The sequence below is a fragment of the Silurus meridionalis genome, chromosome 8 (genome assembly GCF_014805685.1).
Source record: "Silurus meridionalis isolate SWU-2019-XX chromosome 8, ASM1480568v1, whole genome shotgun sequence".
In the NCBI taxonomy this organism is placed as follows: Eukaryota; Metazoa; Chordata; class Actinopteri; order Siluriformes; family Siluridae; genus Silurus; species Silurus meridionalis.
This window is the reverse complement of record NC_060891.1, coordinates 25,812,099-25,934,193: the sequence shown is the minus strand read 5'-3', so window position 1 is coordinate 25,934,193 and position 122,095 is coordinate 25,812,099. Positions and strand designations below refer to the sequence as shown.

The 122,095-nt window shown below is 39.6% G+C and overlaps 3 protein-coding genes across 5 annotated transcripts in view; 1 reads left to right on the top strand and 2 right to left on the bottom strand.

Moving 5' to 3' along the window:
• Nucleotides 1–18,650: 18,650 nt before the first annotated feature.
• Nucleotides 18,651–68,564, top strand: asap3 (ArfGAP with SH3 domain, ankyrin repeat and PH domain 3). The gene is made up of 26 exons (XM_046855428.1): nt 18,651–19,280; nt 31,219–31,291; nt 37,426–37,571; nt 42,201–42,275; nt 44,219–44,268; nt 44,361–44,472; nt 45,189–45,274; nt 45,909–45,984; nt 48,684–48,770; nt 48,864–48,973; nt 54,064–54,133; nt 54,238–54,325; nt 54,986–55,034; nt 55,248–55,414; nt 56,134–56,267; nt 57,777–57,868; nt 58,708–58,888; nt 59,766–59,851; nt 60,049–60,164; nt 62,486–62,553; nt 63,600–63,707; nt 64,498–64,693; nt 65,231–65,459; nt 65,972–66,173; nt 66,287–66,415; nt 67,619–68,564. The coding sequence occupies exons 1-26, from the start codon at nt 19,128–19,130 to the stop codon at nt 67,691–67,693; spliced, it is 2,958 nt and encodes a 985-aa protein (XP_046711384.1). The 5' UTR covers nt 18,651–19,127; the 3' UTR covers nt 67,694–68,564.
• A 4,020-nt stretch (nt 68,565–72,584) lies between these two features.
• LOC124389639 (TMF-regulated nuclear protein 1-like) lies at nt 72,585–79,568 on the bottom strand. The gene has a single exon (XM_046855041.1). The coding sequence runs from the start codon at nt 78,920–78,922 to the stop codon at nt 78,416–78,418; it is 507 nt and encodes a 168-aa protein (XP_046710997.1). The 5' UTR covers nt 78,923–79,568; the 3' UTR covers nt 72,585–78,415.
• Nucleotides 79,569–86,045: 6,477 nt separating this feature from the next.
• The window catches only part of rps6ka1 (ribosomal protein S6 kinase a, polypeptide 1), an 87,710-nt gene continuing 51,660 nt past the window's right edge, over nt 86,046–122,095 (bottom strand). For 2 of the 3 annotated variants that reach the window (XM_046855390.1, XM_046855391.1), the window contains 20 exons: nt 115,412–115,528; nt 111,383–111,464; nt 107,986–108,066; nt 104,759–104,838; nt 103,909–104,015; nt 102,081–102,118; nt 101,465–101,607; nt 101,292–101,362; nt 99,944–100,032; nt 99,751–99,815; nt 99,323–99,425; nt 97,690–97,820; nt 95,924–96,049; nt 95,759–95,848; nt 93,712–93,870; nt 93,433–93,594; nt 91,579–91,655; nt 91,315–91,432; nt 89,317–89,454; nt 86,046–88,785 (listed from right to left, as the gene is read on the bottom strand). In XM_046855390.1, the coding sequence (XP_046711346.1) occupies nt 88,663–88,785; nt 89,317–89,454; nt 91,315–91,432; nt 91,579–91,655; nt 93,433–93,594; nt 93,712–93,870; nt 95,759–95,848; nt 95,924–96,049; nt 97,690–97,820; nt 99,323–99,425; nt 99,751–99,815; nt 99,944–100,032; nt 101,292–101,362; nt 101,465–101,607; nt 102,081–102,118; nt 103,909–104,015; nt 104,759–104,838; nt 107,986–108,066; nt 111,383–111,464; nt 115,412–115,528 (2,100 nt within the window). In that variant the 3' untranslated portion in view covers nt 86,046–88,662. Of the gene's footprint in view, nt 88,786–89,316; nt 89,455–91,314; nt 91,433–91,578; nt 91,656–93,432; nt 93,595–93,711; nt 93,871–95,758; nt 95,849–95,923; nt 96,050–97,689; nt 97,821–99,322; nt 99,426–99,750; nt 99,816–99,943; nt 100,033–101,291; nt 101,363–101,464; nt 101,608–102,080; nt 102,119–103,908; nt 104,016–104,758; nt 104,839–107,985; nt 108,067–111,382; nt 111,465–115,411; nt 115,529–118,977; nt 119,278–122,095 lie in introns of those variants that run through there. The other variant, XM_046855389.1, reaches the window with a different exon arrangement.

The following is a 122,095-nucleotide window of genomic DNA, read 5'->3' as shown; positions in this document are numbered from 1 at the left end:
AACCCCAATCTTCTCATCACTACACTGGCTACCTGTTAAGTTTCAAACCGACTACAAACTACTGCTACTTACTTACAAAACACGTAATGGTTTATCTCTCATGTATCTCTCCAGTCTTCTAACACGCTACAATCCATCACGCTCCTTCAGATCCCAAAACTCCAGACTTCTAGTAGTTCCAAGAATAAGAAAGTCCACTAAAGGCAGCACCTTCATAGCAGTGGAACCCAAACATGCTGAAACATCTAGAGACGTACCAGCGCCATTTAGATTCCACTTCATGTGGAGTTTGAGCATTGGACCTCTTTGAGTGTTTAAAGGCTCTGGCATGGAGAAGCTGGTGTTGGATCTGTGATGATCTCAGATGTTGAGATGTTTAATGAGTTGCTCAGTAGCTTCTGGTTCTACAACCTCAATTGACTGTAGAAGACTGTAGAAAGATCACTCATAATCACACACTCCAGTGCTCATGTTAGTTCTCACACTCCTGTGTTTTGTATTGTTTTAGATTTATGATCACACTCTTGATGTCACCCAAATGAGTCTGGTTCCTCTCAAGGTTTCTTCCTCATAACGTCTAAAGGCGTGTTTCCTTGCCACAGTTTCCCCCAGGCTTCTCATCAGGAATAAACACACATCATTCACTTTAATCCTTAAATTCTGTAAAGCTGCTTTGAGACAATGTTCATTATGAAAAGTGCTACAGAAATAAACTAGAACTTGCTCATGTATATTTTTTCTCCAGGACGTCTCATTTACTTGTCCCACATGTGGGACTAATGTCCAGTTCTAACTTGAAAATTGTGTGTGTTTGCATGATGAAGTATTAGGTAGTGAGATTCACTTGCTAGAAGAAATGTTTTATTGAATTCCTATCGTCTCTACTTCAATAGTTATGAAATTCCAGAGAGTGTTGACGTGTGTATTTCCCACACTAATGCGGATGTGACACGAATGATGTCATTGTCTGATTCAGACACGCAGGTACACGACTGTGTTAATTATGACTCAGTCCTACTTCAGACGAAAACCTTGAAAACTAAATGTCGGAGGTCAGAGGCTGGGTTGTTTTGTTGTAGGCCCAAAGGATGTAGTTAAAAAAACACTGATATATTTTATAGATTAAATTATTGACTTTTCCATTCGTATGCTGCTCTTTCCCAGATTTATCACAAACGTGCAGTGGTACAATGGTATACGATGTCTTTGGATGCAGTAGCATGACATTTCCCCTTCATTTCAACCAGGAGACCCATAACTGTTCCATTAGATTAGATCAGAGCAGATTAGATCAAATCTGAGCAGAGTAGACCAGAACCAATCTGATTAGATTAGATTAGAATAAATCTGATCGTCAGAGTAGATTATATTAAATCAGAGTAGAGTAGATTAGATAGATTAAATCAGAACAGAATATATAAGATTTAATTAGATTAGATTTAATTAAAGTAGAGAAAAAGAATATTAGATAAAATCAGAGTAGATTAGATGAGATCAGGGTAGAATAAATTAAATAAAATCTGATTAGATCAAAGCAGAGTAGATAAGATAAAATCTGATTAGATTAGATCAGAGTAGTTAAGACCAGAGCAGAGTAGATTAGATGACAGAGTAAATTAGATCAAATGTGAGTAGAATAGATAAAACCAAATAGATTTGATCAGAGCAGAATACATTTGATTAGATGCTATCAGAGTAGATTAAGGATGATTAACAATAATTAGAGTAGAGTAGATTAGATGGGATCAGATCAAGTAGAGCAGATTATATAAAATCATGGAGGAATAAATTAGATCGAATCCAGTTAGATCAGAGCAGTGTAAAGATAATTAGATAAACTCAGAGCAGAGTAGATTAGATAAAATCAGAGTAAAGTGAAGCAGGCCAAGTCTGATTAGATTAGATCAGAGTAGATTAGATCAGAGCAGACTAAAGATGATTAAAAACACCAGAGCAGAGTAGATTACATTAAATCAAAGTAAAGTGGAGCAGTCCAAATCTGATTAGATTAGATCAAAATAGTTTAGATCAGAGCAGAGTAAAGATGATCAGATAAACCCAGAGCAGAGTAGATTAGATAAAATCAGAGTGAATTGAAGCAGGCCAAATCTGATTAGATGACAGAGTAAATTAGATTAAATTAAATTAGATTTGATTAGAGCAGAATATATTTGATTAGATGCCATCAGACTAGAGTAAAGAAGATTAGATAAAATCAGAGCAGAGTGGATTAGATTAAATGCAGGTAAACTAGATTAGAGTAGATTAGATTAAGAGATCCAGTGCACAGAAGAAAGATATCAGACACTCTTTCCTCACCCTGGCAGTAATTTACCAGAATATATTTAATTCCACTGGGTTGGAATTAAAGTACAAGTTTAAACACATTGTCTTACACCCACAGATAGACAAAAGCTCTGAGTGTTGGGTGGTTCCACCCAGAGTGTGAAGTGTGTGTGTAGTGTGTGTGTATAGTGTGTGTGTTCCTTTTAAAGTGTATTCAAATTCCTGTCCGAATAGTGTCTCCAGGGAAGCCCTGAGCAGCAACATTCTGCACTTAAATGTGGGAAAAGGAAACGTGATACACTGTTTACCTCAAAATAAAGAAAGTATGTGTGTGTGAGTGACAGCGAGCGACGTCTGAAAAAGGCTGAGCCCAGTGACTCATTCATGTCATGTTTCTGGGGTTTCATTACAGTTTGTGACTGCGTGAAGTCATCTATTCCACACACTTTTTGTTTTGATGGCTTCAAAAATGTGAACTTTCCAGTCCCCAGCTCCTGTTAAGAACCTCCATTCTTCTGGGAAGATGTTCAACTTCTTTTACATTTATGGCATTTTGGCAGACACCCTTATCCAGAACGAGATCAAAAACAATTAAGCAGTTACGGGTTTAGACCCTTGCTCGAGAACCCGGCAGTGGCAGCTTGGTTTAATGGTGTTGCAGGGATTTGAACTTATGCCCTTCTGGTCCAACGTCCCCACTAGATTTTGGAGTGAGTTTTGGAGACAGGTATTGATGTAGGTGAGGTGAGGAGGCCTGGGGTGCAGTCAGCTTCTACATTCATCCAAATGGGTTGAAGTCAGAGCTCCATAGCAAGAGATCTTCCACTCAATCTTTGTGCATAGGTGTATTGTCATGCTGGAACAGGTTTGGATCTTCTACTTCAAGGGAAGGGAAAATTTCATACTACAGCATCCAAAGACACGTATGCAATTGTGTGCTTCCAATTTTATGGGACGAGTTTTGAGAAGAAGTACATATGGCTTAAAAAGTTTAGATATACCTTTGTCCCAATATTTAATTGTTTAAAAAGTCCTGTAGATGATTTTAGTTTCTGATGTAATCAAAAGACTGTGTACATATAATGTTACTATAAAATAACCACAGTCAGTACTAACATTAGCCACATCAGACACCCAGCTGAAAGAAAAAGTGTGCCGAAAGATCACCAGGTCAGCAATGCAGCTTTTTCAAAAGGCAGAGCCGTCATGTTCCAAAAATAGCATTCCAAGAATTTCCGCGACACGTGATATAGTTCATCTGCTTAACTTACGTAAGAGCTAACGTTACAGAAATGCCAGAATTGTTTCTACAGTTTCTTGACAATGACTTTGTAGGATGGTTTTCTAAAACTTATGTGAGAAAATCTGAGAGACTCTAGAAAGTTTTGATTCAAAACGTTCCTTACAAACCCTACAAACTTTCTACTCATGGACTGTATACTGAGCCCGTTAACAAATACATATATATAAATATACAGTGTGGATTTAATACAATTCATTAAAATGTAATTACAATTTCAAATGTAATTAAAATTCCACAGTATCTGAGAAGAAATCGATTTATACTTACAAGGACATTTACAAGACGAACTTTTCGAGAAATGCTGGACATCGTGAGGAAAAGTCGCCCTCCAAACAGTTTAAAAATATGAATACTTTTGGGTTTTCTTTCTTGTAGAATCTGAAAGCAAAGTAGATTAGATAAAATCCAGAGTAAAGTAAAACAGTGAAGTAAAACAGGCCAAATCTGATTAGATTCGAGTAAATTAGATGAAATTTGAGTAGAATAGACTTAATTAGATTTTTTTTGAGGAGAATATTTTTGATTAGATGCCAGCAGAGTAGATCAGATGAGATCAGATAGAGTAGAGCAGATGATATAAAATCAGGGTAGAATAAATTTGATAAAACCTTATTAGATCAGAGCAATGTAAAGATGATTAGATACACCCAGAGCAGAGTAGATTAGATAAAATCAGAGTAAAGTAGAGCAGGCTGAATCTGATTAGATTAGATCAGATTAGATTAGATTAGATCAGAGCAGAATAAAAATGATTAGATACACCCAGAGTAAACTAGATTAGATAAAAATCAGAGTAAAGCAGAGCAGGCCAAATCTGATTAGATTATATCAGAGTAGATTAGATTAGAGCAGAGCAGAATAAAAATGATTAGGTAAAAATCAGAGTAAAGTAGAGCAGGGCGAATCTGATTAGATCAGAGTAGACTAAAGATGATTAGATACACCCAGAGCAGAGTAGATTAGATCAGAGCAGACTAAAGATGATTAAATACACCCAGAGCAGAGTAGATTAGATCAGAGTAGACTAAAGATGATTAGATACACCCAGAGCAGAGTAGATTAGATAAAATCAGAGTAAAGTAGAGCAGGACAAATCTTCTTAGATTAGATCAGAGTAGATTAGATCAGAGCAGAGTAAAGTAGAGCAGGCCAAATCTGATTAGATCAGAGTAGATTAGATAACATTAAAGTAAATTTGATAAAAATGTAAGTAGAATAGATTAGATTTAATTAAATTCCATCAGAGCAGAATATATTTCATAAGATACCATCATAGTAAAGTAAAAAAGATTAGATAAAATCAAAGCAGAGTAGATTAGATTAAATGCAGGTAAAAAAAAAAAGATTAGAGAAGAGTAGAATAGATTAAGAGATCCAATGCACAGAAGTAAAATATCAGACACTCCTCTGCAAAAATCTGCACAAAATCCACACAATTTCTCTTTATTTTAAATAAAGAAAATCCATAATGAATGGAAAAAATGCATAAAAACCCCGGGGTCATTTTTCTGAGGTGAATATCATTGCTTCTGTTAGAGATGATGTACAGGGAGGTGCAGTTGTGGCTACAGTGAAAGGAGACGTGTTGAAATGTGTGCATTGGGTTTCTCGCTTCATGACCTTCATTCTCTCCGTATGAGATTCCTGTGTGTGATGCAGCGCTCTGTTTTTTTACGTTCCTCTATAGTATTGATGGTTTCTACAGACTTGACGTAACACTGATGGTATTAAGAGGTGGATTAATTCACTGTGTGTGAAATGCACTGTCTGACGCTGGTCCGCACCGTTATAACCCAACAATCTTTTTGTTTTAAATGTAAACTACATAGACAAAAGTGTGTGGACACCTGACCATAAGGTGAAATGATAATGTAATACTACCACGTCCAAATACATCCGAAACTATAATGAGCCTTTATCGTTGTGGTAGAAGAACCACACATGGCTGTACAAGACGTTTTGCCTATATAGTCAGAGGTGTAACAGGTAGCTGAAAGGCACTGAAATAGATTCCAACATGACTTGAGTAAGTCTTTAAGTCTCTGATTTGAACAGTACTTGAGTATTTGTCTCATATTGAACGTAGGCACAAGGATGCACTAGTCCTCAAGACACATGTTAGTCATCACAACTGCTTCTTCAACATGCCAGAATGAAACATACACGCCGGTAAAAATCAAAAATAAAACATTGTAGTAAAGCGAACTTTTAAGGAAGGGATCTTCAATTAATAAATACAATTATAAATAAATGATCACATAATCATTAGTATTCAATGGATGAATGAGAGGGAAGTCATGTTTTTTTATTCTTTTAGGTAAAACCAAATATTCAGAGCTGAAAGTGATGCAACTCTCAGTCTCCGAGGGGCAACTTCAACAAAAAAACACCGGGTTCTTAAAGTTTTGGAAAATGTATTCAAGCTCTTTTTTTGGACTGAAATTGAGGCCAGATGTGTTTAAAAAAAAAAAAAAAGTCCCTCACAGGCAGCAGATGTGTGTCATCTTCAACAGAGGTACAAAATTGTAATTAAGTGAAATTAAATAGAGTCGAGTATAAAAGTATATCTATTGAATCATAAATGTAGTTGAGTAGAAAGTAAAAGTTATAACTTTGATAGAAAATAGCCAGAAATTGATGTAAACACAGTAACTCAAATACTTTACACCACCGCCTGTAGTGTGTGGATCTGAATAGTTTTTCTCATTGTGAAGGGTGAATAAAGGAGCCCATAAAACGTCTGACTTGATCTTTTTTTTTCCCTTTCATCCTTCTGATGCACAGCCAGAACCTCTAAAACTTCAAAATCCTGTTTCTGAGTTCACTCCAAATCTGACTTTCACTCCATACTCCGCTCACGGTACTTAATATCAGTGTTTTACTGTAAATCATGTCATGTTAACAGATAACTGTGCTCGAGTCAGCAGATTTGGACGGTGAAGATGAGAGTCATGAGTGTGCTGGGAAATGTGACGTTCCTTCTCTCACCTTTACGGGAACAGAGCTTTCGCACTTCTCATTGTACATGCTCTGTTCCAAAACACGCCTCTGTGCACGCCCGGTTGGTCGGGATTGTGACCTAGGTCACAATGGAAGGTGGGGTTTGGAGGAGGGGGGTTGGAGTGTGAAAGCTGGAGAAAAGACAGAGGCTGAAAAAGGGGGCAGCTCGGTTCCACTGCTATTCAGACAGAGTATTCAGGCAAATCCTCCACACACTCTTTCTTCTTTCACACACTCTTTCTCTCTCGCTGTTCTTTACATTTCCGAGTAAAACTACACACATATTCACAAACACACACCTGTACTCTTTTCTTCTCTTTGTAGCTTAGTAAATACACGTTTCCTTTCGCCGTTCACTTTCTCCCGGAGGCACCTTTTCCCAAAAACCCACACTTAATCCAATCCACAACGATATATATATATATATATATATATATATATATATATATATATATATATATATATATATATATAAGAGAAATGTTGCAAAGGCTTCTGGGTGACGATTAAGCCCCAACTAACTCAGGTTTACATTTTACTACAAAGTTGTGTTCTGCATATAATAATACGTTTGTGACGAGGGTTTATCTTGAAAGGATTTCCGTCAATTATTTATTATTATTTAAATAAATATAATCATTAATTGCCTCAATTATTCAGCAAGTCAGTGCAAATTCCTGCAAATTATGCAAGCAGAGTAAAAGAAAGCACTCAGCTAGAAATAAGAGTACACACACACACACACACACACACAAAGACCATGGATTAGTGTGGTTTATAACTCAGGCTGGTCATATAACCACTAACCACTGTATACATTTTCCATGCGGAGGAAGTACGGAGGCCTCATGTCTTGTTGAGCGCAAGGAAAAAGAAAAGAAAGAGATTATTGCTTGCAGATCTCAGAGTCAGAGCTCAGATATGTCCCATATGGTGTGTGTGTGTGTGTGTGTGTGTGTGTGTGTGTGTGTGTGTGTGTGTGTAAGACGTGTGTTTTTCCAGGATTTAAAACAACAGTCTCTGCTCTTCAAATCTACCATTTTAATCCCATATTTGTGATTTATAAGTATTTGGATCTGTGAGCTTCAGACAATGGATTTTACTGTGGCAGAGCTTCTGCTTGTGAGTTCCCTGATGTGGAGATTTCGAGTTATGCTGGTAGCTGGGTTAGCAATGAGGGTGGAAGGAAAGGAGTAGTTTCACGGCATGTAAAAACACCCCTGGCTATACTTCCTGTCCAAATAAAACACTTTATGATAATATTTATGAATGAAATGTTATTAAAGAACGGAGAAAACTCATGCTCAGACTGCAGGGTTTCCAGGGTTCCTATGAAACTGCGCCAATTTTATTCTTAATTAACAAAGTTTTCTTTTTGATCAAGGTTTTTATTTGTCAATGCCACCATTTGTGCAGACATACAGGAACCAAAATCCTTGCGTGTGTCAGCACACTTGGCCAATAAACCTGATTCTGATACTGATTCTATATATATAAGCCGGGTGAATATTTCTCGTAAACATCTGAATGTGTAAGGTGCAGTATTCATCCTAATAGATGTAAACATACTGAAGTTCTGAGTTTGAGGTGTTTGTAAGGTGCAAGACAGAAAGCAGTCCTTAACGTGTAAAAGTGCGGATTTAAATAATTTGTACATGTAAAGGCTTTAAAATAGGTGTTTGATTTTTATAATCTCAGACCATAATTGTTAGATTTAGTTGTGAATTTGCCACCTTTAGCTGTACAGCAGTGTTTGGTGGAGAAAATCGGTTGTAAGAATAAAAATATTACTCATAAACAATAAGGAAAGAAGTGTCCCAGAAAAAAAGGGTCACTGTTTGGACACTGCAAAAAACTCAACCGTCTAAATATGAGTAATAAATGCATGATTTAAGAGGATACAGAGTAGTAAAAAGTCAAATAATCTGCCAGTGCTGTAAGCTAATTACACTTGGTAAGATTTCTTGAAATAAGGAAACATATCTAGACTTTAAAAAAAAATTCTGAAAATAAGCATTAAAACACTTTAAAATATTGTTTTTAACAGATTGTGATTAATTTGCGTGAAAAAGATCTTAAAACCAGAGCTACCGAACGAGAGGACTCCTCTGAATTTGAGATTCGCAATCATTAGATATTCTGTCTTCAAATAAACACAGCATTTAAACTAAAAACAGGTTTACTATTAAAATCAAGAGCACGCATACATGCGCATTTTTACCAATTAATGAAACATATTCGACATGAGAAACTGAAATTAAACTACAGGACAACTAAGTAAAAAGTAATTTGTATAAAGAAATAATGACAATAATGGATACTATTTTGGAAAAGTGTGGTGACTTAATACTGCATTTGTTATTAAATATTATTACAGCTAAAATAAGTCAGCAAATGATGTCTTTGATGGTCATTAAGCTCAATTTTGCAGGTAGAATAAATTTAAACTTTACTACCTAATCTTAAAACAGTCATGATTATTGTTAAAATAAGATCAATGAGATTTTAATGGCTAGAAATCAGATGGTAAATCTTGACTGGTTGATGAGTTTTCAGCAATGGCTTTTTATATGCAGATACATAAGACAGGAGGTGGAGCTGGAGGTAGCAGAGCTGAAGATGTTGAGATGTTCGTTGGGAGTGATGATGATGGACAGGATTAGAAATGAGTTTATTAGAGGGACAGCACATGTAGGACGTTTTGGGGACAAGGTGAGGGAGGTGAGATTGAGATACCCCATGTGCAGAGGAGGGACATGGGGTATATCAGTAGGAGAATGCTGAGGATGGAGCCACCAGGAAGGAGGAAAAGAGGAAGAAAGGAGGAGGTTTATGGATGTGGTGAGGGAAGACATGCAGGTAGTTGGGTTGAAAGAGGCAGTTGGAGGACAGGGGGTTATAGAGAAGAATGATTCGCTGTGGAGCCCCCTAATGAGAGAAGCCGAAAGAAAAAGAAGAAGTGACAATTATTTGGTGGTAAAAACTTTTTTGGCAATATAATTAAACTGTCTACTACACTAGATACACTCAAGGCAAACCGGGAAATGTTACAGGTCTGAAAATGAATGCTAGCGTGGCGGTACTACATGTAGTAGTAGTTGCTAGTGTGTCCTAATACTGATAGGTGGCGCACATGTCAGGGGGCCAGTCCAAAGATTAATCAAGATGGAAGACAACAGCATTAGTGCCTCTATAGAACAGCGTGTGGTGATGAAGTTTCTTGTAAATGAAGGTGAGGATATCTACAGACTTCAAGCACAGTGCGGTGATGAGACGCTCAGCCACAGTAAGACATTTGACTGGTGTAAAAGTTTCAAAGATGGCCGTACGTCCTTCAGAGATGAACCTGGATTGTTCTTTTATTTTATAAACTCAAAAGTCCCGGTTTGAACACCCCGTTCGTAGTTACGAATAATCTTATAGCAGCTATTAACAGTAGCACAAATTGATGTTATATATCATAATCATACTCTTGGTGACACCCAAATGAGGATGGGTTCCTTTTGGAGGCATCAATTTAAATATAAGTGAACCTCGTTTTATAAATCCTTCATTCTTTAAAGCTGCTTTGAGACAATGTCCATTGTTGATGACGCTGTTGAAATAAAAATTCATTGCATTGCATTGAATATGTTACAGAAAAAGAAAACGGAAGTCATATGTACAGAAGATTGTCCATGTGGTAAAAATATTTGGCCTGGTCACACCATTCCACACCACATTATTCCACAGATTAATTTACTTTAATCATTTCAATACTTCTAACATAAATAACAAAGTTCTTGGCTACCTCGCAATGAATTATTATTATTAATATCAATATTATTATTATTATTATTATTATTATTATTAGATGATGATGATATCTGCACAAACTTTTCTCAGTGGCACACCATAGAGAGAGACAGAAACATTGATACAACAGGATATTTACTCCAAACACATCCTGTTTGCTTTACTGACAGGGGTTTTTTTTGTAGGACAAACCCATCAGGGTGTGGACTGATCAGACCTCTTTCCAAAAAAAAAAGAAAAAAAAAAGAATCAAATGGAGCCTCATTATCTTGTACAAACAGTCTCGCGACTTCCTTTTGTTATGATGTGGTGAAGTGGTGGCTGGATGGAAAAGTCTCTGGATTGCTGATTATAAGGTTGGGGGTTGAAGTACTGCCCAGCACTGCCCAGTACTGCCAAGCTAATATTGGGCCATTGAGTAAAACATATGGCAAGCTTTCTGATCTCATTTAATCTTAGGGGTAACCATGGACAATCAACTGGACAGTCTTTTTCTTCTCGTGTTGCTAATCTAACACGCTCATATCAATTTCTCCTCTACAATATCAGGAACATTTGTCTTTTTTGTCCAAACCGGACATTCAGGTGCTTCTTCAATCCTCATCGTATTAAGACTAAACTCTTGCAACTTGTTCTTGTTTAAAAAGACAATCGACTGATGCAACTGATCCAGAATGCAGCCGCATGACTTGTTTTCAACCTTCCTAGGTTCTCCAGTACCACCCTGTTTTCACACTCCGTCTACTGGCTTCCTTTAGCTGCTACATCAGATTTAAAAGACTGTTGCTTAACTACAACTAAAAAGGACCAGCACACCTCTAGCTTTCAGGACTTATCTGAATCTCTCAGAATACAATGAAGACATGCTTCCAGATTCTTCTCTGCTCTGGCATTGAAGTGGTAGAAGGAATTTCCACTTGATTTCCAAACAGCTGATTCACAAGCAGTTTTAATGTGAGGTCTAAAGAGCCTGTGACATTGCAGTAGACCAGGAATCACCAACATGGTGCCCGCGGACACCAGGTTGCCGCAAGGACCACACGAGTCGCCCGCAGGCCTTTTCTAAAAATAGCTCACCATAGCGCCACTTACCAGTGAGCTGCATCTAACTTTTTTGTTGCTATTCTTTTTAAAAATCACACATGCATTGGTGTGAATTTTAAAATGACAATATTAAGTAACATCACTAATTATTAATATTAACATATAATTAAATTAAGCAAATTCGTTATTTTGGAAGTGTGTATCAAACTGGTAGCCCTTCACATTAATCGATACCCAAGAAGTAGCTCTCAGGTCTGAAAATGAATGCTAGCGTGGCGGTACTACATGTAGTAGTAGTTGCTAGTGTGTCCTAATACTGATAGGTGGCGCACATGTCAGGGGGCCAGTCCAAAGATTAATCAAGATGGAAGACAACAGCATTAGTGCCTCTATAGAACAGCGTGTGGTGATGAAGTTTCTTGTAAATGAAGGTGAGGATATCTACAGACTTCAAGCACAGTGCGGTGATGAGACGCTCAGCCACAGTAAGACATTTGACTGGTGTAAAAGTTTCAAAGATGGCCGTACGTCCTTCAGAGATGAACCTGGATTGTTCTTTTATTTTATAAACTCAAAAGTCCCGGTTTGAACACCCCGTTCGTAGTTACGAATAATCTTATAGCAGCTATTAACAGTAGCACAAATTGATGTTATATATCATAATCATACTCTTGGTGACACCCAAATGAGGATGGGTTCCTTTTGGAGGCATCAATTTAAATATAAGTGAACCTCGTTTTATAAATCCTTCATTCTTTAAAGCTGCTTTGAGACAATGTCCATTGTTGATGACGCTGTTGAAATAAAAATTCATTGCATTGCATTGAATATGTTACAGAAAAAGAAAACGGAAGTCATATGTACAGAAGATTGTCCATGTGGTAAAAATATTTGGCCTGGTCACACCATTCCACACCACATTATTCCACAGATTCATTTACTTTAATCATTTCAATACTTCTAACATAAATAACAAAGTTCTTGGCTACCTCGCAATGAATTATTATTATTAATATCAATATTATTATTATTATTATTATTATTATTAGATGATGATGATATCTGCACAAACTTTTCTCAGTGGCACACCATAGAGAGAGACAGAAACATTGATACAACAGGATATTTACTCCAAACACATCCTGTTTGCTTTACTGACAGGGTTTTTTTTTGTAGGACAAACCCATCAGGGTGTGGACTGATCAGACCTCTTTCCAAAAAAAAAAGAAAAAAAAAAGAATCAAATGGAGCCTCATTATCTTGTACAAACAGTCTCGCGACTTCCTTTTGTTATGATGTGGTGAAGTGGTGGCTGGATGGAAAAGTCTCTGGATTGCTGATTATAAGGTTGGGGGTTGAAGTACTGCCCAGCACTGCCCAGTACTGCCAAGCTAATATTGGGCCATTGAGTAAAACATATGGCAAGCTTTCTGATCTCATTTAATCTTAGGGGTAACCATGGACAATCAACTGGACAGTCTTTTTCTTCTCGTGTTGCTAATCTAACACGCTCATATCAATTTCTCCTCTACAACATCAGGAACATTTGTCTTTTTTGTCCAAACCGGACATTCAGGTGCTTCTTCAATCCCTCATCGTATTAAGACTAAACTCTTGCAACTTGTTCTTGTTTAAAAAGACAATCGACTGATGCAACTGATCCAGAATGCAGCCGCATGACTTGTTTTCAACCTTCCTAGGTTCTCCAGTACCACCCTGTTTTCACACTCCGTCTACTGGCTTCCTTTAGCTGCTACATCAGATTTAAAAGACTGTTGCTTAACTACAACTAAAAAGGACCAGCACACCTCTAGCTTTCAGGACTTATCTGAATCTCTCAGAATACAATGAAGACATGCTTCCAGATTCTTCTCTGCTCTGGCATTGAAGTGGTAGAAGGAATTTCCACTTGATTTCCAAACAGCTGATTCACAAGCAGTTTTAATGTGAGGTCTAAAGAGCCTGTGACATTGCAGTAGACCAGGAATCACCAACATGGTGCCCGCGGACACCAGGTTGCCGCAAGGACCACACGAGTCGCCCGCAGGCCTTTTCTAAAAATAGCTCACCATAGCGCCACTTACCAGTGAGCTGCATCTAACTTTTTTGTTGCTATTCTTTTTAAAAATCACACATGCATTGGTGTGAATTTTAAAATGACAATATTAAGTAACATCACTAATTATTAATATTAACATATAATTAAATTAAGCAAATTCGTTATTTTGGAAGTGTGTATCAAACTGGTAGCCCTTCACATTAATCGATACCCAAGAAGTAGCTCTCAGTTTCAAAAAAGGTTGTGACCCCTGCACTAGACTTTTGATATTCATTGGAGTCCAAATCCATCCTTAATTCGAATTAGAATTGTAACTCGCTCTGAATAAGGGATTGTCTGCCAAATGCCATAAATGCTAATTTATTTAAATTCTGCAAAGCTGATTTAATTTAAAAGTGCTAAACAAATAACATTGAATTGAACTGAATTGAATATATGTGACATATATGTTAAAAATATTCTAATTAGGGCTCTCAATCGATTAAAACTTTTAATCGTGATAAATCGCATAATTATCATAAGTCAACTCCTGATTAATCGCAACTTAATCGCACATATGTATGTGTATTTTTCACGTTTTTATTAATCTAATCAACATGGCCAAGGACCATATGGATGTATGTTAATTATTCGTGTATGTTTATTAATAATGAAATTAAACTCAACATAGAGCACGAAGACAAAAAAGTCTTGTCATTGTTTTAAAGTAATGATGGTGTTTTAAATGACGTAAATCATCAGGAGACCAAACGGAACTTTTGCTACGTTTCCACACGGACGGTTTTAATTGCCGGATTTTGGTGCTTGATGTGAGACTTCAGTAAAACACATTTTTTGTGATTAAAAATGATTTTTCCGTGGAGTTTATTAATTATTATTTTATATATGAGTAAAGAAAAGACGTCGTGAATCAATGTATGTTTCGTTGAATGTTTTAATTTCGCCTCTTTTTTATTTACTTTATCTTTAGTAAAAAAAAACGGTCAAACAGAAATGCCCCATTAATCGCGCGTTAATAAAAATCGGTGTTGTGAAAATGAATTTGCGTTAACACGTTATTAACACGTTCATTTTGACAGCCCAAATTCTAATATTTCTACAGGACAGTTTAAACAGCAATCCTTTCATTTAAGTTGTCAGACATGTTTGGTTATATTCGAAAGGTTGTACACAATTTCCTTTAATGCATGCTAGCATGTTTACCTCTAACAGAAATTCTTCATTCTTCAACTTCTTCAACCTCTTTATCTGAATACATTCATTTGGAGCTCAGTGTCGTAGAACAACACAGATTTGCCTATTAGCAAGAGGTTTACTAGCGCAGCAGTGCTGAATGAACATTTTCATGCGATAGAGTCAAAAATATCTGAAATTAAATGAACAATTGTGAATTTTTTTATATAGATGATTCCATTAAGGCATTAAGACTTTGCTATAAATCTCTGGTGGTGTAGAGTGTTTGGTCACACGTAGCTGTCTTAGGTTAAAAAAATGCTACAGATCAAGCTCAGCAGGTTGTAGACCTTACACAAGAATCACCAGATGTGTTCAGACAAAGATCTTTTTCCAGGTAGATTTTCTCAGCTAATAATGGAAGCTAATGCGCCAAACATCCCGCTGGTAAACAACAAATTTTGGCCATCCGAATCCACTACAGGTTCATTTTGATAGAAAGACTCTGAATACAATCCTGTATGGAAAACATCCTTTTTCATGATAAACCTTTACAGGTTTTGAAAAAATGAATACAAACAACATATCAGGTTCTGAGACCCATCTGGAATATTTCAGTAGACATTTCATGATGTTCATGTGCAACCCAGATGAGGATGGGTTCCCTCTTGAGTCTGGTTCCTCTCAAGGTTTTTTCCTTATTCCATCCTGGGGAGTTTTTCCTTGAGTTTTTTGCCACCGGCTCGCTCATCAGGGACAAACTTACACTTATAAAGAACATATCCATTTTTTATCACCACTCTATCTGTGTAAAGCTGCTTTGAGACAATGTTCTAACGCTATACAAATAAAAATGAATTGAATTGAATTGAAATGAAGGTAAGGCTAAAAAGAAAATGGAGCCCTAATGATATTGTGATAATGATCGATGAGATTATTTGGACACAATATACACAATATATGGACTAAAGTATTGGGACACCTGACTTTCCTAGCCATATGTGTTCCATGCTTTGCCTGGATCTTTAGCTATAGAGCTCTGACCTCAACCCTGTTGAACATGATGAATGTGAACACACCCCAGTCCTCCTCACCTCACCTACATCAGTACCTGACTTTTACTAACAGAACGAGAACAAATCTCCACTGAATAGCATTTTTGATCAGTAAGTAGTAGTAACGTGTATACAAATTCCACTTCTATTCAAATGGATCAATTTCAACAATTTTTTCCCTCAACCAAAGAAAGGAAAAGACACTTATGTCTGGGAAAACACACACCGATAAATCCCAATTTGCCTGCTATCTGTTCTAAGTAGTTTGCGATATTGGAATTATAGTGTGGCGCAAACGGCAATGTAGAGTGTCTGGCAATATCGCCCACAAGTCCTTGCGTGGTGAGGAGGACTTTTGTAACGGAATGCATTTCGGAAACGGTAAAGGATATGATTATTTAATATAAATATATGCACCCCTGTAATGAATAATGCGTGGAGAAAAACTGAAATGCAACAAGGAAATGCAGGACAGTGAGTCCATCTACTCAACAGCACTCTCTTCTGTTATGTGATGTGTCAGAATGTCCAATTACTTGCAATCTCTTTTTGAAAAAGTATGTTTTTTTCCCCGTCAAAAACACGTACGTCCTTCTGGAGCACAGTTTAAGGAGGTGACTTTATATGCAAGAAGTATTTCTGCTCTTTTTTAAACGCTTCCTAACTGTGAATGGAAAGCCCTATAAAGAACTTCTAAAACCTCACAATGCACCATTGGCACCCGCCATTGAGCACCTTTATCATCATCATCATCATCATCATCATCAACCTCTCAAATTCCAGTCATAAACTGTTCAACATAGACATTTACACCAAGACCAGCTTTTTTTCAACAACCATCACCCCAACCCCTCCGGGCCGCGGACCAGCACCGGTCCGTGGGTCAATTGGTACCGAGCTGCACAGAAAGAATACATAACTTTAAAACATTATTTCTGTTTTATTTATTATCTGATTCTGAACGATGTTTTATTTTGGAAAATGACCGAATTCTCTCCTCCACATCTGTCTATGACTCACTCTTGATGCATGTCATGATGCCTCGGTTACATGTCTTACCTCCATCCGCTACCTTCTTAAAGGGGCTCCGGCCGCTAACAAACATACATTACCTCTCAATTCAAACCCCCAAGCGAGCAAAATGAACAAACAACAACACAGTGGATTCACGTTTATTATTATATTTAGAAAATATCAGTTTTTATGGTCGTATCATTTTAATTAGTTGTATTTATCCGCCACACCTTAAGGGCTGGTCCGTGAAAATATTGTCCGAAATGAAACCGTTCCGTGGCGCAAAAAATGTTGGGGACCGCTGATTGAGATGAACTTCTATATAACTGTATACCATCTATACTGCATACTAAAGGCCAGCAACTCTATCAAAATCACTGCCTTACGATTAAATATATTTTTGTCCATGAATACAGTATATATATTACATTTTTCAAATAGTCTATTATCTTGATTTCATAGTGTTTTATAGCACACCTAAGAGACTGGAGTTCCTATCCAATCAGACGTTTTTTTTATGGTATAAAATCTACGTTGCTTGAAGCTGTTGCTTCGACCAATCAGACTGCGACTGGCCCACTCCAAGGCCCTCTAGAAGGCGTCCGATCACATCAGCATTTTTCATGTCCTTTGATTGGAGGAAAAATGAAATCTGCTGCAAACTGCTCAAACTCAAAAAATATTTGTGAGAATTAAATAACATTCCACGATGACTGAGAAGAAATCGATTTGCTCGCAGATACACGTACGAGGACATTTACTAGACAGACTTTTTTTTAAAGAAATGCTGGACATCGTGAGGAAAGGTCAAATAGTTGTTAAGCTTTTTCATTTATACTTTTACATTTGTAAAATTTGCACAAAAAAACCCACAATTTGCCATCAATTCAAATCCCCAGAAAAAAATGCATAAAAATCCCGGGATCATTTTTCTGAGGTGAATATCGATGCTTCTGTTAGAGATGATGTATGCGGGAGGTGCAGTTGTGGCTACAGTGAAAGGAGACGTGTTAAAATGTGTGCATTGGGTTTCTCGCTTTATAACATTCATTCTCTCCGTATGAGATTCCTGTGTGTGATGTAGCGCTCTGTTCTTCTACGTTCCTCTATAATATTGATGGTACACAAACATTTTTGTAGCGTTGTACATACAATGTACATACTGTGTGGGATATTTTACGGATATAGAGAATATCTCTTTACATATATCGTTCCTTATACACCGATCAGCCAGAACATTATGACATTATAACATTATGAGCGCTGAAGAGAAGAACACTGATGATCTCTTCATCGTGGCATTTATTAGGCAGCAAGTGAACATTTTGTCCTTAAAGTTGACGTCTTGAAAAAAGGGAAAAACGGGCAAACGTATGGATTTGAGGGACATAATGTGATGTCTAGACGTCTGGGGCAGAGCATCTCCAAAACTGCAGCTCATGTAGGATGTTCCATCTATTAAAATAAAAGTGCTTCAAGGAAGGATCAGTGGTATACCAGCAACACGGACACGCCTATTGATCCACGCGTGGAGCAAGAATGGTCCGTGTGGTCCGATCCAACAGACAAACTCCTGTAGCCCAAACTGCTGATGAAGTGAATGCTTTTGATGCTCGATGGGTCACGACTGTTTTGGCAGCAAAAGGGGGACCAACACAATATTATGCAGGTGGTGATAATCCTATGGCTGATCTGTGGCAATAAGTTTATTCCTACTAACAAACTCTTAGTATAGCAAAAGACACGCCCCCTAAGGGTGGGCGTATGCGTTCCAGAGAGCATTTCATTGGACGAATATGATATAAAGACTGGATTCATCTGAACTCTTTGCAGCATTTGGGAAGTGAACAGATTTTTCAGAACTTAAAAAATAAATTAGACATATAAAAACAATAGGTACAGAAACACACCCCTTTTGAATTCAGGGACACTTTAACACACTATTGTGGTGGAGGAAACTGGATAACGCGGATTTTGTCGTCAATAAGAAGGTGTGTGTGAACAGTGGACATCAGACACAATCGACTTTTTGTGTTTTTTTCCCTCTCGCTCTGGCTAGGGACGACCCAAAACATTTCCACGTGACGTGATTTAGTTACGAGCACGCGCTCTTGCCGGAGAGGGTGCAAACACACACACACACGCACACATGCACATGCACACGAGCGCACGCAGCGGTCGGTGGCGTGAGTGAGACGTAAGTGAGACGTGAGAGTGGAGCGTGCGCGCGCCTCTCCCTACTGCTGCGCACTTTCGCACGCGGATTATGTGCCTCACGTTCCTCGTTCTTTTTACCGTGGAAATGGATTTTAATCAAGGGCTCGTGCTCCGTGATTAATTGATAAATTGGATTGAATGAAAAGAAAGCGAAGGAGGGAAAAAAAGTTTGGACTCGTGCATGCATTTTTGTTTACCGCTCGAAGCCATGCCGGAGAAACTAAACATCTCGGACTTCGTCTCGTTGGCGAATGAGGACATCACGTCGCCGTCCACGTCGTGCTTCCTGGAGAAAATGAGCGACTGCCGGAGCACCGTGACCGGCCTGGAGGAGGTGAGTTAGAGCGCGAGCTCGCGGCACCGAAAGTCGGCGGCGCGAGCGTTTACCTGTTTACCTGTCCAACACCTGAGACGCAGAGAAACAGACTGGAATGTTTACAGATCATAAACAGCACCCGAAACGAGGTCTGAACTAAAGAGGAAAACAAATACGGATGATTACCTTTAAAAAAAAACAAGTGTATAAATAGATTTGAAGTTGTTGTGGCTAATTTTAGAGACCAAGACTTTTCATAAAATAAATAAATAAAGCTAAACGGTGCAGACGTTAATTATATATACAACCCTAGACTTACAGAGACCTACATAGACTTGCATAAACCTACAAAGACTTGCATGGAATTATTTGGACCCAAATGTGCTTGCAGTAACTTACATGGACCTGCATTGGCATACATGGATTTACTTTGAATTGCATAGACCTAGATGGGTTTACAGTAACTTACATAGACCCACCTAGACTTACCTTGAATTGCATAGACCCAAATAGGCTCACAGTAACTTACATGGATCTACATAGAGCTGCATAGACTTACACTAAATTCCATAAATCTATGGGTTTACAGTAACTTACATGGACCTACATAGAGCTGCATAGACTTACACTAAATTACATAAACCTATATGAGTTTACAATAACTTACATGGACCTAAATAGACTTACACTGAATTACATAAACCTATATGGGTTTACAGTAACTTACATGGACCTAAATAGACTTACACTAAATTACATAAACCTATGTGTTTACAGGAACTTACATGGACCTACATAGAGCTGCATAGACTTACACTGAATTACATAAACCTATATGGGTTTACAATAACTTACATGGACCTACATAGAGCTGCATAGACTTACACTAAATTACATAAACCTATGAGTTTACAATAACTTACATGGACCTACATACATTTACACTAAATTACAAAAACCTATATGGGTTTACAATAACTTACATGGACCTACATAGAGCTGCATAGACTTACACTAAATTACATAAACCTATGAGTTTACAATAACTTACATGGACCTACATACATTTACACTAAATTACATAAACCTATATGGGTTTACAGTAACTTACATGGACCTACATAGATTTACACTAAATTACATAAACCTATATGGGTTTACAGTAACTACCATGGACCTACATAGATTTACATAGATCTAGATGGACATACAGTGACTTACATAGAACAACATAGACTTACACTGACCTACATTTACATTTGCCATTTTGGCAGAATTCCTTTTCCAGAGTGACCTATAATCATCTTATTTATACATCTGAGCAGTTGAGGATTAAGGAATTGTTGCTGGGATGTGAATGGTGACCTTCCGAACAGAAGTCTAGAGTTTTAACCACTACGAAACTAAGAGTTTTTCCCACAAATATTTATATTGGCTTACATATACCTACATATATTACTTTAATTATACTTGTTTAGGCAAACTTACATTGACTTCATTAGCTTACATAATGCCCTGGATTTCCTTATTTACATTCCCATGCTAGGGTGTATCATTAGTGTTATGTAACTATATAATTATCAGTAGTATCCTGTAATATTAAACCAAAAACCAAACTAAACTATGTTTTCATTTTTTTTTTTTTAATTAGGTCACTGTTATTAGATTACATTGTTCCTCATGTAAATACTAATTGTGTGTACCTGATCAAATATTTGTTCATGATTGCTTTTGAGAAATGTAAATATTTTTTTAGTTTATTTTATAATTTTCATGTTAAACAGTCTGGATTTAAAATTCTCTATATTGAGAGGTTTAGTAGAGAAATCAGTAAACAAAGCAAAGTATTTTTGCTCTGTTTATAGCTGCATTTTTGCGGCATTTTGTGTATTTGATTGTCCGCAAACCACCTACGCCTACCTAGGATCTCTAAATCATCATTCCCTCACCAGCCTTTGTGAAATTTACTGCTTTCCCTCTGTCTGGTACAAAGTTCTGACATTGGAGACTCCTTCCATTGATAAATGTCTTCTGTTTTAGAACTAACTAACAAACTGCTCTTGATCCACTCCTCCTTTTGGGTGTAAACGGATAAACTGGTCTCTAGTAGTTAGAATGTACTACACCCAAATGGCTTCGCTTAAGATTTACGCCAAGTTAAATACAGACCAACGTGTCTCATGTCTTGTGTGTAATTTCAGGTTGTTCCTGTATATTCACTGCTCTTCCAATCAAACATCACCTAATCTTTAATAAAATATTTCTTAATGCTTTCACTATTCACCACAAATCAGGAGAGAAAAAGTTTGTAGGCATCTGACCGTACGATTGCTGAGTGCTTCTTTTTGTGTGCTTCCATTCCACATTGAGTCTCCATTTGCTGTTATAATAACCTCCAGTCTTCTGGGAAGATGTTCTATTACATTTGGTGGAGATTTGTGTGAGATTCGTTCAGCCACTGATGGAGGTGAGGTGAGGAGGTTCCTGGGGTGCAGTCAGCGTTCACATTCATCATGTTTAGTAGGGTTTAGAGCTCTATAGCAGGAGATCTTCCACTCCAACCCCATGTAAAGCAGATCTTCACAGTTCTGGCTTTGTACACAGGGGTATTGTCATGCTGGAACAAGTTTGGATCTCCTAGTTCAAGTGAAGGGAAAATTTCATTCTACTGCATCCTATACAAATGTATGTCTCCAACTTTGTGAGAACCACATATGGCTGGAAAAGTCAGCCGCCCCAGTGCTTTTGTTCTTATAGTGTGTTTGGTCAGTAGTAAAATATGTTTAAAATATGCTTTTTTTTGGCGTTTGATGTTTAGCTTGAAGGGAACACATTGTGTCTGAATGTGCAACAGTATGTATTGTATATTTGATCCCTGGCAACAGGAGAGAAAGAATCTCAATGCTCTGTGTCTGTCATTACTTCAGTTCACGATGGGGCCGTTGTGAAATGCGTACTGAGATTACCTGGGCTTAATGCACTGTGTGTGTGTGTGTGTGTGTGTGTGTGTGTGTGTGTGTGTGTGTGTGTGTGTGTGTGTGTGTAGTGTGGATCTAAAGCCTTCTCAAGGTTCTGTCAAGAGGGTGATATCTGGTGATTATAGAGTGTGTGTGTGTGTGTGTGTGTGTGTGTGTGTGTGTGTGTGTGTGTGTGTGTGAGAGAGAGAGAGAAGGTCAGCTGTTGGCTGGTGGTGTGAGGCCTGAAAGGCTGTTTAGGTTTGAGAGCAGCAGATTTATTTTTTTTTGTTTCATTTTGGTTAAAGCCAAAGAGCCGTTAATTAGTCTCTAATCTTAGTGCAATAACACAACACATGCAAACCAGAACATTTTGGGCTTTTTGGTTAACATGACAATCTACATTTTTTCGTTATATTATCGCCTTCAGTTGGGAAATAGAGAGTGATGCTTGTTATGTGGTTTATGTAACTTTTCTGTAAATTGAATGTAAGCTAAACATTTTTTTAGATTTGTCACTGCAAATTGCTGTGGGGGTAAAAGCTAAAAAATACAACAGGATATGCTTTAATACCAAAACCAGAATTTACCTCAAAGTGAGTGGTGCTTGTGCAAAATTCTTTACCGGACATTCATTCTGTCATTAAAAATCACACAAAACAATTCTCCTTTATGTGCCGAGTGTTTTGACACGTCACATGTCTATATTCAGCATTATCTTTTGTTATGGTGCGGTCAAATCCAACACGTGACGTTTAGCGACGTCGCTATATTACAACGCAAGCGACACAGAGAAGTGTTTTGTCACATGATTCTGGGTGGAAATCTGGAACTTGAGGTGCAGGCACGTGGCCAACTGCTGTACCATTTGCGTTACAAGTGAGTGCTTCACGTGGGTTTTTGGATGAACCACGGCTGAGCCTTGGTGTTGAATTTAATTCTGTGCTAAAGAAATATTGCTGTTTGTAATATGAAAATAATCACATTTGTTGTATTGGAATTAACAGTAATAATCATAATCATAATTGTCACCCACTTTGTGAGGTACACATGCCCCAAGCTCGACCTAGCTAATAACCTCTACAGACAAGCTAACAAGCTAATTCAGTCAGAACTTTCTCTCATGCATGCTACAAGGGCTTTGTTCGGTCTTGCACGTGTGTGTGTGTGTGTGTGTGTGTGTGTGTGTGTGGTGAGGAAAATTTTGTCACGTGAATCAGTGGAATTTCAAACCCAGCATCTGTTCTTGTGCCTGTTTTAATGCTAGTAGGAAAATGCTACATGCTAAATCTGTGGTGAAGCAGTAATAGCGACCAAAACGGTTAAATTCCCTTTAACTTTAACAATCCTATGGAATTGTGACTTAAACTTTTTTTTTTTATTTGTGTAATGTGGTTATTTTTTTTAACTTATACAATTTTACAACAATGACACACTACTGGGCCAAAAGTATGCAGACATCTCACATGCGCGCCGAACATCCTATTTTGTATCCAGTCCCCATTTTCCGTTATAATTATATCCTCCACTCATCTTTGAAGGCTTTGCAGATTTTGTGGCACGGCTGTGAGGATTCTTCAGCAGGCTTTAAGAGCGTTAGTGAGATCAGATGCTTTAGTGAGATCAGATGGAGGCCTCAAAGTGTTCCTGATCACTGTGTTCAGGTGTTCGGTTAGACTGTGGAGGTCTTCCTGGAGCTGGCTTTGTGCTAGGAAGCATTGTCAGGTCGAAGGAGTTCAAGTAAAGGGAAATAATAATAATAATAATACTTCAGCATATAACAAATATTTTATACAATTACACTTCCATGTTTTTTTGCAACAGTTTGTGTGTGGTCAGGTATACACCTATTTAACTCGGGTTCGGGGTTAACTTGTGTGTGTGTGGGGATGTGATGGTGATGATCAATCTTAAAAATGGGCACAGCTGTAGGAAACGTAGATCAGTCAGACTGCTGTGTCTCTGTTACTGATTAGCGTTGCCTCAGATAAACCCTGATACGCTTGTTTGGAAGGAGAACGAGATGGCAAAAGATCCAAGGTTAATGCTCAGGGCTGTAAACAGAAAAGACGAGTCCTGGCAGCGTGGCTTTTATGGTGCAGTGAAAGGGGTTGAGATTAAGCAGGGCTTCCTGTCCACTAAACCCTACACTAATACATCTGATCCGGGGGATTATTCCGTTGAACCAACTGTCATTTGTCTGGAAAAATATAGGGTGTCACTCTAAATAGGAATGATCTTTTATTTTTTAGGAAAGGATCTGGAAAAGGTTATAAATCCTTCACTCCACACTTTTGTGTTGTGTTGAAACTTCTCCCTATGTCCTATATATTGCATTATTAGGGGTGTCAGCCATTTTGTAGTGGTGTCCAAATTCTGAGTGAACAACTTTAGTCCTTACTGTCATTCACTCGTTTATACATTCAATGAAAGTCGTCTTCTCAGGAAAAGCGGTTTCGCCAAAACCCAAGTTATCAAGACTTTTTTTTTATAACAGAATCTTATGTCCATATACTTGTTATATTCAATGTATTTTTATATAATGGTAAATAAACAACTACCAGTTGGTAAACAATTTTAAATAAAATGCCTGCTTGGGTATAAAAACATCTAAAATATTTTTATATTATTTTTAAATATATGTTAATAATTTTATTATATTGATTAAATTGAGTAATCAGTCAAATTGGCACAAATTAAAGTGATTATATAAAATTAAATAAATAGAAAAATTGTATTTACTCGTTTACATTCGTTAGACCCCATTTGGGTAATACAGGTGTGTGTGTGTGTGTGTGTGTTTTACATATACAATTTTCTAAATCAAGTATGATCTACTTAACTGTTCTACTTATTTCAGAAGACGTTAACAAATGTCTTAATTTTTTCCATCATTCACTCCCTAAATATGTGGAATTGTCAGGAATTTTATATTTGTTAAGAGAAAGTTTTGAAGCAGGACATAAACGCTAACGAATCCATAGCGCTATAAGGCTATGGAAAACAAATCGTATTTCCAGAACGGAGTCAGTAGTCACATTGACATTGCGCTAGCTCTAGTTTTTTTTCTGTATGTTTTCAAGTTTAATAATAATAAAAATGCACTCGAAGTGAGAGACGGAGACTAAACAAACTTGTGGTTCGCCACTTAATACGTTTCTGAGGCAACTCAGATGTCTCAAATGTTCTGCACGTAAATAGGATTGCATTTGTTGCATATGTGTACCGAACCAAAAGCCCTGTACCGAAAGATTTCAATACGAATGTGTACTGTTACACCTTTTCCTTCCATCCATCCATCCATCCATATACTCATACTCATACTCTGGCTGTTTCTGTTATTGACATAAACACCACCTAGAAAAATATGATGGAATGCTCTGGGTGTACGTCTCAAAACCTATTTTTATGCCATCCATTGTGTTTGTGGCTTGATACTAATAGTCAAGAAGCTTTTATTGTCATTTCAACCATATATAGTAGATGCAGTACACAGTGCAATGAGACGTTTCTCCAGAGCCGTGGTGCTACATAAAACAACCTAGTTACATAACAGAACACAGAGCTAAGGACTAAAGTAAGTGACCTCGCCACATAAAGTTCACCGTGTTCAACCTGGTGCAGAACAACACCGTGTAGGACCGGGATGTTTGAAATGAGTATTGAGTGCTTGTTTAAGTTCAGATTTGTAGCAGCTCAGTAACACACAGCTGAGTGAGTGTGTGTGTGAGTTTCAGTTCCAGCTCAGTTTTGTGTGTTGAGGAGTCTGATAGAGTGAGGAGTGTGTGTGTGTGTGTGTGGGGTCGTCCACAATGCTGTCGGCTTGGTTGTATGCTGTAAATGTTCGTGATAAAGGGGAAGAGAGACTCCGATGATCTTCTCAGCTGTTCCCACTATCCTCTGTAGGGTTATGCGATCTGAGACGGTGCAGTTCCAAAACCAGGCAGTGATGCAGCTGCTCAGGATGCTCTCAATGGTTCCTCTGTAGAACATGGTCAGGATAGGGGGAGAGAAATTGGCTTTACTCAGCATTCTCAGGAAGTGCTGCTGGGCTTGCTTGGTGATGGAGCTGGTGTTGAGTGACCAGGTGAAGTTTTCTGCCAGATGAACACCAAGGAATTTAGTTCTCTTAACGATCTCCACGGAGGATCCATCGATGATCAGTGGAGAATTGCCACTCTGTGCTCTCCTAAAGTCAACAATCATCTCTTTGGTTTTGTCAACGTTTAGAGACAGGTTGCTGGCTCTACACCAGGCTGCTAACTGTGGCACCTCCTCTCTCTATGCTGATTCATCATTCTTGCTGATGAGACCCACCACGGTCGTGTCATCAGTGAACATGATGTGATTTGAGCTGTGTGTTGCTTCACAGTCGTGAGTCAGCAGAGTGAACAGCAGTGGGCTGAGCACACGGCCCCAGTGCTCAGTGTGGTGGTGCTGGAGATGCTGTTCCCGATCCGGACTGACTGCGGTCTCCCAGTCCAGAATCCAGCAGAAGGTGGTGTTCAGGCTCAGAAGGCTCAGCTTCTTGATCAGGTGCTAAGGAATGATTGTGTTGAATGCTGAACTAAAGTCTATGAACAGCATTCGTATGTATGTGTCGTTTATTGTTCAGGTGGGTGAGGGCCAGATGGAGGGTCGTGGCGATGGCATCGTCTGTCAAGCGGTTTGGATGATACACAAACTGCATGGGGTCCAGTGAGGGTGGTAGATGGGTCTTGATGTGCCTCATGACGAGCTTCTCAAAGCACTTTATCACGATGGGGTGGATAGTTATTGAGGCACGGGGATGATGGTCGTTGGCTTGAGGGACGTAGGAACAACTTTGCTGCTCAGGGAGATGTTATAGATGTCCGTGAAGACATCCACTGGCTGTTCTGCACATTCCCTAAGAACTCTGCCGGGAATGTTGTCTGTTGTCTGTGCCAGGCATTGTTGACCCTGCATAGAGTTTTTCTCACTTCAGCTGTGGATAGAGTGAGCACCTGGTCACTGGGAGGAGGGGTGATCTTCCTCGCTGCCACGCTGTTCTGCACCTCAAACCGGGCGTAGAAGTCGTTCAGCGCATCTGGAAGGGAGGCATCACGGTCACAAGCAGGTGAAGTTGTCTTTTAGTTTGTGATTGCCTGGTTGCCCTGCCACATGAGCAGGGTGTCTCCGCTCTCCTGGAAGTGGTCGTGGATTCGCTTAACACGTGTGCCCTTCACCTTTCTGATGGCATGGGGCAGTTCGGCCCTTGCTTTTCTTAAGGCCGTCTTGTCCCCTGCACTGAAGGCGGAGTCTCTAGACTTTAGTAGCGCACGCACCTTAGCAGTCTTTGAGATGGTCACGTCATGAATGCCGATGTAGCTGGTCACTGATGATGTGTACCCCTCCAAGTTGATAGAATTGGTTGCAGTTTTCCTGAACATATTCAAAGCAGTACCAAAGAGCAGACATGGACAGGTTTTCACCTGTTGGTCTTGAAACTGGTCTTGAACACCTGTTGGATCAGCACAACAGAGATGTGGTCTGAGATGCCGAGGTGGGGGCGGGGCTTCGCCCGGTATACGCCCGGGTTGTTAGTGTAAAAAACGTACAGTGTGTTTTCTCCTCTGGTTGCAAAGTCCACATTCTGATGAAATTTATTGTGCCAGGAGCAGATACTAATACTAATACACAGTATCACGTGGGTTATTGTGACATCTGACTTTTTTCCCCCCACCTGAGAATCTCACCCAGTCGCATTTGAGAATTTCCTGTTCCTGTTGTTTCTATACAACAAACTAGCACATATGCTTCGGTCCGGACGGAATTGCATGGTGTTGAAGTATGGAATGGTTGCCATTTTGGCTTTTTTCACCTGGAATAAGTCTCCAACCTTCCCTGCTGCAAAACAACCTGTAACCATTAAACTTCTACCTCCATGTTTGACTGTGGGGCTGAGGCAGTCTGCTCACATCTTCTCTCCTGTTCTTCATACTGTATGTCAAAGTTATTTTGTTAAAGACAAAAATGTCACATTTGGACTCCAAAGGACTTTTTATTCCAGTCATTCACTGTCCAATCGATGTGTGTTTTTGCCTTTTACAGAGTTTAAAGCATAGAAAAAAAAAAATACTAGGCGTTTCCACACTTTGAAAGGCGTTGTAATTGTTCCAAAATTTATAGTACTTGCTCTCTTTATACAATAGAGAAATACCGTCGTGCCAGCGGTGTGCGAGTGGAGGGCGGAGCCGGACTCTGGCACAGCTGTGTTCCCATATGTACGAATGATTTAAAACATTGTCTTTTATATTTAAATACAAGATTTATTTACTTAACATTTGAAAATTGCCCACCATCTAATACTCCTAATTGAGAATGGGACATTCTGAACAGACACACAGCACGTACAGAGTTAAACTCGACATGAACAAGTAGTATATGTTTACGCCAATAGTACCAGTTTATCATTTGTGTTTATGAATCTTTGGATCCAAACCTGCATGACCAGATTGCTCCATTTAAACAGACAAACACACCAGCTGGGACATGTTCGTTTTCTATTTAACACACACACACACTTTATTCACGACATGCCACTAGTCAGATATTGGGATGGCAGTTTCTTCCCCAATATTTTTTTCTGTCCAAACTTTTAACCCAGAGGAAACACCTGACTTACCAGGATTAAGAGGTTTTTTCCACAAACTGCTACCTCAAAGTGGAGGCACACAAGTGTATAGGTCTTTTATATATGCATTTGGATCCAGTAGCATGACATTTTCTCTTCACTTTAACGTGTTCCAGCATGACGGTGCCTCTGTGCACAAAGCCATCTCCATGAAGATATGGTTATGATGATTTAGAATGGAAGATCCTCTGCTATAAAGCTCCTAAACACCTTTGGAATTAATGTAAGCGCTGACCACCACCCAAGGCTTCTTCACCTCACCTACAGTACTTCACTGCCTGACCTTACTCACACTCTTGTGGCTTAATGAATTCTACACAAAATCCACCAACCTTTCTTAAACCTGGCTTACAAATCTACTGTAAGTGTCCATTGGTATAAAATGAAGCCTCAAACATTTGCATGTCGAAGTTTTATCTAGTTAAAACACAAGTGATTTTTTTTTTGGCTGGAAAAGTCAGGTGTTCCAATACTTTTGAACATAGTGTAAACATTGATATATTGCCTAAGGCTCAAAAATTTTGTGATAGGTGGACACCTGATCATCAAACCCATACGTGGTTCTTCTGCAAAGTGTTGCCACAAAGTTGGAGGCAATCAGTTGTCTTTTTTTTTTTTACCTTCACTGGAACAAAGAGTCTTACAGTCCATCCGGAAAGTTTTATTCCAAAACTGATTCTTTACATAATTTTCCTTAAAATTCCACAAACAATACCTCATTATGACAACGTGAAGGAAGTGTTTGAATCTTATATAATTAAATAATAAAATTAATAAATAATTATTATAATTATTATATAATAAAAATAATAAGTATATTCACAGCCTTTGATCAATACTTTGTTGAAGCGCCTTTGGCATCAATTACAGACTCAGGTATTTTTGAGTTTAATGCTACAAACTTGGCACACCTGTTTTTGGGCAGTTTCTCCCATTCTTCTTTGCAGAAGCTTCATCAGGTTGGATGGGGAGCGTCGGTGCACAGCCATTTTCAGATGTTCAATCAGGTTTTAAGTCTGGACTCTGCCTGGGCCACTCAAGGACATTCACAGTGTTGTTCCATAGCCACTTGTTTGTTATGTTGGCTGTGTGCTTAGGGTTGTTGTCCTGTTGGAAGATAGGGCATCAAGGACGTCTCTGTACATTGCTGCTTTCTACTTTCTTTTGATCCTGACCAGTCTCCAAGTTCCTGCTGCTGAAAAACATCCCCACAGCATGATGCTGCCACCACCATGCTTCACTGTAGGGATGGTATTAGCCAGGTGATGTGCGGTGACTGGTTTCCTCCAAGACATGACGCTTGGCATTCAGACCAACGTGTTCAATATTTGCTTCTCATGGTCTGAGAGTCTTTCAGGTGCCGTCTCGATACAATTCCGTCTCTGAGGTCTACAGACAATACTTTGTAATTCATGGCTTGGTTTGTGTTCTGACATGTACTGTTACTGTGGGACCTCATATAGACAGGAGTGTGTCTTTCCAAATCATGTCCTATTAACTGAATTTGCCACAGGTGGACTTTAATCAAGTTGTGGAAACATCTCAAGGATGATCAGTGGAAACGAGATGCACCTGAGACCAAATTTGAGTGTCATGGCAAAGGCTGTGAAAACTTATGTACATGTGAATTATTTATTTATTTTTTATATAAATTTGCAAATATTTCAAACAAACTTCTTTTACATATTATTGTTAGAATTTTGAGAAAAATACTGAATTTAATTCATTTTGGAATAAGGCTGAAACAGAAAATGTGGAAAAAGTGAAGCACTGTGAATACATTTTGGATGCACTCTAGATCTGTTCTTGCCTGTTGATGCTTTTGTTCACAAAGTAAACTAGATAAATACATGGTTTGAGTGTAGAAGAACTCAGATGTTCTGCACCTGAGCCCTGGCACCCTCAATCCCACCGAGGTTCTACCCCATACTCTTGTAGCTAAAAAGAAAAACCCTTACAGCTACTTTTCTAGGTCTAGTGGAAGCATATCACAGAAGAATAGATGTTGTTATAACAGGAAAACCTGGAATAAGATGTTCAATATGTTTATATGGGCATGATGGTTAGGAGTCCACATCTGTATCTGAAAGGCAATACCTAATACATATAGGTTATACAATCCAGATGGTAGACAACAGTGTAAGTGCGTTAATGGAACAGCGTGTGGTGAAGTTTCTTGTGTACGAAGGCGAGGATATTTAGAGGTCTTCGAGCACAGTGTGGTGATGAAACGCTCAGCCCCTCGTATTTTCCCTCAGAATTGTTGTCTATTAGTATGAGCTACAATTTATGTACAAATTCATCAAACCTCACACTTTGACCACTATTATATTTTTTTGTGTTCCAGACTCTGGAGCAGGACCAAAGCTCTTTGCAGAGGCTGAAGAAGATGGTGAAGGGAATCCACAGCTCTGGCCTCAGTGAGTGATTTGAGTTTCTTTTTACTTCAGAACATACTACTGCCGGATTGTTCATGCATATGAAATGTTAGCATGTTCACAATGAGAGGTATGTCGTACAAAACGAGTGACTGGTCCATTTTATTATCGTAACAGAGATCAGAATTTTGAGGGTTATACATGCATTTGCAATTTCATTTATGGTTTTTGGTGTCTAATATTTATCTCATTTGTGATAACACCTGAGAAGTTCAGGAGAGAGGGCCTTGCTCAAGGGCCGTGACGGAGGTAGCAGCTTGGCAGTCTTGGGATTTAATAATACCACAGTTACCACTTCCCCATAAATAAAACGCATATCTAGACCATCAGTGAACACTTTCTTTTGCTTATATATATTACAGTATCAGCTTTAGCATTAGAAGCTATAATATAGTACAGTCGTCCCCCCGTTTATCGCGGGAGTCACGTGCCGAAACCGACCGCGGAAAACGAATTTCCGCAATAAATAAAAAACCTAACAATTTTTCTGCCATAAAGCCATAAATCCTCCTCCCACACTTTTTAAACACACAGAGAAAACATTTGCAAGAATATTGCGAGATGAATTTTGTGTAAATTCGTAGAAATATCCCAGTTATATTGAGTACTGTAAAATACTATAGACTAGCCTATGCATAGTTTCTCTGCTTGTTTATTGGTTGAAGTGTTCAATTATGTCAAAAAGGGGCGGAGTTAAATATACACACGTCACTGCATTCTTTATTTTCATTGGCTAAATCTGGTGGCGTACGTCTTCAACTCCGCCCCCTTTTTTTTTTACACCAGAGGACACTACGACCAATAAATAAGCGGAAACCTACGGTTTCTTGAAATGCTACTCATTTCTTACGATGAAATCAGGACCAAAATAGTTATGTGCTAAATTGTAAATCGTGGGACTGCGAGATTCGAACCGCGATAAATCGAGGGGGACGACTGTACTATTTTCCTACAATTATATCAACATGTCTTAAAGGACATTTAAAGTCTTTGCTCATTAAACTGCATGAATAACAGTGAATAACAGTTTTGCACGTTTTCAGCATCTGGACAGTTATTTTCTTCATATACAGATTCTACTCTCTGTGCTGCTGCAATACGTGAATTTACCACTGGGATGTATAAAGTGATATTTATCCGTCCGTCCCATAAATGCTATAGTGTGTCCATATACACCCTTTTAGTGCCGACATCAAGATTGCGTCACAGCTTTGACTTTGAATTTTAGCGAGTTTGACATGGGCCAACTTGTGACGTCTAGACGACTGGGTCAGAGCGTCTCCAAAACTGCAGCTCTTGTGGGCTGTTCCTGGTCTGTAGTGGTCAGTATCTATTAAAACTGCTCCAAGGAAGGACCAACAAACTAGCAAAACTTAATAGCTGGCAGTCAGGGAAATCTTTTTTTTGCCACCACCTAAGCTCCGCCCACAGAAAAGTCACATTTACTTGCTGCATGCCAGGATCTGGGTCTGTACACAAGAATGCAGAAATCGCTGTCCAACCTGGGGTTCTTCAAACCGTATAAACATGACGAATCAGTGTAGAAAGATGGGGAATGCCTGCTTTAACTAACAGCTACGTAAACTATCCAATCCAGGAACTTTATTAAAAACAAACCATATCTCTATCCCTTTTTCTCTCTGTCTGTTTTTGAACCTGACCTGTGTTTCTGGGAAACGGACCATTCGTCAGAAATTCTTCATTTTTGGGAAGCAGTTATATTATGAGTCACAGTGCTACAGTTTGGCTTTAGACCACTAAGCCACCCCCCACCCCTTTCATTACCTCCTTTAATTTTTTTTAACACTCAGCCTCCCTCTGTCATTTCCTCATTCCCTTTCTTCCCCATAACCAAACTCAGATGGTTTATTCCGGTAAGAGTCCCCCAGTCAGGGAGGCCCCAGTTTCCTGGCCTCATTTGGTCCAAAGCCCCCAACACCCCCAGGGTATCTGATGGAGCTCTGAATCACTCCCTCCCACTTTTTTCCTTTGACGTTGCCCTGTTTTTAAGCTCCATCCATCATTCTTTGCGCTGCGTGTGCGAGAAAGAGGGCATGACCCCGCTGAAGATTCCTTCTTGTACGCATGTTTTGTCGAGGTCTACCTGTGATTCATGACTGGAGTCAGAGGTCCCATTGTGCAAATATTTTTCTTAGATATGTGCAACATATTAAAAGGAAAGAGAAAACGTAATTCTAGGTAACTATTATCTGCTGCCTGTGGGTTTTCAGTCCTCGTTGCTCGGGCGGGGAACTCGCGCAACACCGTAGCTTTTACAATGCTAGAGCTGTTTTATCGCCTGTGTCTTACGCCTTGAAAGTTCCCAAACTTTTCACACAAGGGTGACAGGTTCAGGAGAGGTTTCTGTCCTGCACAATACAAAACAACACAAGACGTTCCGTGCATGCCATTGCCAGGACGGATCTGTATCATGTTAATTGCTTGAGGTTCTTTTTCTCTCTAGCTCTAGTGGTTCCTTTCTAACCAAACGGCAACTATGATCCAGCATCTACGACCCAAGGATCATGAAGGCTCTCTTGCTTTCTCTAAAACATGTGAAGCCAGCTAATTGAATCCTTTCAGACTGCTGCTCATGCTGCACCACAGGGCAACGCAATTGATTGATTAAGAACTGAGAGAGTACACTGTCCTGGCCACCCAAACAGTATTTCTCACTCGGTTCCCAAGCACAGGTGTCAAAAACGATTCATTGGAGAATATCTAATAATTTTGAATCTCAATAAATACTGCTACAGAACTTTTCATTAAATAATAAGCCAGTTTTCTGGGACTTAATGTTATTAAGGTCTAGTGAAGACGAATACATAATTCTTCACAGGATATTTTAAAATTTGTAATACTTTTTTTTTTTTTACAGTAAAATTTTCACAACTTCTTGGTTGAATAAATGATTAAAAAGAGAGAAATATTGAATGAATATTTCCCTGGTGGCTGTTAGTTTGACCACAAATGGTTGTTTCTGGAGAGTCCTACCCTGAATGTATAACTGCATTTGTAAATCATAAATTGGAACAATTCATTATTTACTAGAAAAAAATGCAACATTTCATAGACCATTTTATATATATATATATATATATATATATGACCATTTATTGATATGATCACATAAATGTATAGATATAGATGTAAGTGTATTCATTTGTATAATGTCCGACATGCATCTGATGGAAATGCAAAGTAAATAAAGAATTGTACATGTATTTATTAAATGCTGTGTATCAGATCAGGAAATGTAATAGGTGTGATCAATGCACTGATGTTCATGATCAGTGTTGTGCTCGTTACTAAAAAATAGTAACTAGTTACAGTTACTCGTTACTTCATTCAAAAAGTAACTGTTACTTTGTTGATTATTTACACCAAAAAGTAATGCGTTACTGTTAAAACTAACTTTTTAGTTCTTTTTTAAAGAACCTTCTTTAATGTTCCCATTAATGCCTTTTTATGTGTTATGGTCTACAAACACAAAACTGACTTAAACAAAGTCAATTTTAAACACTATTCAGTCAGACCAGCACAAACTGAATATATCACAAGGATTTCTGAAATAAATAAAACAAGCTGAATAATATATTCACAATCAAAAACTAAAGTGGCTTCTGCATCATAAAAGCTGTTGTGTTGAGCTCTTAAACATCTTTCTTTTACAGCTGAAGTATGAAAACTATCAACAATGTAGAACAGAACTCGGGTTAGCTTCTAGCTTCTAGCTTCATCGAGGCGTGGAGTTTCTGGAGGTTCTGCTATCACAGTAGATCCGAGCTTCGAACCAGAAAGACACAGCTTACATTTCACTAAAAAGTTTTTGTCTTTATGCTCAACTAAAGTGAAATAATGAGCATATTTCCACTTTGAGAAACTCGTCTTGCTCTCCCCTCGACTCGCCATTACTGCCGCACAGACCTGAATAAACGGAGACACGCCCACAGTGCGTCTTCTTCGTGTTTACAGTGGTTCATCCACCAATCGTACAATGCGTCTCTGCAGTAGGCAGGTTAGGCTGTAGTCTACACTTCAGCCCAAATTCATTCATTTGTAAAAGTAACGGTAACGCACCATACGGTAACGGAGTTACTTTATTTTTAAAAGTACTGAGTTACAGTATTAGTTACTGTCAAAAGTAACTGCGTTACAGTAACGCGTTACTGCCCAACACTGGTCATGATCACTGGTTGAGGGTCCTAAAATGGTATTACAATCCCTGGTATGTATATGTATGTGTATTTTATACATATATATTTATATATATTGGGGCGTTCTTGACTAAGGATTTATATTCTAATCAGAATTGTCAAGTTTTTTTTCTAGTCGACTTCAGTAGTCGTAAAATGATTCCTCATAACATTTTAAAGCCACAGTTATACAGATCATCACACAAAGATATAAAAGTGTAGAAAAGATTTGCAATAAACCTAAAAAAATATAACAGAAATAATTGCAGAAAGGCCTCACTTCAGACAGGATTTGCGTTTTGCATGTCGGCAAATCTAATGAAATCGTCCGTGCGAGCGCGCTCCGAGTACAGCGCAACATCGATGCACCGGAAAAAAACAATCAAAAACGAATTTACAGAATGAAATTAGCGCAAAATAGACCTTTACAGCATCCCCCCAGACATCGTGCAATATTGAAATCCCTGCCGCCGAGATGCTCCTGTGTCACGGATCATGGAAAGCGAAACGTAAATCTGTCACGGGGGGATTTATTTACTAAAAGATTTATTGAAAGCTTCTTTCTTTTCATTTTTTTGATTGATTTTTATAATTGACATCATAATAGGCTGTGTATTAATTTCTTAGGAGGGTAAATTATTAGCCGTAATGATGTAACTTCAGTCCATGGACTGACGCTATAGAGCAAACAGGTCACATGATTGTCCCTCAGTTTTATCGGATTAGAAGAGGAATGGTTTTACAACAACCAGACCTGCAGAAAACAAAGGGGCTTATAATAACGGCCTGGATGTAGTTTATATAACGTGGCACACGTGGTTGTTCAGTGTAGCTACTTTGTGCTCGTGTCTCAGTGAGTGTGAGCTCCTCTGAACTCTCTTTGAAGTCTGTGTGTGTGTGTGTGTGTGTGTGTGTGTGTGTGTGTGTGTGTGTGTGTGTGTGTGTGTGTGTGCGCGCGTTTATGCCAAGAAATCAATGTGTCCTGTGCCTTTTATCTCACGCCATGGTATATGCACTGAGCTAACGGCTGTACTTTTACAGTGACGTGGTCTTCTTGCTCATCTCATCACTGCGTTTGAAAGGAAACTGGGAAGATCATGCAGCAGAGAACATTACGTGCAATTAAGATGTTAACGTTGTTGTTTTACTATTATTAATAATAATCGATTAATTAATAAAAATTGTAGCTACAACCGCTTGACTTTTTGATGTCCAGTATTTTTTTTTATTTTTTTATTACATTTTTATTTTTTTTAAGAGAAAAAAAAAAGAAAAAAGAAAATGTAGTTGATATGTCTGGGTTAGTTGTATTTTTTTTTTTTTTTTATACCTAAAATAATTTATAAATCTAGCTTTATATATTTATTTCTAGCTTTATAATCACTTTCAGCTTTCTCCTGAAAGTGATTATATGAAAGGCTTTACTATTAAGTTAATTATACGTAGTAAACTTATCTTTATTTATCATAATTATAGTGGCAGTTATATACAGTGTCTGACAATCAAATAAGCTTTAATTGTGCTTGTTTTTTCCTGCTCTCTACCTGTGTTTTTGTGTGTGTTGTGTATTGTTTTGGCCTCCTGTATCTCATCGCTCTTCTCTCCGGCAGCGAATATACAATGCAATACTTTACGCACAGAAATCCAACAATGTCCTGACTAACCTTATTATAGACTAATGTCTAATAAGTTAACTTCCTTCCTGAGGCCATTATGGAAGGCCAATGTGCTACTAATAAGGGATTATCGATGCTGGCATATTGGAAGTATTAAGACTAAACTATTGAAATATTATAAAATATCTTCATATTTCTTTCAAATCTTCACACAATGGGAAAATCTCATGTTGACGGACTGCAACGTTCTTATTACAGGTTATGCATATTTGCTTATTTGTGTTTTTTTTTTTTTTTTTTTTAGGTCACGTGGAGTGTAATGAGCAGTACATTGAGATTTTGGAGAACCTGGGAAACAGCCACCTGTCCCAGGACAGTAACGAGATCTCCACAGGGTTCCTTAACCTGGCAGTGTTCACACGAGAGGTCACGGTGCTCCTCAAAACTCTGGTGAGACTTCAACTATGTTCTGTATACATACATACTTACATATGCATTATACAGGCAATAATTTGTGGACACCTGACTATGAGATTGCAATGTAATTTCTAACCTTTCATTCCCCATTTGCCGTTATAATAATCTCCACTCGTCTGGGAAGATGTTCCACTAGATTTTACACAATTGTGCTTGTGGAGAGTTGCGTCCCAGGTACCTGACGTGGGTGAGATTTCACTTGCTCCCAAAGGTGTTTAAAAGCGCTCAGATTTATAGCTGGAGATCTTCCACTCCAACACATGTAACGCATATCTTCATGGCCTTGTGCACAGGGGCGTTGTCATGCTCAAACAGCTATCTCCTAGTTCACGTGAAGGAAAACTTCATACTACTGCATCCAGAAACTGTTTTCTGTCAAATTTGTGGTAAGATTTTTGGGGAGGAATCACATAAGGTTGGAAAAGTCAGGTGTCCCAATACTTTTGCTCTTATAGTGTATGTGTACATTAGAACCTGGGTTCTCTGGGCTTCCTGTATTACAAATAAACCTGTTTTTGCTCCGCTAGTAATCATTGCCGTGGTTGTTCTTATTGCTGTTTATGACCAGCATCTTCCAGATGCTATAAATTCATCATGAAGTAAAAGTTCTCACAAAGGATTGTGTTAGGATGTGATTAACTTGTGTTACTGTAGCATACGACCAAAATTCGTAATGAGACGCAACTTGAGAGCTAAAACACACACACACACACACACACACACGGTATGACCTCAGAGCTCAAACCTTGCTCATGAAGTCATGAGAATATCAGCAGGTTAGTTAGGGTTCACGTGTGTACACGTGTATGTGTGTGTGTGAGAGGCATCCTTGTTTGTTTAGGAATGAATAATGATTTGGCTTCAGCTGCACTACCAGAGTGCACTAAGGGACTGGGAAGGACATCTGTGTGTGTGTGTGTGTGTGTGTGTGTGTGTGTGTGTGTGTGTGTGTGTGTGTGTGTGTGTGGCAGCTGCAGCCAAGGCCCTCTCGAACCAGAGTGGTCCGGATTCCGTAGGCTGATTGTCTCCACGGTGACCTTAATTCATCCCAGATCTGAGTGTGTGAGTGGGTTGCGTCTGACCGCAAAGCCGTCAGTCAGAAACTCACCGGGGATGCTGAGCTCACACCGAGGCTGTGCTCGGAAAATAAACTTTTTATTCTTTTTGATCCAGGATGTGTCCGGAATCCAACCGGCTCTCTCTGTATTCTGCCACCGCCCTTAAAATCTGCTTTGAGATTAGATGCAAGTTGATTTAAGGATCCTGGAAGAAATGAAGAGAGTTACTGAAGACAATAGAAATACATGAATATGACGATCTAGAAATATTCTAGATAGATATTAATATAAAACACGAGTATTTTGTAAGAACCGTATAAATGTAGCAAAACAATAAAAATGACAGATGTTATGTAATGAAATATAAGTGTAGTAAAGATAGGTGTCAGTAAAATGGACGCAATACATCTGTAGAATGGGTTCTTTAGGCTGGGTTCAGTAGAATGGATTCTGTAGAATGGATTCTGTAGGCTGGATTCTTCAGGCAGAATAGATTCTGGGGACAGACTGGATTCTTTTGGCTTGTTTCCATAAACAGGTTGGATTCTGTAGGCTGTAGACAGACTGGATTCCTTAGACAGGATGGATTTTGTAGATGAACTGGATTCTGTAGCCTGTATCGCATATGATTCTGTAGACTGGTATGTAATGCAGCAATTCATTGCACTCAGCAAATGTAAAAACCTGATATCAGACAGTGAACTATGCCCCACTTCTCAGACATGACCCTTACATCACCCCAGCGAGACGGTGTACATTCAACAGATTCCCATTTGAATGTTTTTCTCTTTTTTTTAACCTTTCATTTTACTCATTGTTACTTGATATGGAGCGTTTTGTTGTGAGAACGTGTACGTTAGATTTGTCACACATTGAGACTGATTTCAGCTCATTGCTACTAAAATGAGAAGATCGGTGTGTTTCTTTCTGCTTTTCACAATATACAGCTCCAGTTGTACAATGGATTTCTGTGATATACTGAATTGTTCAGAATCTTGCTATCAGGTTTCGCGTTCAACCTACGAACATTCGTTTTTGCAAACTTTCACAGATGCTCAAAAACCTTGTACTGCGAACTTTTAAAGATGCAAAAAAATCGCAGAAGAATTTTGCCAGACATATTTCACTTGCGATGCAAAAGGGGTTGCGAAGAAGCATAATAACCATGGAAACTCGGGATGCAACCAACGATTAATTTCAATTATTTGGACGATTTTTTTTCAATAATCGATAAATCGGATACAAAAATCTAATTGGATGTTTTGCTTTTTTCTAACCATATAAAACACCAATTTAAGGTATTTATGTATAAAAGTGTACTTTAAAAAAATGCAAAAGCCACATATTGAGTTGAACTACCGTTAATTTAGACATTATAAAGCTTATAGTAGCTGTTTGTTGAAGAGTGAATGGGGGATTTTTCCTTTAAACAAACAAATAAAAAATAAATTTAAAAAACGGCATTTGAGTATGCAATTTTGTTGAAAAAATGATACACAAACATTTTGTTCAATTGTGAAGATATAAGCATCTCAAATATAATAATTAAATACCTTTTGTATCATAATAAAATGTATATGCATAAATTAAATATACAAACGGTAAAAACGAGCATTTGAGCGCAGTAAAGCCGGAAATAACGTTCGAAAACAGAAGTTACTGACAGATGCTATAAAAAAGAGAATGGAACATAGAAATGCAGCAATCAAATAGATTTGAGTAAAAAAAAAAGGAAAAAAGATCTTTCGCCTGAAAACCACAACAGTGACTAAACATGATTGTTTACTGCTGCTGTTATTTGCTATTTGCTGTCATCTGAGGACGCAATTAGCCATAATTATGCGATTTACCGTAGTGATGCGTAGGAAGATGACCGCTGATAAAACAGCAGTGTCAATAAATTTATAGTGAAAGATTTATTGCCCTTCACTACATTGAGCTGGTTCAGGTAGAGTCCTCTATTACATTCTGTTGTGCTCCTATGTACATGCTGTTTTGTGCTGTGCTATGCAGAGGAAATCCCTCTCTTTCTCTTTGTTTTTTTGAATGAAGCTTTTTTTTGTAATTTGGCTTTGTGATATGCCTTCTTCCGTTCGCTTAGGCATTTGTAACTGCAGCGCTAAAGTTCAGCCGTACTAAAATACATTATTAACATCTCTTCACATCATGTTTTATTTGCACCAAATGATAAATAGTAGTAGCGATTCAACAGTATCAGTACCGTTATCAGCGAGATGTGAACGATACCATCCCTAAAGTGGCATGAACAAAATTAGCGCTATAGATCGTTTTTGTTAGCTGCTAGCTACCATTAGCGAGAGAATGCGCCTGGACGTGTTACGGATTGATGACGGAAAAAGTATTTTTCTTGTCTTTACATGGGAGTTTATAAAAACATCAGTGTGAGCCCGGCATATATGAGAGAGAGAGAGAGAGAGAGAGAGGAACTGAAAATGTTTTTCTAGCCTCATAACTCAGCAAGCGTCTGTCATCTGTCTTTCAGCACCCAAGTGCTATTTTCATGTCTAGTCATAAGCACAAGACAAACAAAGCGACGTTAAGGAGTCTTTCCCATTCTCACCGTTTTCTTCCGTTTTGCCGATTTGACTTAACGCAAATTCTGCACATTTATTTCTCTCAATTTCTAAAGGAGGACATTTTCTCATGCGTTCTTTCCAAAGGAAGATTTACAGAAAGAGCTCTAGTGCCAGATTTTTCCACGATACGGAAACACAGATTTTCTTCCAAGAAAACTAAGAATTATGGAACACCATCTGGGTGGAAAATTACAGACGATATATATTTTACATTGAGAGTTTACTTGAAAGTTGGCCAGGCTCTGTGTGTCTGTGTGTCTGTGTGTCTGTGTGTGTGTGTGTGTGTGTGTGTGTGTGTGTGTGTGTGTGTGTGTGTGTGTGTGTGTGTGTGTGTGTGTGTGTTAGGAATGGAAAATTCACGATTTGCAACGGTGCATCCGCATAAAGGTTAAGTTTAAAAAAGTGTGCATTGGATACAAGTTGCATCAGGATGCATAGTTTTTTGCATATTTGCATCAATAAAAAAATATTTTTTTATATATGATTTTTAAGCAACCAATAATTCGTGACCAAGGTTTTCTAGATCGATTTCTCCTTTCTGTGTTCTCTCTGCGACGCTGCGGCTACGTAAACACGGCGCATCACAGCGCTACGGAGGCCGAGGCGCGTCCCGAGAGTCGCATAGAATACAGATTAACATGGCAGAGGTAGAGCTGTGACTTCCTGCAGACACAACAAAAAAAAAAACTGTCTGGGTTTATTGAAAAATTTTTCCCCACCTGTTTGTGAAAAGGCCATGCGTTAGAAGTCAGAAGGCACCTAAGTAAATTGATGATTTGCATATGCATGTGCATTTTTTTTCATTGCATTGAATTGCGTTGAATCGAAATCGGATCGCATCGTAGCTGCTTCATCTGTATCTTTTAATGTATCGTATTGTTGGAGATTCGAATCGCATCAGTCTCAATAATGGAGTGTCTGATTTTATGTGTCTTTTGCTTTTGCAGGTGCAGAATCTGCACAGCATTCTTTCTTTTCCTCTGGAGAACATCTTGAAGACTGAACTGCGAGACTGCAGACTGGTGAGTTTCACTGAGAATCTCACGTTAAAGGGGAGGTTATCAATATTAAAGGTATATACCAATAAGTGGGATGGCTACAATAAAATACCCTTGTGTGTGAATGCCAATGCTTCGTGCTATACAGTGGATATCGGGAAAGTATTTTTTTGCTCCCCCCAAAACTGTTACCACAAAGTTGACGGCCCACAATTGTATTAGATGTCTTTTGACAATGGACGAATGGAATTTCCGATTCTTTTGAACCAGGAGACCCAAACCTGTTCCAGCATGACGTTGGCTCTGTGCACAAAGCCAGATCCATTAAGATATACTTTACATTTATTGGAGTGGAAGATCTCCTGCTATAGAGCTCAAAGCCTTTTGAACATGCTGAATGTGAACGCTGACCGCACCCCAGGAGCCTCCTCACCTCACCTACTTTAGTACCTGACTTTACCAACACTCTTGTGGCTGAAAGAACGCGACTAGAAATACTAGAATGTAATGAGGAAACGAAAAAAGTGCGAAACAATGGTGTCGTTTCAAGTCAATATTACGCTCTGTTCCAGAACCTTCGACGCGGTCCACTGTGCCCATAGTTATATTTTAAAACGGACATTGTTTCTCTAATGGAGTCATTTAAAGCAGAAATGTTCCGCTTTCAAACCAGAGGATGATGAGACCTTTTGAAGACTTGGTCCTGGTTCAAAGCTTTGTTCATTGAAGCATTAATGTCTTTTTTTTCCCTTTTTAAAAGGATCATCTAAATTCGGTACTGTTGTGAAAAACGTGGAGCTTTAATGAAAAAAAAATAGCGAACAAAAAGCAAGCAAACAAAATCCAGATGTAAAAAAAATATATATGCAAATTAGAAACACCCCTTTCAGGTCTCCATTTGCATATTGGATATGATTGGATCTTCGATTTGTGATGCAATAATACTCCTGGATTATTATTGTTTATATTCATGGAACGTGGTTGATGCCCTCATTCACATCGACTTACAATCATCTCATTTATACAGGGTGGCGCAGGGAAAGGAATTCTGGAACTAGGACTTGCCGACCCTGCGGCGTGGGCACTTGTTCGGAACCAGTTCGAGCTCGTTTCGAACCCCTTGCCATTAGTTCTAGTGGAGTTGTGCGCTACGAGAGTTTGCTGTAAAACCTTTTATAAAAATGGTGATAGTTTGAGTGCTCCTCATAGGGAATTTTGGTGTCATTACTAGTTAGGACAGAGGGGACAACATCTAAAGCACAGTCTAAGTTGAGGGCCAGATAGTTTATTAAGATTGAAAATTTTTGGCTGTAGCTTTAGTAAACATTTCCTGCAGTCTGCCTTTTAATTCTTTGGCCAATTTGATGTTTTTTTTTTGTGAAGGCGATATTTAGCATACTTAGCTCCACGCTCCTTCACCATCGACACTAAATAACCTCATAACACAATAATAATGCCTCATAACACAAAATACACACCGGTTTTTGAAGCACGAATATATATTCGAAATGAGATCATGCTACGCACGTGGTCAGAGTAGCAGACGTGGTAACGCACGTGGTCAGAATAACACCAGTTGCACAGCTCCAGATGTACACAGAATTATGTCTTTTAGACACTGACTTATAAAGGTTGGTGCACCCTGTGACTGTGCATAATGGCTTGTGCTGCCATCTGTTGGCAGGTTACAAAACTAACTCTCGAAACCTTTTTGATATCACCTCATATGACTAATGGCAAAGAGGTTCGAAACGAGCTCGCACTGGTTCCAAACAATTGCAGACGTCCCGGGGTCGGAACTCCCAACTAAAATTTTTGTTTCCCCGCACCATCATGACCTTCTGATCGGAAGTTGACCGTTGAGCTGCCACATTTGTCAATGCCAATCAATTTTACATAAACCAGAGCGTTCCACCATGTCATTTCTCACTCTTTATGTCTCTCTCTGACTTTTTGTTCTGTCTCAGGATCTGAGGAAGCAGATGGAAAAGGGCTGGAAGGATTACGACGTTAAAATGTGAGAACGCACACCTGATCAGATGCATCCGAACAAACAGACAGGCAGCTAGACAAGGTTTCTTTGTGTGTGTGTGTGTGTGTGTGTCTCAGGGGGAAGCTCGAGAGGGAGAGGCACAAGCAGTACGGCTTGATACGGCTCGACTCGGACATAGTGGAGGACATGGAGAGAGAGAGGAGGACTTTCCAGCTGCAGATGTGCGAGGTGTGTGTGCGTGTGTGTGAATTTTTGTTGGGATCAGTTCTTTAAACAGGCTAGTAAAAGTGCTTAGGTCATGTTCTCCATGTGTGGCTTGGGGAAAGTTTTTGTGCATGGATCAGGGAAAGTTCTGCTTTAGTTGCACTACTGAACCAGGATGTAGTAATAAATTAAAATAAAAAGTTAAAGTAGAGGGGGGATTCCTTTTCTTTCTTCCGGCCACAAACCTCCATATATTCTTGAGTTTCTGCTTTATTGCAGCAGATGTCCTTTTTTTTTTTTTTTTCTTTCGACCAACCCCTGACACGAACACACTACATTGCAGTGCTCACGTGTTCACTGTAGGTCCTGTCGATAAGTATTAGATTCAGAAGAAGCATCGCAAAAAGCTAACAGGGGGTTCTGTGTTTAGCGTGCAACGCTCTCCGCTTAAAGATCTTTCACCACGCTTTCGTACTTTTTAACAAATCTGTTTGCAATCAGTCCATCTTTAAAATCAGGCCACCCTCTCAGAGCAGTGTAACAATAGAATTTTTATTTAATCCCCTAGGGGTCTGCCGCGGTACTGCAGGCATCCACTTATTAATGTTGAATCACAAATAATTTTTTTGTCAAACAAATAAGCATGGGTTAAAAACAAGTCTCTATCGCCTAATGGGACCTGAAGAACTATGAAGATCCCAGATCTATTCTGTTCTGTCATTCTCTTTTTGTATTTACAGTATTTGCTGAAGGTGCAGGAGATGAAGATACGACAGGGTCCTGATCTGCTCCAGAGCCTTATCAAGTATTTCCAAGCCCAGCTCAAGTACGTTATATCATTATACCACTGCTCATGTTCATGTAGAACTTCTGAGAACATCTTTCTGTGTGTGTGTGTGTGTGTGTGTGTGTGTGTGTGTGTGTGTGTGTGTGTGTGTGTATACATATGGCAGAGGTAGAGCTGCACTACAAAGGTCTGTTTGTGAAAAGGCATTTTGTTGGATGAGGTACAATATGATTTTCCCTTCAATTGAACTAGAAGACCCAGAAGCTAAAGAGCCCCGGCCTTCTCAACCTCCCTGAACATCTTTGGGATGAATAGGAACACAGACTGTAACCCCAGACCTCCTCAACTCTTTACTAATGCCCTTGTAGTTCCAATTTTAACCCAAAGGTGTTCAGTAGGGTTGAGCTTGATAGTAGATCTTCCATTCCAAACCATGTAAAGAGTATCTTCATGGAGCTGGATTTGTGCACAGGGGCATTGTGATGCTGGAACAGGTTTGGGTCTGGTAGTTCAGCATCCAAAGACGTCCTGTACAATTGTTTACCTTCAACTTTGTGGTAACAGTGTTGGGTAGAAGAACATATTTCTGGAGAAGTCAGGTGGATATGGAGGTGTATGAAGGTGGACAGATATGTAAATGTGTGATCATTTTTTCTTTATCCTTTTTTTCCAGTTTCTTTCAGGATGGCCTGAAAGCTGCAGAAAATCTCAGTCCCTTCGTGGAAAAGCTAGCAGCCTCTGTTCACACGGTGTGTGTTTTTACATTCCAAATATCTTCTCCTCTCAAATCTCTACGTCCAGATGTCCCGAGTGTCCTTTTAATCCACAGTTTACATGATTCTGCTTTTTTTTTTTTATTTATTTTTTGCTTCTATGGAAATACTTTGGTGATAAAAATCAAACCCACAGTGGTATGCATTGTGCTTTCGTCTTTTTGTCACGAGTGCAGTTACGGCGTCTCGTAACCTTTGAGATTACTATTGATTTGCTCCTTGAGCCAGACGTTAAACATTTAACACCCTAGCAGGATGGTTTGGCCGACAAACAAGGAAGAATGATTATCTGGAATTTCACTCCATAGTGCAGTGTGTGTGTGTGTGTGTGTGTGTGTGTGTGTGTGTGTGTGTGTGTGTGTGTGTGTGTGTGTGGTCTTTTCTGCAAAAGGAAGTAGTCTGAATTATTAAATCTTTGGACAATTTCAAGAAAAAGATGTAGGTCTGGGTCTGAGACGGCGACGCTCGTATGCATTCTTCTGACCTGAAAAGTTCTTGTCAGTTCCTGTGATTTTGGATAATGTCGAGAAGAACTGGGCATGAGAAGTTCTTTTTAACTATAGCGATTTTGAACTCGTAACTTGAAAAGAATTCCAGGACGAGTGTTAATGCAAAGGTCTCTCAACGCTGAGATTATGCGAGGAACTCGGAACTCATAAAGGGGGACATTTATTAGAACATCTTGAACATTGCTCTACTCATCCCTCCATCCTCTGCCACTTCTTCACCGATTGCTTTGTCCTCTACCACTGCTCCACTCATCCCTCCAACGAACTTTCACTTTATTTCCGAACAGCTCACTAACAGTCTTCAAACATCCAAACTCCTGCCTATGTGTAGTAATAAAACCAGTATCAGAATGTATTTATGAATAGAGACTTCAAAGCACATTTGTACGTCTCTCTGGAAAACCGGGTGTCTCCCAAATTCCATAAATGTAAATGAAGTAAAAGGAAACTTGATTCTAGAATCAAAAACAATTCTAGAGTAAACAGAGTTCATCAACACCGCTGCCAATCGTAAACTTAAAAGAGCATTCTAGAAGACGTCGGAACGTTTTCTGGGAACAGTGTGGCGATTCCCGAATCTGTAACGTCAAAAGGGAACTCTACAGTGGCGACGTTCTAAATCTGCGTATTCATGACTATTAATTCGCCTTGTTGTGTAATGTCATGTCTGCGTGCCTAAGCCTCTACAGTATTACATAATATCGGACAAACAGCCTCTTAAATAAAATCCTGGTATTCTTCCAGACTCCCGGATGATTATTTTTTTTCTCGCTTCCTTGTGAGGTTCAGGCATGTTCCAGCAGATCCGTTGTTTTGCATTAAAAAAAAACTGGTTTGGGTGAAGCTCATAAAAACACGTTCTCACGAAGAGACTTGCGCTCTTTCGGTTTAACGGGTAGAAGTATAAAGGTTGGGCTGTGTCATTGGATAGAAAGAAAAAAAACAATGCAAAATGGCCTGAAAGTTGCCTTGTCTTGAGTTCCCAGATCTGATGTCGAATTAATGTTCATATTGTTTCCCAACTGGCCTCTAAAAAAGACAAGAAAGTGACTGTGAGGGGAAAATATTTTTCTCAGCAATCACACGCACACACAGAGAGAACAGGCCATGCCAAAAAAAACCATTCTATTTCCCTGAAATGAAAACATGGTTGGTGGTGAGGTTGGTGAGCTCAATACACACCTTAAGTTTCATTCCTTGGAATTTGACTTAATATCACCATGATTGATTATTTAGAAACGAGTTTATTAGAGAAACAGCACATGTAGGATGTTTTGGAGACAAGGTGAGGGAGGTGAGATTGAGATGGTTTGGACATGTGCAGAGGAGGGACATGGGGTATATCAGTAGAAGAATGCTGAGGATGGAGCCTCTAGGAAGGAGGAAAAGAGGGAAGACATGCAGGTAGTTGGTGTGAAGGAGGCAGATGTAGAGGACAGGGGGCATGGAGACGGATGATCCACTGTGGTGACCCCTAATGGAAGAAGCCAAAAGAGGAAGATGATGATCACCGTGATTGAATATATATCATTTAAAGTACTGGGACGCCTGATCTTTTCAGCCAAACGAGGTGCTATCAACGTTTGCACACCATCACCTTGAAAGTAGTCCCCTTGTACAGCGATACTGCGTTCCCAGTGTTCCTGGCACTTCTGGATTGTGTCCTGGAAGAATTATTTTCGAAACACGCCGAGCTCCTTCTGTGATTCGTGCCGGATCTCCGCAACGGTGTGGAAACGAGCTGATCTTCATCTTCGGGAAAAGGGAAAAATCCGCAGGAGCCGAGTCTGGCGAGTACGGTGGGTGCGGGTACGGGAAGTGAGATCACGATGTTTTCAGCGAGAAACTTGCTTGAGAGGAGAGCTTGGTGGCACCATCGCACGTAGTCAGAAGATGCAGATGTGGTAACGCCTGTGGTCAGATTAGCATTAGTTTCAATGTCTGTTTCAATGTTCATTGTCAAAGGACAATGTCTTTTAGCACACTGACTTATGAAGATCGGTGCTTCCTGTGACTGTGCGTTTAGCCTTCTGCTCTGAATCTCACAGAGATCTTCACAAAATCGCTCCAGAATCTAGTGGAATTTGGATCTTTCCAGAAGAATGGAGATTATACCAGCATATGGGGAGTGCTTTTAAGAAATCTTGAACTTTGTTTTGTGTGTAGGTTCGACAGGATGAGGACGAGCAGGTGAAGCAGCTCTCTCAGCTCCGTGACTGCCTCAGGAGTCAGCTACAAGTGGACGGTAAAGAGGTAATTCCATCACACAACATAACTCACGTTTTTGAAGATCGTGAAATCAACAATGATGCTGATCTCTTTTTTTGTTTTGTTTTTGTTTTTAAGGATTACTTAAACAGGAAGAACTCTGGTCACGGCTACAGCATCCACCAGCCCCAGGGCAACAAGAAATACGGCACCGAGAAATCTGGCTTCCTGCTCAAGAAGAGCGACGGGTGAGTCAGAACATGGGCTGAACCACAATCGCAAACTGTTCTGATGCACTAATCACTATTATATCGTATACGCTGCAACAACTTGCCATGAACAGATTTGCATTCAAGTCTCCATCAGAAACAGTTGATAAACTCACCAGGCTCATTTTTGAGTCTGGTTTCTTCCTCATACCATCCCAGGGCTTTTTTCTCTCAAGACAATGTCTATTGTTAAAATTGAATTGCAACCGTTCACATTTCCACCTTTATGCAAAGCGACTTACAACTGAGCAGTTCAGGGTTAAGGGCCTTCCTCAAGTGCTCAGCAGTGGTAGCTTGGGTGTGCTGGGATTTGAACTTGTAACCTACCAATCCAGAGTCCAATTCCTTAACCACTGAGCCTCCAACTCCCATCATCATCTTTCAGCTCCCATATACAGTAATCAGTCTGGAGATCCAAATGTGGCAGTCAACAGTGAAAATCTCATCCACTGATTCTTGTCTGATATGAACTACTTAACTTGAAAACGGTTTTGAAGCAGTAAAATAAAGTCTTTCATGGAAATCACTTCCGTGGTGGATATATATATATTTAGAAATGGCAGTGGTTCAGTGATTCAGAGCCGTGGGCTGAAAAAAAAAATGTTGCGTTACAACAAACATTATAGTGAAATGAAAGTTCCCTCTTATTTACGATAGAATCATATTTGGAAATACAGGTGAAGCCCAGATTTAACGAGGGAGATGTGTTCCGATGATCTTATCGTAATATCGTAAGTCAAAACATGGCTTTGCCTACCCAGGAGTCTCAGCCTGTTAGCCTTCACTTACTTTTCAAGCATTTCTCTTATAAAAACAAACGGCCAATAAAACCTATAAAATCGTATAAAACTGTAAAAGAGATTTATTGTAACTTAAAGATGAAAAATAGCATCTCCATGCAGATCTCCAGGTCTCTGTTGTTACTCCGCCTGCAAGAATATTTTCCACATTGCTGCTTCGTAGAAATCGCAGATAAAACTACTTTTTTGCCTGTCCATTTTTTTCCTTGTTTTCCTTTTTCTTTGTAAACAAAGTCTAGCTATAAACAGCTGTTTGTGCCGAACTGAGAGCTGCATTACTTCCTGGTTTGTTACACCACGTGCTGCTTCGACCAGTAAGAGTTTGTAAAGAGTACCGTAAGTTCCGGATTATTAAGCGCACCCAAATATAAGCCGCACCCACTGAATTTTAGAAAGATTTTTATTTTGAACATACATAAGCATGTCTACACTAAAACTAATGAACTTTACACAGGCTTTAATGAAAGACAGTGTCTGTTACACGGCTTGTTTCTAAACAGTAGCTACCAAGAAAGTCATTGTTCACTGTCTTCCTCCTTCCTTTCACAACTATTTCTCTCGGGAGTCATTTAGTTTCCATAATGCTACTGGCTGGAAATAATAGGTGGTGCATTATAAACGTCACCTGGACACCTCTTTTGCTGTTTGGTTTTTACTAGCAAGATGTTGTTTTTTATGGTTTTTCTATAAGTTATTCCGAAATAGATAAACACAAACACCAGCCGAAGTTCTGTGACCTAAACAAAAGAATAACCATCCAAATTTCAACACTATTGTTTTTTTGGAGCAAAAATGCTTTACGGCATGTTGTTCACTGGACAATTATCTTTCCTAATAAACTGGGATGAGCAGCAGTGGATGTGTTTGTGACTCATATTTACAATAATAATGTACGTAGTGCATTTTTTTAATGCATGTTGTTGTTGTTGTGTACTGCTCACACACATTCAGCAAATACATTCGTTATACGTTTTCCATTGAAAAACACTGACCTGAATTTGCTGCTTGAGGTTTAGAGCTTTATAATGATGTATAGTTAGTCTTGGTTACTCTTCTCCCTATTTATTTAATCTATTGCTAAACATTAACACCTGAGAACACTGGGATATCGGTTGCACTGGCAACCCTCTGACAACTAAGGTTAAAGAATGGTGATCAGTACGGGGTGGTAATACTGCGATGCGTTAATAATTGAACAAATTACATTATATAATTTGGTAAAAACAGAGCAATTTACGCTACCGTAACGTACGAATGAATTAGTATTTATGTATGTTATAGCGGGGACGTGGACGAGCGCTGGATCGCGAATGGAGGGCGAAGCATACACTGCTACGGCGGTAAAATAATTGTAAAATTTTGACGTATCGCCGTCATAAGATTGAAAAATTCAGTCGAACTATCACAACTCGGATTATCTGTAGTTAGGGAAGGTGGTAGCTTAGTGGTTAAGTTGTTGGACTCTGGATCTGAAGGTCATGAGTTCAAATCCCAACCACATCAAGCTGCAACTTTTGGGCCCCTGGGCAAGGCCCCTGACTTCAGAGTTGCTCAATTGTATGAATAAGATAAATGTATGTCGCTCTGGATGAGGATGTCTGCCAAATGTGAGCGAGACGTCTGTGTGCGTGTTGGGAAATCGCTAGAATGTTCTTTTGCAAACACACTGCTTCATTTGTTCTGTCAGATCTTTTTTTTTTTTCCTAAGCCAAACACTGACGATGGTGTATGTTGGCTCGGTCAGTGACCAGGGGAAGACGGGGGCTGCACATGGAAGTGCAGTGTGTTTTAAATCTGTGTGTGTGTGTGTGTGTGTGTGTGTGTGTGTGTGTGTGTGTTGGAGTGTGCGCATTTGCTGCTATGATTCAGCTGTTCTTCATTAAGTCTGGTTTGACCTCCGACTCTGTGTAGACGCGAATGTTCAAATCCGAATCGCCTGCAAGTTTGCTCACTCAGATAACGTTTACATTTATGGCCCTCGGCAGATGCTTTCATCGAAGAGTTTCCTCCTTTATGCTAAAGAGCAGTTAAGGGCCTTGCTCAAGGGCCCCACAGTGGCAGCTTGGTGGTGCTGGGATTAGAACCGTTTTGGTGCTAATTTCTAGATTTAAAAAAAGACACACACTTTCTCACTCTAAGACATTCATTCAGAGGTGTTAGTCATCAGGAGACACCCCCAGTTTACATCTCCAGTTTTATCTGGTTCCTGTGGTGCCTGTGGTGTCTCCCCAGGCCTTCTTACCACACCTACGTACATCATTATCCGACTTGTGCAACACCTCACAAAATCTAGTCAAACCTAGATTTGGCACGTTTTTACGCTGGATGCCCTTCCTAACGCAACAGTCCCCACACTAAGAGTGCACTGGCTTGTGCAACCCTAATGGCTGGGTTGGTTGGTGGTATTGTATAATTTCCTGAAATAAAAAGAGCATTTCTAATTCAGTGTGATCGGATTCTTAATGAGTTGGATGAAGAACAATTGAGAAATAAGTGTGCACTTACTTTTGCCCTCGTATCAGCCCCAGTCTGTCTGCCTCTGCTTAATGAAGAGCGTCTTGTTTGGGGTAAGCGGTTAGAAGGTAGGAAATGTGGTTTGACAGACTTCCTTTGACTTCCTCCCAGGAAAATGTAGTCCAGATGTGGAGAAAGAATAAACAGTGACTCATCAGGACATACTGGTTTCTTCCAAAACATGGTTACTGTTTTTTTTTTTTTTTTTTCCCAGCTTTTGATGATTGAGGTTGTAAGAGATGGCAGTGTTTTTGAGTCTGAGAGCTGAGCTGTGTTTCATGTGTTTAATGTTCAATGCTGTAAAAGGCTGAGCTTTCAATTAGGGCTGTGTATTGAAAAGAAACTGGTGATACGATATGTACAACGATACAGGAGTTGCGATACTATACTTTGCGATACTGTAAACAAGGCGATATATTGGGATATTTATAAGAAGAGGTAGTGAGCAGCAGTATGGTTTCATGCTGAGGAAGAGCACCACTGATGCATTATTTGCTTTGAGTATGTTGATGGAGTATAGAGTTAGGTCAGAAGGAGTTGAATTGTGTATTTGTGGATTTAGAGAAAGCGTACGACAGGGTGGAGAGAGGAGTTGTGGTACTGTATGAGGAAGTCAGGTGTGTGAGGGTGGTGCAGGACATGTATGAGGACGGTGTGGGGCAGTAGGAACAACAGACTGGTTCAAGGTGGTGGTTGGACTGCATCAAGGATCGGCTCTGAGCCCTTCCGGTTTGCAGTAGTGATGGACAGGTTGACGGACGAGGTCAGACAGGAGTCTCTGTGGACTATGATGTTTGTGGATGATATTGTGATTTGTGGTGAGAGTAGGGAGCAGGTTGAGAAGAGCCTGGAGAGGTGGAGGTACATGCTGGAGAGAAGGGGAATGAAAGTCAGTAGGAGTAAGACAGAGTACGTGTGTGAGAATGAGAGGAGGTGCAGTGGAGGGTGCGGTTGCAGGGAGAAGAGGTGGAGAAGGTGGAGGAGTTCAGGTACCTGGGGTCAACAGTGCAAAGTAATGATGAGTGTGTTAGAGAAGTGAGGAGAAGAGTGCAGGCAGGGTGGAGTGGGTGGAGAGGAGTGATTTGTGATAGAAGAGTATTTGTGAGAGACAGTGGCATTGAGTAAAAGACAGGAGGTGGAGCTGGAGGTAGCAGAGCTGAAGATTTTGAGATGTTTGTTGGGAGTGACGACAATGGACAGGATTAGAAATGAGTTTATTAGAGGGACAGCGCATGTAGGATGTTTTGGAGACAAGGTGAGGGAGGTGAGATTGAGATGGTTTGGACATGTGCGGAGGAGGGACATGGGGTATATCAGTAGAAGAATGCTGAGGATGGAGCCACCAGGAAGGAGGAAAAGAGGAAGAACAAGGAGAAGGTTTATGGATGTGGTGAGTGAAGACATGCAGGTAGTTGGGTTGAAAGAGGCAGATGTAGAGGACAGGGGGGTATGGAGACGGATGATCCGCTGTGGCGCCCCCTAATGGAAGAAGCCGAAAGAAGAAGTTGTTACACCCATTCGTTTCGAAAGCAGTGTCCCCAGGAAACAGTTGGATATTAACGCTAACATTAGCGACGTGCTCTTATGTTAGTACGAAACATGAAACAACTGCCCTGAATCTTGTATAAATTAAAAAACTATGTATCGATATTGCGTTTGTGAAAATCAATACAGTATCGCCAACAAAATATTGCGATATCTACGTGTAGTGCTATTTTTTTTAAACCCTTACGCCTTTGTGTCTTTATGTACCAGAATCAGGAAAGTGTGGCAGAAAAGGAAATGTGGAGTCAAATATGGCTGCCTGACCATCTCTCACAGCACGGTGAGGCTCCAGCATCGCTCTGTCTCTTTCTCTTACTCTCACACACTTCACTTTGCTCTACGTTATCATTTACATTGAGCTTGTATTTGTTGTGTGTCTCTCAGATAAACAGACCTCCAGCCAAACTCAACCTCCTCACGTGTCAGGTTCGGCCCAATCCTGAGGAGAAGAAGACGTTCGACCTTGTAACTCGTACGTCCACCTATTCCTAATTTGAATATGCACTCGTTGGGCAAAAAAGTATTGGGACACCTGATTTTAGAATCAGAAAACACGTAGAAAAAAATGCATGACAAATGATTTTGTGTTTTTGCAGAGAAATCAAACAAATTGTTGCATATATATATATATATATATACACACACACACAGACACACACACACACAGTGTGTATAATATATACACATTATATCATGTAAACTGTTCAACCATGAACAACTTTAACAACTTTAATTTATGTATTTATTTATTTACATTTTATACCAATACCCAGTAGTAGTAAAAATGTATATATTTATCAGTCATTATAATTTAGCTACTATGTAAACCCGAGTAAGTGTGTGTGTGCCTGTGTGTGTGTGCCTGTGTGTGTGTGCCTGTGTGTGTGTGTGCGCCTGTGTGTGTGTGCGCGCCTGTGTGTGTGTGCGCCTGTGTGTGTGCCTATATATAGAAGAGAGCTTTGTGTGTGTGTGGTAATGAAAAACAGTTGTTGTGAAGGGGCTTGTCCTGGCTTGGTTTTTCCTCCTACATTCTCTTTGCTGTGTTTTATCTCCCTTGATATTCTCACCGTGTTCACACACACATACTCTCTCTCTCTCTCTCTCTCTCTCTCTCTCTCTCTCTCTCTTCCAGATAATCGCACATATCATTTCCAAGCAGAGGATGAGCAAGATTGCATAATGTAAGGATTGCTTACAACATACCATTATATACCCATATACCCCCAAACACACACAAACACGTACACAGTACTGTTCTCAGCTCTAGAGTCTGTTTGGGGTGGTATTTACTGTGGACTCCTGTGACACTAAGCACCACAGATTGTAAGCTGAATGTCAGACTGTATGAAGAATGTTTTAGTTGCTGAATTTATCCTCTTTCCTTCTTTCTGTAGCTGGGTGTCTGTTCTTCAGAACAGTAAAGAGGCGGCTCTAAACACGGCTCTGGGAGGAGATCAGCTGCAGTATCCGGGCAGCGGGCTGCAGGATCTGGCACGTTCCGTCATCTCGGGGCTGAGAAATCTTCCGGGCAACGACACGTGCTGCGACTGCGGCGCTCCGGGTAACGGCTCATATTCACATCCAGCCTTGTCCCTGCGTTATTTCTCAACATTTCTTCCGCTTGTAATTTCTGCATACAAACGTGCAACCTGGTCCATCCCTCAAAACTACCAGAATTATAACATCAATCTCTTCACTGTTCCTACATACACTCAATGGACTTTATTTGTTTGTGGACACTCGTCTATAAGATCCGTATGCGCTTTTTTCTTACATCTCATTCCACATTTAGTCCCTATTTGCAGTTATAATAACCTTCTGGGAAGATGTTCCATTAGATTTTGTGGAGATTTATTCGGCCACATGGGCGTTAGTGAAGTCAGGTTCATTCAAGATCTTCAACTCCATGGAGTTCAATCTTCATGGAGTTGGCTTTGTGCACAGGGGCATTTTCATGTTACGTGATCCTGCATCCAAAAACTTTCTTAACAATCGTGTGCCTTCAACCTTTTTTGGAGGAACGTCCACGTGGCTGAAAAAGTCAGGTGTCTCACTATTGTGTCCGTGTGAACAGAAGGTCTCAGGAATGCATTTTTTCCTTTCAGCTCATGTTGACCGTTAAAAGCTTTTGCTATATGGGATGTGATCAAACCGATGTAGAAAAGAAAGATGGAATGAATGCATGTGATGGTGCAGGTCTTTGAATCTCTCCCTATCTCCGTCTCAATGTCCCTAAATGTCGTTTCAAGAGGATCCTAACCCACCTTGTGTCTCCTGCAGAACCCACCTGGCTTTCCAGTAACTTGGGCATCCTCACCTGCATCGAATGTTCAGGAATCCACCGGGAGCTCGGCGTTCACTACTCACGGATTCAGTCACTCACTCTCGACATGCTCAGTACATCTGAGCTTCTGGTAAACGCTCACACACACACACACATACACACACACACACACACACACACACACACACACACACACCTGCTATACACTTTGTTACCTTCCAGCATCGTGTGCAGATCTACTGAGATATCTGGGAAATTTATTGAACAGTTCTCGATGAAAACACAAGGATTTGTGTAGTGTATAATGTTAGCATGGTGAGGTCTTCTGTGTGGAGACGTTTATGGAAGGAGTCTCCAGTGTCAGCACTTTGTAACCGGTCAATGGTTACATTGGTAAAGCTCAAGTGGTCATTGTTTTTTTCCCACATACATTATTTTAAATTGATTTTCAAATTAATGGAAGAATTACACCAACCCTGTTAGTTGGTAGGAAAAATGGGCGAGCGTAAGGATTTTAGTGAGTTTGTCTAAGGGCAAATGTGTGAAGTCTAGACGTCTGGGTCAGAGCGTCTCCAAAACTGCAGCTCTTGTGGGATGTTCCTGGTCTGCAGTGGTCAGAATCTATCAAAAGTGCTCCAAGGAAGGAACAGTGGTGAACCGGCGACAGGGTCGTGGGAACCCGAGGCTCATTGAGGAGCACGTGAGGAGTGAAGGCTGGTCCATGTGGTCCAATCCAACAGAAGAGCTCCTGTAGCTCAAACTGCTGAAGACGTTCATGCTGTTAATGATCGATGTATCACGCAAAAAGGGGACCAACACAGTAGTAGGCAGGTGGTCATAATGTTAGGGCTGATTTGTGTATTTTGCAAATGTTTCACAACAATGAATCAACTAACCAACTAACTAATAAATGAACAAACTAATTAATGAACTAACAAGTTAACCAACTAATTAACCAGCTAACCAGCCAACCAACTAAATAAATAAATAAAACACCAGGTCATAGTATTGGTATGCACTTCTATTCAAACATCCCATTTCACATTTAGTCTCCATTTGCTGTTATAATAACCTCCACTCTTCTGGGAAGATGTTCCACTAGGTTTTGGAGTGCTCTTATAGAGATTCGTGTGAGATTCATTCAGCTACAAAAGTGTTAGAAATCAGTCAGGGACTGATTGAGGTGAAGAGAGAAGGTTCCTGGGGTGCAGTCAGCATGAAAAATTAATCCCAAAGGTGTTCATTAGGGTCTACAGCAGGAGATCTTCCAGTCCAACCCATGTAAAGGATATGTTCATAGATCCGACTTTGTGTACATCTGCATTTTAATGCTGGAACAGGTTTGGGTCTTCAAGTTCAAGTGAAGGGAAAATCCCATGCTATTGCGTCCAAGGACATCCTGTACCAATGTAGGCCTTGAACTTTGTGGTAACGGTTTGGAGAAGACCACCATGCAAATGTGGAAAAGTCAAGTGTCTCAAGTGACCTTAATTGGTTGGCTTCTGTATGTAATGTAATAACGCATGTGTTTGAGTTGTGGGGCCAAACCCAGGATCGGTCTTCAGTCTATAATCAAAATGATCCAAAAACGATAGATTTGACTTTGACTTGATTTCTGCTCTTTTTTTTCCCCTTTCAGCTTGCAGTGAGCATCGGTAACAGCAAATTTAACGACATCATGGAGGCCAACCTGCGTGATGACTCGGTGAAACCCTTACCACAGAGTGACATGTGAGTTTCACAACACGCTCCATACTGTGCTGCAGTGATGATCAGGAGGATCAGGACGTTTATTTCATGCTGTTTCATGAAGTCACGGAAGTGGTTTTTTTGCCAATTTTTGTATTTATTTACTTTGTCGGCTGCTTAGTGAAGTAAATCGGTTGCCAAATGTCAAGGATCCAAGCATTTGATTGCACTTTAATTGGTAAATGGAGGATCTGCAGTGTTCCTGCAAGTGTTGGCACCCTTGAAGAACTTAAAAAAAAAAAAAAAAAAAGCTCAACCTTTACTTGACACGTAAACGTTACACTAATGCACCATGAAATTAATTTTTTTCTAAGTCCCGGTTGTTAGGAAGTTCAGAGCGCAGGATCAGCCTTGATCTGGCGCCCCTGGAGTCAATAAGGTTATAAAGTGGCTTAATGCCCGCGTGTATTATAATGTGCAATCTCTCATCCCACACTATATGGACAAAAGTTTGTGGACACCTGACCGTCCCGTTCTACATTGAGTCCCCAGGTACTGATGTACATTCATCCCACAAGTGTTCAATAGGGTTTAAGAGCTCTATAGAGCATTAGATCTTTCACTTGAACCCACGGGAGTCACATCATCATGGAGCACAGAGGCAATGTCATGCTGGAGCAGGTTTGTGTGTCTTAGTTCAGAACCACAGGCTGGAAAAGTCAGGTGTTCCAATACTTTTGTCCATGTAGTTGAAGCCTATTGATCGGCTTCGGACGTGTCAAAGATCAGTGCTTTATAAGTGAGAAATAGACTAAAGACTGACCCTGGTTTGGACAGACGTATAAGTGTGTGTGTTTGTGTTTTACGCGTGCTTGTGCTAGGAACGCGAGGAAGGAGTACATCACGGCGAAGTACGTCGAGAGGCGTTACGTGTTCCCGAAAGAGCACTCGGAGCCCCTGCGAGCGTACGACGCGGTGAAATCCAGAGACCTGATGTCCCTCCTGCAGCTGTACGCCGAGGGAGAAGATCTGTCCAAGCCCACAGTTGTACCTGATCAACAGGTCTCTACCACATACATGCACCTGAGCTTCGTACCTACCCCCCAAACAAACACATTAAATAGTAAATACATTTTAAATAGTCATAATTTTAAATGATTCTTTTATTAAATAGTAATATTTTATAGTGTATAGTGTAGCTTTTGGTCTCCTTTCAGATGTCCAGTGCTGGAATATGAGACTCTGATATACACCATATGGACAAAAGTATTGGGACACCTGACTTTTTACAGCCCAAATGGTCCACACAGATTTAGAGACACACAATTGTACAGGACACATTTAAATGCTGTAGCGTGAATGAACGCTGACTGCACCCCAGGACGTCTCACGTCACCGCCATCACTTTTTGAGGATGAATGGAAATCTCCACACAGTCTTATTATAAAAGCAAGTGGAGAATAAATGTGGAACGGGATGTTTAAAATCCATCCTAAGGTCACGTGTCTATATACTTTTGTTCAAATAGTGTATTTTGGATTCAAATCCTTATGTGGAGTTGTGTGTGTTTGTGTAGTGTTTACCATGGTATTAACATCTCAGAAGCTGCTCTTAAATGCCTTTTACTCGGAGTCATTCATTAAAGCCAGACGTCACGAGGCTGCGTCGTCTCCTTCCTGTTTTGATCGTTGTCTTTGTTTCCCGTAATTCCACGTTTCCTCCTCTTCTTTCATCTGTAATTGGATCCGCTTCACCTCCCCTGCGATGAACGACCGATTCTGGTTACGGTTTTAAATCTACTACCGCGAGTCAGAGTTCTGAGGATTTGATCACGGAAGCAGGATTGTTTTTCCGCAGACGATCCTAATCCTTCGAATGCCGTCCGTACGCCCGTCTCCTTCTCCCATTCATGTTTGCTGTGTTTGTCTGTCTTTCTCAGGCTTTGAAAGAGACGGCTCTCCATGTGGCGGTGCGTTTGGCCGAGAAGAGCTCGCTGGCCCTGGTTGATTTCCTCACACAGAACTGGTGAGTTGGTGTGTGTGTGTGCATGTATGTGTGTGTGTTGCTGTTTAGTCTGATTGTGTACATCTTGTAAAACCCACGTGGGGTTGGCAAAATTGTTGAGCTGTGTGTGTGTGTGTGTGTGTGTGTGTGTGTGTGTGTGTGTGTGTGTGTGTGTGTGTGTGTGTGTGTGTGTGTGTGTGTATGTTTGTTTCTGACAGTGGCTGTCTGGAGAAGAAGACAGTGGAAGGAAACACAGCTCTTCATTACTGTGCCATGTACAATAAACCAGAATGTCTGAAACTGCTTCTGAAGGGGAAAGCTACTTTACACACAGGTACATAATCATCTACACACACACACACACACACACACACACACACATACACACTTGCACGCACATTTACACCTACATTCGAAGAAACAGTGTGACTGTACATGACAAAACTGTAGGACATGCAGGACAAATAAAAGGTCGCATTCGTTACAGTTCTTTCGTTCATCCTTAGTAATCGCCCAATCATGATCGCAGTAAATTTAATTAGGGCACTAGTTTGTTTCAATTTTGAGGAAATTTGGGTAAATATAAACACATTTACATCCTTCTACATTTCCTGTTCATCCTTGTTCTTCTTCTTCACTAGCTAAGATGACTTGAATGATGTAGTTGTGGTTGAGGAACTGTCAAAGCCAGAATACTCAACCATGCAAAATTATAACAAAAAAATTCCCAACTTTGAATATTTCATCGTAAGAATATAGATCAGGGGTTCCCAGTACATCGATCGCGATCTACCGGTAGTTTTGGTAGATCGCATGATATTAAAAAAAATATATTTATTTACGCATTTTTATAGTAGGTAGATCATTTTGACATTTGTAAACAATAACAAAAACATGCGTTTCTGGTAGCGCCATTTTGAAATCACGGAGCTGCCTAAAGAAAATGACTTGCACATACTTTTTAATCTCCAGCTAAAGCAAAACAGTTAAGATATTTACAATAAGTAAAACTAGCTAACGTGGAATTACTGGACCCCTCAAATCAGACATTGAGGCGACAACTTTTTACTCAGAACGTGAAACAATTATCTGAAGTAACGTATCCAGACATGTATCATTTATCTAGTTGAGACCGAACGCATCTACACGAGAGAGATTAATTGTAATCTGTTTGCCTACAATTACTTCTTAGCGAAAAAGTAGCGAGTTTAACTCTACTTGGTTTGTTGCTAAGGTGACGGGGGGGGTTATTAGTGTGCATTGCACTTGCATGGTAAAGACTGTATTTATTTCCTAATTATACAAATTACAGCCCACAGAACGTTTATAAATGAAAGCTTTTTCATTACAAATCAAAACGCTAGCTATATGCATATAAAAACAATTACGGAGTCACAATGCTAGCTCAACATACTTAACTAGTGAACATATACAAATACAAATTAATTCAGTCATAATAATTCTGTTACAAAAACATTGTTTACTTACCAGAGATTGAATTGTAAACGCCGGCACAAACGCGAAAATCCATGGCGAACAAATTAATAGGTCTCAACAGCGCCACTTGAACTCATTATTACCCGTGTATTACATATCAACCGAAGTTGATAGTCGGTATCAAGACTTCTGTTTTTACTGGCTGCAATCCAGACATCACGTTGTGTTTTTTTTTTTTTTTTTAAATCGCAAACACTTTTAATTTCCGACAGCAGGTTAGTTCCTGACCTGAGAGAGCATCCATCCAGTGAACAACATGGTCCTAGTTTTCATTTTCATTTTAAATCGCAAAAAGAAAAACTCTCAATATCACTGTGCATAAACCATCTCCTGCTGGTGTTTCGAATGTGCGCGTTAACTAACCCGAAACGTCCCAGGACCAAAGACGTCCCTTTCTTACATGAACGTACGGACGTTGAAATGTTCTTTACCAGCGTAACAAACATTATGATTTAACACAACTTGCTGTCTCGATTGCCAAAGAGATGAGGCGCTTTTCTTCACTTCGGATCCGCCTGATTCATCCCGACGCCCTATCTCTGAGTGGAGTTCTCTTCAACTAAAGACCACTCTTTGCAGCTGGGGATGGTTCTACATCAACAGCCTAAAGATCTGTGAAGTTCCTGAGCACCTCGAGAACTTTGAGGATGGATTTGGACTGTAATTAATATAAAGTCTGCTACAAAGGCTCTGGGCTGCTGGTTGCATAAATATAAATGAGGATGGATTTCATGTGGAGTCTGGTTCCTCTCAAGGTTTCTTCCATCTCAGGAGGTTTTTCCCTTCCACTGTCATGAGCTTAATCATTAGGGATAAAGTTAAAAGTAACAAACTTATAGGCACTAAACTCATGCATTTCAACTTTATAACCTCTTTATTTCAGAACACTACAAAACAATGTCCAATGTTGAAAAGCGCTAAACAGATAAAACTTAATCGAATTAAAATTTATTTTGTCATTATAGAAGTACCAGTGTGCTGAATAACACATTCAGATTGTAAAAAATTGTGATCTGATTGGATCTCGTGCAAAAATATGATAATGTTAATTCTAACCCCACCCCTTTTTCATGATTGGGTGTCGATAGCGATGCGAATCCAATCTGTACTGTATGTAACGCTGTGGTTTATTGTTGTTGTCTGTTTTTCGTTTTATAGCAAACATGGCCGGAGAGACTGCGCTGGACATCGCCAAGAGACTGCAGCACACACAGTGTGTCGACTTGGTGTGTTTAATCCCATTACATACACTAAAAACAGGAAACACAGGTTGAGGGACTGTCAAAGAATTCTTACACCTTAATCGTACTGATCTTTCTTCCTCTGGATGTTTATATTCTAGTTTTTCTAGTAGTGCAAATGAAAAAAAGATGAAATTATACCAGCGTTCTTATCCTGTTGTGTCTGCAGGAAGTCACAGCTCTACCTCTGCCATGTTAATCTGTATTCTATGTGTCTCTCAGGACATGTCCCGGTCTCCTTAGCGTTGCGATACGTCATTTTTACGTAGTCTACATATCAACTATTGGTCACAAATGATTGCTCTCTTTCTATATAAACGTATAGCACATTTATTAATAATTAGATATAAATAAATCGCTTTTTACATATGCAAATATGTATTAAAAAAACCAACTTTTTAAAATCGGCGTGTCACATTGTTCACTTTTATGGCGAGGCCAATGCGAGTTTGCGGGGGTTTTTTTTTTCTGAGGTGAACTGTTACTGGTAGTTTATATTAAAAAAAAAAAACCTGTCTGGTTTAGGCCACACCCACTACAGGTGTAAATACAGATACAGGTAGCAGCATTGCTTTCCACTTCGTTGCGTCCTGTTTGTGTCATTGCGGGAGTTTTGAATCAGACTGAATGTGGATCGCTTGCCTTTTTTTTTTTTTCTTTCTCAAATTAAATCAAAGTTTCATCTTCAGCACACTGACTCGTATTAGTGGCCACCTGCTGCTCTGTAAATACCAGCTGGTGCTTCACTGCTGCGCTCCATGTTGACTCAGTGTCATAATGTCCACAAAGTGTCTTCACTGCTGGGGTCAGGAAGTGTGTTTGTGTGTTTGTGTGTGCGTGTTTGGATTGCAGCAAATCCTGGTTTAAACGGTCACTCTCATTGCATGGAAAAGTTCAGTTTGTACTCAAAGATGTCAACCTTGGGTGAAAACATTATAATAGAATATAGTTTTAATTACTCTTCCGTGTGTGTGTGTGTGTGTGTGTGTGTGTGTGTGTGTGTGTGTGTGTGTGTGTGTTTATGTTCCCAGCTGGAACTGGCTCACAGTGGGAAATTTAACTCCCAGATCCATGTGGAGTACACGTGGGAGATGCCGCAAGAGTTTCTATACGACAGCGAGGACGATCTGGATGAGAAGGTGAGTGAACATCACGCCATCTTCAGACATCGGCACCATTCCTGATGTAGAATCTGTAAACGCTGACCGCATTAGTACCTAGAGGTCGACAGATTAATCGGCACTGATAGCTGGTTGCTGAAACCATCAGCAAACATCCATAGCGATAGTTTTTCCTGCTTCCGGTCCGCTGTCATTACGAGAGCGGCCTCTAGAGGGCAAACCACTGATGTTCAAACACGAGACCGCAGGCTGCACGGAGAGGGTTATATTTCCTAGTTATAATTTATTGCTTATATAATTATATTTTTTACTCGTATATTAATTTCATTTAGCACATTTTCATCATTTGGTACTGTTTTTTTATTTTTTATGTTTGTAATAAAAAACAGTACTGTTTTTATATGGAGTGTTGTGTTATTTTTATTTTTATTTTTTATCCAGTTTCCATTTTTTTAATTATGTTGATTAATAGATTTTTGCCAAGTAAGACCCAACCTAGCTATCGGTATCGGTCGACCTCTATAAGTACCTGTACTTTTTTAACACCCTTGTGGCTAAATGAATCTTCACAAATCTCCACAAAATTTAGTGGAACATCTTTCCAGCAGAGTGGAGCTTATAATAAGAGCGAATTGGGAGGAAATGTGGAATGAGATGTTCAATCTTATGGTCAGGTCCACAAACATTTGTCCATATTGTACATCAGATTTCTTTGATTAAAGTTTATATGAATAAATATTGATTAAAAAAAAAGAAAAAAAAAAAAGGAAAGAATACTGTATAAGTTGGTGTTTTATCTGCTTTGTAGGTCAGTCCACCTCGGGCTCTGCGCTCGCCTCTGCCCTCTAATGGCGGCTTTGGGAATGCTCCGTGGAGTTGCAACAGCAGCGACCCCACCAGGACGTACCAGAATGTCGACTTTGTCTGCCGTAGCACAGAGAGCAGCAGCACCTCCTCTGGGGGCCACACACCTCCTCCACTTCCTGTCAAAACCATTCAGAGAGGTTTGAGATCTGCTTTGTTGTCAACACTCACCGTTGTATTGAATTCTTGAATCTGATTGGTTGGTTGTAAAATCGCAGGTTTCTATCAATTACTGCTTTGTGTAGTAACAGTTCCTTCACAGGGATATGTGTGTTGGATGCTGATGACAAACTCATTTTGAATTGTACACATGTTAATGGGGTGAGGTTTATGCCCGAGTTGGTTATTTAACATATTCGTAGGTTGTGAGTTCAAATCCTGGGACTGATGGGGCTGTGGAAATGAGATATGTGGATAAGGGGGTCTACCAAATGCAGGATATGTACAGGGAAGGAGTCTCCAGTGTCAGTGCTGTATAACGGACAGTAGGTAACATAAGCAGAGGCTGGTGAGGGAACAATTTATAGATGCTTTTAAATTAATTTATAACAGGAATCTAATTGATTCATGGATCTTCTATAATCTTCAATGTAAACGTAAATAGATATTTAAAAAAAAAAAAATAGCTGCTTTAATGATGTAATGTTTTACACCTAGTTCATTTCGTCCTGCCCCAGGTCGCTCCGACCCGCAGATCAGCACCTCCACCCAGGAGTCCCATGCTATTTCCCGGCACACCTCCAGTTCCTGGAGTGGTTCCCATAGAAACAGCCCTCCTTCACCCATGAAGGAGGCGGCAGGGTTGCGGGTTCCTCGCTCGCCTCGCAACGGCGTGCTGAAGAGACAGACGGTGGTCTGGGATGGACAAGGTTCATCAGGGACGCAGAGCTCCATCGGACCCGTCGTGTAAGAGCTGCTGACACACACACACTCGCACACACTCACACGCCCTCTGCAGAGTTACACAATGGTTTGCAATACAGACCGGGTGTTTTACTGACACCTATTGGATATGATATGATACTGTTTTTGTTGTTGTTTTATTAATCATGGCAATAGTTTTTGGACACCTGACCATTACACATTTTCACAAGATGGTCCACAAGATTTTTTTTGGAGGTTTGTGGAAATTCATCCAGCCACAAGGGGGTAAGTAAAGTAAGGCAGGTGAGGTGAGAAGGTCTGGGGTGCATTCAGCATTCCAGATCATCCCAAAGGTGTGTCCAAGTAGAACTAAGAGCTCTAGCGCAGGAGATCTTCCACTCCAACATATGTAAAGCATATATTTATGGAGCTGACTTTGTGCACAGCAGCACTGCCATGTTGGAACAGCTTTTGGGTCTCCTAGTTCAAATAAAGGGAGAATTTTTTTTTATGCTTCCTAAAGACGTCCTGTACCTTTTTGTGCGTCTCCGCAGGTCGGAGAAGACGACATCCTACCGGCGAGCGAGCAGTGGAAGCGGGAAGGGCGCGGCAGGTTCTCCCAGCTCTGGGAGCAGTATGGAGGAGCTCTACTGCAGTCTGACCAGTAACAGCATCGCTAATGCTAACGCTAATGCTAACGCTAGCCTCGCAGTGCCAGTTATAATGCCACCACCTCGGTCACGCAAGAACGCCATGGTAACGAGCCACGTAATATTACTGCATACAGCGTTCTTCATTTAGAACAAAAATCCGTAATACTGAATGTGTGTGTGTGTGTGTGTGTGTGTGTGTGTGTGTGTGTGTGTCAGAGTTCAGGGAGGCCTCGGCAGAGGAAGGTCCGGGCGTTAGTGGACTGTATGTGTGTGGGTTCTGATCAACTGGCATTCTGTAAAAATGATATAATCATAGTGACTGCTGCTGAAGATCCACACTGGTGGGTAAGTATACAATCTCTCTCACACACACACACACACACACACACACTGGAAGGGTTGATATACTATCCAGGGAAAATATAGCTATTTTTCCAGCTCTGTGAAGCCGAGAGCATTCTTTCATTGATAAATCATTAATTTTTCATTATATTACAAACATTGAATTTCATTACCGGAGACTCGGAGGCGGAAAACCAAGTGAGACTGAGAGAAAAAAGATGAATACACACATCCGCTGTGTGAAATGTTTACTTTTTCTTATTTATTATTTATGGAAATGAAGTTCTAACACTCTACAGTGATAAATACACTATATATGTGTGTGTATATACCTGCTTTTTGAACATCCTACTCCACATTGTCCTCTTTTGCTGTTATAATAACTTCCACTCTTCTGGGAAGACGTTCCACTCGATTAGTGTGGAGATTCATTCAGGCCACAAGGGTGTCGTTAAAGTCCCGAGGTGCCGTCAGTGATCCCATTCAACCCAATAGTGATTTATAGAGTTTGGAGCTCTGTGAAACGGGATGTTCTGAAAGCACAGAATCTGATAGTCGGTTGTCCACAAAACTTTGTTCATATAGCGTATTTACACATTTAACAGTTAAAACGCTCACCTTTTAGCCAATCAGATTTGAGTATTGGGATAAAGCAAAATTATAGGGTTTTTTCTTTAAAAAAATAAAAAAAGGTTACAAAATCTGACATTCGATGTCCATGTGTATGAGATGTTACTGTGGAAATAGTAATGTAATAAAAGATTTATATGAACTTGTAATTTGCTGTATTAATAATCAGTACCTTCTGACCAATCAGATTTGAGAATCTAGTATTTTGTGGTATAATTCATCTTTAATGTGTATATATTTATATATTTATTTATATATATATATATATATATATATACACACACACACACACACACACACACACATGCGCGCACACATAAATATATATATATATATATATATATATATATATATATATATATATATATATATATATATATATATATATATATATAAAAATATATACACATTAAAGATGAATTATACCACAAAATACTAGATTCTCAAATCTGATTGGTCAGAAGGTACTGATTATTAATACAGCAAATTACAAGTTCATATAAATCTTTTATTACATTACTATTTCCACAGTAACATCTATATCTATATCCATATATATATATATTTTTTTTCTAGGTTGGACACATTGAGGGAAAACCATTAAAGACCGGCTCCTTTCCGGTCAACTACGTTATGAAACTGGGAGAATGATTGTTCCGGAAGCTTCCACCACGTGAGACTTGACGACCGTACGTTTTTGTTCACCTGGAAAGTGCTCCTCCGTGTCGGTGTGGAACAGCGGAACTGTCCTGCAGTAAACTGGGTTTAGAGGGGAATTAGAACTACACAATGTGCTTCAGACTGTTTAGCACATCGTTCATGGCACTTTAGAGACGTTAAATTGGAGTGTTGGAGCCGGAGATGGGGCTCGGGGTGTGTGTGTATGTGTGTGTGTGTGTGTGTGTGTGTGTGTGTGTGTGTGTGTCTGCAGAGCAGCACTTAGTCCGCAAACTCATCACGGTAACACGAAGCCCTCGGTGTGGAAACATGGCAGATGATTATCGCGGCACTAACGGGGAAATAAATGCGGCGCAGTTCCTGGTTCGTGCCAAGTGATCTAGGTTTCATTGTTTAATGGATGTTTGCCGTTGACGAATGGCTGGACAACAAAACACAATCCTCACTGACTGACATTCAGCTGAGTGACTGAGAGACAGAGAAAAGGGAAGACAGAGACATTGGATTTCCTCAGACGACGTTTTATGTTCACATGGAGTCAAAGATTTCACGGCTCAGCCGATGAGCTCGAGACTTTCACATCACGAGTTGTAGACATTTTTTAAAATCCTAAACCTGGAAGTTGCGTTTTCTTATGCTTTTCGAATTTATGTTTATGCTTTCAAGATTATTCTACTTTAACATTGAATAGATACAATGTCAAAGCTCAGAGCTATCTCACTAAATCGCTCATCTCCTGTCTTATTATATTGTCTCATTGTTGTCTCATTGACTGTTTGTACTTTCGGCAAATATTTCACTTAAAAAAAAAATCAGCCCTCAAGAATTAGAGATGTTTTCATTACTGCTTCGAGTGCTCTGGTTCTAATCCCACATTAAGCACTTTCAATTCAATTCATTTTTATTTGTGTAGCGCTTTTAACAATGGACATTGTCTCAAAGCAGCTTTACAGAAATAAAGAGGTTATAAAGTTCACAAGTTTAATGCCTATAAGTTTGCTGCTTATAAGTTTACACCCCTAATGAGCGAGCCAGTGGCAAGGAAAAAAACTCCCTGAGCGTATTCCGTTTGTCTAATCTAGATTAAAGCGGTTTGGTTACACACTGCACCTTCCCATTAAATCAATTATAAAGGAAATCCAGGAACAGGAGGAGTGGTAGCTCAGAGGTTAAATACAATTTTTGCAACTTTCACACAATGAAATAATTCTAATTAATTTGTTAAAACATACAATAAAGCATTGTGTGAGAGTTATATTTACATCTATGGCATTTGGTTCTCACCCTGAGCAGCTTAGAACTGAGCAGTGGTGGTGCTTGGATTTGAATTTGTGAACCTCAGATCCAGAAACCAATGTTGTGACCTCTGAGTGTGTAGAATCCCATGTATTGAATCCTGATCTTCTGATCAGTAACACAGCAATTTAATCATTGAGGCCTTGTGGCTGAATCGATTTGAGAGTCGAGTCGAATCGATTTGAGAGTCGAGTCGAATCGATTTGAGAGTCGAGTCGAATCGATTTGAGAGTCGAGTCGAATCGATTTGAGAGTCGGTCGAATCGATTTGAGTCGAGTCGAATCGAGTCGAGTCGAATCGAATCGAGTCGAGAGTCGAATCGAATCGAGTCGAGAGTCGAATCGAGTCGAGAGTCGAATCGACTCGAGTCGAATCGAGTCGAGTCGAATCGAATCGAGTCGAGAGTCGAATCGAATCGGCTCTCGACTCGATTCGATTTGACTCTCGAATCGATTCGATTTGACTCTCAAATCGATTTGACTCTCAAATCGAATCGAGTCGAGTCGAATCGATTTGAGTCGAGTCGAATCGAATCGGCTCTCGACTCGAGTCGATTCGACTCGACTCGATTCGACTCGACTCGATTCGACTCTCAAATCGATTCGACTCTCAAATCGATTTGACTCTCAAATCGAATCGAGTCGAGTCGAATCGAATCGGCTCTCGACTCGAGTCGATTCGACTCGACCGATTCGACTCGACTCGATTCGATTCGACTCGACTCGATTCGACTCTCGACTCGATTCGATTCGACTCTCGACTCGATTCGACTCTCGACTCGATTCGATTCGACTCTCGACTCGATTCGATTTGAGAGTCAAATCGATTTGAGAGTCGAATCGATTTGAGAGTCGAATCGATTTGAGAGTCGAATCGATTTGAGAGTCAAGAATGAATACAAACCTCCACATCTTTCCAGAAGATTGGAGGTTGTTATAACAGCAAATTTGGACTAAATACAGTATGAAATGTGGTGTTCAAAAAGAAGTACATACCAACCTTATGGTGAGGTGTCCACTAAACCTACTGTAGATAAAGTTTAAAGTTGAATTGCTTTGTTCGGTTGTGTGTGTTTTTTCTGGACCCACGCCACTAGTTTTAGTACTGCTTTGGATTCGAGCTGCTCCTTGAGATCCCTCTGCATTATTGATGACAGGACAGGGGGAGAGCAGACTGGTGCACTCCGGATTCACTTTACCACTTCGGTGAAGCAATTACAAGCCTCCTAAAATCTGCCGGCTTTTTTTGTTTGTAATGGGAAATAAAAAAAACAAGATTGTTGAATAAAATGCATTTTTAATGTCTGTAATGTGTAATATTACTTTTAGGAGCCCAGAACCGCCAAGCTGCTTCTATTGGGCCCTTGAGGAAGGCCCTTAAATCTTTCTGCTCCAGAAGTCACTTTGCCATGTGACGAGTAAAACCTGTTTCTTTCTGTCTTTTTATGTTTTTATCTTGCTGTCATCTTAGTTTCATGCTAATGTTTTTTTTTTTTTTTTTTATCCAGCCATGCTTATTGGATTTATGTTAATAAATGCTTTAAGCTACATTAGAACTACACTTCTTTTCTTTCCATTACAAGAAAAACAAATGCACGTTAAAACTTATCCGGAATCAACAATTTGGAGGAAGTTCCAGAGACTGAAGTTTGACTGAAAATAAATTCTTTTTAAATGGAAATTTTATACATGGTTATTGGTGGTTTTTATTCCTGAATCGTTTTAGCAGATAATTCCTGAATTCTTAAGATTATGAACTGAATTGAAAGTGTAGTGAGATCAGTTTGCATGCTGTAAATGAGGAAATAACTAAATGACCATGTGAAAGAAAAACAGTATTACTAGTGGTATCCATTGTTCATCCAATGCTAACAGTACCCCAGGACTCCTCCCTCTCAGTACCTTGTAACTGAATGAATCTCCACAAGCATCCTGCAAAATCTACTGGACCATCTTCCCAGAAGAATAAAGGATATTAAAACAGGAAATGGGTACTGAATGTGGATTGGGATGTTCAAAAAGCAGTATAGTCCAATCTTATGATCACGTCCACAAACTTTGGTCTATATTATGTATATTGAATATATTTTCACTTGAAATATTATCTGTCTCAGCTGCATAAAGATTACATTAGAAGTTGGACAGAACTGCAGCATGATGTTATAAGTCATATACCTTTAAAACACTATCACAAGCAAATTTAAGCCATAAATAACTACAAAACAAATACTTACAAATAATAATTGCAAGCCTCTGGCTATTCGTAACGTACAGTCATATAAATATAAACCGAACCTGCATAATAACGAGGGATTCCTACGTATCATTCTTACTCACACAAACCTCACAGATGTGTGGATTCGTAGCTGTAATGTGTTTACAGATCCGGCCTGTAATCCAGGCTGCATGGGTGCCGGCGTTCCGTTTCTGGGCTAAGTGAGGATCTTGCGTAATTCCAGGTGTTATATAACCGCATGGAGGTACACATACACACACTGGAGGTTTGCTGAAGAGCTGCAGCACAGCAGTGTGAAGCTGAACAATCCAATTTTTGAGTTAATTAATAGTCAGTGGTGCTTTTTAGTGCAATCTTTCAGGTCACCACTAAATTCCACGGAAAAGTCCGGTACTGATGTAGGCCTGAGGTGCAGTCTGCGTTCACATTCACCCCAAATTGTTCAATATTGTTGAGGTCTGTAGCAGGCTACTCAAGATCTTCCATGTAAACCATATTTTCATGTATGGGTCTTGTAGTTCAAGTGACGGAAAATCCTGAGCCTCCAACTGGGTGGTAACATTTTGAGGAGGAACTACATACAGTTTAAAAGTCAGGTATCCCATTACTTTTAACCATACAATGTGTTTCTGGGTTGCCAAATAACTCTGCCAAGTTCTGGTGACCGATGTGAACAGCAAGCAGACTACGTTCATGTCGAACACACGAATTGTCCTGCACTTAAAAACTGAAAGCACTCATTTTGTGCATAATGAGTGAGTAATAAAAAATGAATTCTGAGAAACTTCCAGCACTTTCAGAACTCTGAGGGGTCTGAAATTTTCATCAAGAATTCATCAAAAAGCATTCATCTTCCTAGCTGACAGATTGAGCATTGGTCATGATACACAACAAGGCTCATTTACAAATATCCACCCTAGAAGGCCAATATTTGGACAGACTTGCTGAGAGAAACATCTCAACTAGCTGCATGAGCCAGTTCACGCAGGTTTCCACACAGTTTCTTATTACAACTGAGTTCAGAAACTTAATTAAAAAATTGACTCCTGTGGTTGCACAGAATTCATCTGTAGCCTCGTCGTACCTTCAAATAGAAGATACAGGATTTGCAAAATGTGTTCATATGTCCATTATCTTCAGACCGTTTAGGATGCAAAGGAACAAAGGTCAGCTCTAAATATAGCAGGACACATCTGGAGCACTTCCTCTTCGCTGCCTGATCAAATTCAGCTGATGAGCTGCTCTGCGTTTAAATCCGATCCCATCGCAAAGGTCAGTTTTCTCAGTCTTGATTTTCGATCAGATTAATTACTCTGATTCATTTATATCCATGTTTATTATTTCTTAGGATCATACATCATCAGCAAGGTCCTACCCGTTGTTGTGTGTTGAGAATGAACAAAAAACCTAAAATATACAATACAATGACATTAAAGGATGTAGAGTAATTTAAATACAATCGTTTTTCTTTAGATAAAAGCACATCAGAGCAGTTTTTTTACAATGCGCAATTCATGTACATTCATGCAGAAAGCCTGGGGTCATAAAGATAATAGAGAAGATAAGAAAGAGTAGTGCTGGCTTGATCATCTGAGGTTTGGGGGGTTTGGTATCTGGCTTCCTGCATCACCAAAACAACAGAATAACGCAAAAGTTGAGGACGTTAGGACGTATGGTACATTCGTGCCGCAGAGTGGGCGCACTCACTGAGCTCTTTTGGGGGAAAATTGTTTTTCCTTTACAGCAGAACTCCATTGAGGTGCAGTGCAAAAACAATCGAGAGGCAAAGCCGAGGTTTCGTCTACACATATAACCGTTTATACGCAAACTCTACAGACCGAGTAAGGCATCGGATGATAACTGGCGTTTTTACACGTGTCGATGCGGATACAGAGGTACAGTGGTGAGAAAACGTTTGACTCCTTGTGCTCAATTTACAGTAGGAGCTCATGGAGAAGTTCATTATAGCTCTGTGGTACCTCAGTGCTTAAGATCAGAAGGTTGTGAGTTCAAATCCCAGCACTGCCATGCTTCTACTGCCAGGACCCTCAACAGCTCATTTGTATATAAATGAGATAACTGTAAATCGCTCTGGATCAAAGCGTCTGCCAAATGCCATAAATGTTAGTTGAAGAATGCGTTCTGTTCTCAGGAGTGTTTCTTTTTTTGAGAAAAATCTGTTACACACACGGACCAGGAATAGCGATTTGAACATCCGTACATGGTCATAAAAATAGATATTATTGGTACGTTCGTGTTTGCTAATATACAAAGTGTAGAAATGTTTGCTCAAAAGGCCAAATATGTACCATACATTCGACCTTAAGATTCACTACATTCACATTTCCAAATATGCTACAAAATATGTGCCCCTGAAGGGAAAAGCATGGCGACCTTAGATTTTTTTTTTTACTAAAATTTTTGTGTGTGTATCAGTAGGAAATGATATACTTTGGGTTTTTTCTTTAGTATATGTCGAGTAAAAATGCATAGACTAGTGTCCAAGTGTGAGATCCATAAGCTATTTATCTAAAATAGCCAATATTTCGCATTTTCCCACACCACTGTAGGCTCCATCATACTATAATCTGTACCTCATACATTATTTGAGCAGCTTGTGACTGTGAGCTGAACCTTTTTTTTATTTTTTATTTCTATATAAGTTTTTCCAAAAGCTGATATATTTCAGATAATATTTTCAAAAATACTTTTAATAAATAGTACATTATGTAGCCATATGTTGACACCTCACTGTTACACATGCACATTCCAGATTTAGTCTGATTTTTCTCATTAGAAATAATTCCACTCTTCTGGGAAGGCTTTCCACTAGATTTCAGAGTGTGGTTATTGGGATTTGTGCTCAATCAGCAATAATTTAAGGTCTTGATGGTTTGAGAAGGTCCGGGTTTCAGTCAGTGTGTTCCAATTCATTTTAAAGTTGTTTACTAGGGTTGAGGTCAGGGTATTGTTTGAGTTCTTTAACTGAATCCCTGTTTCACCATGAACCTTACAGGAACAATGTCATGCTGAAACAGGTTCAGGCCTCATTTTTACAGAAAAATATGTTACCTAGACCTTCTCTCCAAACTAGTTATATATACAGGAGTGACAGTGAGGTGTGCACACACTCTTGGCTATATATTGTGTATTAGAGAGCTGTAGGTGTACAGTACATATGTCAAACCTCTATGAACAATAGATGTGTGTGTTCTGTCAGAATTATGGCGTAGCATGAATGAACCAGAAACGTAGTTCATCATGTACTGAAAATGTTAGTACGTTAGAAAAAACGTTTGGGGTTGAAAAGTAGCCCTTTGTCGAGAAATGTTTGACAAACGTGAGCAATTTAAGCTAACATGGAGAAAAGCCCTTGAAATACTCTACATAGTTAGCTTTCAAAGACCACAATCAAATTTGTGAATACAATTTTGTTCAAACAAGTTGAAATTGTTGTTAAAGGCCTGTTTTTCACCATGTGCTCAGAATATGGGTTTGGGATCATTTCAATGAAAATAAGCATATATCAGTGGGAGGCCATCAGGGCCAGAAAGATATGTTTCAAAACATTTCCAATAGTGTATCTCTTCATTTTATAGCGTTTCTCTCAGGAGCTTCAAATCCATGTTGCTTGGAGCTGTTGCTTTAATCAATCAGATTGCAAGTTAACAACTACGAGGCCATCTAGCAGGCTTACAGTAACGTTGGCATTTTCATGTCCTTTAATCGGACGGTCAGAGAGCGCACTAGTCAGAGCTCGCAACCCGCATCTGTCACAAACTGCACAAGTGCAAATACAGGGTGGGCTACGGATATAAAGTGTGAGCCACTTGAAAAGTAGCGTGCCTTCAATACCACTGAGGAGGCCACTGAGGCGGGCGGTAGCCCACACTGTACTGTATATATTCATATGGATTATATAGCTGTTTTTTTATTTCACAACCACTGGCAGACGAGAAGAAATTGATTTGGGCGCAGATACAAATACAAGGACATTTACAAGACGAATTTTTTTTAAAACAACCGGACATCGTCAGGGATGCGCAGTATTTATGATACAGGTATTTCAATATAAAATAGAATTTTGTAATTTGTATTGGATAGGGTTGATGAAAATGGCTTCATATTTTGTATCAAAATACTTTTCTATTTTTGTAGTTTTAAAAATCTACATGATGACTTCATAAAAATGAGGACTCTGATTGGTGCCTATTTAGTATTTTGTTTAGATGTGTTGAGATGAGAACAGAATATTGATCCATATGGAAGAAGGTTGGAGAAGGTAAGAAGCCTGCAGCCTGCCAGCTTTCAAATAGGCATCCAATGATCAATAAATAAATATTATTGTACCCTAATTACAGTAGCTGTTTAGTAGGATCATTTTTTTGCATACCACTACATGAATGACTGTCTGACACATAATATAGTATTATATTTATGATTAACAATCAAATTATTCATGCTATGAATGCAGGTGCCATCAGTTGTTTTCTTATGAACGACTTGTTTGACACTCGGTGTTACTGATGTAAATTTGCCCTTCAAACACTAAGTAACTAAATTAGGCTACAATTATGATTCATTCGCAACCTGTTTAACATTAAATTGTTGGTTACTTTAAAACTAACCTTCATCTGGGAGATCAAATGAGTTGGTGTAATTGTAAAGAACAGATCAAAAAAGTCAATTGATGGAAGGTTTGTGAAGAAATTTCATGCTCCCTTGTAAAAGTATTTTTTTAGTATTTTTAAAATACAGAAATACAGTTGTTTATTTTGATGCATGGTGTGGCTGCTGTATTTTGTAGTTTATTTCGATACAAGGTATTCAGTACAGGTAGTCCTCTACTTACGATGGATACTTACGTTACAGGACCATCATAAGTAAAAAATATCGTAAGTCGAAGATGGTACTATAACTGTGATAGTCGTTCCTGCTTCATGCTGATTTATAATTTTCACTACAAGCAGGAGACATACTTGGGTGCTTGGAAGACACGGTTTTATCACTAAACATACACACTGAGACAACTTTACTCCATTGACCGCTAGCGAGGGTGGGGCATCTCACAGGGCGAGAGATAGGCTCGTCCCAGCGTATCATACATCGTACGCTGCTGCCTGTTGCATGAAATTTAAAATATTTTTACAATTTTGTCGTATCGCTCTCGTCATCGCAAGATCGAAAAATCGTAAGTCGAACCATCGTAACCCGGGGACCATCCGTATTTTATTTTAAAATACATTTCGATTTATCTTTGTCCACCCCTAGACATCGTGAGGAAAAGTTGGCTAAAACAATTTGTTACGGTTTTTCATGAACCATTTCTACTTTCGCTTATTTTCCCCTGTAGAATTTGCACAAAAACACACAATTTGCCTTCAACTCCCCAGGAAAACCGCAATGCACATAAAAAAAAAATTGACAAAAAAATGCACGGGAAAAAACAAAACAAAAATGCGGGTCATTTTATGAGGTCAATATTGAAGTTTCTGTTAGAGATGATGTATGTGGACGGTGCAGCTGTGGCTACAGTGAAAGGAGAATTGGGTCCATTAGGTTAGACTGGTGTGAAATTCACGGCCTGCCACTGGAATATTTGGATAAAATAATTTGTATATCATTGCAAAAAAAAAAAATGGCGAACTCGGCGCCTCATCGTTTAACTCGAGTGACGTGGGGCCAGTGCGGCAGAGACGCGAGTCCGGAACTGCGCATGCACAAGACGCACACGCACGAGGCGGAAGGTTCTGGAAAATCCTGTCAGGTTCACTCAGGGAGCAGCAGGTTTTCTCCATTACGCTCGAAGTGCTTTTATTTTTCATCCCCAATTTACATACTTAAACCTTATACTTTGATTTTTCTGCCGTTTTTGGTGCCAGTTGATGCAAACGCTTTGGAAAACGAATTAAAAAAAAGGACACAATAAAGAATGCTTGAGTTTCAAATCAAAGTCTAAGATAATTGTGTATTAAATAATTTACTTTTAAAAAACTAAGCATTACATAGTAGATTTCTACACAATGAAGACTCGGAGGAGTGTAGATCACCTCAAAACATGTCACCCACAGAAATCAGACTCATAAAGTATATTCTGCTTATTAAACCTCGAAATTTGTATGTTCCCTCACTGAAGCACAGATACTTCCTGTCCTAACGTGCACTTGCTAAGAATAGAAATCCCTGGTGACTTTCTCCTGAGCCTCATAAACAGTTTTTTTTCTTTCTCCATCACAAGCAGACACGTGCACACACACATACGGAGAGAGGATGGTACGGTTCTGATCGTGCGACGCGGCTCTACCGGCTTGAGTTGGATCGTAACGCCAGAAGACATCGGATTCGTTAGTTAGAAATGCTCGGAGTGACTATGGTGCTCGTAGGGAGTTCATTATCGACCCTGTTTAACCAGCCGACAAATAAGTTACCACCCGAAAAAATGCCCCGAAGACGGTTCGACTTTTTTGCACCTGTGTTGTGTGTACCTGAACGTTTATACCCTTACTGACTAAAAAGTAAAGAGAAAAGACACGATATATAAACTGTACACAGGTCCTTGTGTTTATCAGTGGCCCCTAAACCTAGCATACGCTAAAGCAGCAACATGAATGGCCATTAGTAGATGTTAGGCTGAGGTTCTGTTGGTGTTACCATACATTCTGGAGCAAACTGAGTTCCTAGGCAGCAGAGGCAACACAGGAGGCCACGCGGGACGTGACGAGACGAGAGCTCCTTCCCCCATGTCCAAGCTCTTCACCCAGGAGAGGAGAGCAGCGTATGTAACAACGGCTACGAACGATGCAGTACGTGACTTGAGGAAGCACGTCAACGTTACACCATTTCTCGTAGGAAAAAGAGAGAGTGAAGAGTTTCGAGAGCTCTCTGTTTGTTGTTCATTGTATTGTATGTACACAGCACCTCTGAGTCTCTCTGTTCATTAACTGGACGTATAAAAAAAGAAAACACATAGTCTGTGCAAGCAGGAAGAGAGAAAAGCAGCTCACATACATACATACATACATACATACATACATACATACACACAGATCACTGAGCAGAAGTTTGGTGTCTCACATGGCAGCGAAGCTTCAGCGTTTCACATTGAAGCAGCATGGACTCGTGAGTGCTCTCATCCTCGTCCTCAGAAGAGAGTTGGTCCACTGCTATTTGAGTTTAACAGGCCAGGGCAGACACGTTCTGAGCCCCAACATGGACGAAAAGATGATGGTGGGTCGGTGGCGTTTGAAGCGCAGCCCCTTCTTCAGCCTCTGAGAGTTTTCGGAAACGTAAAGCTCGCTCTGCTGAGCAGTAGCTGCCACTCGTGCCACCAGCTCACCGTGCTCAGCTGCTTCACGCTCTGAGCGAACAAACACCTCACGCAGCTCTTCCAGACCACGCTCCATTTCCTGGATGACACGCCGCCGTTCCTCGACCTCTAGCAGGCGCCGTCGGGCTGCTTCAAACTCCATGCTCGAACTCGGGGTCACCAGTTTGGAGGACGGTGCTGTGGACGGGGCAGACGGCATCTCCGAACCAGTCTGGGCACGCCGGAAGTCCCCCATAGAGACGGACCTCCGGGTTGGTGGTGGAACCAGGAAAGATGAGGAAGAGGACGATCTTGGAGCCGTAGAGGATGGAGTGCTCTCATCTTCTTGCTGTTGCTTCTTCATTTTGTCCCAGAGACGTGGATTGTTTGCTCGTAACCAAAGGTAGCGAAGCCTCCGAGGTTGTTATCAGCTCTGCAGAGAGATGAGAGACGAGAGCAAGTGTGGGAGGGAGAGAGATGAGGGGTGGTGCTGTGTGAGCAGAGAGACGCTCCATTCATTAATAACAGCAGCAGAGCAGCTTTCCTGCGCTGAATCAGCCTCCTCGAAAGCCATTGGATGCAGACAATGAGGCAACTGCACCGGATTGGACAGCAGCACTAGCTCTCCCTCCTCTATCTTTTCCCTGTTCTCCAGCATACACTATCCATTCTCTCCATCCCTTTTACTTCACCATCGTAAAAACCTCAAACCTCATGGGCTGCCGAGGTGTACTGTCAAAAAGGCCATACTGCAAATTTACCTCATTCCATTTCACAACCATTTTTTCTATGTCCTTGAAAACAGTGCAATCATCTCCCCATCATCAGCATCACAGCCCTGTATTAATCATCCTCCTCTCGTCTCTCTCCTTCATCCTCCTCAGCATGGGTCAGAAATAACCGAGCGCGTTCTGGACCACTTTCAAACGTAACATTTGGCGATGCGGATCGGTCCGTTGTTGCTAAGTAACAGACACTGGTGATGATAAATGATAAAGCAGGTGGCAGAAGCTCATTTATCTCAATAGTGACTCACAGTGTATGAAATATGAGCAGTATGATAACTGCACAGCGCATAGCAGCTTTTCGTACAGGATCTGCTTTAAAGGTCATGTAATAGATGATATTAAATGACAAACTTAAAAGGAAAATGTCACTTAAAATGTTAAAAATAAATCAAGATTTGTTGCAACTGCTACTATTTGATTTTTTTTTTTTATATCGACAAATCTGTGGTTGGCCGTGCATTTGGTACCCGGGCCTTCAGTGGGGACGTACCCGACTTAATCCACCTCTTAATACCACCACTATCACGTCGCGATTATAAAAACCATTAAGCATTTCACATATGAAGGTGAAAACCATTTTACTAAAGCAAGAAACCCAGTTAAGACTTCAAACCTCTACACTACAACCGCAGCTGTGCACCTACAACATCTGGAGCAGTTTAGAATCAACATCTGTCTAACAACATGACAAAAACATAAAAATGTAAATAAAATCCAACCTACTCACCGGAGATGCACATTCATAATGTGCACCGCTCCTCAGAGACTGTAATCCAGTGGTACCGCTTGTATTCACTGGTCTGGAAGTGGTGAACAAACTCTTTCCCTGGCTGAGACACACTAGCTAGCCTCGGGGTTGGCCGACCTCCTCACCATGTCATGGATTTTTAAGTATGTCAGAGACCAAATAAATTTTTCTTCCTCCATTGGCATAAAAAAACATGGAAGTGAAAGCAAAATTGAACAATATAAAAAATATTTATTAAATTAAATTGTTTTATTTGTACAGCACTTTGCGCATTGTCCCAAAGCAGCTTTAGAGAGATAAAGTTGGGATTTTTTTACAAGATACCATCCTCTCCTGTTGTCATTACTCAACATGATTTTAACAAGTGTGTATCAGATACAAGTTGGATTTTTTTATAGAGATGCATAGTTTTGAACATATTTGCATCGGTAAAAAACTGTTTATTTTTTAAATAATTATTAGAAGATGCGCTATAGTTTTATTATTTACAAAGCGACCAAAAATTCGGACAAATATTTCTCTGTAGATTGATTTCTTCTCACTAAACTGTTTCTCGAGCGCGTTCTATCAGTGCCACTGTTGCTACATGAATATGAAGTATCACAACACTTTGGAGACCGAGGCGTATCCTAAGAGTCACATAGAATACAGATTAACATGGCAGAGGTAGAGCTGTAACTTCCCGCAGACACAACAGGAAAAGAACGTCTGGTTTCAATTGTTTTTTTTCTCTAGCAGATGCTAAACTGCATTTCGCTACTGTGTACCTGTACTATGCAATAACAATAAAGTTTTATCTATCTATCTATCTATCTATCTATCTATCTATCTATCTGTCTGTCTGTCTGTCTGTCTGTCTGTCTGTCTGTCTGTCTGTCATATTGTAAACAGTCATTTTTGTATAAATGATTGTCAAAATTGTATAGAACATCTTTGGATGTAGAAGGATAAAACTTTTCCATCACTTGAACTAGGAGACCCAAACCTTTTCCAGCATGACAATACCTCTGTGCACAAAGCCAGCTTTAAGAAGATATGTTTTACATGAGTTGAAGTGGTTGGATTATTGAACATGATGAATTTAAACCCTGACTGCACCCCAGGCCTCCTCACCTCACCTCCATGAGAACCTGACTTTCCACACATCCTTGCTGAATGTGCACAAATCTCCAATATCTAGTGGAACATATTTCCAGAAGAATGGAAGTTATTATTGTCTATTAAATGTGGAATGGAACGTCAAAAAGACCCACATGCAATCTTTCTGCTTGCTCAGTTTGTTTGTCCATTTTCCTGTAAAGAAAGGAGATGACGATACCTTCTTTTCTTTCTCTACTGGGTTGCAGAGCTAATGAAGTAACCAACAAACAAACAGAGAAAGTAAACAGCTAAAAAATCCATGAACGTGTCAGCTTTAATTTATGAAGCTCCAGGATAATGCCTTTATAACTACTGTCTACACCCTGATCATCTTTCAGTTAAAAGTAAGGACCCACCGAAGCGCCTTCCTGTAAACGCTAAAGATCAATACTGTCTAGACACAAGAAGCTTGCCAGTCTGTATACAGCGCTGTAGAGTTTGTGTTTCATATGCTTGGTAATGTGACACACACTGCTGACACTTGGTAGGACGATACATCCGTTGTGCCATTTGACACTGAGGTTTAGTTTTGGAAAATATTTGATCTATGCAAAAAAAAAAGCTTTTGAGCGTTTGGTGATTGAAAATTGTCTGCTGTAACTTTATCCAATTCAGATGGGTGGGTTTTTTTATGTATTTTAATCAGAAAAGCTCAATTGCTATTGTAGCATTGAGTTTCTATTGAGTGTTATTTCATCATCATTTATAACAGCCAATCAGGTTCCAATATGCAAATGCATTAGCCATGCAATATAGTTTCATTAGACAAAACGGTCTGCGATTTTCTTTTTTTTAATTTATTTATTTTGTATTCATAAATTCTGAATATTTTACAGAGATACATGTGTGGCTGTACAACCATTCATAGAAACAGTATTACACACATACTGATATTATTCCTGAGGATAGATATGGAAAGAAAGACGAATAAATGTGGGTGTATAATCGATTATATTTTCCAGCTAAGTATATAAAGTTACTGAGACTAATGCAGTTGTCCGGGTTCCTCAGTTCGATTCTGAACTTAGATTACTGACTGTATGGATGTGTCCTTATGGGCTTCCTTTGGGTTCCCTGGTTTCCTCATTAAGTTAAAAAAATATGCAGTTAGTCAGACTGGTTCTGTTAAATTACCCCAAGTATTGACAGTGTGTGGATGTGTGTGCATATGTTACCTTGTGATGGAATGGCATTCTATCCTGCCTTCTCCTGGGTTTCCTAGACTCCAGATTAACGCTAATTGCTGACACTGACTATAACAGCAAGGCATTTTGAAAGTCAATCAGTATTGGCTAGTAATTAACAATGGTGGATGGAGTACACAAACTATGTACTGTACTTGAGCTAAAGTAAAGAAACACTCTTAAAATATGACTCCAGTAAAAGTAAAAGTTCTGCATGTTGTTGAACTGACGCTGAACTGTATGTTCGGTGATCAGTAGATACACCAAGCGCTCGACCCTGATTGGTGACTTGCTGTGTGTTTGACCAGGAGGTGGAGCTGGAGGTAGCAGAGCTGAAGATGTTGAGGTTTTCGTTGCGAGTGACGACGATGGACAGGATTAGAAATGAGTTTATTAGAGGGACAGCGCATGTAGGACGTTTTGGAGACAAGGTGAGGGAGGAGAGATTGAGATGGTTTGGACATGTGCAGAGGAAGGACATGGGGTAAATCAGTAGGAGACACTGAGGATGGAGCCTCTAGGAAGGAGGAAAAGAGGAAGACCAAAGAGGAGGTATATGGATGTGGTGAGGGAAGACATGCGGGTAGTTGGGTTGAAAAAGGCAGATGTAGAGGACAGGGGGAAGGAGACAGATGATCTGCTGTGGCGACCCATAATGGGAGAAGCCGAAAGAAGAAGATATACTATTCTTAATAATGAATCCTTTGGTTGTAAAAAGAAAAGTAAATTGTTTTTTTTACTTTAAACAATGTATTTTTGGCCATAACCTCAGCAGGGTTCACTGATGCAGCCCACATTTACGTTGAATTAGACTGTGAAGGTCTATCAGTGCACACTCACCCACACTCTTACACACGAACACAAAATCCCACACAGGATCTGCTTTACACACACACATCTTCAGACACACCACATACTTGACACTCACAACCTCAAACACACCCACACGCCTGTCAGAATGGATGATGCAGCTGTAACGTCTGCATGTAGCTCAGAGGCAGAACTGCCAACAATGAAGTGAAAGATAGGATAAGATATACCTTTATTCTTCCCACAGTGGGGAAACGACCCACTGCTAGCAAAAATGTACTTCTTTCACAACCCCATGCCTTTTCCACCCTGATAACTTGCCTTTCCAGTCAGGAGGAATTTTATTTGTGTTTGATCTGATCACTGCTTTCACAAAAAAAAAGGTAGCTTGTAGGTATATTATTATATGAACAAAAGTATTGAACCACCAGCCATGTGCTTCTTCTCCTACATTATTAACACAAACTTAGTGGTCTTTTGAGAAACTCTGAGACCTGTTCCAGCATGACAGTGCGCCTGTGCACTGCTATAGAGCTCTAAAAATTATTGAACACCATTTGGAGGAACTTGTCACATGGTCTGCACCCCAGGCCTCCTCACCTACATCAGCTACAACAACTTTACTAATGCACTTGGGGTTAATTAATCTCCACAAATCTCTTTTTCCATACTGCATCCTTTATATAAATATATACAATATATGTTAAAAAAAAAAAAAAAATTGGACCCAATTCTAACCCTTGAGGAATGTCCTTCGATAGCTTTCGACTGCAATCGATCAACAGGCTATTTATAGGTCTTTTACTTTATGCAATACAAAAAAAATAAAAAAAATAAATCAATCAACATTTAATACTAATATCAAATAAAGTGGAAATTTTATTTAGAGCTTCACAATACAAATGTAAGTAATGAAAACACTGGGGGGAAAATACTGTCCTACATAAGCAGCATGTCAATCAATACTCTAATTAAATGTCATCTAAAATGCATCTGTGTATATTATAGAAATACATTTATAAATAAAACGGCTCATAAATATGGATTATACAGATATTATATGACCTTATGCACACCCACACGAGTTTCCAGTGTTGGACATCTAATAATAATGCTTTGCTTCGCTAAATCCTCTCCACCACTTCTCTTTTTCTACCCATCCCGAGGCATCTAGAGATTGTACCAACTCCAGTTGGATAAATCTCATGAAGATTTTGGACATTGGACTTTGAGGATAAACAACCTCTTAATCAGTACTAAAAATAATCTTCTACATATGCTGTTTCTCCATCGTTGGTGGAGGAGTTGGTGTTGAATTTATAACAATCTCAGATGTTGAGCTATCGTTCTTAGGAGCTCCTGGTTAAACAACTCTGACTGTAGAAGACTGTAGAAAGGACATTACTCATAATCACACACTCTGGTGCTCATGATATTTCTTACTCTTGGTAGTGTTTTAATTGTTTAGAATCACACTCCTGGTAAAACCCAGATGAGGATGGGTTCACAATGAGTCTGGTTCTTCTCAAGGTTTGTTCATCATACCTTTCTTACCACCAGTTTTTTCTTGTCACAATCACCCAGGGTTTGCTCATTGGGAATAAATACACATCAATTTAAATATAAGTCGATTGTCTATTGTTAAAAGCGCTATAGAAATCAACTTGAATTGAATTGCGCTAAATCATTTCAGTGTGTCAGTGTTTGAGCCCGTCTTTGCTCATGTAGTAGGAATACAGGACTTGGCCTGTGGTGTGGAGGTCCGGCAGGAGACACACGAGCTCATGAGGTTAATTCGGCATCTGAGCTGTGCTGAGTCAGAAGGGTTAGTGCAGAGAAAGCACAAAATGTGCAGGGAGGCTGGAAAGCTGCTGTGATTCAGCTGAAGCTCTCGGTTTAGCGCAGGGCTTTTAAAGGGATGCAGATGGAAATCAGATTGATCAGAAACAGAACCTGATTGATTGATTGTTTTATTTGCACCACCAAATTTAGCATTTTGCATCTGAATTCAGCAAGAAGATTATCTAAGTTGTTCTATATATATCCTGATACTACTGTATATATACTGATGTTATATAATGAGGTCTGGGGTTGAAGCCGGCACAGCTGGCATTCAGTCTGCACTGGCATACGCCATATGAACCGAACGTGGCCCGGTTCTGGTGGAGATGGAACCATCTTTAAGGCGCCAAACAAGATATGGGCCAGTTGTTAAGTGTTTTATTTGGCCCAAGATGTAAAATATAGAACTGTGGGCCACATACTGTATGTGTGGTCAGTCTTATCCCACAGTTAAAATGTCATTTCAGATAGTATTTTCATTAAACAAATAATTAAAATGATTAATAATGGTAATTTTTGATTAAAAAAATTATAGTAATGTAATTATTTAACGCTTTATCTATAATCTATAATAACATTAAACTGAAGTTTTCTTTATAACTTTTCATGCACAAGACAAGGTCAATTTTCACACATTTCTACATGGTTCGTTGTTAGAAAACATTTCACTGAATAATGTCCTTTTCTGATCGGTCTCATCCTGATGCCTTACCCCTGGATGGAGTTCTCTAACCTGGAGACCATTCGCTGCAGCTGAGGATGGATCCATGAGGTTACTGTAGGAGATTACAAATCTATCAACATGGATTCTGACTGTAATTAATATACGAATTTTCGTTCAAATTGTTGGGTTTTTTTTATTTATTTAATTTTATATAAGCAACTGCAACCAAACAATTCCCCTATAGGATTCTTAAAACAAGGCCAAAAAAAAAAAGGCTAGATGTAAAATTCAGAGTGACTCAGAAACACAGAGAAGGTGGAGGGCAGGAAAGCTGAGTTTAATAGAAAGGCATCAGGAACCCAAAACAGACCCGACTCTGGTTCTTTAAAGAACAAGAACACACACATTCCAGAGGACGGTCATCCCAACAACACGTGCACACGCATACAGAACAAATACGGAGAAGCACCATAATAAGCCCTCCATAAGACCACCATGAGGAGTGTTACATCCCTTTCAGCAGCTCACATCAAATCAATCTGCATCATTACTAAATTAATGAGACATTCGATCCCTTTTTTCTTTTTCTCTCTCTTTTTTTTTACAGAAGGCATAAAGAAAGCATGGGCCACAACAGGACAAAAACTCTAAAGCGTAGATTTCGAAAGGAAAAGACCAGAGTTTTGAAGGAAAAAAAAAAAACACGTAAAAATGAATATATAATATAATGTACTTTAACGACATGTACGGTACAAAAGGTGCTTCACGTGAATCCGCCGTCCTGAAACACCGTCAGCTGTCACACACCGCTTTCATTAAACTATAATGACCTCAGACTCATCAGTGACTCAAAATCTCCAGCAAACGAGTAATAAATCAGTCAATTTGACTGCACAGGTTTTGAGGGAGAACTCGAATGATTTTTTTTTTAAGAACTGTGTGACGTGAAAACCTGCATCTGAGGGGTGACACGTTTGGGTTTTTTTTTTAGTTTAGATCGCTATTTTTACATTTATGGTATTTTGGCAGACGCCCTTATGCAGAGCGAATTACAACTGAGCAGTTGAGGGTTAGGGGCCTTGCTTAAGGGCCCAGCAGTGGCAGCTTGGTGGTGCTGGAGTTTGAACTCATGACCTTCCAATCGAGAGTCTTCACCGTTAAGACACCACCTCCCTACATCTCCGACACGGTTGCAGTAGGCAAAATCTCGAAATCTGCCAGCATATACGCTATATGGATCAAAAGTATTGGGACACCTGACCTTTTCAGCCGTGTGTGGATCTTCTGCAAATTCAAACGGATCACAATTTAGAGAACGTCTTTGGATGTGCTAGCGTGGAAATTTCCCTTTGAACTAGGAGACCCAAAACATGCACAAATCCAGCTCCATGAAGATCTGCTGTAGAACTCGAAACCTTTTTGAACATGAATGCGAACCCTGCACTGCACCCCAGGAACCTCATGACTTTCCTCCTTGTGGCTGAATGAATCTCACACAAATATCCACAAAATCTAGAGGAACATCTTCCTAGAAGAGTGGAGCTTGTTAGAACAGCAAACGAAGTGTGGGATGTGCTTTCAAAAGAAGCATATACCAATCTTAGGTTAAGGTGTCCACAATTTTTTTTTGTCCATATAGTGCATATTCTTCAGTCTGCTGGAGTTCTGCAGGTCATTTGCGATCATCAGAAAGAAGTTCAGAAACCTGAGCCTGAAAATAAGAAGGCTCTATTTCACAACCGTAGTTGACAAATTCCACACAATTTTTTTTTACCACTGGCATCTGAACACAAGAAGAACAAATTGTTAAAAAAAAAAAAAAAAAAATACAACAAATAAAAAAAAAGTCTGCAGTAATTTTTTTTTTAACTCTTTCCTTTTTAGGCCCCTCCCCCAATGGTGCTCAGCATGCTTTTATAAAAATCTTTACGTTGTTTTTTTTTTTTTGACAGAATAAACAAAACAACTAAACACAAAACAGCAGTCAAGATCCAGAAGAAAAAAAAATAAATCACCGCATTGAAAAATACAAGACTTTAGCATGCCACTACAAATCCTCGGGCTTCAGAGATTTAATTTTTTTTACCATCATCATCATATTAATCATCATCATCATCGTTCAGTTCATACAATAAAAAGAAAAACAAAACAAAAGGCAAGAAACCACACTGAACAGAGTGAGCCCTGGGTAAAAGTGCATCACAAAGCAATGTGGCGAAGCAACGGCACAGCATTTTACACATCAGCGGCCATGCAAACCCACCCCCTTTACCCACAATGCACTTGGGCAGAGTCGCAACTCGCTCTCATGCTTTTTATATCCGTAACGAATAAAGAACCGTCTTGGAGGAAAGGGAAAATAAACCAACCCTTTCAAACGTTTCCAGTCGGTGTACAAGTCTATTTTTTGTTCCAGACTCACGATCAATCTGATTGTATGCCATTTACATGAAACAAAGCAAGCGAACAGGAGAAAACCCACAAAACCTCGACGACTCAAACAAATAAACTCATGAAACAGAACAGCAGGACCACAAAACAGGCCATCAATATTGACTGCCTCCGAATAGGAGCCTGTAGCTCTATCTGGCACTCTCCTACACACACACACACACACACACACACACACACACACACACACACACACACACACACACACACACACTTCTCTGGAGCACTGGAACTCCAGCACTCCAATGTCCATCTGCCAATCACAGCCACTGTTTACTCTGATGGACGGCTTGGTGAAGCTCCGTGAGGCTGCTGATGGCACGCGTCAGGGTGAAGAGGAGCGTGTTTTTATTTTAATTTTTTCCCCAAATCCACCTTCAGAGCATCAGAGTGGCTTTCGTCCAGTACTGTGTTCGTTTTATTCGGTTTTGCTCTGTTCCTCTCGCTGCTGTGCTCACGCTGTGCTCACGCTGTGCTCTACAGAGAGGTGGACGGTAGCTTTTTCACGCGTCTCTGGGCGAGAAATGAGGACTCGATGGGTTTGAGTTCGGGGGTTGGCTGGGAACTCTTCAGAGCTGAGTAGGTGGCAGCCATCGCTCCCTGTCCCAGAGAAAAAGAGAGAGAGAGAGAGAGAGAGAGAGAGAGAGAGAGAGAGAGAGAGAGAGAGAGAGAGAGAACTCAACAATAGTGGACAAAGTACACAAAACATGTTCTTGAACTTGAGTGCTGATTAGACAGACAGACAGACAGACAGCTGATAAGACAGATAGATAGATAGACAGACAGATAGATAGATAGACAGACAGACAGACAGACAGTGCTGATAAGACCGACAGACAGAACGACAGAGAGATAGATAGATAGATAGATAGATAGATAGATAGATAGATAGATAGATAGATAGAGCTGATAAGACAGACAGACAGACAGACAGACAGACAGACAGACAGAGTGCTAATAAGACAGACAGAGATAGAGGATGAATGATTCTTCATTCAGTGAGAAGTGATTCAAATGGAAATGATTTAGGACCTGAAGCAGACCATGAACATGTGAGGAGACCCAGGTAATATCCTGTAGCCCCTGAAAGAATGTTTAGGGGTTGGTGTGGGACTGGGGGGATTACAGTACCTTGACAATCTTGGCATCCTGGTGCTGCAGCTGGCTGTTGGGTAGCTGATCTCTCTGCACGATCCACGGGTGCTTCAGCACCTGCCGAGCTGTTAGTCTCTGATGAGGGTCCACATGCAGCATCTTAGACACCAGATCCTAAACACACACACACACACACACACACACACACACACACACACACACACACACACACACACACACACACACACACACACACACAATGTTAAAGACCAGATCCTACACAGTGCATGACAGAGGTAGTAATAAGTAATGAAGTATAAATACTAAGGTCCTGTACATAAGTCGATTTTTCTGGTATCAGCACTTTATTTTACTTTTTATTTTTCGGACAACTTTTTAAAATCTTTTACACAAATATCTGCTTTTCTACTTCTTACATTTTTAATCCAGGTTCGTTACTTTAGTTTTAATCTATTTGGTGAAATGTCAAAATGTTTTCTTCTCATTGCGCCTGTTTCTTGTCATTGCGCAGCTTTTTTAATCTACCACTGGTGTAGCATTTCCTGTCTCTCACACACCCCAGACATGAACTAGTTTATGAAGCTCACAATGAGCAAGTCAGAAGGTAATAAGAAGTCTGGCGTTAACATGATGAGACAGAGGGTCAGGTGATGAGAACATGACTGAGAACAGAGACCTTACTGATCATCATCATCTTTTCTCTGCTTGTGTTCTATATGGTGGATGTTCAGCCTGGATACATTCATTAGAGAACATTTTTAATTATTTTGTATTAATATATTAATGTGAGGTTCAGTTACCAGCATGACACTAAAACAGGTCTGTAGTTTACTGCATCTGTGGTGGTCTTTCTCGGCATGAAACCATACTGTTGCTCACAAATGATCACCTCTTCTCTCAGCCTGGCTTCCACTACTCTTTCCCATAACTTCATGGTGTAACTGATCAACTTAATTCCCCTGTAGTTACTGCAGGTCTGCACATCTCCCTTATTCTTAAAGATCAGTACCAGCACACTCCTTTTCCATTCCTCAGGCATCTTCTCACCTTCCAAAATCTTGTTAAACAATCTGGGTAAAAACTCTACTGCATCTCTCCTAAACATCTCCATGCTTCTACCGGTATGTCATCTGGTCCAACCGACTTTCCATTCTTCATCCTCTTAATCACTGCTCTCACTTCCTCCTTACTAATCCTATCTACATCCTGCTTCACCATCTCCACACCATCCAACCTTCTCTCTCTCTCTCTCATTTTCCTCATTCATCAGCTGTTTAAAATACTGCCTCCACCTTCTCAACACACTCTCCTCACTAGTCAACACATTTCCATCTCCATCCTTTATTGCTCTAACTTGCAGCACATCCTTCCCAGCTCTTTCCTCTGCCTGGCCAATCGGTATAAATCCTTTTCTCCTTCCTTAGTGTCCCACTTCTCCTACAGCTCCTCATATGCTTTTTCCTTGGCTTTCGCCACATCCTCTTCACCTGCTGCCGCATCTCCTTGTTCTCCTGCCTACATTTCTCATCTCTCTGCTGATCCCAATTCTGTTTCTCCAACCTCTTTCTCCTTATGCTCTCCTGCACTTCCTCATTTCACCACCACGTCTCTTTGTCTTCCTTTCTATTTCCAGATTTCACACCAATTACCTTTCTATCTGCCTCCCTCATCACGTCTGTAGTAGTTCATCATCCAGCACCTCTTCAACACCACTGAGCCCCTGTCTGACCTCTTCCCTAAACCTCACACTACACTCTTCCTCCTTCAGTTTCCTCCTTTTCTTCACCTCCAAAACCACCATGTGATGCATCTTTCATTCTCCACCACTTTATCTAACTCACTCCAGCATTTTTCCTTCTCCTCCATCTCACAGTCCACTTGTGGAGCACTGATGACATTTATCAACCCTCCTTCAACTTCAGAAACTTTCTTCACACTCTTACTGTAAAACAATGAGATTCATCCCTGCTACATTTCTCCATCATGGATATTTAGCCTCGCTCTCTGTGTTACCTTAGCTGCATCGGACACTGCATCCCAGTTTCCTCCAGTCAGGGTGAAATGTCCATTTCCTATTCTGCCTAAAATCTCCTCGGGTGTGTCCTCAGGACCATTCGCAAAAGGAGTGAAACTGGAAGAGAGAAAGATACAGACAGACATGAGGCAAAGTGTTTGTTTTCATGTGTATTCATTAGTGTGAGGATGGTGATAAGTGAACAGGTGGTGTAAGTGTGTGTGTGTGTGTGTGTGTGTGTGTGTGTGTGTGTGTTTTCTCACCCTGCTATCATAGTGTACAGCAACACTCCCAAACTCCAAATGTCACATGCCTCATCATAACCCTGCCTCTTCAACACCTAGACACACACACACACAATTTTTATTCCTTTACACCAAGTCACACAGTGTCGTAACCCAAATCTACTACACAGTTAATTATTTAGAAAATATTGTACCACCATGTTGATGTATTATTAAAAGTGATTGGTCAGAAGGTTCGATCGATTTTGACCGACAGCAGAACAGTCTCGGCTGTTGGAGAGAGAGAAGTTGTGGTACTGTATGAGGAAGTCAGGTGTGTCAGAGAAGTATATGAGGGTGGTGCAGAACATGTATGAGGACAGTGTGACAGCAGTGAAGTGTGCAGAAGGAACGACAGACTGGTTCAGGGTGAAGGTTGGACTGCATCAAGGATCGGCTTTGAGCCCTTTCCTGCTTGCAGTGGTGATGGACAGGTTGACAGACGAGGTCAGACAGGAGTCTTCATGGACTATGATGTTTGTGGATAATATTGTGATTTGTGGTGAGAGTAGGGAGCAGGTTGAGAAGAGCCTGGAGAGGTGGAGGTATGTGCTGGAGAGAAGGGGAATGAAATTCAGTAGGAGTAAGACAGAGTACATGTGTGTGAATGAGAAGGAGGGCAGTGAAGGGGTGCGGTTGCAGGGAGAAGAGGAGGAGAAGGTGGAGGAGTTCAGGTACCTGGAGTCAACAGTGCAAAGTAATCGAGAGTGTGTTAGAGAAGTGAAGAAAAGAGTGCAGGCAGGGTGGAGTGGGTGGAGAAGAGTGATAGCAGGAGTGATTTGTGATAGAAGAGTATCTGTGAGAGTGAAAGGGAAAGTTTATAGGACTGTGGTGAGACCTGAGATGTTGTATGGTTTAGAGACAGTGGCATTGAGTAAAAGACAGGAGGTGGAGCTGGAGGTAGCAGAGCTGAAGATGTTGAGGTTTTCATTGGGAGTGACGACGATGGACAGGATTAGAAACGAGTTCATTAGAGGGACGGCGCATGTAGGACATTTTGGAGACAAGGTGAGGGAGGTGTGATTGAGATGGTTTGGACATGTGCAGAGGAGGGACATGGGGTATATCAGTAGGAGAATGCTGAGGATGGAGCCACCAGAAAGGAGGGAGACTAAAGAGGAGGTTTATGGATGTGGTGAGGGAAGACCTGCAGACAGTTGGCTTGAAAGAGGCAGATGTAGAGAACAGAGTAGTATGGAGACTGATGATCCGCTGTGGCGCCCCCTAATGGGAGCAGCCGAAAGAAGATGATTATGTGTCCTGTCTATACAATATATTATTCTGTGTTAATTTTTTCCTGCGTATACAACATATTGTCTTGTGTGCTCTGTTCATACAATATATTGTCCTGTATACACAACATTTTGTCCTATATAGCGTGTCCTATGTATTTAATATATTGTCCTGTCTACATAAACATTGACTAACTTTATATTATCTGTTGTATACAGTATATGGTCCTCTGTGTGTGTCCCACCTATACAATATATTGTCCTGTGTGTATATATTGTCCTGTGTATACAGTATATTGTCCAGTGTATTTATTCTTATATGGCTGTTCTATTGTTTTATTACATGTCAGGCTGCAAAACACCCATTTTTTTAAAATTTTCTATAACATACCCAAGTGTTTTGTTTCATATTATTGGCTAAATACTGGTTCTATTTTACTTTTACATAATCACGTGAAATGTTTTGCCATGAATGTCAATTTGCTCATAAAGTAATGAGATATTAGTAAGTGGTTAAAGGCAGTAATTTAGATTAGAACTCGGACAGACTTTAGTGGTTCATTAACGCCATTTGGAGTGAACAGAAAACTGTCTGATTTACCTCAGGAGCGACAAAGTTAGCAGTGTAGCAGGGGGTCATCAAGAGGCCGTTGTCTGCGCGGAGCTGTTTAGCAAAACCAAAGTCACAGATACGCAGGGACTCCGGATTTCCAGATTCATCAACATACAGGATGTTACTGGGCTTTAGGTCTCTGTGTACAACCTGCAGAAAACCAGTTAGCATTAAAACGCACGCATGCAGAATTCAGGTAATTATGCAAATGTAGTCATTTATTTTGGTCAGAACAGTGTGTGTTTGTGTGTGTGTGTGTGTTCTTACCCCCTGTGAGTGCAGATACTCCACGGTCTTGGTGATGGTATACAGCACAGAGCTAGCTTCTCTCTCAGAGAAGAACTTCTGTTTGAGGATACGATCGAGCAGCTCACCACCTCGCATCAGCTCAGTCACCAGGAAAACCCGCTTCCCGTTATCATACACCTGCACACATCCACATCACATTACTCACTCCCAACACACAAGCTGGTATTTTATGGTTATGGAGAACAAGATGTTAGCAAAATGTTTTACCACCACAATCAAACATGGAAATAGAAGCTTAATGGTTTGGGGTTGTTTTGGAGCTGGGAAGTTTGGAGACTATTTCTGGAAGAAAGGAACCAACCATTCTATACTTCAACACCATGCAATTCCGTCTGTACTGCGTCTTAATGGAACCGACTTCACTATACAACAAGATGATGCATACGAAATGTACGTCAGAGTGTTATTCAGAGAGCAAACAGATATCTATCATGTGATATCTACCTGCTCAGTCACCGCACCTAAATCCTATTCAACTGCTCTGGGATGCACAGGATCATAAAGAAATCTCCAACTAGTGAAGAACATCTTGGGAAATTTTACTGTCTGGATGCAGAGTGTGTAAAGCTGTTATTCATGCTAAGGGAGGATTTTTTACTGAAGATAAATTGGAACATCTGGACATATATAAAATATATTTACAAATTATATATATACATTATATATATATATATATATATATATATATATATATATATATATATATATATATAAACAAACTTTCTTCGGCTTCTCCCATTAGGCGCCACAGCGGATCATCCGCATGTTTGATTTGACACGTTTTACGCTGAGTGCCCTTCCCAACTCAACCCTCCTCATTTATCCGGGCTTGGGACCGGCACTAAGACTTGTGCAACCCTAATGGCTGGGGTTGGTTCCCTGACCGGGGATCGAACCCGGGCCGCAGCGGTGAGAGCGCGAATCCTAACCACTATTATATATATATATATATATATCGGGTCCCAAGCCCGGATAAATGGGGAGGGTTGAGTTGGGAAGGGCACTCAGCGTAAAAACGTGTCAAATCAAACATGCGGATGATCCGCTGTGGCGCCCCCTAATGGGAGAAGCCGAAAGAAAGTTTATGACTTCAAAAGAGGTAAACGCACTGTATGGTGTTTTCTTTGTTTTAGTTTAAAATGACCCTAAACTTGGTTGTTTTCTTTCTTTCTTTTCTTTCCCTCGCTGTTTAAACCCGTTCCTCCATTTTTCATTGTGCAGTGTTTGCCTAACTGAGACATTATTTCTGACAATCACGACTTTCTCGCAAATATCCGACATTCCTGGTGCATCCACCTGAATGCTGGTGTAAGATCGAGGCTCCTCTGCTTCATCCATCTTGTTCTGTCTTCTCCAGAGCTGATTGTTAGACAGAGTTCTCTCCAGGGATCAGAGACTTAGTTTGATGACATACGATTCCATTGATTGGAGGCCATTTCATTTTTAATGTGTAAAGCTTTCTGGCACTACAGGGTGACGCTTGATTGACTGATTGACAAAAAAAAAAAGTCCTAATTGAGAGAAAAACTGAATTGCGAGAAAAAAGAGTTTAGTGGGTGGTGCGTCAATAAAAATGGTCCGTATGGAAACAGTGCTCTGTGTGTAGTTAAATGGACTAAACAAAGCATAATTTGCCTCGAGCAATCTATGATATAAATTTTTTACAATCCAAGCTGCATTTTTGGTTTATTAATTCTATTAAAGGGGAAAAAAATGAAAAGAACAACAGAAGCTTGACACAAATTTGTACCAGAATTGTTTCACAACATGAAATGAAACAGATTTTATTATTTTTAATGTTGAAGGATTTTCTTTAGAATCAAGTAAATGTAGTACTTCAAGGCATACTGACAGGAAAAAATGATCCGCCCCCCAACATTTTATTGTATTTTATTACTTCCATGCTTTAAAATCTTCCACCAGCTATGAGACACCACCAGTCAGCTGAAATCTTTTTTATCTATATTTCATGGCACAGAAGCAGTTACAGGAAGTTCATACTCACATCTTTTAGCGTGATGATGTTGGGATGTTGGCCGTAACGCAACAGAATCTCGATCTCTTCCGAAGGGTCGGTGTTTGTTTTATCGATGACCTTCGGCAAAAATCACATGGATTACTCAAACGTCAATAACCACGAAACATCATCAGTCATCTGCTGATGACCGACCTTGACTGCGTATTCCGTGTTGGTAGCTTTATGGACACATCGCTTGCACACGGAGAACGAGCCCATGCCGATATCTTCCTTCAGCACGTAGCCATCGCTGAACACGCTGTTCTTCCCGTGCAGCTGCTGCTCACACAAAACACACACAGGGGGTTTCATTAACATCAAGAAAGTTCCGTTACGACAAACATGATTAACGCTCCGTCCTGTAAATCACAATCGGGAAAGAAAGTTGGAATGTATCTCTAAGTTTGTTTTGTTATAAGTTTATTAAAAGGGAACACGTCCTCATCCTAATACTAGTAAAGACCCTGAATAGTTGGAGATCCGATGATTCGATAAAAGGAGTCTGATTCGACTATCAAATCTACTCAGAGGTGCTATGAAACAAGGATCATTCCATTTTGGTTATATGGGGGTGCTCAATGTCTGATTTCACACAGCACTACCCAGAGTTTTCTCCCACCAAGTTCATATACAGCCGGATATAATAATGCTGTGAATACAAATTTGAAAAGAAAGAAGCTTTTAATACAGATTTTTAATGTATGTCAATAAATCCAAACCCTAAATGTTTCATTTTCCACGACACATGAGCTTCTCGGCAGCAGGGATTTAAACATTGAACAATGTCTGGGGGATTCCCTAAAGGTCTGTTTCGCTCAAATTTCATTCTGTTCATTCGTTTTTGGTTGTTTTTCGCTCGCACAGGCGATTTCGCTGATTTCGTTTGATTTGCCGACATCTGAAATGCAAATCCTGTCTGCAGTGAGGCCTTTCTGCATTTCTTTATCTTTGTGTGATGTTCTGGTTTTAAAGTGTTATGAGTAATTGTTTTAAGACTAGCTGGTATGGTTGTTGTCGATCAAGTCCAGAACCCCGACACACACACACACACACACACACACGCGATTGGATTATCTGTCAACTATAGTCAAGATTTAGATTAGATATAGTTTATATAGAGTCGACTATATAAATTAAAAAATTTGTTTCAAATCCAGCTAAAAGTGAACATTTTCTCTTTACGAAACATCTCCATCTAGTGGTAACTGATGTAACTTCATGCTCTCGATTATGTGTATTTCCACATCTCCTGTTTCAACCAGTTCCATTTATTCTATACATATTATTCATTCAACCCACTGATAGACAATGAGTTGCTGCTGTGTTTGTTGCTTATCTTTACACTGATCAGACATAACGTTATGACCACCTGCCTAATATTGTGATGTTCCCCCTTTTGCTGTTAAAACAGACGTGACCTATCGATCATGATCATCATTAACGTCTTCAGCAGTTTGAGCTACAGGAGCTCATATGTTGAATCGGACCACACGGACCAGCCTTCGCTCCCCACGTGCATCAACAAGCCTCAGCCGCCTACGACCCTGTCGCCGATTCACCACTGTTCCTTCCTTGGAGCACTTTTGCAGACCAGGAACATCCCACAAGAGCTGCAGTTTTGGAGACGCTCTGCCCCAGTCGTCTAGACGTCACAATCTGTCGCTTAAATCCTTACGCTTGAACATTTTTCCTGCTTGTAACATCAACTTTGAGGGCAAAACGTTTACTTACTGCCTAATAAATAAATCCACCCACTAACAGGTTCCATGATGAAGAGATCAGTGTTCTTCACTTCACCACTCAATGTTCTGCATGATGTTTCATATATTTCCCAGAAGTGTTACAATCATGCAGATGAAACATTAAGGACGTCGAGGAGGCAGAGTTTAGCAAATGATTGACACACACAGAGCACTTACCTGAACCACAGGGTGGGGAGGGGGCTGAGCCGACTCCTCTGTACCCTCCTCCTCAAGCAGCGCCGTGGCCACAAAACTGAAGCCACGAAAGAGCTGGTGAGCTCCGGCACTCGGGGGAACACCTGGGGAGTCTATCTCACACACACACACACACACACACAATCCAAATATAAAAATTCACTACTGACACAGTAAGAAATCTCTTTAATGCTTAATCGCTCACACAAAAATCCCTTCACAGCACTTTATGAACAAAATACAAGACTCTTGTTGTCCATTCTGAAGATATGAAACCTACACAAAAAGCATCTAAAAGGGAAATCGTCCATTATAATTACTTATACCAATATTCCAAACTTTGAAACTATATGGACACCTGACATTTACAACCATATGTGGTTCAACAAACCAGGAGGCACACAATTGCCTAGAACATCTATGGATGCAGGATCATGGAATTTCCCCTCTGGTTGAACCAGGAGACTCAAAACCTCAAACCCCATGCACAAAGCCAGCTCCATTAGTATATGCTTTACAAGAGTTGGAGTGGAAGATCTCGAGATGCCTGCTATAGGTTTTCCCCTTGGAGATGAATGTGAACGCTGACTGCATCCCAGGTAGATCCTTATTTCACTTACATTAGTACCTACATTTTCGAACACCCTTATGGCTGAACAAATCTCCACAAAGCTCCACAAAGCTCCACAAAGCTCCACAAATGTGACGTCCTGGCTGGAATTTGTTAATTGAGTATTACAGAAAAAGTAACTTGTAGAGGGATTAGTGCCGAGTCATGAGTACTCTAGAGTGAGCCAGAGATCATGATTCGGCACTAATGGAGCACAGGGGTGAGGAGTAGAAGTTTGCACAGTGTAGGAACCTGGGCTGAAAATAACATTCATGGGTATTAATCATTTACAAGAAGCATTTATGATCAATAATAACGGAGAACTTTATGCAAAGGAAAATGATCTGTTCAGACTCTTCAAATTTGAAAGGATTATACAATCTGCAAATATTTCATTTGTAATATTTAGATCTGCGTTAGGAGTTCGCATCAGTGCATCATTAAAAAAGTGAACGATGTGATTGATCGATTTGAAAAAAGTGTGCATCACAACACTACAGAGGCGTGTCCTGGGATTTACATGGCAGAGGTAGAGCTGCATCCTCCTGCAGACACAACAGGAAAATAACGTCTGGTTTTATTCCATTGCTTTCCCCCCCCCACTATAAAGGCGTGTTTGTGAAAGGGCCTTGTTTTCGAAGTCAAAAGGCACTTCAGTATATTGATGATTTGCTGTCTGTCTGAACCAAAGTGAACTATCTGTAATATATCAATGTGAACTGCATATTTTTTCCCATTGTATCGTATTGTGTTGAACAAAATGGGAATCGTCTCACGGGGTGAATCGTATCACATCGCGTCAGTACCGTAGTTGATTCGTATGGTTCTTTATTGTATCGTATTTTTGGATCGAGAGGTGAATTGCATCGGGCCTCCAATAGACTACTGCGCTGAATAATGGTCGACCCGAAAAGTCGAACTTTCCATCATTATTCTTTGCCATAAAAAGGTGGTGTCTCTAATAGGTTATATCTGTTGAAATTTCATTTCCATTTGACCTCTCACCTTTGGGGGTGCGTGAGGTGAACTCCGAGTCGAAGTATAAGGTGTCGTCCGGTCGAGCCACGGCGGGTTTAAATGGGGGACTGATCTCGCGACGAAAGAGTTTCTGCACACACACACACACGCAAAACATGACAGACATCAGTATGCTTGTAACCCAGCAACATATAGCTGAGACAAAGACGCAATCTGATTGGTCGCAATGCTTGATAGCTAGTTGTTTCAGTGACTGTAACAAACAAAACTATTTTCTTTATATAAGGAGAATAAAGTAGGTCAAAATGCTGATTATTTCTGTAGCACAGCCCGCACTGTACTCTTATTCCTTACGTACAGTAAATATTCGACGATGCTCCGTCTGTACAAAACAGGCAGCTCATAGAAGATATATTTATATTATAGATAAACTCATATTTAAAGATGGATCTTACATTCCAGTCGATGGTTGAGAAGAAGCAGTGACGTTTGATTTCCTCCGCACCGTCTGGTCCAGAGCCTGCAATTGATCAGTAACGCACACAGATTAATTTGTGATATATTGCATATACGCACACACTGTAGACATGGGTGGTGTGTTAAACTTTATAAGAACAGTGTGCATGTGTGTGTGTGTGTGTGTGTTACCTAGTCTGTTAGTGGGGTTCCTCTTGAACAGTGCTCTCAGCAGACTCTGAGCTTCAGTGCTTAGAAACTGGGGCATCCCTAACCTTGCCCTACAGACAGACAGACAAACAAACAAACAAACAAACAGGCAGTGAGACACAGTGGAAGGCAGGCAGACAGACAATCAGACAGACAGGGAGACAGATAAAGGGGAAAACAGGTAAACAGACACAGGATGGAGGGCAGACAGACAGACAGGTAGATGGAGACATGGGCTTGGAGGCAGACAGAGACACCCAGGATAAAGTGCAGTGAGACAGACAGAGAATAGAAGGCAGACAGAAGGTCAGGTACACAGGTAGACAGAGACAAGAAGGCAGACAGACAGGCAGTTATACACAGGAAGAAAAGCCAGAAGAAAACAAACTATTTTTGAATAAATTAATTGCCCCATACAGCAGTGAGAATAATTTCTCTATTTCTCTATAATAATCGCTCTATTACTCAATCACAAAAATAACATTAACACACACTTCAGAATCCACATCTGTGCTCACGTTTCAAGCTTTTGGCTCATTGTGCCAGAATTAATGTGCCACTGGAGGCAAACAGTACAGACCATCAGGCGAAAGGAAAAAAAAAAAAAATACACTGAGTCCACCTAAAATCCATCCTAATAGCTCCTGCTTCATGAATAACTCAAAAAGGTTCCTGGAACTACAGCGCAGGGCGTAAAACTGTTCCTGTAAAAGTTCCTGCAGTGGAAATGCGGCTCACGTTTCAGGGTGTTTTCAACTCACTCACACACACACACACACACACACACACACACACACACACACACACACACACACACACATATTCGCTCACTTACACACTTAAAAGACTAAGAAAGGAGAAAGGATGTATGCAAAAAAGGCAAAAGATGTAGATAGTTTGTGGATATCTGACGTTAAGATTGGAAGACTGTTATAATAACCTCCACTCTTCTGGGAAGAAGTTCCCGATAGCTTTTGTGGAGATTTTTTCAGCTACAAGGGTGTTAGTAAAGTCAGGTACTGATGGTGTAAGTAAGGAGGCCTGGAGTGCAGTCAGCGTTCACATTCATCATGTTCATCTCAAAGGTGTTCACTAGTGTTGTAGCTCCAAAACAAGAGATCTTCCACCCAAACACCATGTAAAACATATCTTCATGGAGCTGGGTCTCCTAGTTCAAGTCAAGGGAACATTTCATGCCACTGCATCCATCTAATACTATTGTGTACTTCCAAGTTTGAGGTAACGGAGGAGATTTGAGGGAAAACCATTAATGGCTGAAAAAATGTGGGTGTCCACCAAATTTGAAACATACAAGCGTGTGTGTGCTTACTTTAAGATGAGGTTCATTGTCTCCTTGCGGTCCTTCCCTTGGAACGGTAGTGATCCTGTGAGCATCTCAAACTGGCCACACACACACACACACACACACACAATAAGAATAACAACCTGGACGATTTAAACAATTATTTTGCATAGAACCGTATGAAATGAGACAGGGCGTACCATCAGTACCCCGAATGACCACCAGTCAGCGCTGTGGATATGACCCTGTCTGTTCACCACCTCAGGAGCCATGTACTCCACAGTCCCACAGAACGAGTAGGCCTTCTTCTCATTGTCTATGGACTCCTTACACAAGCCGAAATCTGCACCAAGACAACAGTACACACGTCACAGCCACTGAATACAAAGTAACGCATGAGGTTTGAACTTGGGATGAATGGAAGTCACGTGAATTTCGACATTCAAATTTTTACTTTACGTAATTTCTCTGTAGGTGGAAAGTTCAGGAAGATAGATAGATAGATAGATAGATAGATAGATAGATAGATAGATAGATAGATAGATAGATAGATATAGAAATGTTGTCTATGTTAATGAAACAAGCATGAAGCAATCAATAAGGCATCTGTGCAATTTATCAAAAGAACAGTTTTCTTGATTCATTTCTTTACTTTTTTTCATATTAATATAATTAATATTTATTTATTTATTATTTATTACGTTATGTTGTATACACAGACTCAAAAAGACTTTTCAATGACATAACCTGTCATTATATGCACTGTGTGTGTGTGTGTGTGTGTGTGTGTGTGTGTGTGTGTGTGTGTGTGTGTACCTGTAAGTTTGATGTGGCCCTCTTCATCTAATAGGATGCTGAAACAACAGTAAGATGAGTGAATGCAAGAACACCACACCTTCTTTCCCTCTCACTCTCTCACACACTCACTTTCAACTGCCCACTTTCATCCACCCACCCACCCCCACACCCACATACACCCACATACACCCACATACACCCACATACACCCACACCCACCCACCCCACACCCACATACACCCACATACACATACACCCACACCCACACCACAATGTACTTTAAAAGCAAAAGTTTAAAGTAATTTATAGTTGTTTGCACATGCATATATATACACAGTATACACAGTGTGTGTGTGTGTGTGTGTGTGTGTGTGTGTGTGTGTGTGCGCACAGAGCTGCAGCAGCAATAGGTGCAATGAGCAAAAAAGAAGTAAGAATAGAGGAGCACACACACACACACACACACACACACACACACACATACACACACACAACATATCTACGTCACATCAACTGCCACCTATTTTACATTATTTAATGAAGTGCAGGTCAAACTTCAGACTTCTAGTTCCTGAAATAGCAAAGTCCACTAAAGGTGGTAGAACATTCTCACATTTAGCTCCTAAACTTTGTAGCAGCCGTCCTGCCCGTGCTCGGGGCTCAGACACACTCTCCCAGGTTAAGTGTAGATTAACAGAACACGTATCGTAACCTTGTGCTCCAGAACATCAAATCAAATACACATCATCTTGTGCTTGTTAACTTTATGAACAGCAGCTATACTTCTATTTCTCTACCAATCCTGAGGCATCCAGAGATCGGGCCAGCTCCAGTCTTCATGAAGATTTCAGACATTGGACTTTGAGGATAAACAACCTCAATACTCTAAATAACCTTCTACCTATGCTGTTTCTCCTGGTTCAACTCTCCAACTGACTGTAGAAGGGACATTAAGTGTGGGAGAGTGTTTGATTATGAGTAATGGTTTATAATCACACTCCTGGGTTCCCTTTTGAGTCTGGTTCCTCACAAGCTTTCTTCCTCATACCATCTAAGGAGTTTTGCTACAGTCGCCCCAGACTTCCTCATCTGGAATTCATCCACATTAAAGTGAAATTTGTTCACTATAATTCTTACATTCTGTAAAGCTGCTTTGAGTCACTGTTCATTGTTAAACGCGCTATAAAACTCAAATTGAATTCAATTTCTTGCCGTCTCTCACATCCGTCACTCGATTCCTCGCGCACCTCATCTCCCGCTCGCAAAACTCGTATTACATCACTCTGCCTCGTCTCTTCAACCGCTTCTCTTCTCCTGATATCATTTCACAACCGACAGCGCTTTTCTCCATCACTTCATCCCATTACGTACATGAGCGCGCACCTGTGTGTGTGTGTGTGTCTTCCTCATACTCCTGCACAATTGCAAGCGTTGCGATTTCTAACACGGCTCAAGACAAACGCTATATACCCAAAAGTATTGAGACACCCGGCTATAAGATTGGTTCCACATTCGGCCTCTAAGCGCCACTCTTCTAGGAAAGATGTTCCACTAGATTTTGTGATGATTCATTCAGCTATGAGGGTGTTAGTAAAGTCAGGTACTGATGACAGTGAGGTGAGGAGGTTCCTGGGGTGTAGTCCCTAACGTTTCATGCTACTGCATCCAAAGAGGTCCTTATGATGCTGGAAAAGGAGGTGGTCCCAATACTTTTGACCATAAACTGTATTTCCTTGTGAATTAGTACATGAAATAGACATGAGAAAGGAATGAGAGAAAGAGACTGTGTGTGTGTGTGTGTGTGTGTGTGTGTGTGTGTGTGTGTGTGTGTGTGTAGGAGCTGTACTTTTCAGGTTTTAGATCTCTGTAGATGATGCCAAGGCCGTGCAGGTGATCCAGACCCAGTGCCAGTTCTGCCAAATAGAACTTTACATCTTCTTCCGTGAACATAACCTGACATGATGGAAAACACACACACACACACACACACACACACACACACACACACACACACACACACACACAGTCACAAGACAAACAAACCCACATTGTCACAAGACAGACATAAATGAGTGAGATGTTAATAACATGCTTTTCCAGTAAATGAGGAAAACGTAAACAGATATTAAGTTATTAATAGTCTATGTGCACTTGATGCCGATGTTTTTCTTTTTTTTTTTTCCTCATTTACATTTACAGCATTTGGCAGATACCCTTATAATCATCTCATGTATACATCTGAGCATTTGGGGGTTGAATGGCCCCACAGTGAGAGCTTGGATTTAAACTTATGTCCTTCCAACTGATCTGAAACACTGAGCTACAATTTCATTTCGTTACAGTTTTAAAAGCTATGCTTGGGATCACTGTCTGGATGGGAGATGCACTCTGGATGACACAGTGCACCATTTTCGAGTTAGCAAACGCCCACGTTGTGAGACTGCCACCCCCATGTTTCACATGGATGGTGTTCCCTTCTCTCCTATAACTTCATGATTATTATTGTAGCCAATCTGTATACAGAATACTGTCCAAAAAGACCTGCAAAGCTACACACAGACTTGAGAAGGTATTGTGAGGTGTTCGGACTTTCCCAACGATATTGACTGCAAAAATGGTTTGCTCTAAAGGTAGTCCCTTTCCAGGCAACCTAGTTAGAGAGCGTGAGAGAATGAGAGAGAGGAAGAGAACAATACCTCTTTTGACAGTCTGGTGAAGAGATCACCTCCCCGTAGGAAATCCAGAATCAAGTACAGCTTTCCCTCTGTCTGAAAGGCTGCACGCGCGCGCACACACACACACACACACACACACACACACACACACACACACACACACACACACACACACAATCAAATTATTCTAAAAGAACAAAGCCTTTCCTCATAAATGTGTTTGTGTGTGGTTATGTATACATCTCCTTATTTGTTCACCTCTGTCTATTCATTCATCATTTCTCCAGACTTGCTTTGAACTCATCATTTCCTTTATACAATTATCCATCTTACTGTCCATCTATCCATCTAAGACAATTTATTCAACCTGGAAACAACCCATACACATTCACCTATATACTAGTGGTGGCACGGTTCACAAAACCCACAGTTCGGTTCGTATCACGGTTTTAGGGTCACGGTTTTCGGTTCGGTACGGTTCTTGTTGTTATTTTTTCTTTCAATCTTTAACATTCCAGAAATTTTCTTCAGCATTTGATATATAGCTTATTAGCTTAATTATCCACAATTTAGGTAATAACATTTTTGCGGACAGTAGAAGTTGTTTCCTAACCGGCTCTCTCCTGTTTGTGCTTATCGACACATTGGCGTGATGTCTTCTCAAATGAACTGTCTTATTAGAAGTGTTGGCATTAGCATATTGAATGCATTTTGCACAATGCTTGCACACAGTCACAGTTCTATCTACTGTTTTATTTCTGTTGTCATCGCAAGTGAGTAACATGAAATCCAAAATGTTCCCACACACCGGATTTAAACGACGCAGGCGCATCTGCCAACTCCAGGCAGCCTTCATTATCTCCTCCACTTGCCATTTCTGCAGCACTCCTTACTCAACTTTTACTGTCTATATGTATGTTCATGCGAAACTGTCTGAAGCAAAACAATCCACCCATCCATTACATACACCTACCCAATTACCCACTCAACAATCCACCCATCCATTACATACACCCACCTGATTACCCACTCAACAATCCACCCATCCATTACAAACACCCACCGATTACCCAATTAACAATCCAACCATCCATTATATACACCACCCAATAATCCAATCAACAAGCCACCCATTCATTACATACACCCACCCAATTACCCAATCAACAATCCACCCATCCATTACATACACCCACCCAATAATCTAATCAACAATCCACATCAACAATCCACCCATCCATTACATACACCCACCCAATTACCCACTAACAATCCACCCATCCATTACATACACCCACCCAATTACCCACTAACAATCCACCCATCCATTACATACACCCACCCAATTTCCCAATCAACAATCCACCCATCCATTATATACACCCACCCAATTACCCAATCAACAACCCACCCATCCATTATATACACCCACCCAATTACCCAATTAACAATCCACCCATCCATTACATACACCCACCCAATAATACGATCAACAATCCACATCAACAATCCACCCATCCATTATATACAACCACCCAATTACCCACTCAACAATCCACCCATCCATTACATACACCCACCTGATTACCCACTCAACAATCCACCCATCCATTACAAACACCCACCGATTACCCAATTAACAATCCAACCATCCATTATATACACCACCCAATAATCCAATCAACAAGCCACCCATTCATTACATACACCCACCCAATTACCCAATCAACAATCCACCCATCCATTACATACACCCACCCAATAATCTAATCAACAATCCACATCAACAATCCACCCATCCATTACATACACCCACCCAATTACCCACTAACAATCCACCCATCCATTACATACACCCACCCAATTACCCACTAACAATCCACCCATCCATTACATACACCCACCCAATTTCCCAATCAACAATCCACCCATCCATTATATACACCCACCCAATTACCCAATCAACAACCCACCCATCCATTATATACACCCACCCAATTACCCAATTAACAATCCACCCATCCATTACATACACCCACCCAATAATACGATCAACAATCCACATCAACAATCCACCCATCCATTATATACAACCACCCAATTATCCAATCAACAATCCACCCATCCATTACATACACCCACCCAATAATCTAATCAACAATCCACATCAACAATCCACCCATCCATTATATACACCCACCCAATTACCCACTTAACAATCCACCCATCCATTATATACACCCACCCAATAATCCAATCAACAAGCCACCCATTCATTACATACACCCACCCAATAATCTAATCAACAATCCACCCATCCATTACATACACCCAATAATCTAATCAACAATCCACATCAACAATCCACCCATCCATTACATACACCCACCCAATTACCAATTAACAATCCACCCATCCAATACATACACCCACCCAATTACCCACTTAACAATCCACCCATCCATTACATACACCTACCCAATTACCCAATCAACAACCCACCCATCCATTATATACACCCACCCAATTACCCAATTAACAATCCACCCATCCATTACATACACCCACCCAATAATACGATCAACAATCCACATCAACAATCCACCTATCCATTACATACACCCAATTACCCAATCAACAATCCACCCATCTATTACATACACACACTCAATTACCCATTTAACAATCCACCCATACATTACATACACCCACCCAATTACCCAATCAACAATCCAACCATCCATTACATACACCCACCAATTACCCAATCAACAATCCACCCACCCAATTACCCAATCAACAACCCACCCATCCATTATATACAACCACCCAATTATCCAATCAACAATCCACATCAATCCACCCATCCATTATATACACCCACACACCCACCCAATTACCCAATCAACAATCCACCCATCCATTACATACACCCACCCAATTACCCAATCAACAATCCACCCATCCATTACATACACCCACCCAATTACCCAATCAACTATTTATACATTGATTCATTATTGCAATCAACAATTCACCTATCATTACAAACACCCATCCAGTCAACAACCGTGTATTCATTATGGAAGCATAGCTAATCTAAAACCACGCCCAACCCTGCACAAAGCAAAGACAAAGCAAACAATAAGAAAGCAATATCTCTCAAAAATTCAAATTTAGATGAAAGAGGGATAAAGTGTGGTATGGAAAGAAATGTGTGCACGTACAAAATGGTGTTTTTGACTCACCATAATGCAGTTTCACTACAAATGGGTGGTTGACATCGGCTAGGATGTTACGCTCCATTTTAGTTCGGACACGGTCACGCACTGTAAGAGAGAAAAGAGAAAGACGGAGAATGAAGTGAGAAATCTAAGGATTGAGAGGCAGGCAATTATTAAAAACCATCAAAAACATAGTTGATGATCAAATAAATATTTAAAAAATAAAAAATAAATAAAAAATCAGTTTCAGATCAAAGAAATTTCATTAACCATAAACCTTTCTCCATTTGTCTAAGTGTCTTATAAAAAGTGAGGGACAAAATACAACAAATTGTAATGATACAATTAGTGTTTGTGAAAAGAAAATGTATTTCAGTAGATGAGAAATGTAGAACAATCAGTGGTGTTTCAGTCTGTGAGTCAAATCTGGACCAGGAATCGTCTCAGACACGTGAATCAGAAACCTAGAATTGACGTTACAGGTACAATGTTGCATGGACTGGGATTTCCCCACCAATTTTAACTTGTGGTGTTTGGAAAGCAGGTGAGAATATATCTGAAGACCAGTGAAGGACCAAATACACAAACCATGTACTTGAGTAAAAGTAGAGATACACTCAAATATAACTCCAGTAAAAGTGTCCCTTTAAACAACAGTTTTTGGCTTCAAATCTACTTAAGTATCCAAAGTACAATGATTTATTCTAACTATAATGTTCCTATTGTCATTTTTGTCACAAGACTTTCGGTTATTCAACTCGGTTTATGTGAAAAGACTCGAATGTGACTTTCAGCGCACTGATCTATTAATAAAATGATATGACTCAAACTTATTGATTTTTTTTTTACAATTATCATTAATCCAAAATCTTCAACTACTTCAAAAGAAATTGCATAAATGAGGCCACGTGTGGTGGTAAATTCGAGTCTGGAGTTTCTTCATCATTTATTCCTCTCTAAATGTTCTGCTTGATGTTGAACTGATGCTGAACTGTATGTTGGTGATCAGTAGATACACCAAGCGCCGATTAGAACCAAGTTCAAAATGACCCTGATTGGTGACTTACTGTGTGTTTAACAAGTTACGTTTTTATCCTCATAAATAAAAAGAAACGACCGATTTTGCAAAATGTAGTTAAGTAAAAATTGAGATATTTGACTTTAAAATATAGTAAAGTTAAAATCTCCCCAAATAGAAAAACTTCAGTTACTACGCAAAAAAGCAACTTAAGTACAGTAACGAATCCCATTTACCTCACTGCAGTAAACAACCTGTAACACATCACTAACATTCTATTGACCTCTAATTCTATTACAATAATAAGCAGAAACATCGCTAAAATTAATGTGTAAAAAAGGACACCTGACTGTTCCACCCATATGTGAGTCTTCCCCAATTTGTACACCAAATTGTATGACGTCTTTAGATGCATTAGCATGAAATTTTTAAACCCAAACCTGTTCCAGCATGACAATACCCCTGTGCACAAAGCCAGATCCATGAAGATCTCCTTTCCATGGGTTGGAGTGAAAGATCTCCTGCTATAGAGCTCTAAACCCTATTGAACACCTTAGGAAATCATTTTTGACTGCACCCCAGTAACCTTCTCAGCTCATCTACATCAATACTTGACTTTACGAACACCATTGTAATTTAATCTCACACAAAATCTCCACAAAATCTAGAGGAACATCCTTCCAGAACTTTTGCCCATATATACTGTAGAAGTCCCCAAAATGCGTATAGATATGTTACAACCCGTTATCATTCAGTGTGCATTCTGCTTTTTAAAAGCCACGATCCAAATTTACATACTGCCTGATCTGATAGCTGACACACCCACACCCTGAGACCCCAGCAGCCGATCCGTGAGAATATTTGCAGAACGAAACCGGTTCGTGGTGTAGACAAAAGTGCGTGTATATAGTGTATGTATCTCTGTGTTGATCATGATGGTTGTATGCTTATATGCTATCAAAAGGAAAATCAAGCTGCCAGGAAAACACTTGATAGTATTTATTTTATAGTATTAAATTTAATCAAATAAATTGAGGCTCGACCTTAAAATAGCTTTTAATAGATTATTATCTTTTAAGATATAAATCGCTGCTGTTACCTGCTGCTGTACTTCTCTCATAAATAATGGAAAAAAATAAATAAATAAATAAAATATATATATATATATATATTTTTTTATGGTTTTTGAGAGATACATGCATGTTCCAATTGTTTCCTATTGTTGCAACACACTAGGCCATTTAATATAATATTAATTCAACAATTAAACAAATATATAAATGTCCAGACTTTATTTTCATAAAAATTCTCCCTTTATACACTCTTCAAACATTCAGCTGAAATACTTTGCTGTGACTCAAAGTTGTTCTTCACTAGTTGAAGATTTCTTTCTTGTGATTCAGTGCATCTCAGAGGAGTTCAGTAGGATTTAGGTGATGTGACTGGGCAGGTCGTTCCATAATAAACACTCCAGACGACCGTTTGCTCTCTAAATAGCGCTTACAGAACAGACGTACACTTCGCAGTCCAGACGGAATTGCATAATGTTGAAGTATGAATGGTTGCCATGTTGGTTTCTTTCACTTATTGGAACAAGTCTCCAACATTCCCTGCTTCAAAACAACCCCAAATTAAGTTTCCACCTCCATGCCTGAGTGTGGGGGTGAGGGAGTCTGATCACATCTTCTCTCCTGATCTCCGTCTAACATGAGTTCTTCTGTTAGAGACACAAAATGTCACATTTGGACTCTTCCACTCATTCACTGTCCAATTCTTGTGTGTTTCTGCCGTTCGCCGATTTTATTGCAAAGAAGCAAAAGAAACATGCGTGTGTCTGAAAAACCGTAAAAGACTCGATGTTTGGCAAATGTATGGATATTAAATACTGTTTACATTTCTATTTCTTTCAGGCTGCAACAATGTTTTCAGAAAATCAGAGACTGTTCCAAGCCACAGGAAGAAAGATGAACTGTGTGTGTGTGTGTGTGTGTGTGTGTGTGTGTGTGTGTGTGTGTGTGTTGGGCGGCAGTGCTGCAGCTGCATCTCAACCACAACACTAAGTGCAACAAGCACGAAAGCAGGAACAAGTGAACCAACAAACCAGAAAGCAACAGAGAAGAAAAAGAACAAATGAATGAAAAAAAAAAAATGAAAAAAAAGGAGAGAGAAAAAGAGCAAAAAATGAGGTTAAAAAGGTTCTATGCTAATTGCAGAGACCAAAACCACACCCACACACACACACACACACACACACACACACACACACACACACACACAAAACCACTGCCTGGTGTCCTCTATGTAAACAACCTGAAAGAAGCTACAGTTGTTGCTGTCTTTACTGTGTGTGTGTGTGTGTGTGTGTGTGTGTGTGTGTGTGTGTGTGTGTGTGTGTGAGAGTACCTTTTAGTGTGGCCTTCTTAAGAACCTTCATGGCATAGAGCTGATTGCCGTCAGGTGGCGTCACCTTGCGCACCAGAAACACCTGAAAAAACACAGTAATTTACTTTTTCCTCCTTTTGCATGCTACAGAAAGAGACACTAATGGGACATTTGTCCCACACAGGCCACCATCAACACCACACCCACCAGACCACTCAGAATTCATTTATAATAATGCTTAAAAAAGATTTTTTGTTTGTTTAGTTTGAGATAAGTTTTAATTTATAGTTAAATTTGGGATTAGGATTAATTTTAGTGATGTTTTGGATTAGGATTAATGTTTAGTGATGTGATTAGGATTAATTTTTAGTGATGTTTTGGATTAAGATTAATTTTTAGTGATGTTTTGGATTAGGATTAATTTTTAGTAATGTTTTGGATTAGGATTAATGTTTGGTGATGTTTTGGATAAGGATTAATTTTTAGTGATTTGATTAAGATTTTTTTTTTTTGTGATGTTTTGGATTAGGATTAATTCACAGTGATGTTTCTAAATAGGTTTAGTTTATAATAATGATCGGGATTAAGATTACTTTCAAATAATGTTTAGGATTTGGATATTTTTTTCAATTATGTTTAAAATTAGGATTTTTTTTATGTGAATTTTAGGATTGAGTAATTTATAATGATGCTTGTGATTATTATTAGTTTTTCAGTGAAGTTTGGGATTAGGATTTTTTTGGTAAAGTTTGGGATTAGTTTTAATTTGATTAATGAAGTCAGAGTTTAGAATGAATATATAATGAAACGTAGGATTCATTTATAGTGAAGTGTGAAATTAATTCTTTTTTTAAAGTGAACTTTGGGATTAGGATTCATTACCCGTGTACTTTGGGATTTTTATTTACAGAATGTCTAATCTTTTTTTCATTTATAGGTTTGTGCAAAAAAAATAAAAAAAAATAAAATAATCATCTTTTTGTGCTGTTATCTTGTGTTTATCTGGCACTAGTTTCACCCATAAGAAACAGAAGTGTGTGTGTGTGTTCTGTGTACAAGTGTGTTTTGTGTATTAAAAAGTCATCATATATGCGTCTGAGTGCGCCAGATGCTTCAGATTTACAGCAACTTGATAAACCAGGCAAAATATGACAAAATATGGGTCCACAGGAGAAGATCCTGATGTTTTCTTCCTGTTGTTGCACATCTGCAGTAAGGTTTTTGATTTTTGTACTAAAGAGCTCCTGCAGTCTCCATGTCTCAACTGATCTTCTCTTCTGATTCATCACATGATCGAGGCGTTTTCACTTCCACAGATGTGCCACTTCAACTGGCCGTTGTGTTTATTTTTTTTTGCTTTCGCGTCACTTTGTGAAAACTCAAGTGTGTGAGAAAATCCCTAGAGATCAGCAGTTTCTAAAATACACAGTTCATCTGGCACCAGCAACCAAACAAATGCTTGATGTGAACACTAACTGCAGTTCTGGATCTGTATAATTATACATGCATATTTGAATCTATTTCATCTATTAAGATGTTAAAATTTGTAAATTCAGTTTTTTTTAATTAATATCAATATTAGATTTTAGCATACATATGCAGCTATTCTAAAGTTTAGGTCATAGGTCAAGATTAGGGTGAATTTACTGTAAAGTTTGTAAAGTTTGGGATTAGAATTAATTTTTAGTGATGTTTTGGATTAGGATTAATGTTTAGTGATGATTTGGATAAGGATTAATTTTTAGTGATGTTTTGGATTAGGATTAATGTTTAGTAAAGCTTTGGTTTAGGATTAATGTTTAGTGATGATTTGGATTAGGATTAGGATTAATTTTTAGTGATGTTTTGGATTAGGATTAATGTTTAGTAAAGCTTTGGTTTAGGATTAATGTTTAGTGATGATTTGGATTAGGATTAATGTTTAGTGATAATTTAGATTAGGATTAATGTTTAGTAAAGTTTTGGATTAGGATTCATTTTTAGTAAAGTTTTGGATTAGGATTAATGTTTAGTGATAATTTGGATTAGGATTAATGTTTAGTGATAATTTGGATTAGGATTAATGTTTAAATTTTTTGAATGTTTTGGATTAGGATTAATGTTTAGTGATGTTTTGGATTAGGATTAATGTTTAGTGATGATTTGGATTAGGATTAATGTTTAGTGATAATTTGGATTAGGATTAATGTTTAGTAAAGTTTTGGACTAAGATTAATGTTTAGTGATGATTTGGATTAGGATTAATTTTTAGTGATGTTTTGGGTTAGGATTAATGTTTAGTAAAGCTTTGGTTTAGGATTAATGTTTAGTGATGATTTGGATTAGGATTAATGTTTAGTGATAATTTAGATTAGGATTAATGTTTAGTAAAGTTTTGGATTAGGATTAATTTTTAGTAAAGTTTTGTATTAGGATTAATGTTTAGTAACAATTTGGATTAGGATTAATGTTTAGTAAAGTTTTGGATTAATGTTTAGTGATAATTTGGATTAGGATTAATGTTTAGTAAAGTTTTGGATTAGGATTAATGTTTAGTAAAGTTTTGGATTAGGATTAATTTTAGTGATAATTTGGATTAGGATTAATTTTAGTGATGTTTTGGATTAGGATTAATTTTAGTGATAATTTGGATTAGGATTAATGTTTAGTAAAGTTTTGGATTAGGATTAATGTTTAGTGATGATTTGGATTAGGATTAATGTTTAGTAAAGTTTTGGATTAGGATTAATGTTTAGTGATGATTTGGATTAGGATTAATGTTTAGTGATGTTTTGGGTTAGGATTAATTTTTAGTGATGTTTTGGATTAGGATTAATGTTTAGTGATGTTTTGGATTAATTTTTGGATTTAATGTTTAGTGATGCTTTGGATTAGGATTAATGTTTAGTGATGTTTTGGATTAATGTTTAGTGATGATTTGGATTAGGATTCATTTTTAGTGATGCTTTGTATTAGGATTAATGTTTAGTGATGTTTTGGATTAATGTTTAGTGATGATTTGGATTAGCATTAATTTTTAGTGATGCTTTGGATTAGGATAAATTTTTAGTGATGACCCTTCACATTTCAGCAACCGTTTTAGTATCTTCTCAATGGACAATACTATAGAAATGAAACTTGGATAGATTTTAGTCAATGTGCAGTTTGTATATCAATACAGATTTAATGTCCTCTGAAAATACCCCAACATACAGCCATTATTGTCTACTTAACTGGCAACAAAGTGTCAAAACTGTGTTAATATTTTGTGTGAGCACATTGTTATCCAACACTTCCTTAATCCTCCTGGGTATGGAATTCTCCAGAGCTGCACAGGTTGTTGCTGGGATCCTCTTCCACTAATCCAGAATGATATCACGGAGCTGCTGGAGGTTAAACAGCAACAAACAATTTTCTTGGTACTCCTCACCTGGGTGTCACCACACATGCTGAACACTGATTGGACAATGATGGCTGTATGTTAAGTTATTTTTTTAGAAGACAGTATAATATATCCAAGTTTTATTTCTATAGTATAGTCCCTTGAGAAGATGAATAAAATGGTTGCTGAAAGGTAAGGGGTGCACTTACTTTTGTGATTAATTTACAATGATGTTTGGTTTTGAGATTCGTTTATAATCAAGTTTAAATAATGCTTGAATGACATTTAATTTGTAATGGCGTTTGGGATTCATTTAAAGCGATATTTGATCTTAGGATGAATTTATAATAAAGTTAAAGCAAATTATTGATATAAAATTATTTTATTGAATTATTTTATTCGGTTTTTTATATGTATTATTTTCTTATTTATTTTAGCATTTTGTATTGATAAAATACTAAAATAAAATAAGAAAATAATAAAAAGAAAAAATGATTTCTTAATAATTATTAATTATTTAATAATAAATGTATAATTTTAATAAAAAAATGAAAAAGTATTATTTTATATATATATATATATATATATATATATATATATATATATATATATATATATATATATATATAAAACAAGAAATTTACATATTACCTATATTGGTATTGCACTCTATTAGTGTATCTACTCACCTTCCCAAAGGATCCCTGCCCAAGCACTTTAAGTAGCTCAAACTGCGAGGGGTCTGCTTTCTCTGACCCCTCCTTGACCACATGTGTGATGTTGATCTCTTTGATGACATCATCTTCCTGCAACACAAGGCGGAGAGCACAGTTTGCATCATCATCATTTGCAAAAAAACAGAGCGACCTGCCAACTTCAGGTACATGTTAATAAATAAGAGTCCTCATAGTGTCATCAGATCCTACAAACATATCTACTTTATATGGGAAAAAAAAGTATGTGGACACCTGAATATAAGTTTGGTATGTGATTTTTAAACATCCCATTCATTTAGACCCCATTTGCTGAAGAAGATCCACTCTTCTGGGAAGATGTTCCACTAGATTGTGTGGAGATTTGTGGAAATTCATTCAGTCAAAAGAAGGTCAGTAAAGTCTGATGTAGGTGAGTTGAGCTCGTTCCTGGGGTGCAGTGTTCACGTACACCCCAAACGGAGTTCAATAGGGATAAGAGCTGTATAGCAGGAGATCTCTAACCTATGTAAAGCATATCTTCATGATATAGGAGCTGGGTTTGTGCGCAGGAACATTGTCATGTTGGAGCAGGTTTGGGTCTCCCGGTTTGAGTGATGGGAAAATTTTATGCTACAGCTTTCAAAGATTTTGTACAAATGTGTGCCTCCAAATTTGTGGAAATTTGTGTGGGAACATTTTGGAGAAGAACCACCTATGATGAGGAAGGTCAGGTCTCCAAATACTTGTGTATACATGTGTCACCCAGCTGTGTTTTAGACACTGAAAAAATATCTCGCACCCAACAAAGAGCAGCGGAACCACACCTCATAGAACAGTTATAGGAAACAAAACCAACCATCAGTTTACTGATATTCAAACCACAGCAGGAACTCGCAGCTCAAAATACAGCACCCTGAAGAGAACAAACATCACATACATACACATCATGCACATTGATGCTTTGAATGTTCTCACCACACAGGTTTAAACCTTTCTCAAATGTGATACATTGGAAGAAAAACCATAATGTCATACCCTAAACAATATTGGTACCCATATTGCTTAAAAAAAAAAAAAAAACGAAAAAAAATCGAAAAAACCCACATTTGCAAGAAGTTTACCTCAGAAACCCTTCAGAATATTGGTCAATAATAACTATATATTTTTTAAAAAAAGGCAATTTTTAACAGAAATGCCCTGCGTGCTCGATTTCTATGGCGCTAACAAGATATAAATACGCTTCCTGATTTCACAGGTCAGTGTTTATGTAGATAAAATCTGTGCAAAGAAGAAAAAAAAAGTGGTTCAAGAATGAAATGTGTGTTTCACATCCTCCGCTTTAGTGAATTGTGTTCGTGTTCAGGGCGACTGCTGCTTTATCTGAATCACAGCCGAAAAAAGCAGGGCTTCCAGGGGCCACTGGTGTCGCCGTGGTGTGCATGTAAAGTGCAGCAGTACTGAGTGAAATGGTGTTTCGAGTCCTGCAGTGTGTTAAACAGTGTAAAGTTGATCAGTAATTCTATAGTATGAGACGACTCAGGATCGCTATCTCGGCAAAAGGGGTGAGAGAAAAGAGTAGTGGACTAAAAGGGGGACATTAATTACAAATATTTTTAACAAAGGACTTGTTTTAAAAAAACTGTTGTGTTTGTAGTTGTTTGATATTCATGAGAATAGAATATTTTAGTAAATTTAATTTTAACAGAAAATCTTATGGGTAAACAATAAACACATTTTCACAGAGTGCCAATTTTAGTGAAAGACACTGCAGATAGATAGATAGATAGATAGATAGATAGATAGATAGATAGATAGATAGATAGATAGATAGATAGATAGATAGATAGATAGATACTGCAGAAAAATAGATAGATAGAGATAGATAGATAGATAGATAGATAGATAGATAGATAGATAGATAGATAGATAGATAGATAGATAGATAGATAGATAGATAGATAGATACTGCAGAAAAATAGATAGATAGATAGATAGATAGATAGATAGATAGATAGATAGATAGATAGATAGATAGATAGATAGATAGATACTGCAGAAAGACTAGCTACACCGCTAGCGCACAAAAGCACTAAAACAGAGTGAAAGTTGATTTGGAAACACGGTTTGATCTGAAAGCTGAAGCCACACAATTGCATATGAAGTCTTTGGATGCAGTAGCATGAAGTATTCCCCTCACTTGAACTTCATGAAGATATACTTTGTATGTGTTGGAGTGGAAGATCTCCTGCTTTAGAGCTCTGACCTCAACCCTAATGAACACCTTTGGGATGAATGTGATAATGACTGCACTTCAGGCCTCCTCACCTCACCTACACCAGTACCTGACTTTACTAACACCCTTGTGTCTGAATGAGCACAAATCTCCACAAGCACCCTCCAATATCTAGTGGAACATCTTCTCAGAAGAGTGGAGGGAATTATAAGGGCAAATATGGACTAAATGTTGAATGCGATGCTCAAAAAAAAAAGCACTTATGATCAGGTGTCCGCAAACTTTTGACGATATATGTTTCTTTTTGACAAAATATCAAGTAATAACCATCAGCGCCTCCTCTTCAGTCATTACATTTACGCCATTTGGCGGACACTCTTATGCAGTGCGACTCCATCCATCCATCCATCCATCCATCCATCCATTTTTCTCTCTGTCTGCCTGTATGTCTGCCCTATCTAGCCGCCTATCTATTTTTTTTATGTAGTATCTATCCATCCATCCATCCATCCATCCATCCATCCATCCATCCATCCATCCATCCATCGTCTGTTCGTCAATCTGTATATCCCTATGCCTATCTGTCTGTCTGCCTGTCTGTCACTATTTCTTCCTGGTAGAAGCAAATCGCTTATTATAACAGCGAATAGCGACTCAGTGTGGAAGAGAATGTTCAAAAACTTTGGGTGTCCACAAAACATTTGCCAATACAATGCAGTATCGCCATTGGATGCAGACGTAATTTGAAAATACATGTATGTATGTGTGTGTGTGTGTGTGTGTGTGTGTGTGTGTGTGTGTGTGTTGCTATGAAGTATATCGGTCATGTAATCGGCTGACTCATGAGTTAAATGCCAGTTAAAGTCTGGCCTCCTTTAAAACCTAAAAACAAATGACACCTAAACCAACAAGTGGTAAATAAACCATTTGCTCTTCCTCACACAAACAAACACAAACACACACACACACACACACACACACACACACACACACACACACACACCACAGGAGCTGTCAAAAATAACACAACTTTACACTTTTTCCACTGAAGTGACTACACAGACAAACACGTGTGTGTATAAATTAAAAGTCTGAACCCTGTGAGAATATTTACTCTTCTAGAAATCCTCATGTTTTTACAGTTTATTACACACATTAACTGCAAGCCCTTTTAAATAAAAAGGAAGCACCTACAAGCATCTGCATACAAAAGTCAATTCGTCTCAATTCCAAGTTAAAAAGTCTGTCACACATCCTCTTTAGAGAGGAAAACCAAGCTGAAACTGGGTGTAAAGCGCAGGTGTGTGTTCATACTGTTTGTACTGACCGTCCACTGAATCTGCTCCCTCGCCTCCCCTGCGCTTGACACCGCCGAGCTTTTGATGCTGCTCGTTTCGGTTCTCGGACAAGCGTCGTTTGAGTTCGCGACTTTGCTTAGCGCTTTATTCTGATGCCTTTTGAATAGGTATAAAGTGAGAAGCTGGGACAATTTAAACCCCTTTTTCTCTTTTTCACCCTCCATCTCATCATCTCTCCTCTAAGCCTGGGCATCTCTCCATCTCGCCTCGATCTGCCCGCTGTATTGAAATCTGAGCGCCAGCCTTGTCTAAGGGTGGGTTTGTGTGTGTGTGTGCGTGTGTACGAGTATGCATGCATACCAAAAGTAAAAATGTGTCAGCGGAAGTAGAACAGGAAGGAAGAGAGAAAGAGAGAGAGAAAGAAAGAATAAAAAAAACACACACACAAAAAAAAGGAAGCCTTCCCACAAACTTGGCTGTGTCCCAAATGCAGTGAGGCTGACACTAGAAGGAAGGTAAAAATTAAAAGTTGTCTGGTCTACGAGTTCAGATCCCTCCTTTCCCCAAACACACACACATTGTTGCACTGATCATGGTATCACTGCAGATTTCCATCTCATATCTGCTTTATGATCCAGAAAAAAGAATTGTGGGTAAATAACACTCAGAGACCAGGATGTAAAGGTGGACCTCATGGAACCCTCATAAGTTGAAGCACACAGAAGTGTCTCAATCGGATTGACTTTTGGCCACTCGGTCTGACTCCACCCCTAAGGACTATGAATGGGGAAAGATCAGCATCCCGTTGACCCGTTATTTTCTGCCCTGGATAAAAACACAAAAACAAAAACAAACCCCCCAGTACAATGTACTGAGGCAAAATTGAAAACTGGTCTGTGGGTAGGCATATCGAAAATAAAACATTTTTGGGAAATCATGCACATCATGTCCTCCGGACTAAAGAGGAGAGGGACTACCTGGACCATCAGTGCTCAGTTCAGCTCCAGTACAATCTCTGATGGCATGGGAGTGCGTTAGTGATCGTGGAATAGGCAGCTTACACATTTTTGAAAAAATGTCCATTCAGAAAATCTTTAAGGGAAGGCCTTGCATATTTGAGCAAGACTATGCTAACTGCATGCTGCATCTGTTACAATAGCATGACTTCGTAGTAGTAGAGTGTCTGGATAATGAACTGGACTGTCTGCTGTCTAGACCTTTCACTATTTAAAACATTTGTTGCATTATGAAACAAAAAATACAACAAAGAACACCCAGAACTGTTGAGCAGCTAGAATTCTGTATCAGACACAAATAGAACAACATTTCTCTCCCAAAACTTCCACAATGTGTCTTCTCAGTTCCCAGAAGTATAAGGACGGAAGACATGATGCTACACGTTGCCCTGTGCCAACTTTTTTATTTTATTTATTTATTTATTTTTTTTATTGTTGCAGCCATCAAATTTAATATTACCTTTTTTTCCCCTTAAAATGTTATAAATGAAAAATAAATAAATAATGACATTTTTTATGAATTTCTGAAGTTTGCAAATCATTGCATTCTGGTTTTATTTACATTTTACACATTGTCCTAACTTTTTTGGAATTGGGCTTGTAAAATTTAGTCGTGTTCTTACTTTCCTTTCAATGCTAGCAATGTCCTTCTCCACCCCCGTCAAGTTTCTGAAGACAAAATGGCACCGTGTCAAATAAGAATCAGCTTCTCCACCCTCATACCACACGTCATTTCGCTTTATGACAAACGCACACGTGCAGGGGGACTAACTGCTATTGCCTCAACACTCATTTCCTATTTCTGGACAACAAGGAAGTCATTTCAACATGTCAGAGGGTTTCCTGTGTTCCTCACCATTTTCTACCAGCACGATCAGCTAGGCTTCAAAATCCCCATTTATTTAGCCTCCTTAAACATCATTTTAAGAAATCCCAATTCCTCTCATTGTAGGCATATCCAAGCTTGTGCCCGTGTGAAACTTCAGCTTCATTTAGAAAAGTAGCCCTGAAAATGTGTAATAAAATCAAGCAGGAAGCATTAATCAGCTGAAAGTGGTCGTGTCTGAAGCTCGCGTACGTCAGGTACTAGCCGATTTCCCTCGGCAGCTTAACGGATGACTGTGAAATCTCTACTGATATGGTTGGGTTTATTCAAGCTTCTGTTTAGAACACACAACGAAAACTGTGGGGTGTGACAACGTAAAACTTACTCAAGTTTGCACTTCCTTTGTTGCTTCTGTTATTTCAACAGTCATGTGTGTTCCATTTTTATTGAAACCCAAAAACACTCCTGACGTTTCCTAATTGTCCAAAAGCTTTTACTCCCCAACACAGGCTATAACTTATCCGAACGCCTTAAATCCCTAAACATACACTTATTCCAAAAAACTACCAATCCATAACATATACCGGCACAAAACTACCAAAATCTTCCAATACAAAAAACTGAACACTCTCAAGCTGATGGTACTCCTCCTACTTTTTCTCATCACTCTGTCGATCCCAATCCTGTTTCCCCAACCTCTTTCTCCTTATGCTCTTCTGGGCTCTTCCTCATTCCACCACCATGTCTCTTTTCTTCCTTTCTATTTCCAGATGTCACACCAAATACCTTCTATCTGTCTCCCTCATCACCCCTGCAGTAGTTCCCCAATCATCCAGCACCTCTGCACCACCACTGAGCCCCCGTCTGACCTCTTCCCTGAATCTCACACTACACTCTTCCTCCTTCAGTTTCCACCAACTTATTCTTCTTTCAGTCCTCACTCTCCTCCTCTTCTTCTTCACCTCCAAAACCATCCTACAGACCACTATCTGATGCTGTCTAGCTACACTGTCCCCTGCCAACACCTTACAGTCTCCAATCTCCTTCAGGTTGCATCTCCTACATAGAACATAGTCCACCTGTGTGCACCTTCCTCCACTCTTATACGTCACCCTATGATCCTCTTTCTTCTTAAAATAAGTGTCACCACTGCCATTTCCATCCTTTTAGCAAAATCTACCACCATCTGCCCTTCCACATACCTCTCCTTAAAGCCATACCTACCATCACCTCCTCATCCCCTCTGTTTCCTTCACCAGCATGCCCATTAAAATCTACCCCAATTACCAATCTTTCATTCCGAGG

Coding starts and splice junctions, on each gene's coding strand:
- LOC124389639 (XM_046855041.1), bottom strand. CDS start 78,922: ATGAAGAAGCAACAGCAAGAAGATGAGAGCACTCCATCCTCTACGGCT.
- asap3 (XM_046855428.1), top strand. CDS start 19,128: ATGCATTTTTGTTTACCGCTCGAAGCCATGCCGGAGAAACTAAACATC. Junction 19,281..31,218: donor CCGTGACCGGCCTGGAGGAG/GTGAGTTAGAGC, acceptor TTTGTGTTCCAG/ACTCTGGAGCAGGACCAAAG. Junction 63,708..64,497: donor AGGACGATCTGGATGAGAAG/GTGAGTGAACAT, acceptor TCTGCTTTGTAG/GTCAGTCCACCTCGGGCTCT.